The sequence below is a fragment of the Galleria mellonella genome, unplaced genomic scaffold (genome assembly GCF_026898425.1).
Source record: "Galleria mellonella isolate WM207_F2 unplaced genomic scaffold, CSIRO_AGI_GalMel_v1 utg87, whole genome shotgun sequence".
Lineage (NCBI taxonomy): Eukaryota > Metazoa > Arthropoda > Insecta > Lepidoptera > Pyralidae > Galleria > Galleria mellonella.
Genome location: NW_026442166.1, coordinates 2,792,597 through 2,936,775, shown reverse-complemented (window position 1 = coordinate 2,936,775; position 144,179 = coordinate 2,792,597). Strand labels below are relative to the sequence as shown.

The 144,179-nt window shown below is 33.4% G+C and overlaps 2 protein-coding genes across 2 annotated transcripts; one reads left to right on the top strand and one right to left on the bottom strand.

Annotated features, from left to right (window-relative positions):
* The first annotated feature begins 37,448 nt into the window (after window positions 1-37,448).
* On the top strand, window positions 37,449-106,805 carry LOC116413243 (retinal homeobox protein Rx1-like). Its single transcript, XM_031911173.2, has 4 exons — window positions 37,449-37,870; window positions 59,955-60,211; window positions 103,590-103,761; window positions 104,500-106,805. The coding sequence occupies exons 1-4, from the start codon at window positions 37,459-37,461 to the stop codon at window positions 104,667-104,669; spliced, it is 1,011 nt and encodes a 336-aa protein (XP_031767033.2). The 5' UTR covers window positions 37,449-37,458; the 3' UTR covers window positions 104,670-106,805.
* Window positions 106,806-138,576: 31,771 nt separating this feature from the next.
* LOC113519289 (actin, clone 403) lies at window positions 138,577-140,106 on the bottom strand. Its single transcript, XM_026904349.3, has one exon. The coding sequence runs from the start codon at window positions 140,022-140,024 to the stop codon at window positions 138,894-138,896; it is 1,131 nt and encodes a 376-aa protein (XP_026760150.2). The 5' UTR covers window positions 140,025-140,106; the 3' UTR covers window positions 138,577-138,893.
* Between the last annotated feature and the right edge of the window lie 4,073 nt (window positions 140,107-144,179).

Below are 144,179 nucleotides of genomic sequence, written 5' to 3'. Positions count from 1 at the left end.
CCCGCCTGCGTCTATGGTATACGCTGGCGGGGCACCAGTAAGGGATGATAGGTTTTTTTTAATGGATGATAATGGAATTGGTAACCCCGTCTGTGCTATCGATATACACTGGAGGGGCACCAGTGAGGGATGAATGATGAGGATGAAAAGGCAGATCAGTTAGCCCATCGTGACGAATTCAATGATAAATTAGTCACGATGGTTTCCAGGGGGAGCCGCGTGGAGGTCGACCTGGTACGGTATATTGTTAGTAATGGGAACTAAGCTCCTCATTGCTAACAATCCCTTCCCCCAGGGATGATAGGTGAGAATGAAAACGTTGTCAGGAAGGGATTGCTTTAGCGGTAGGATCGCTTATTGTTCATAATTATGCTTAAGTTTCAACTAATCTATCTATTCTGGAATTTGTTGGAGTTATTTTAACGTAACCTCATTTATAACTATAAGACTATATTATTTAAAAAGTAAAAAACTTTAAGACCTAAAAGGTATTATTAAACTATAATCAAAGGCAACATGCATTCAGTATTTCCCACTTCACTTTACATAATTTACTCAATAAACGACGTACGAGTTTCAGTATTAACCAGCCATTTAAAGAAGGTCAGTTAATAAGGAAGTGTCGATGTAAGCGCGCCGCAATCAAATTTCGCTGTGTAATAGCAGAGAAATGATCGTTTGATACATCCGCGTCTCAGGAGAAATACTTTTAATGTTTAAAGTATAGTGTTGGGAAGGGAAGTATCGATGAAAATAAATGAAAAATATTCTTTGAGTTTTTTTTTTAATTTCTTTGATTGAAATTATTAAATGAAAAATGAGAAAGCTATTTTAAGTATAGATGTATAGTTTTACGGACTTTTGGTCACTTATTTTATTTCTTACTGCTCTTATCTTACTGATATAAGAACGTAAATATACCAGAATTAAGAAATAAATTTGACGTCTACATAATGGACGAAGTTAACATTGTTATCGCAAAATATATTTATTATTGTAATATTCAATTTAATGTTTTTTTTTTTTTTGTAAGATCATACATAATTTCAGACACAATGTACATTTTTTTTTAAATAATGACTAATGACTGATTGCAAAATAAACGATGACTGTACATAGGACATATTTAAAAAAAATATAAGAGGTCGTAAACATTATATTAGAAGGTAGGATAGAAGGAAGAAGGGGATAGGGGAGACCAAGGCATAGTTATAGGTATCAGGTAGATTAAGGAAAAAGTTGGTGTCGTGTCGTATCAAGAGGTGAAGAGACTTGCTGGAAATCGTGGTGAGTGACAAGAGCTCCGCCAATGTATGTAATTGAACATTTATATTTCACCATTATCATGGCTTCATGTATAGGAATGGAACATTTTATATTTTATGACTTTTTACACCTCAAATACCACATGTATAATAATTTTGTTAATCCTTTACGGCACAAAGAGATAACAAACTCATATTCAAATTTATAGTATTAAATAGTAATTGTAAAGATTTTTTATTTATATCGATATCGATAAAATAAAAAGTATCGATCAAGTCAAGTGCACAACATTATACAGGCGGGGGCGAGAGCGCGAAATTGGAGGAAAACTTTCGTAAGGGGAAATGAAATGGGATTGATAAAAATTGGAACCAAGCCGCCTGCACAGGGCAGCACTCCGTCTGTATTTATTTATTTATCACATTAAATTATGTGTCACTAAGTTCTTTTTTTTTATAATCGCTGCAGTAAAATCTTGTTATGTTTTTTTTTTACATGAGATGTTGATTCTATAGTCACCTGATGGTAACTGATTATGAAATTAACTAGCTACAGGTAAGCAAGGTTGAATCGAACTTGTGGCTCCCTCTGTGCTAACTTAATGAAACACTTCTTCGCCACGCCGACATACGAGCAACATCTGTGTATGTCGGCTTAAAACCCAGCCACCTGGAGGTTATGGCCTCCGGAGAAGATGCCGAGGTAGTGGGGTCTGCCCCGACGCCCCAACCTCACTCATCATATCAAGTAGGTGAGTATGAAGACCCGTCGTTGTCGCATCTCTCTTGAATCATTGTAAGTCATATCTGAAAGGAAATAGTATTTTTGGTGCATTCCAATGATTTCTTATAACAACTGACTGAAATTTTTTAGAACGATTGAACTATTGTCAAATAATTTAAAAGAGAATTATTAAAACAATTACAATGGTATTCCAGAATAAAAAACCGACTAAAATTTTGGCAAACCAATTTTTTTTTTATTTAAAAACTTAGACTTTTGAGTCAAAAATAAAATGAATTGTTTCAGCCATTCATGCGGAAATATATGCAAATGTTCAAAATTTGACTTCATTCCTGCATTCCCTTTTTATAATTTTTATAATATTAAATATTGTAAATACATAATTGGTTTCAAGTATTAAAAAATATTGGAATGTTTTAGTTTTTTTAGATTTTGTAATAAATCCTTAATAATATTATAAATGTGAAAATAAATTTGTTTGTTACCTTATAGCGTATTAACATCTTAACCATCATCACTATAACATTTGGTATACACGTGCTACTTGGGATGGAAAAGGATATAAACTACTTTTCAACCGACTTCAAAAAAGAAAAGGTTAGCAATTCGGTTCTATTTTTTTATGTTTGTAAAGTCATAACTTCGTCAGTTATAAACAGATTTAGAAAATTCTTTTTTGTTTGATAAATATACTTACAGATTAGTTTCACAGAAATTTTATCAAAATCAGTTTAGTACTTAAGTTTTTAAAAAAAATTTTGACAATTGAAGTCGGTTCTTTTGGGGGACATCATCTTTATTTATTACCCTAGTCAGTAAATATACCCCAGTCATGCGAACAAAGTCGCAGGTAAAAGCGAGTGAATAAATAAATAGCCATCCATTTTCGGTGCGCTAGTGACATATTTTGTACAATATATTTAGGTTAGTCATGCGTCTACTAAATCCGGCCCAGTCTTTTCCGAGGGCTCGAAATTCACTTAGCTTCGTTTGGCGAAGCTTTTCGCCTCTTGAAACTTTTCAATAGCCCGGAATCGAATTCAGGCACCTCGCCGCCCCCTCCTGCCCTTCCTCCCATCCCTGTTCAACACCTGTGATGTAGCGCTCATGTGTATGTATGTACTTAGTACCCGGTATAGTTAATATACATATATATATATATATATATATATATATATAACAATATAATGTTGTATCTAAATTGAACTTTAGTTACTTTTTATATTTAGAACAACTTTTTACTTATTTTCTATTTTTTTTATTTATTTATTTACTTTTAGCCTTATAAAAAAGTAACGGACGAGAGACGACTTCATACAATTGAGATGCCAATATTACGATTTTTTTTATACAACCTAGAATGACAAACAAGCTGACGGCCCACCTGATGGAAAGTGGTAACCGTCGCTTATAGACATGAGCAGTACCGTGGACATAACAGAGTATACTGTTTCGCCCATGATACCCCCATGTGTTGCCATTCCTGAGGACTCAGATGTTATTCTTCTGTAACAAATCATGCATGTTTGGGTACCTCTGTCCCATTCGTGTTCCAACCGTGAAGCAGCTGTGTTTGCATGGCTATGTTTCGGTTTGAAGGGTGGGATATGGCGTGAATTTACTGGGTACAGAGGAATAACACCTGAGTCCTCAGGAATGGCAACGCATGGGGGGTATCATGGGCGAAACAGTATACTCTGTTATGTCCATAGTACTGCTCATGTCTATAGACGACGGTTACCACTTTCCATCAGGTGCACCGTCAGCTTGTTTGCCATTCTAAGTTGTATAAAAAAACAAAAAAATATATATATACATATCTGTCTGAATGAACTAGTAATAATTAATAATCTGTAATTAAATTTTCGTAGTTTATATCACATTCACATATTTATAAAAAAAAACACACATAGACAAAAGAAATTGTTCTTTACGTCTGCATTATTATGATTTTATTATAATAGTTTACAAATTATATATCTTTATAAATATATCTTCTGAATATAAACAAGTAACAAAAGATATGTTACAATAACTCTAAAAGCGAATAATCCATGCAATGGTCATTTCATGAACATTTTTTGTCCAGTGTACGATGCATTCGGTACACTGTGTCTCACACTTTCGAATAGTAACACGAGATGCTTGAAATTTAACACAAAACCGAAGCATGTTTGCCCATTGTAAAGTTTTTGTGCACAGTGGTCAAGCTACTTGATAACTATGGAAAAAAATGTTCTAAGAAATCTTCGGCTATATTAGTGGTATTAGCTTTTGTATAGAACATAAAAGGATTTGGCACGATTATTAGATCGGCTCTCGACGTTAAAAAAAAAAGTGTATTTTGTTTGGAGGCGTTACAAATAATGTTCAATTTAAGAGTAGCTTGTTGAATTGTGTAGTTTAGTTTGTATTATATAAAGGTCCTAATAATTTTTTTTTTTTTTTTTTTTTTTATAATAGCACCAAACCTCAATAACTTTAGAAATGTTATTACTTTCTATCGGGGCATGGCGTCAGATTGTTTGGCATTCTAAAATGCATAAAAAATTAAAATTTTATTATGATATTTGAGTGTGTAAATATTTGGATGTTTGTTATTTTATTTCACTAAAATTAAGGTGGTTAAATTTTAATTAAATTTAGCAAACAGACTGATTATAATTTGTATTTAGGTATATGAATATTTTTACGGTTTTATTGTATAATTTGAAAAATGAAATATAATTATAATATACAGTTTATTTTTAGTAAAAAAAAAAATTATAATGTACGAGTATGCATGCAATATTAATTATTATAATCACAAAGCAAATTTTGTATAATATTAAGCGCAGAATAAAGGCTTCTATCTTTTATCTTTACCTTTATCTTTTTAGGCTTTTATCTTTTATATTTACCTTTATATGTAGGTATTATTTTAATTTACGCGGAAAAATGCATGAATCATAGTTATCGAAGGAATGTATAAAAATATATATTAATCTAATTATTTATTATTCTAATATATAAGTAATTGAAATTCATTTTATATTTTTAGTATCAGATTAAAAGAGATTAAATTTATTAAATTTCTCGTATTCGTATTTTATAACTAGCTATATCCCACGTTTTTGTCTGTGTGACTCAGTATGTAAAGTATTCTATGTACTAAGTTAAGGCATAAGCTTTTTTGTGTACCAAATTTTTGTGTGAAAGGGTAGTAAACATCCATCTAATCTTACAAAACTTTCGCCCGTATAATATTAATAGGATTTAAAACTATTAAACTCTATTAAGGAACTTATCTAATTAATAAAAGATAAAAAAAAAAACATTCTTAAGCTCCGTATCTTGTTTTAAATGTAAAGATTTTATATTAATTTTAAAAAGAAATTATGCCACAGTGTAACAATCTTGCTTTTTATAGTCACAAAATAAAATATCCTGCTTATTGAAATTTTTTACAATTTTATAAAACTGTGCCATTGCAATTTCAAATACAATTCAGATGCGGTATACTTCTGTCATATAATTACAAACTACGAATTGTCAACGAAAAAAAAAAAGCATCTAAGTATCAAAATCCTTGATTTCAAACAGAGATTGCATTGCACAAAGACTACCGTGGTGCCCTGTAAACTGCCGGCGTAATCTCCACCGGGCTTTGTATTTGCCGAAACGTGTATTTAAGACGGTAATATTATACTTTCAATAGAAATAAATACATTGAGTAAAAAACAAATTTGTCTTGCGCTTTGAACTGAAACTTCCATTGATGAATCGAATTTTATGGTCACATGAAAATGATTACTCGCTAACATATTTGCTACTACGTATTATTAATTATCTATACATAATGTACTATACATAAATAAAAATAAATAAAAATAAACATATAATATAATATAAAAAATGTAGAGGTCGAATGTCTGTACATAAAAAAAAACAAAAACGCTAAAAATCACGTCAGAAGGATGTTAGAAGTGAAATATATTCAGATTTTCTCTGTTTGTCTGTTTGTACGGGCTAATCTCCGAAACTGTTGGACAAATTCTCTCTCCGGTCACCGGTCAATATTTAAGATACTGATAATCACGGAATATTAAAGAGTTCTCGTGGGATTTCTGTCATCAGTATCGATCACTAATCACCCCCTGATAGTTATTTTGTAAATATATTTCATGTATAGAATTGACCTCTCTACAGATTTATTATAAGTATAGATTATGTTTATATGTATATTATACACAATACAATTCAAAATGTTTCTATTTCATAAAAGAATTTGTATCAAAATGATTTTGACATTTTATTTATTCAATAAAATTTATCTCATAGGACTTTTTAAATATTTTGACATGCTATTTGCTATTTTTTATTATTATTGTAATTAGAAAAAATATTGTTACTGTAAGCTCTGAAATTATATAAAATCTATCCAGATACTATTTTATCTTACATTTTGTACGCCATTAAAATAATATGGCTAAATAGATAGATAGATAGATAATTTATTTACATTACTTACAGCACACAAATTACAATAAAAAAAAACATACACATAATACACAGTAAAAGAGATAAAATAATGAAAATAAAAAAGCACAAATAAAAAAAAAAAAAACAAAATATATAAACCAACAATCTCCTTTCTTTCCCTTCCTTCATGTGTGTGCCATAGTAACACAAAATGGTCACAACTCAGTTTATTGCTATGCCTGTTGTGACCAAGAGTCAGTCGCGAAACTCCTTATTAAAAATAACAATAAAAAGAAATATAAATAACCTGCATTGTATGTGTCCATTACGTTCGCCTCCATTTGATATTATATTTTAAATAAATAAATAAATAACAGATACCATTAAACGAGGGGTAGTCAGAGATCACTTTCTGTCACATTCAGGTATTCAGGCAATAAATATTTCCACTACGTACTTATTAGGTGTTCCAATTTTTTGTTTATTAATTTAAAATAAATTTAAGTTCTTTTTTAAAAATGTGTTTAGTTTTAAATATGTGATATAACACTAATAGAGATCTTTTATTGATTTATTTCAACCATATTTAAGCAAATAATTTATATTATTTTTATTAAATGCGAACAGAAAATTACGTTTTGTTTTTTTAGGAGCTTAACTGATTTAGAAAAAGAGAAGGCCCACAATTATCGCAAGAGCAATTTGTCAAAATTAAATATACCTACATACATTCTGTCTACACATTCACCATTCACATTAATGGATGTTCAACAAAAATAATTCAATCAGAGAACAAACTAGTTTTTGCTTCTCTCCCTCTATGACGACAATTTACGCCAATTAAAAACAGAAAAATACAATTCCTCATCTCGCAGCCACCATATTGGGTGAACGCCTCAAACAAATGTCACATTTAACAAATGGTGCCAGGGGTATTTGGTATCGATTTATGCGATAGTGAACCTTATTGCTAGGTATCAAGAGTTGGTAGAACGGACTAGCTGATGTCCATGTGTATTTTTTATTCTATTTTCCGTGTTATTGTATTACAACGTTTATTCGCCGCTAACGAGTCTGCGGGGAACCAGTGCAAACGAGAGGCCTTTAGAAGAGGACAGAGGAGATGTATATATTACAGTATGTGACATGATTTGTTTTGTTATATTATGATTTATACATTTGTTTGCCGGATGACAGATTATCTTTTTTTATAATTACTCTAGTGTATTTTAATTTTGACCTTTTTATATGCCCTATAAATTGTAAGCTGTTGGTTTTCCAATAAATAAATAAATAGTGTGTTTTAATTTTGATCAGCCCAATGTGAAAACGGGGGGGGGGGGGAGGAATTGTTAGTAATGGTGTCAAATAGTCCTATTACTAGCAATGTACCCTGTCAGGTCGACCTTCACGTGGTTCCCCCAGGAAACCATCGTGACTTATTCTAGTTTAATTCGTCAGGATGGGCTAACTGGCCTACTTTCATCTTCATCTGTCATCCCTCACTGGTGCCCCGCCAGTGTATACCAATAGCGCAGACGGGGTTACCATACCATTATCACCCATTAAAAGAAAAACGTGAAAACGGTACACTGTGGTGTTTTATTGCGCATCTTACATTTTTTTTATTAATTAAATATACTTGTTTGCTGATCGACGAAACTTTTTTTAGAGTCTTTTAATTTTGACCAGAGCAACGTTGAAACGGTACACTGTGACGTATTTCTGTGTTCACCTTACTTGCTTCATTATTAATTTAATTGAAAAGTATAAAATAAAAAAAATATTATCGAAATTGTTTCATCCGCTTAGAATGAATATTACGATGAAATTGACACTGTTTATTGTAAAATATATTTATTATAATTTATTGTTATTACTATAGTTATTGGATGGTTGTAATATTCAAGTTAATGTAATGATTTTTGTATGTTTATCCCTTATTTCAGACACAGTGTACATTGTTTTTTTAATAAATGACTAATGACTAATGTATATATCTTATTTATATATGATAAATAAGGTATTTATATGTACTTAGTAAATGCATACAGCTATTTCAGATTTATAATATTAATAAAAAAAAGATTAAGTTCATTTGTGTATATTTTATATAAGATATAAATATAAAAATCGGAAGAGTTAGTTCGTATGTTTGAATGCGCTAATTTCTGGAACTACCAATTGGGTTTCAAAAATTATTTTTGCATTTTAGCTCATATCTGAAAAAAAGTTATATTATTTAGATTATTCAATATTACAATTCGACCACGGGCGAAGTCGTGGGACCCAACCAGTATGCTGTATTAGTATTTATTTGTGCGTCAGTAATTAATCGGCTTTAAAAATATACTATTAAAATATTACTAAACCAGTGTAAATAAAGTTTAATAGATAGAGAAAAAAGTCTTTTAAAAACGATTACTTAATCCTAAGTAGTAAAACATGGAACAGTTTTACCAAAGAAATTCTTATGGTTAGAGGTAATAAGTTAACGCGGACAAAACCGCGTATAACAATTAGTTAAACACATTATTAGGTAAAGTAATAACACTAGTAAATTGTTCTACGTAAATTTAATAATAAGACAATAAATTTCATATGAAATTACATTAGCAACGCGCAAAGGGCCTCGCCAACTGAATGAATATTTTTACAGAGCCTAAACATCATATAACTGTAGGCAGTATCATAGATAATATACCTAATACTGTATTAGATAGTACTTACATTCACGCATATCTAAATACATAATTCACTTGATTTTACTACATTATGAGGTGTATTTTAATATACAGAGGTGTATTGTGGTATCTAATTTATATCTAGTTATATTCTGTTACTTTGTCTAAAGGAAATATTGGGGAAAAATATCCTCTCTCAAATAAACGATTATTTGATTAATATCTATTCAGCTGTTTAAATTTAATTCAGTTGTAAATACTCACATATATTTACATAATATATGTTATTTTTTTATACTACGATGGTGGCAAAAAAATATACAGCCCGTCTGATGGTAAACGGTTACTGTAGTTCATGAACGCCTGCTACATTAGGGATTTGCCAACCCTGAGGAAACCTTAATATACCCTTTTTAAAGAACCCTATACTGTAGTCACTATACAAAAATATTATTTAACAGGGGGTCTAAATCAATAAAATTGGAATTAAAAACTAATCCACAAAATCCAAAATTCCATGTGATCTTATACAAAAATTACTGGTTGCAGCAAAAAAGGGAGAAATTTAAAATGGGATTGGGAAGGGCATGTGAATTACATACTCATTTGCGATAGATGGACCAAAATCAAAAGCACTGTCAGTGGCCGCTTACCATTTGTATATAGCTTGTATTCTGTTAGAATAATTATTCACATGGCGAGAGGCACTAAGATGTTATCTCAACTCAGCAAACGTTCAACGTCCCGGCCGGATTGTTCAAAGGGGCGCTTGTTCGCGGCAAATTGCGCTAAATTTCTATAAGATCTGAATGATAACGCCCTAATTGGATGCTGGGTGTATTAAGAGTTAATTTAACGGCTTTGTATGTTAAAGATTTAATTTTTAACCCACGATATGTATGTTAAAAAGAGGATTAAGGTTTTACGTTTAACTTGTTTAGATTATAAATTATTATACATACAAGCTCCACCGATATGGGGATCATAATTAAGCAATCCTGCAATACCAGAAGGAGATTTTGTATAAAAGCCGTTTGCTTGGGGACCTCTGTACTATTTGTGTTTCTACCGTGTAGCAGTTGTGTTTGCATTCTGTGCTTCGGTTTGAAAGGTAGATATGTCAATGAATTTACAGGGTACAGAGGAATAACACCCGAGTCCTCAAGAATGGCAACGCATGGGGGGTATCATGGGCGAAACAGTATATTCTGTTATGTCCATGGTACAGCTCATGTACGTAGGTGACGGTAATCACTTTCCATCAGGTGGTCCGTCAGCTTGTTTGCTATTCTAAGTTGCATAAAAAATAAAAAACAAACTTACTCAAAAATCAATAAAGATTATTATTAATATTATTTTACATTTTGAAAACGATAAAGGAATTCATCACGATAGGCTAACTGACCTGACTTCACCCTCACCTATGCAAATGGTTTGGTAAATGTGAAACGCATGAATGATATGTGAGTTGGCATAAATTAATAGTCCAGGCTAGATTACCATTTAACTGAAAAAAAAACACAGCAAGTCTATTCCTATTTATATACACTAATTCATTTAAACTTATTTGCTCTTACACTACTAAATTAATATAGCTAATTAAAATTGCGAATGTAATAAAATAAAGTAGATATGTATGTAAGTAGATTTTAAATATATAGCATGCCGTTTTTTACACTCACTTACACACATTAATTCTTTTAAATCAGTTCGCTCTTACACTACTAAATTAAAATAGTCAATTTAAATTTCGAACGTAATAAAATGCGGTATGTGTACATCGTAAGGAGAACTTAATTCGATAGCATGTCTTATCTATTCCTACACTGATTCTCGCTCTTACACTACTAAATTAAAATAGCTAATTTAAATTTCGAATGCAATAAAGTGCGGTATGTATACTTCATAAGCAGAATTTAATTCGATAGCATGCCTTATTTATTTATTTCTACGCTGATTCTCGTTCTTACACAACTAATAAATTTCGAATGCAATAAAGTGCGGTATGTATACTTCATAAGCAGAATTTAATTCGATAGCATGCCTTATTTATTTCTACGCTGATTCTTGCTCTTACACAACTAAATTAAAATAGCTAATTTAAATTTCGAATGTAATAAAATGAAGTACTACAGAGAGTTTAATTCGAACAGTTTTTGCCCGGGGATATGATCACAATAACAGTATTAGAACGAAGTAAACATTGGTTCGAATGCATGCATTGCCACCCGCTGGCGGTGTATCCCGTCTGCAATAACTAGTGGGACTGAACATTATTATTTATAATGGTTCCGTATAATATAAAAATTAATATATTAAAGAATCACACATATATACACACAAAATAAAAATAAAATATTACAATATTATACAATTTTAACAGCCTCACATGGGGTTCTTCAAAAAGAACATATAAAATTTTCTAAAGGGTTGGCATCGCGTGTGTGACTTCCCTGATGTTACAGGCGTCCACAGGCTACCGTAACCCTGTTTACGTACACAGGCCGTATGCTTGTTGGCCACCACAGTTGTATAAAATATAAATAAAAAGAGAGTACATTATCGTTAGTTTAAAAAATCGCTTAAAAATATTATAATGGCACGCAAATTTTGCTACGGAAGCGACCTCTACAAAAGGTGAGAGCGTGAAAAATCCATTTCTCTACGGTACCCTAAAAATTGTAACAAAGCAATAGCGTAGAATTGTTGTACTAGTGTCCCGCAGAGCAAAATACGTGTTTCATGCGCGTAATAATACGTTCATATCACATTGAGGGTTCCGGACGCATTTATTGTGCACTCACAATCGAGCAGAATGATCTGATTGCAATTGTATCGCGTGAACTTGGTAAGTGGAGTCATAATTATATATTTAATAGAGAAAAAAAAAACTATATCCTCACGACTGTAATCTATGATGGGGTAGTCAGATGAGTTCACTGTTTCTTTGAACAAACCAGATATGTCTAGATTGGATATACGATTATGTTTCGCTTACAATGTCGATATGACGCGTAGATTTCAGAAGCAGGACAACTAAAGAAAATAGATAATTTCTTAATGGTATATTGAGATTAAAAATGCAAAAGTTTTTATGTTAGAACCTTCAATTATAGATATATCTATGTGCAATCATTAAAAAATAAGTCTAATACTGGCAACCGAGAAATGCACGCGTTGCCATGGTAACGACATATAACAAAGAGGTAATTCAAATTAAAAAAATATTCACCCTGGCCGAACACAGCCTTTTGTTTATTGTAAAAATTAATTAAATAATATATGAAGTCATTCAAAATAATCGTTCAGGCTTTAACATGGTCCTTCGAGCCGGATGCTGATAATTATATGATACCTATATATCTGTGCCTCTAGTGAGAAAGGGTTCAATTCAAAATGGTCACTTTTCAGGAGAGCCAAAAAACTATTTTAAATAAAGAAAAAAAATTTTTCTCGCTGCTTTTATTATTTGCTAATTGAACAAGTCAATGATTGCATTTATAGTAATTTTTTCTCCTCTTTCTTATGAAATTGTCGGTTTTTGTGTAAAACCTATAGTTTTAAAAATAATTCTATTATACCTAATCACACTTAACAAAAATATTAAAATTATGATGTGAAAATAGTTTTAAGTTGAATTAAAACTATTTTATTGAATGTATATTGAAGAAAAAATGATGTGTATTTTACGCTATAAAAAAATAATCGCTATTAAATGGTGTAAAAAAAACAAGTTCAAATCGAACTGATTCATTTTACAAAAATAATTTTTGTAAAATATTGTAATTTCTAATTAAAACAAATATTTTGTTAATTGTAGCCTTTTACATGTTTACTATCTCTATTGTTTTTAAAGATATCGTTACGATTCTTATACCATTCAAAAGAATCGTTTGCTTTTTTAAATAGTCCTTCGAAAAGAAAAAGGCTATAATTCTTATACCCTATCTCATAGCTATATGCACCCAATTTGATACAGTAGTTTTTGCATAATGCCGGAACAGACAGACGGTCAAAATTTCTAAAAAAATATTGTTTCGGCATCTATTGATCTTATTAAGATTATTAGATGTAATTAAAATTTTTCTTAAATATCTCTCATGTAAAGCCATCGTTTAGGGACAATTTTATTATCATATTAGTAACATTTTTCAATAGACTTCCAAATAGTAAAATTTCGTAATTCTGTACATTTATTTGTGTTTGTATTTGAATTTGTATAGTTCATACTATATGCCGGTCGCCGTGTAGTCCCGGCATAGAATACGCCACCTTTTCCTTTCCTGTGAGTGTTTTAAAAGACAACTAAGGTAACTTAATGGTCGAGGGATGGGCAGCAGCGTCCTTTTTAAAACATCATCAAAGCCTAACTGCGGTTGCCAACCCGCCCGCCGAGCTTGGCAACTATAGGCAATACCCCCCTTATGGGGGAGGCCTTATGGAGGAGGGGTGGCCTTCAGCACTAGACAGTTAACGGTTGATATAAATATAAAATGCAGGCAGAATGGCAAACAAGCTGAGCCTGATGGAAAGTGGTAACCGTCGCCTATAGACTTAGCAGTACCATGGACATAACAGAATATATTGTTTCGCCCATGATACCCCCCATGCGTTGCCATTCCTAAGGACTCAGGAGTTGTTCCTCTGTACCCAGTAAATTCACGCCATATCCCACCCTTCAAACCGAAACACGGCCATGCAAACACAACTGCTTTACGATTGAAACATGAATGGAGTGTAGTGTAGTGTAGTGAGTGCAGTGTAGGACGAAATTCATTGCAGGGAGTCAGTGGATGCCGGTGGATCAGGACCGTTCTTTATGGCAGTCTATGGTGGAGGCTTATGTCCAGCAGTGGACGGATAATGGCTGAAATGATGATAATTATAAAATAGTCATTAACTATAATTAAATTTAGAACAATAACGAGTCTCGTGTTACAACTTTATTCTGTCCGGTGGAACTCTATACATTTCTGTAGCCGCTAAGTAACGTAAAATGACAAAAATTGCTCGCCAAATCACTGGCGTTTTTTAATAATTGTTTTATGCTCTAACAAATGAGTTTGAAATTGGATCGGGCTCCGAGCGCTTACAAAAATGGATGCTTAAAACGATTAGAGTGAGCGGGACGCCGCTATATGCGCAAACGAGACGGACAGAGCCCTGTTTTTGTCCGTTGACAAACTTTATTTTTGTGATTCTCGCCGTTAAAAATGTTAATTATTAACGTTGTTATATATTGTTAAAGTTGTTTAACGCAGTTAAGGTTATATAAAAGTATTATTCAAAATGGAAATTGGTATATTTTATGGAAATAAACTAGGACAGGGCATTTTTTATTGATTCTGAATGGAAAATAATTAATGGGTCATTGAATAGGAGTTGGTAACCAAGTGGTCTACCATGAAATGAAATTTCGAATTTTCGAGCTTAATTTCGTGTTTTTGTTCGTACCAAAATCGACCCAGTAAATGGAGCTTAACATTTCGTTCATCATAAATCCTATTTTAATAGTCTAGAGGAATGATATTTTAACATTTTTAATAATTTTAAACGGCATGTATTATGTAATTTATTATTATTATTATAATTTTAATATCATATTTCTGTTTCGTTCGTGCCCGAAATTTCGGATAATATTTCATGGTAGGCCCTCAGCTTAAGTAGACATGAGCCATAGACGTTACAAAATTCACTATCGATTCACTTAATGATTAAATTGCGTACACCATAAAAAAACGACTTCAAATGTATCAAAATTTGGTTATTTTAATAACTAAATTACTTGATCGATTTTGATAAAATTGCTATGGGGCTAATCTATACTTATAAGAAATCTGTAGAGAGGTCAATTCTGTACATGAAATATATTTCCAAAATAACTATCAGGAGGTGATTAGTGATCGATACTGATGCCAAAAATGCAATCAGTAAAATTTTTGTCTGTCTGTCTGTATGTTCGTTATAAAAACAAAAACTACTGGACGGATTTCAACGAAACTTGGTACAATTATTCTTCATACTCCTGGGCAGGTTATAGTATACTTTTCATCACGCTACGATCAATAGGAGCAGAGCAGTGAAGGGAAATGTTAAAAATGTCCACCCCGTGCGACGCCGGGACGGGCCGCTAGTCTATAAATAAGTATATCCTTTCAGATAAAAAAAATCCAAATCGGTTTACAAGTGACGGTTGAGGTAATGAAGATAAAAAAAAAATATAACCGAATTGAAAGACTTACTTTTTGATGTTGTTTAAAAATAAAACATACATAGAACTATTACATTTTGACTTTAAAATTCCAACGGTAAAGCGACGAAAGAATTAAGTCTCAGAATTCTCATAAAATTCCTGTGCCACTGTGTTTTTTAATGGGCGACGATGGAATGGTAACCACGCCTGTGCTATCGGTATACGCTGGCGGGGCACCAGTGGGGGATGATAGGTGAGGATGAAAGCGGGTCACTTAGTCCATCGTGACGAATTCAACGACACAACAACAACGATAATTTCCAAGGGGAGGGAGACTTTGTACAAAAGTGTTTCAACCGTGAAGCAGTTGTGTTTGCATAGCTGCGTTTCGATTTGAAGGGTATAGGGGATATGGTGTGAATTTACTGGGTACGGAGGAATAACACCTAAGTCCTCAGGAATGGCAACGCATGGGGGGTATCATAGGCAAAACAGTATACTCTGTTATGTCCATGGTACTGCTCATGTCTATAGGCGACGGTTACCACTTTCCATCAGGTGGACCGTCAGCTTGTTTGGCATTCTAAGTTGTAAAAAAAAAACAGGGGGAACCGCGTGGAGTTCGATCTGATATTGCTAGCAATGGCAACGTTAGACTCCATAACTAATAATTCCTTTTTTCCCTATATCCCATTGTGTTAAATTGACTCGAAGAGATCTCTTTTTGAGATAAGTTCACCTTTACTTACGTTATTAATAATTGTTTTTACTGTATGTTTTAATACAATAAAGAATATATAAATTTAGTTATAAACATTTACAGGGAGTTCACCCTCATACCCTACAGCCTAAATGATCGCGTACAGCGCGGTTTCAGAGATATTTTCTCCCACGAACACTCAGATTTTCCCAAGAAACTACAGCATGGGGTTCTTCAAAAGGGGGGTAAAGAGGTTTCTTCAGGGTCGGCAACGCGTGCGTAATACCTTTGCTATTGCAGGTGTTCATAGGCTACGGTAACCGCTTACCATCAGGTGGGTCGTATGCTTGTTTGCCACATCAGTGGTATAAAACAATTTACACTACGAAAATTTATTTTTCGACTTCGTTTAATGCCATCTTTATTTATATCATACATCATATTACATCATTTAGCGATAAGGCCGCCGTTTCAAATGTCTATTATATCTAGACAGCAATAACTTTAAAGCAATGATAGGGACAATAACGGCCCATTGCCCATTAAACGATAAATACGCATGATTTCTAGACGAAAATATGTTGCATATGATGTCCAACCAAAACTATATATAGTGAAGCACGGCGCAAAATTTCAAGCGGTCAAATTGTATAATAAATTACCCAATGCATTAAAAACTATTAAAGATTGGAGAATTTTGAAAATAAAACTTTATACTCTTGTGTTGGAAAGGTGCATCTACTCAATTGATGAATTTTAAAATACTCTTCTAATATTTTACGCCTAACTAATGACATTTGTAAATTGATTGTCATGTTATTTTTGACAATTATTATTGGTTATTTTGTTGCTTAAAATTTTTTTTTTTGTTTTGTTATATTTTATTATATTTTCTTGTTACTTGTAAAAAATATACAACACAATGCAGTATTGTAGCGAATAAATAAATTTTATTGAAAAAAATAATCATTTATACACAATAGGAGCCTCTATGTCGAGGCTGTTTTAATGTCGAAGAAACGGCTGCTCACGTAATCCTGGAATGTGAAGCTGTGGCCCCATCAACGTTCAGAATTCCTCGGCACGGCGAGGTCGAAAAACTAGAAATAATGGGTAAAAAAAAGACGAGGGTTGTTTGATTCAGTCTAATACCACTTTTGTGGGGGAAAGGGATTATTAGTAATATGAACTACCACTCCCATTGCTAGCAATATACGTGGGACACTCGGAAAGTTCTAAAGAAAGTATCGCAAATACAAAAAAAAAATGTTCTATAGGTAAATAAATAAATAAAAAAATATATTTTTATTACATCTTTTCAAAGTACTCTTCACCAGCCTCTATAAAAAGTTTCATACGTCTGAACCAGTTTTCGAAACAATTTTTCCGGTCCGCCGCAGACACCTCGTTTACCCTGAAAACCATCGTGCACCTGGAACTAACTGACCTGTCTTTTCATTTACACCTATCATCCCTCACTGGTGGGGCACCAGCGAGCAAGCATATATCGTTAGCGCAACCAGGCTTAATATTCCATTGTCATCCATTAAAAACATGTTCCACTTGTCCCTGCCAACGTTTCCCCACTGGTCATCCCTCACTGGTGCCCCGCCAGCGTATACTGTCAGCGCAGGCGGGGTTAGCATTCTATTATCATTTATTAAAAAAAAATACTATTTTCCGTGACGTAAATCAGTACCTATTCGTACCTGTGCCTAATGAGATCCTTAAAAAAAATTACATGACAAGTAAATTTTAATGATAAACAAAGCGCGGCAATATTAAATTACTGTAAATACATTTTTCTAAAAGAAATTGCAAAAGGTGCTGTTTAATAGGATTGCCGCCTTAACAGCTACGAGTGGAATCTCAAGGCGTTAGTAATTACCCCCTCCACCCACGGTCAAGGGTGGGGGCGGAGGGGGGAGATTATATTGTTCCAACTTAATAGGCTTTTTATTGTTTTATATGGCGTTGGGACACTGGTTGGTCTGTTTCTGTTTCACGGTTTTGTAATTGGGTAACGTAGTATCAATCGATTTATTATATTACTTGCTAACTTTTTGCAGGCTACTTCGTATACGCGAATTTTAGAAGTAGAAAAACTAATGATGCATACTACTTCTAGATGAGATATCAAAATAAAACATATTGAAAATCATCAAAACAAACATTGAAAATTGCATTTAATTTTGTGCAGTACTTTTTGCGTGATGCCAGGAGACACACAGAGACAACATATTTAAAAATCATTGCCAATATTGGCTTCGGTAGATCTTATTATCCTTCATATATTTTTTTCTTAAATATCTTCCATATACTTACATTATTATAAAATTTATTACGGTCATTGCATTATGTTTGTATTTTAAATGTCATAATTATGTCATTGGTCTTATCTTTCCATCTGAAACGTTCGTAACTAGTTTTTGATCCCAGCAGAATATATTAGTGTTTTGCTCCATTAAACTGAGATGTGGCCATCTTGTTACTGTGACATACACATAACTCAGTTTTCGTTGGTATTTTAGATGTTTCGTTTTAGGTACATATATTTATTTTTGAACTGCATGTTATAAAACATATTTTTCTTTGTAATAAATGTGATTTTTCTTTCTTTAAAACCTTTATATATATAAGAACAGTCTATCTATTCTTTTCTTTTATATTTGGTAGTCAAGGTATTGAACAGTATAACGATCACTTATTCATAGAAGGAGTATCTTCCAGTCAACTGAGGATCATAATGTTTTTTTTATAATTGATAAAATATACAGGTATTTTAACAATAAAGAATTTTACTATTAATTTCAATAAGTTACATTCCAACGAATTCGTAAAAACATTAATGGATAATTTTACATAATAATATTATTTCATTTATTATGTACCGAATGAAATGTTACCCAAACGGGAAGCAACCTAAAGCTCTTTTACTGAGCAATTGTCTACAAATTAGTCTGTGCTTTTATAAGATTAGAGAGAGATGCTCGTTCATTATAAACGTCATTATCTCCCGTCTCGCTCGCGCAGCTCGCCTTCCTAATTTTCAAACAACTGCTTGGAAAATTAAGTGATTCTTTAGATAATTAAACTGTTTCGTTTATATTATATTTTTTGAAATTTTGTTTACAAATTTTAATTTCTTTCAACGGTCATTGTTATCTCCATTTAAATCCAGTGTTAAAATGACTAAATGAATTGACTAACTGTAGTTTAGTTTTTAAATTAATGTAACTGGTTTTGCCAAAAAAAAAGTCAAATTTTTAATTTATCTTTAATTTGTTTTATAGGAGACGGATATTAACGTGGTTATTTAGATAAACTAGGCCAGTACCGTAACCTGAGGGCCTACCATGAAATGTTTACTGAAATTTCGAAAAAATTAAAACACTTATTTGATGTTAAATTTACATAGTACGTACAGTTTAAAAATATTGAAAGTATTAAGATATTGTTTCTTTGGGGAAGAAAGGTTCTTGAGTGGCGGCCCCGTACGGGCAAACGCAACGGACCATCCACCACAAGATGGAATAATGACCTCAAATACATTGCAGGGAGTCAATGGCTGCAGGTGGCTCGGGACCCTTCTTCTATCGGGGAGGCCTATATTCAGTAGTGGACTATTATAGTAAAATTTATGACGATTTATCCATTCAATATCAACAAAAACACGAAATTGAGCCCGAAAATTCGGAATTCCATTTCATGGTAGACCCCCTGATCGAAACGTCGAGATCATTCGAGTAAATTATTATAGTACACCTAAATGTTACATAGATAGATACTCTTTATTGTTTCCTCCAAAAGATTACAATAGTAAACTTATTATAAATATAAACAATTACAAGAAATAATCGTAAATGATTGTATTAATGATTATAGTAATTAATTGTATTTCACTTGAATTATTCACTTGTCATTGTATATTTTTATTTATGGTGCAATAAAGAGTTAAATAAAGAAATAAATAAATAATTCCCCGTCTTTTACTTCTTCTCAAAATATAATAAAGGATTGTACTGTAGTGAATAGTGAGTACACAACAATTGTATACAAATGTTCAAAGCAAGAAAGGATTAAAAGATTATTCATTTAATTATATCGTTCAATATTAAGTGAAATGGTCTCCATTCATTCCTGATTCGAATACCAAGTGCGCAGCCAATACATATTCAATTGACCAAGAATTTCATTAATTTTTTTATACAACTTAGAAAGGCAAACAAACTGACGGCCCACCTGATGGAAAATGGTAACCGTCGTCTATAGACATGAGCAGTACCGTGGACATAACAGAGTATACTCTTTCGCCCATGATACCCCCATTCCTGAGAACTCGGGTGTTATTCCTCTGTACCCAGTAATTTCACGCCATATCCCACCCTTCAAACCGAAACACAGCCATGCAAACACAACTGCTTCACGGTTGAAACACGAATGGGACAGAGGTACCCAAGCAATCAACTTTTGTAGAACGTCTCCCTCTGGTGTGTATCTACTTATAATAAAAAAATTAAAATAAATAAATATTTCACCCATCTCGTAAGAAAATGGAATCAGTTTCTTATTTTACTATTGATGATTAGGACAAAATTAAAGTTTTTGTTTTTTTTTTATAATACTTTTTTATAGTGTAAATATAACCAATGGAGCGGTCTGCGCTCAGTGTTTTATCGAATTATAAACACATTTGTTGAGATGTCAGCGTTACGTTGTTATGCCATTAAGCCTCTATACACAGGCTGTTTTAAGTATTTTATTATTATTTTAGCCATTAACTGACCACTGTTGGACATAAGCAATAATATACAAGGGACAACATAAGAATTATTATATATATATACAAAACTTATATACAAAACAAGGCTATTTTCCCATAAAGAGAGTTTTGCCAATAGTTGCCACATTTGACAGGCGGGTTGGCAACCGCAGTTAGGCTTTTAAAGATGTTTCAGGAGGAATACTGCTGCCCATCTCTCGCCCTCCGTTAGTCGCCTCTTACGACACCCACGGGAAAGGAAGGGGTGGCCCATTGTATGCCGGGGCACACACGGCGATTATTTTAGTTTTATTAAATTTATTTCTAAAAGAGTTGACATTAAATTATTCATATTTGCCACTAAAATAAACTAATATTTATTTTAAAATTAACTTAAATCGTCGACAAGACGATCCCAAGCTCACAGGCGGTATCAAGTCCTCAAGTCTAAGGCGGGATTTTGCCTCGCTTTGGATGTTCTACCGCTTGTGTGTCTGAGAAATTATTCGAAATTATGCAAAATCTTTTAATCGCCATATAAAAAATCATTTTTAGAGGAATTTTTACGAACTGCCAATGTTAAGGCTTTATACTCGTACTTCTAAGCTGCAGTAAGGCAGACGTTTACCATCAGACGAGCTGTATGCTTGCTACTTTCGTATTATAAAAAAAATATTAAAATAATTTAACGAATTCAAAAAAACGTGCCTGGACTAGAGTGGTGAAAAACACAATTTTGTCGTAAACTGGTAGAAAACTTTCTTAAAAAGACAGGTAGGTACTCTTATATATAAAATTGTCGTAGACTAATAGAAAATATTGGGTAGGTCGTTCATTTTTCAAAAGTACACTAACAGTTTTACGATTACATCCTGTACACAATTTTACTATAAAGTTATTACTTAAGTCTGATTTTTTATTCAATCAGCCTGTATATTAAAATAAGTGTCTCATTAAACGTGTGTTACTTAAAAAAACAGGTAGCAATCATGTGGGCTTTCACAAAACACTATAATTTAGCACTTTGGCACTTAGCCAGAGAGCGTCGCGCACTGGCCAGTCACTGAGTTGTTTTAATTCGATTTTATTCGATTGTGTTTAATTTTTATTTTGTACCTCTATTCGAGTGGTTATTTTAAAACAATGACATTGTTTTATATATTGTTTATAAATACAGATTTTGTTTTAAAATTTTTATTAAAGAAAATATTATGAGTATGGAAATATAATGAAGGAATGACAATCTATCTGACGGTCCACCTAACGAACCGTCATTTATAAACATGAACAATACCATAGATCTTACAGAGTATACTGTCCGTCCATGGCACCCTTCATATGTTGTCATTCCCGAGAACTATGTCTAGAAATTTAATAAATTCACTGTCGCATTGTAAAGTAATTAATGCCAATTTTCATTTAAATAGACAGCTTGTTTACTGGGTAAAGCCTTAGATAATATGATAGGTACAGCTTAGTAATATAATATAAACCTAATATAATATAAATAGCAACAACTTTAATACTCTTTCTAGAACTCTTGATATCGATCTATTTTTAAAAAATATAATATCAGTGAGACACCAATTGAGTAGGCATTTTTTTTATTTACAGTCACTTTTAATTACTATTGTATGGATAAAAAGGTCATATTTTGGTCAAATATTTACATTTAATCTTTAATTGGTATTTTACTTATCATTATTATTATTTTTTGTTTTTATCTTTTGTTTGTTCACTTTTTTTTTTTGTTTGTAGGTTTGTGTACAGCGCCTTGTATCTATATTGTTGCTACTTGTGAAAACCTATTAGTGGCTTATTTTGTGATCCTAAAACTGTATCTATTTGCTGTAGTGTAGCCCTCGTTTTCCTATGAATGAATAAATAAATATAAAAAAATGGTTAAGAAAAAAATTAAGATATTTTCCAAAAAAAGATCTTGATAAAATGAGCATGAGAATAAATTTCAATAAAAAAAAATCGACTAAAACCTATCGAAAAATATCTTTAATATTATGTCACATCAAATTTGAGAATTTCTTTCTGAAAAGTCGGTTAAAAAAAGCTGTCCATTTTAAAACATCAAAAATATGCTCACTTAAATAAATATACTTAGTAAGTTTACTTATAAATATATCAGTGGTATTCTAAAAGCACTTTAAATACCATTCGAAGCGAATTTTGATAGAAACAATCCAAAAATTAACATAACTAATAAGCCGGTATTATTATTAGCTAGTATAACTTGATCTATCATCGTTTATATTGAATATGAAAGTCTGTATACACTTTCAGAGGTCAAGTTATGTCGGATACTTTTTATTTTAAATCTATTTTTAAGAAGGCAGGTATCAATTTGAGTGGGGCCTATTATGATCCACTGTGATGGATTGGATGAGTAAGCGAATATTTGTTTTGAGTTTTTTTGGCCTATTTGATCAAACGTTGGACTATGGAAGTGGTTGGTTGGCCTTGTTAGTGGTAATTGGTTACTATTATCAGAAACAAAATAGCACTATTGAGTAAGTACCAATAGTACGTAACTATTAAGTAGATAGTATTTGAATAAAAAGTAATTTAAAAATAAATTCTAATTTATTATGCGGATATAAATACCATGTTATATGTACTTAATACTAACAAAATCTAACAGGAGGGGAAAGGAATTGTTAGTAATAGAGACGAAAAATCCCATTGCTAGCAATATATCCAACCAGGTCGACCTCCTCGCGGTTTTCCCTGGAAACTATCATGGTTAATTCATCATGATGGGCTAACTGGCCCGTTTCATTCTCATCTATCACCCCTCACTGGTGCTCCGCCAGCGTATCCCGTTAGCGCAGGCGGGGTTACCGTACCATTTTCACCCATCAAAAAAAAAAAACACAATTACATCACAAATTTTACAGTGACGCCTATAATATACGCTTTCTTGTGCGTTGCTGCAGGCTCTTTTTTTTTACATACTCTTAATAACAATAACGATTTTTAGAGGCAAAAAATTAATACCCGACTTTGGTTTAACACAGGCGCGTGCTAGTAAGATGACATGCCAAAATATAAACTTGCTAATATTATAAGTAGTTTGATAAAAATCAGAGAAATAATGAACTTTTAATTTTTTTTTTTTATACAACTTAGAATGAGAATCAAGCTGACGGCCCACCTGATGGAAAGTGGTAACCGTTGCCTATAGACATGAGCAGTGCCATGGATATAACAGAGTATACTGCTTCGCCCATGATACCTCCCATGCGTTGCCACTCCTGAGGACTCAGGTGTTATTCCTCAGTACCCATTTATATTTCCCACCCTTCAAACCGAAACACAGCCATACAGCCATTTCTATAATTGGACAAATAATAGACCAAATCCATTGCATAAGCCGAAATATAAATGTTTTTATTTTATCTTTTATTTTATATTTTACTCTTTGGAATCAACTTCCAGCAGCAGTATTTCCGAACCGATACGACAATATAACCTTCAAGAAAAGAGCATATTCCTTTTTAAAAGGCCGGCAGCACACTTGCAATGCCGTAGGTGTTGTGGGTGACCATGGGCGGCGGTAGTCACTTACCATCAGGTGAGCCGCATGCTCGTTTGTCCCATGTGTTGTAAAAAAAAATTAAAAAAATATCCTAAGATCACTATAAGATAAAATAGTGAAATTTTTAAAATTGTTGTATGATCCAGGATAAAAGGTAGCCCATGTCTTTTTTCATCCCAAATAGTACGTTTATATGAAATTTTATGACGGTTGGTGTCATGAAATTACATGACATTTACATGACATTTATAATATTAGCAAGGACAAACACCGACCCCCATAATACAGTGATAGGCGCGTCGCATTATATTTTTATATTTTTACATAAAATTACGAGTAGATAATAATAATAATAATAAATATCTTTTACTCAAGTAAACTTAATAATAAGCATTTTTGAATAGTAATTTTTTTTACATAAATCCACCGTCCAGGAATGCAATTTCAGCTGAGAAGAAGCTGGCAAGAAACACAGAAGTAACTTTTTTTCAAATATAAGTTTACAAGAAAATAATAATAAAAAATATTAATTATACTTGCCAGGGGACTGAGTGGCCAAGTAGGTGTACATGGGAAATTTATTATATTTATATATGATTACAGTTCAGTTTCTGGCAAAATGTATCCAATTACATGACACTCGGTTTATATTTTTACATAAAATTACGAGTAGATAATAATAATAATAATAAATATCTTTTACTCAAGTAAACTTAATAATAAGCAGTTTTGAATAGTCATGTTTTTTATATAAATCCACCGTCCAGTTAGGAATGCAATTTCAGTCGAGAAGAATGGGCAAGAAACACAGAAGTTACTTTTTTTCAAATATAAGTTTACAAGAAAATAATAATAAATAGTACATTACTGCAGCGGCCAGCAACTGAGGTATTGATGGACGAACGTACTAATGTGGGCCGAGGTGTAACCGAGGCACACATACGTGAGTCCATCAATGCCTAGTTGTGGCCAAGGCTTGTATAGTACTTTTCTCAAACAATGTGCGGAAATCAAAAACACAATTTGACTTTTTAAATTCAATGACGAATAACGAACAATAATAATTTTTCACGCGCCATAATGTTCCTTTGTTTTTTTTTCAATAAACATCTTTCTATTTGGAAGGCAGTTCGAAATTTAAATAAAACCTTGTATTAGTTACCTCCTCGATAGCCATGTTTCGAAATAAAAGGTCATTCCATTTTTAAATTACAGGACAGATATGAGTTTACATAGTAATTTATTTGGCCGCGAAACACGACAGATATGGATTTTTATACAACTTTTGCCGGCCGCTGCCCGCATGTATCTGGCCAGTACGGCAATTTTGATTTATCTCAAAGAAGATTGTCAAAATAATGCTCACATTTCCAAGCATGTTTGAGAAAAAAATATTAATTATACTTGCCAGGGGACTGAGTGGCCAAGTAGGTGTACATGGGAAATTTATTATATTTAACATTATTGCAGTTCAGTTTCTGGCAAAATGTATCCAATTACATGACACTCGGTGTACAATAGTGAACTAACTACACGACAGCCACCTGCAGCGGTCAGTTTGTTACCACTTACTTGTTCCACGTCTTGTGATTACGCGTTCAGATTGTGTAGACTAAAGCGGAAACTCAGATATTGCTTGGATGAAGAAATAATTATTGTCTGTATTAAGATTAAAAAAAAAAATTAACAAAAACTATGAAACAATGTTGAAGATAAATTGGGGATTGTTACGTAGAAAACAGTTTTCTCTTATGGACATCCGAAGGAAATATGGTTGATTCCTACAATAACTAGTTTATAATTGGCTATGATATACACATACGAACAGACACATATAAACATACACTCACACGAGTATATATCATTTTGCCAGCATATTACTATGCTGGCAAAATACTATCTTTTAATTATATAGATAGAACATCGAGTATGAAAAACGTGTCAAAAATAGTCGACTAAGTTGACATTTGACTAATTTTGCTGACAAACGAACCACATGCGTTAAGACAGTTTGGTGTAACAAGTACCAAATTATATTAAAAATTTCCTAGACTGGACACAGACATTTATTAAATTTGGTTTGTAAACTATTTGTTTTAATATTATATATATTTTCAAATGGGTTACAAAATAATATACATGAATAAATTAAAATGGCAGCCATTTCTAATGATTATAAAATGTAAACATATTTATTTATTGTAAATAAAAAGATAATCATAAGTACGAATCATTAGGCTCTGTTTATTTTGTTCTTTCATATATATTGATAAAAAATTTGTATTATTTATATTTTTCACTTTAACCTTATAAATATAATTTCTTCCATACTTTACTAATACATTAAATAATAAATGTACATTATGGTAAACCTATTTATACACAAATGAACAAAAAAGGTTGATTATTGCAGCATTTGTATGGAGATACTCTATATAATCTTAGAGTTTTTTTTAATAAGTGACAATGGAGTGGTAATTCTGCCTGCACTGACGGTAAATGCTGGCAGGGCACCAGTGACAGATGATAGGTGAGAATGAAAAGACTGGTCAGTTAGCGCATCGTGATGGATACACCTGGATTTCAACACGATAGTTTCCAGTGGGGACACGTGCAGGTCAACCAAATAGGGTATATTGCATGCAATGTGACTGGTAGTCCGCATTAATAACAAATCATTCCTCCCTTATAATCTTAGAGTAAACCTTATCGTTTGTAAATAGAATTATTCAAATCAGATTTCACTAAGATATCGCATATTGTATTTTTTTTTATACTATATTATTTTCTTTATTTAGAATTAACATCTACGTCCTATAAATATCAAGAACAAGTACTTAATTAAAAAAAAATATTTAAAGATAAAAAATTTCTTTGAGATCACTGCCAGCTGGTAGGATGCCTAGGATACTTGCTGCATTTCCACGCTAAATAAATAATGTAAAAATTAATATAATGTATAATGATCATATATAACAAATATATAGGTGAATTAACTACCTCTTGTTTTTTTTTAAATAAAAATGATTTCTCTGCAAATAGCGGGTGTACTATATGTCCGAGAGCGGGCAGAGTAACTGCGTCGTAACTCGATTGTGTGTCGAGATGGCCTGGACACTGGCTGGGGACAATCTCGAAAGACTATCTCCGAGATGAGGTAGTTCAATACGTTGTTAATTGGAGGTATGTCCGAATATTGTATAAACAGTTTTCAATACACACATTTGTAAGTTAAAGTAAATAATTATACAAAAATATCAAATTCTACTTTATTTTTCCTCTATTCAATAATGCACCGCCTGCGTATTTCTCTGTTTGCCCAATGGTTGACTGGTAGAGAACACCGTCCGGTGTTAAGTCCGCCATATATATACATAGATTCACTGTGCATTAAAGTATGTATAAAAAAATTTAAATATAAATAAAAGGAAAAAACGTTAACTATTCGGTTGTGGATTTATTAAGTGCATTACATTTTATAACGCGAGCCGGCGCAACGATCCGAGAGTTGTTCCAGGTCGACCTCCACGTGGTCCCTCTGAAAACCATCGAGGTTAATTATAGTTGGATTCGTCAAGATGGGCTAACTGATCTGCTTTCATCCTCACCTATCACCACTCACTAGTGCCGCGCCAGTGTAATAGCGCGGGCAAGGTTACCATACCATTATCACCCATTAAAAAATAAAACCATAAAAAAATATAGATTAATTAATAATCTACTCCTTTCAGAAGTCCTTTAAAAGTATAATAAACGGGGAACTTTGGTGTAATTAATAACATAGATTGCCATTAGACGTTAGGTCCAATGGGAGGCAACAGGGTGACCAGACGCCCTGTTTGTTCAGGACTAGACCCGGAATAATTAAATCTGAAGTTAGTGGAAGTTTGTATACCTTTGACCTACTAATTCGATTAAGTAATGTTCAAAGTGACCTAAAATTTGATTAAGTAGTGGTAATTAATTGAACAGTGATGGAGGTTTAACATAAATCGTAATTAAGGTTATAATTTTAACTTTGAATTTATTTCACATTTACAAATATATATATAATTTAAGAACTTATTTAATAAATAAATGTTGTAAAAAAATAACGTGAAAAATTTAAAATTAACAACATAGATTCTTAATGATTTTTTTTTTTAATTAAATTACTACAAGTATAGCTTTATACTATAACCTATTGAATTAACATCAAATTTTCTAAGCATACAAGCTTTTTGTCGTAAGTGAATTTTATTCAAGAAATAATAAACGATCAGCCTGTAAAAAACTCCTTGAATTAATAATAGTATTGTTAGAACATAGAAACAAGTACATTCAAATTTTCCGCGCCCTCCCTTTCCATTCAACCTGTCAACGAACGCGACCAATCAGAGCTGCCCAAAATAACAACATTTGAGATAAAACAAAAACATTCGATGGCGGCTGTTTCGCGCGTTCAGATAGATAAAATAATCATAATTAAGGTGCTTCAGTGAGGCATTCATCTAAGTTTGTGGCTAGAAGTGAACCTAGGACGATCGACAGCCCGTACACTTGTGGGCAGCTCCAGGCAGACTACAACAAGAATATTCCGTATGTCCTTACCTTTCTACATCTTGTCTGTACTTGTTCACTTGTGCCGGTATTTTACAGCAGTAATAAAGCCCTATTATAAGTTTCTACAGTCCACTTAAATCAATTTTCATACCAAGCATATAAGTACATGATGATTTTATATGAATTTATAGAGCTATAAATGCATGTTTATTTAGAACCTAGCTATAAATCATGGCATTGCTCCTATAAATTGAAATAAAAGTATTCTATATAGGTAATATATTATTCAGACCGCCTTATTCTACTTATACAATTGTATCGTTGTGTTTGTAAATTGTCTTGCTTATTTCCTATATTGTATGATGCAAATAAAGTATACTCATTCATTCATTCATTCAGAATAATATTCATATTTCTATAATATATAAATTTGTTCAAATGTTTAAAACTGTTTAAATGACTAATACCTAAATATCCTTACTAACTTTCAAATGTATAATGCTAATTGTAATACACGACTTTGTATATGTAAATCAGTATATAAACTATTTTCAACCATCTTCAAAAAGAAGGAGGTATTTATTTATTTAACTGTTTATTGCACCATAAATAAAAATATACAATGACAAGTGAATAATTCAAGTGAAATACAGTAACATAAATACACATTGAAATATACACATAAAGGTACAAAAGGCGGTCTTATCGCTAGGGCAATCTCTTACAGACAACCTTTAGTTAAAGGAGAACAGATAGAAGATAGAAAAGACCTATTCAATTCGAATGCTTTTTTTGCTTCCTAACTCCGTCAGCTGTAAACTGTTTTGAAAAATTCCTTTTTTAGACTTGAACCAGACGAACCTCAAAGAAATCAGACGAGTACCTACTTTATTTTTAAAATAAAAATACCTGGTTTTATCACAATTAAAGCTGTTTTTTTTTTGTAAAACACATTTTAATTATATTTATTTATTTACACTCTATTGCACTACCTAAAAAAATTACAGTAAATATCAATAATAATTGATACAAAAGGCGGCCTTATTGCTAAGTAATAAGGTATACCTACTCGTATATATTAAATTAAGATATGACCTATCCATATAGCAAGTTACATTCAAATCAATTTAGTAGTTTTTGCATGAAAGAGTACCAATATACATCTATACATTCTCACAAACTATTATATTTACAATAGTAGTAAGATTAGGATCGACAAAAAATATAATACAATTGGTCACCCTACAATATCTGTCTTTGTCACACTTTGATCTCAAATTAGCCTTCATCCGACAAATGGTTATCAGACTGCTCAGTCGTGATTGTTAACTACTAATAGCCGTTTAACGTTATCAAAGGGTTTAATTTAACGTTGAGTAACGTTAACGAGTTATACTGACTGTATTTAATAGATAATAGGTACACTTTGAAAGATATCTTTTATAATTCACTTAGTTGTACCACCCTAACTGTTTGAAAAACTTGTTTGGAATACAGGACCAATAATTTAAGGACTAGAGTATCAGAGTCACATACCTATATGTATTTATACCTTTTAATTGATTTAAAAAAAGCAAGAAGTTTTTCAATTTTCCTATTATATCATCGTGTCATGTCATGGGCAAAGAGGAAGAAGACCGAGGAATAATAACTTAAAATAACACCAAAGTCTAACTACAGTTGCCAATCCAATGCCAAGCGTCGCAACTACTGGCAAAACCGCCCCAATGGTAAACTGCTATAAGAAACAACCCCATTCCTTGTGACAGTCTATGAGAGAGGCCTATGTTCAACAGTGGACAAATGGCCGCTGATATTATACTATGGTAATTAAATAATAGATTATCTTGATTCTAATAGAATTGGCCAAATCCCGTATCTGAATAACGGCTACCAAAACTGTACGATCACAGCGAGCCCTTTTACCTCGGAATTAACCGGGACCGCAGGGGGTGGGCGCGGGTGTCACAGGGCGAGAGGGGGGTGGTTGTTCAAAACCAATCAATGTTGGTTAATTGGCGCTTTAATGCTGCCTCATTCAACAATTACAGAGGTCGCTGTCAACTCTGCCACGTGAATAGTGTTGTGTAAATATAGGTGGGTAGGTATCGATAAAATAAGAATATTTTTTTACGAATTTTATTCTTAATATTATTTATAAGTGCCATTTTAAAAACACGCCGAGTGGTCATAGAATGGGTCACCTCCTACTTTCCCATGGGTGTTGTAAGAGGCGACTAAGAGAACTTATTGGTCGCGGGATGGATAGCAACCTCTCTTTTAAAACATCACCAAAGCCAACTGTGGTTGTTAATCCGCCTGCCAAGCGTGGAAAACTACTGACTAAATCTCCCTTATGGAGAAGGACTATGTTCAGCAGTGGACAGCTATCAGCTGAAATGAATGAATTTAGGATTTATTTTATTAAAAAAAAATACCGATTTCAACCGTGGTAAGACCGATAATTTTGATTTAAAAACGAAACTACAAAATTTTAAATAAATAAAAATAAATAAACAAAATTAAAAAACCATTTAGACCAATCTGAAAATATATCCTTTCAGATTGAAAAAAATCTTTCCAAATAAGTTTATAAATTATTGAGTTAACAAACAATAAAAAAAGATACAACTTAATGGAGAATCTTGTTTTTTTAAAGTAGGTTAAAAATATTATTAAATATGTGGATAATATTATGAAGGAAGTATCGATATAAAAAAAATATGAACAGTGACGTTCCTACTCACAAATTGTTGTATGGTCGTAGTAGATTAGCGTGTCCACCCTCTCCCCCTCCCCCCCACTTATCCCAATCAATCTCGAACGCAAACTCGCTTAATTTAGCGATGAATTTCCAATTAACCACTCGTTATTATATCATCGGTGCTCGCTTTTGATCTCGACTACGTCTTTAAAGGGTATAATGATATTTCATTACGTTATTAGTTATTGTTTTTCACAATATCGATATTATTATTATCGATTTTTGGAATCATTATTATTACATGAGAGATTTTTAATTTCATGTAAGTAGATTTTTTTTTAATTCTTAGAATAAACTAATGACACTGTAGGTAATTGTCAAATGTGATAATTTTGTATTCAGAATTTGTTCTTCTTTTTAGTTTTGGTCATAGTTTTTTTTTTTTTATTTTTGTTCGGGGTATTTTTAATGGATAATAATGAATGGTAACCCCGCTTGTGCTATCGGTATACGCTGGCGGGACACCAGTGAGAGATGATAGGTGACAATGAAGCTGGTCAGTTAGCCCATCGTGACGAATTCCACTAGAATTAACCACGATGGTTACCAGAGGGCACCACGGGAAGATCGACCTGTTAGGGTATATTGTTAGCAATGGGAGTGGTAATTCGCATTACTAACAATCCCTTCCCCTGCTGTTCAGTGTATTGAGTCTCCCATTCGAAAAATGCATGCTAAAGTTAAATGAGGTAAGGGGCCGAAAATCAGCGCTGTATAGGTACATCTCGCTGCCAGTGTGCATATATATTCTTTATTGCACTTGTAAGTTACATATAAAATAATCTATTTATAAATGTTGTGTGCAAGGGTGGACTTATCTCTGACAGAGATCTCTTCCAGTTAACCCAGTACAGTAAACTTTTTTTTCTTTTTTATTGCTGTTTTTTTTTAACTATTATTGTTGCTAATAAAGACTCTATGGGTGGATGCATGGATGGCTATGGAGAGGGCTATGCTCGGAGTCTCTTTGCGTGATAGAATCCGAAACGAGGATATGCGCAAAAGAACCAAAAGAACCGACATAGCCCGAAGGATAAGCAAGCTGAAGTGGCAATGGGCTGGTCACATAGCTCGAAGAACCGACAACCGATGGGGAAGAAAGGTTCTTGAGTGGCGAGCGAATATTGGTAAACGCAGTGTAGGACGATCCGCCACTAGATGGAGTGACGACCTGAAATGCATTGCAGTGGCAGTGTATAGGGGAGGCTTATGTCCAGCAGTGGACGGATAATGGCTGCAATGATGACTTATTCTATCTATTTATCTAATAAAAAGTGGTAACTTTCCCATATAGACATGAACAGCACCATGGACTCGTGAACAGAGGTACCTATGCTCATGAATTGTCCACAGTCTTTTTGGTAAATAAAAGCTTTTTGTTTTATGTAAATAGATATTAATTATAATATAATTAGTCATCTGGTCCCGGCGTAGAATATGCATATGAGTCTATTGGGAACAGCGTATCTCGAGCCAGGAGACTATATATATCTTAAACCATAGATCTAATATATATAAAATAGAAAATGATAGTATAAGGCAGGGGGAAGAACAAAAGATCTCAATGACTTGACGTGCAGAAGTTTAGTTGACTCCTTACGTGAATAACAAATAAGATATAATTTTATTATATTAGTATAATTGAAAAAGAAAATTTTAATTAAAAATATATTAATTTATTTATTAAACTTTAATACATCTAGGTAAAATGGCGGAGTTAATACCATATTGCGTTATCTACCAGTCGACTGTAGACAGGAATAACAGAAAATATAATTGACGGTGACACGTTATGAGCAAATATACCGAAAAACAATAACAATATTAAATTAAAATAGTAATTTAAAAATTATATATATATATAATACTCATATTACCTATATATAGGTATATATACCGAAATAGTATACTCTGTTATGTGCATGCTACTGCTCATGCCTATAGGCAACGATCGCCACTTTCCATCAGGTGGGCCGTCAGTCTGTTTGCCATTCTAAGTTGCACAAGAAAAATACTTACGCGCACAATGTGATTTAACGTATCTATATTTAATTATTTAATACCTAAATAAAATGAGTTTTTACCCATTAAAAAAATTGCAAAAAATATAAGATAAAATAAACATAGTAGTTATAAAGGAATCATTCATAACTATTTATTACGCAAAATTGTATAAAAAAAGTCGCTTTTCTCTTAAAATTTGGTTAGAGACATTATTTTTTTTTAATCTTTATATATATAATTATTATATATATAAACATTAAAAACGTCAGACGAAAACTACTCAGGTACAAGGGAAATACCAGCATCAGACAAAGCAAAGCGTCTAAAGCATCATATTATCTCTGTGACAATAAATTTTCATTACAAAATTGAATTGCTTTTAAAAAGCTAACGTATAATTAAAACCCATTGGACCGACTAGCGTGCGACAATCATGTGAAGAGTTTTTGGAATTAATTGTCTGCCCACGTTAAATATTCAACGAGCGCTGCAATCAGGCAAATGTATTACTGCACTGTTGTTTAGTGCAACTATATGCATAGTGCATGTAGGTGTAACATTGTTGGTATTAAAAAAAAAGTAATTTAAATTGACCCGACATAGAATAGGCCATCACATCCTTTCCCGTGGATGTCGTAAGAGGCGACTAAGGGAAGGCGAGGGATGGGCAGCAGCGTCATTCTTAAAACATCTCTAAAGCTTAACTGCGGTTGCCAATTCGCCTGCCAACCATAGCAACGACTGGCAAACCCCCCTTATGTTCAGCAGTGGACAGTTAAAGGCTGATATGATGATGCTGATGATGAATAATTTAAAATTGAGAATATTTCATTTGCCAAAATGCAATTAAATTAACTAAATAAATAGATACATTATTTAAACTTTAAAAATATTCTGTTAATGAGATACATGATTTTATATTTTTCTTAAATCTGCGATGTTGATTAATATAAATAAGTAAATGGAAAGACTGTACTTTTCCTAGTAGTACCTATTTAATTTGTTCAGTTAAAAATATGTCGTTAAATAATTTAAGAATATGTACCAAAAAAATCGACTTCATTTCCGGCAAAACCGATAATTTTGATTTAAAACTAAAATACACACAGCCATGTTATTATTTTTCAGTTCTGTACTTTTAAAAAGAAAAAAAAAATTACTCCATTAAAATATTTTAAAAAGAAACCTTTAATTTAGCCAAGTACTTTTTTTCAATTTTGTATTTTACAAAAATACAAAAATAACTTATTGTATTAAAAATATTCAAATAGAAATCTTATATTCAGCCATGTATTTTTTTTTTAACTCTTATCTGCATATGAAAAGAACATATTGTATTTATTTTAAAAAATAAAAATTTAAATTGAGAATTCGCAATTCACAAACTGTCTTACAAGAAAGAGGTCTTACCTAGAGTCACGTAGAATAATATATCGAATATTTTTTTTATCGATGATAAAGTATTTTAATTCATCATCATATCAGCCCACTGATGAACATAAGCCACCCCCTTAGGGGGTTTTGTCAGTAGTTTTCACGCTTGGCAGGCGGCTTGGCAACCGCAGTTAGGCTTTGGAGATGTTTTAAGAGGGACGCTGTTGCCCATCCCTCGCTCTCCCTCAGTCGCTTTTTACGACACCCACGGGAAAGAAAGGGGTGGCCTATTCTATGCCGGGACCATACGGCAAATGTCTTTTATTTACACTGATGTTTTTTTTTTTATAAGTGGTAAACAAAAGGCCATGGTATAAATATCTACATATAGGGGAAAATTATTGTTAGTAATGGGAAGGTCAGTCCCCATTGCTATCGATATACCTTACCGGGTCGACCTCCACGTGGTTCCCCCTGGAAACCGTCGTGACTAATTTATCGTTGAAATCGTCACAAGTAGTAGTTGATTTGCCTTTTCGTTCTCACTAATCATCCCTCACTGGTGCCCCGCCGGTGTATACCGATAGCAAAATAAAATAAATAGATAAAAGAATAATGACTACATTAAATTTCTATTTAAATTATTTCTTGCTAATACTAATAAATAAATAAATAATAAATGGCAACTACTTCTAATACTCCCCAATGTGGAAGGCTTATGTTTAATAGTGGACAAACAGCTGACATGATCCCGATACTAAATATGTTTTTATTACCTAAAATAGAAATAGGACATCAATGTGCACTATTCCTAAATTTAAATAACCTAGTTTGATTTTATAAATCACAGCAATTGTGTACAGCACCTAATGTCATTTTGTTATTAGATACCTACATATTAAAAAAAAAAATTACCACTAAGGAAAAGATTTAAACGGTTCTATAAATTTAGGTAGTAAGTTTATTTTTTCTAAATTCGAATATAGTCTTTTCGAATTTTGAATTTGAACTTTTCTATATTTTTTATATTGGAGATGATATAATAAATAATTATATAATAATGGGGACCAGTCTTTTTGTGTGGTTATTTGTTTAGTAATTAATTAATAATTAATAGAACATTATGCTTTCTTCTCTTTTAGTAAATAAGTGTACAGGTCAGTATTTCACATTTTTCCCTCAATAGAAACCACTTCCAAAATATATAAAATAATCCTTATAAATGTAGAAAAAGCACCCATAATTTAGTTATCTCATACAAAAGCCAGTAGCTTGTTATTCCTAAAGTTAACCCTCCGACAGCCGCTGCGAACAATCACTGAACGCGAACGCTCGAACAAAAGAAACGCGACGACAAAAGAAATCGCGGGAAAAGAAAAAAAGGAAACAAGCCATGTGATTGGTCGGCCAGCGAGTGACGTCACGCCGCGTCCCGCCCCCTAGCAACGGTCGCTACACCTGAGATGAGAGTGAGTGAGATCATCGTAAGTGCGAATAAGATAAAGTTATATTGACGATGGACTTTCTCGTTTTAAAACGACGCATATCTATGTTTAGCTGCATTCAAAATTAAAGCTTATAACTATAAAGAGAGAATCTAATTTTATGTGTAATTTTTAAGTGGTTTTTATTTTATATTGACATTTGAGTGGTCAGTTGGAAAAGCTGTTATTGTTTGGTTACGGGTTAACCGATTTGGTTAAATTTGTGTGTTAACAGGCAGATGTCCGGTAATTCTCTGTCTCTTTTCAACTTACGTATCACATTTGGTAACCTCTTGATTAATGTATTGATTATATTAATTAATTTAGGTTCGTTAACCTATTTATATAATTAACAATTATTTATATGAACAAGTAGTTAATTATTATATGTTATATATTATTTGATAATAGTTAATAATGACATTATTATGTGAAGCCATTGTAATACAATTATTTAAACGTTAAAAAAATGTGATGAATAATGATATTACAAGATCCTTTATTAGTAATAAGTTCCGAGGTAATGAAAAAAATATATGAAAAGTCTAAGAAAAACATCGCAAACAGCCAAAATCCTAAAGAGACACAACTAGCACACGCCACGTAACAACTGATAAACTCCGTGCGAACCCTCAAAGAAATCGCTAACAACTCCCGTCAAGGCTCTAACACCTAGTACAATCGACCCAATCAAACCGAAAAAAAAAACTATTCAACCATAACCTCTCAATACCGTTCAAAGAAGCTCCGGGGGGAAAATGCTAATACGCCGCTTCTTGCTTCTTACCAAACAAAATCACTTCGCGACCCCAAATTTCGCACTTTCAATGGGCAATTTCGCTCGCCCCCCTTTCTCTAGGCCCCGCCCCCTTGTCTACCCTGTACGGGGCACGAAAACGCGCGGCAGTGACGTACGCCGACCGAGTCGAAATGGACGCGCCCGAGGACCGTTACTTCGGCAACCAGACGCCGGAACGTTCGGAAACTAATAGTCCGCGCTCACAAATGAGTAGCCCGAATTCGACGTCTTCGATCAATGTGACCGACCAGTCTATATCGTTAACACAGCACCAGCAAAACTTAGAGACACTGAATCGCATGGGCATGTTCTTTCATGCCCAACAAATGCACCTCAACCAGAGTTTTGACGCGGTAAAGTCGAGATTGGGTTTGACGCAAGTGCCTACAAGTGTTAATCAGGGACCGAGGCATACGATAGATGCGATATTGGGACTGAACGGTGGACGCCAAGTTAGTAGAGTGCAGAGTGATTTCGAACAGAGAAGAGATGACAGGGAGTGCGAAACTGTGCCCGTTTCGCCGGGTGCTGTGGAGAGCGCTGGTAAGTTGCAAGAGATCATCCAATTAAAAAGATAACTAGTGGAAGAAGTATAAGAGAATATTTAGTCTAAGAATAAAATAGTATCTGTATCAAGTAGAGACATGATGATGTTATATTACTTACGTTACTTTCTGGTTTAGTTAATAATACTAAAATTGATAACGATACTAGTAAGATGATATAAAAATATGAACAACTACATTAAATTGCATTAAATTAAAATAAAATATATGAAAACAAAAAAAAATTAGAATTTAATTACATTGATGAAATTTAAATTGAAGTATTTAATTATTGAAATCTTTATGAGAATTTAAGGATCGACGCCCTCCTCGCTTCAAATTGCTGCGCCCGACAGGGTCTACAATGTACTGTATCAATTATTAACATCTTTTATAATATTATTGTAGAATGCAATAAATAAATCGAATTGAATTGAATATTTAAAAAACAATGATATTTAACAACATCAACTATGCGTCCAATAACTTCTTCCGAAACCAATTACTGAAATATGTAATATACATATCAATAAACAATTGAATTAATTTAAAGAAGAAATACTAAAATTTATTAGGTAAGAAAGGAATTAAATATATAATTCATATTCTCCCCCATAAGAAGGGATTCTGCCAGTAGTTGCTACGCTTGGTAGGCGGGTTCGTAACCGCAGACAAGCTTTAGTGATATTTTAAGAGGGACGCTGCATCTCTCGGCCCTTAAGTTCCTTTAGTCGCCTCCTACGACACCTACGGGAAACGAAGGAAATATATGATAGTATAATAATCGAATTAGACACATATATCCGCGATCTATAGTTACTTCAGTTATTTAAAGCAGGATTTATAATTTTCCTAAATTTAACTATAAATTTTCATAGACAAAAATAATGAATAAAATGGAATGATTATAAAAATTTTGAAATTTACAAATGAGAATGATAAAGACAGAGGCCCAGATTTAAATAGCTTTTTATATCGGTCTATCAAATTTCATAACTGAACTTATTTATTTATGATACTTGAAACGGTAAATAAATTAAGAGCCTATTTAATGGAAATTAGTAACCATCTACACTAATATTATAAAGAGGGAAGATTTTTATTTTTGTGCGTAGGTATATATGTTTGTAATGAATAAACTCAAAAACTACTTTGCCGATTTCAAGAAATCTTTCACCATTAGAAAGCTACATTCACCCTGAGTAACATAGGTTATATTTATTGCTAGAAAAGATTAGGAATCCTTACTAAAACTTTAGTAACGTAACTCAAGGTGTAAAAAAATTGCTATAAAATATCTTTTATCGCGTGCGCTGCGGAAACTATTGGTGATAGAACATAACATACATTAGCAAGTAAAAAAACAAGTAACATTTCAAGAGATATACTTATATATATATACTTAACTGTTTTTTTTTTTTCGATTCATACTGACATAATACATGACGAATAATTGCTACCTGGGAAGTGTTTTGAATTGTTGGGAAGTGTTGTGATTGCCAACGAACTAAAACATTAAACATAGAAAACATTGCTTATATCTTGATATTTTCCAACAATCCTTGCAATGTTACATTAAGGCTGCCAATTTGTTACTTTAAATTTATAGCCGTCATTCTTTTAACGTATATAATATCGAATGTTATGCAGAGCAGTTGTTGGAGTGCAAATTTAATGCTGTTTTATGTAATATTTATTTTATAAATGTATTAATTTGTAATCTGTTGCCTTGCTATAAATAAATAAATAAATCTAACATTGATATCTTTGTACGTACATCAAATTTTGCTTCGGAATTTTTTAAATACATTTCTGTCAAAATTTTCTGTAATAGTTTAATAGGAATATTATTGCATAAAAAACATTTCAATTCGCTAAGCACTATTGAAATTATTAGACAGATACAGTTTTTTTTAATGGGTGATAATGAAATGGTAACCCCTCCTGCGCTATCGGTTGATGTTGGTAAGGCACCAATAAGAGACGATACGTGAGGATGAAAGCAGGTCAGATAGCTCATCGTGATGAAATTCACAAGAATTAACCACGACGATTTCCAGGAGTAACCGCGTGGAGGTCGACCTGATAGGGTATATTGCTAGCGATAGAAATGTTATGCACATTTTTATTCCTAATAATCCCTTCCGACAGATACATTTAAAAATGTTATTTTTTTTTAATCGGCATATAATTAGGATATTGCCATACTTATGTATTTATTTATAATATTTATTTACTCATTAGTTACATGCATGTGTACATGGCAGACTTAATGCTAAAAGCATTCTCTCCCAATCAACCATAGGCAAGTGTCAGAATACTCGAATGCGGTACTAGTAATAATTGATATACCTACATACACATACATACATACATATCTGTCACGACTGTCTCCCAATAGGGTAGGCAGAAACAATGGAACGTCAAATACTTTGATTCAAACAAGCCTCTTTCGCTTCCTCCACATTCATCAATCTTTTCATACACGCTCGCCGGTTACGGGTACTTTTAATTTGGCCCGTCTTCAGCACATGTTCTACATACACACTAAAATTATTAATATAATATATAAATAAATAAATAAATAAATAAATAAATATAAATAACAAATATACTTACACATATATAAAATATACTATATTATACACGAAGATAAGAAAAATAAATAGTACTTACTGCTCGGAAAAAAAAAAGTGAACATAAACGTTTTTTCTGAAAGTAGGTTAAAATTAATAAATACTTCGTAATGAATGAAAAAAAGGAAGCTTTATTGTCAACCAACTCTACTGAATGCTTTTAAAAATTGTCACTGCGCTAACGGGATACGCTGGCGGAGCACCAGTGAAGGGTGATAGATGAGAACGAAAACAGGCCAGTTAGCCCATCATGATAAATTCATAAGGAATTAACTATGATAGGTTCCAGGGAGAACCGCGAGGAGGTCGACCTGGTTGGGTATATTGCTAGCAATGGGATTCTCAGTCTCCATTAATAACAATCCCTTTTCCCCCTATACCTATACGAGTTAGCACGGATCAGACGGGCCCCGTGTAGAGGCGGTACGGATATTGCGCCGCCCGGTGTAGCCGCCACCGGGTCTCGCGCCGACGGATATCCGACGCGACGCACACTACTACGGACTCTTATTTGAATGTCTGGTTGTATGTTTTCTAATATAATAAAGCCAATTCTGAGGTACTATTCGCCTAAATCTTTGAAATAATTTTTTTTTATTTCATATTACAGAGAAATCTTTACCCTAAGGACCAATATGAATTAAATTTCTAATAAAATCAAAATTTTTTATAAATTTAGTTTAAGATGGTCTATAATACAGTAATTTTGGGAAACTATCAAATTAAACCCATAGATTAAGAGATAACTTTAGAGAAATGGTGCCTCAGTCTCGGTTCAATTGTCGGTATAATTTAAATATGTATTATGTATGTATTTTAAAATATTAAAGAAGATTCTAAGTACCATCACCAAATTTATGTCTAAGTATATATATATTTTTATACAACTTAGAATGGCAAACAAGCTGACGGCCCACCTGATGGAAAGTGGTAACCGTCGCCTATAAACATGAGCAGTACCATGGACGTAACAGAGTATACTGTTTCGCCCATGATACCCCCCATGCGTTGCCATTCCTGAGGACTCAGGTGTTATTCCTCTGTACCCCGTAAATTCACGCAATTCATTCACAACAGATGATAAAGGAATGGGAATAAAAATTCAGGTCAGTTAGCCCATCGTGATAAATACATCTGGAATTTAGTACGATGGTTTCCAGGGGGCGACAACCTGGAAATCGACCTGACAGGGTATATTGCTAGCAATGGGACCGGTAGTCCATCCCAAAGAGGGTTGATGTCAGGCAGGTGGCCGGTCATATAGGCGACGGTTACCATTTTCCATCGGGTGGACCGTCAGCTTGTTTGTCATTCTAAGTTGTATAAAAAAATCTATTAAAAAAAACCCTCTTTGGGATCGAGTTTAAAAAATAAATATAATAATAAGGAATTGATACTGGTATATCAAATAGAAATAAGAAATGGTACTTTGAGTTAGACCCAATATTATTATAAAAATCTATATTAAGTACCTAACATATGATTTATTGAAAATAAAACGTTAAATTCAAGTTATTTTTCTCCACATTAACTTGTTTACAAGGCCTTTTAAATCATTGTCTATTACTTATACTGCTGGGTTCGGAAAGTTGATATCTACTGAGAAGAATCCGCGAGAAATACAAAAATTTAAGCTCTTATAAATAAATTTACACTATTAACAGAGCATTGTGTGTATTTATTTAAATATACTATATCTAAAATACCATGGTCATTAAAAGCCCGTGCATGATCGACTAACACCATGCACGTTTGTCATTTAAATAATCGTTTAGAGTGTAATAGGTATTGTTTAATAAGTGTTTCTTAATAACAGTTTTTACATTTAGGAAACAATTAGATGAATCGAAATCACCATTATTTTTATGTTACTATGCTGGTAAACAAGCATACGGCCTGTGTTTTGGTAAACGGGGTTACCGTAGCCCATGGACGCCTTTAATACCAAGGATAACCCTTAAGAAACCTTAATATGCCCTTTTCAATCGAATTAAAAAAAAGTTTAAAAAAAGGTTCGAAATTCGGTTGTGCTTTTTTATGTTTGTTATCTCTAACTCCGCCAGTTCTAAACCGATCTGGAAAATTCTTTGTTATCTAAAAGGAAATACATACAAATTGGTCGCATGCAAATTTTATAAAAATTCATTCAGTAGTTTAGTTTTTAAATGAAAATACTAGTTTTGTCACAATTGAAGTATTTTTTCTGTGGGACATAATCTTTAACCATTAAAACTCCCATGCTATATAGTCTTCTAGAGAAAACCTCTGTAGGAGAATCATTTCAGAACCTGAGTGTTTACGGCAAGAAGCTCCTTTAAAACCGCACTGTGCATGACCGTTCTGCTTCTAGGATATGAGGATAGATTCCCTGTAAATTTTGGATAAATCCTTACTATGCCTAAGTACGTTTAAATTTCCCTGCTTTTCTCCTGGAATTGTAGACATAAAAATGTCCACTCTTAAAGCGCGGATAGTAATAAATCATGCTGACTTTTTAGTTTAGAGCTTAGTGGTTACAATTGCACAAGATTTGCTAGTCTTAACATATAGACCCGTGCAGGGTTTGGAGTTATTTAAAACAAAATTTTATATTGTATCTACTTTATTATTTATTTATTTATTCATTTAAATAATTATTACATTATGACAGTAAGAACTAAACCATTTTTTTTTATTGAGTGATAATGGAATGGTAACCCTGCCCGCGCTATCGGTATACACTGGCAGGGCACCAGTGAGGGATGATTGGTGAGGATGAAAAGGCAAGTCAGTTAGCGCATCGTGACAATTTCAACGACAAATTAGTCAAGATGGTTTCCATGGGGAACCGCGTGGAGGTCTTTTTTTTATTTATACACCTTAGAATGGCAAACAAGCTGACGGCCCACCTGATGGAAAGTAGTAAGCGTCGCCTATAGACATGAGCAGTACCATGGACATAACAGAGTATACTGTTTCACCCATGATACCCCCTATGCGTTGCCATTCCTGAGGACTCAGGTGTTACTCCTCCGTATCCAGTAAATTCACGCCATATCCCACCCTTCAAACCGAAACAGCCATGCAAACACAACTGCTTCACGGTTGAAACACGAATGGGACAGAGGTACCCAAGCAATCGACTTTTGTACAAAGTCTCCCTCTGGTAAGATCTGATGTTGATAATATACCCTTTATTGATAGCAATGGGGAATAACCTCCCCATTACTAACAATCCCTTCCCTCCACCAAATCAATGTTATAACCCTAGTGTGCTTACATACAAAATTATATTAATGCTATTTAAACCGATTCCAGATATTTCTGAGCCGCTTCTATTGTCTTTGGCAATCTAATATCTATTGTTTTGATATGTCTGACTAGGACATGTAATTTTAAAATATTGTATTTTTTTTTTTTGTATATTCTATATCTATTTTTATTATTACTAGATCAAAGTTTATGTTAAGGGTAGTAAGGGGTAAGTTTACAGAGGTATACTTATAAAGAGATTGACACCAAATCTTCTCTCTCTCACGCTAGACTACTTTTTTGTAAGGAGATTCTTTATATTCTGCCTTTAACGTCCTCTTAGGGTGATTTTGCCAGTAGGTGCCACGCTTGGCAGGCGGATTGGCAACCGTAGTTAGGCTCTGGGGATGTTTTAAGAGGGATGCTACTGCTCATCCGTGTAAGGAGATTATTTAACTAAAATTTTTAAGATTTTCATACGATTTTTTTTATTTTCATAAAAATCATATACAGATCATTACAAAAATAACAAAAAAAAAAAATAATAATAAAAAAAATAATAATTTATTCAAATAGGAGCAGCCGTTCTGAAGTGATGTGGGCGCATCGCTTCAGAACGGCTGCTCCTATATACATTCTACAGTTAATTTGCTTATTATTATTTATGTATATAGATTTATTTGTCATCATGTAAATGTAATGAGTACATACAAAATATTGAATAAAAACCACATAATATAAAAACCAATTAAACCTCTTACGCTTGTGTGTGTGTGTGTGTAGCACTATGCATTTCGTTCAAAAACATAATCGAATTGATGATTTTTTGAATAATAATAATATAATATTGACGTTTTTTTTTTTTAATTCAGTTGAAAATTGTAAAATTGTAAGAGAAATATTTTATTTTTATATAAACTCAAAATTACTCAATTGATTTTGAAAATTCTTTCACCCAAAGCTTATTATTAGATATTATTATTTTTAAGGAAAATCAAGTTCCCTTAGATTGGAGCATAATATGCGCTGCTTACGAGGTACATCGTACATGGTTTTTTTTTTAATACAACTTAGAATGGCAAACAAGCTGACGGCCCACATGATGGAAAGTGGTAACCGTCGCCTATAGACATGAGCGGTGCAATGGACATAACAGAGTACACTGTTTCGCCCATGATACCCCCCATGCGTTGCCATTCCTGAGGTCTCAGATGTTATTCCTCTGTACTCTGTAAATTCACGCCATATCCCGCCCTTCAAACCGAAACACAGCCATACAAACACAGCTGCTTTACGTTTGGAACACGAATGGGACAGAGGTACCCAAGCAATCGACTTTTGTACAAAGTCTCTCTCTGGTGTAAATTTATTAATACTCAAGCTTATTAGCCAATAGAAACATTAACAGCGAGTACCATGAGGTTTTTTGAGTAGAGGTTATTATTGCGAAGTCAGGACGGATTGTTAGTACGATTTAAAAAAATCTTTTATCTAAAAAGGTACACTCATAGATTGATCCTATAGAAATTTTATCAAAATCGGTCCAGTAGTTTAGTTTTTAAATTAAAATAACTGGTTTTGCTACAATTGAAATCTTTTTTTTTTTGTTGAAAAATACAATTTTAATTATGTGGAGTTAGATACCTAGTAGGCAGTTTAATACACGGAAAAACGAGCGTACGAATCCAGGTTTGTGTCGGATAAATCCGACACGGGTGTTCTTGCCACGGTAACCTTTGTGGGATCAACTGTAGCAGTTAAAAGGTTAAGTTACTACCAAACTAGTGGATTTTCAATTCTCATATTTATTTATACTTTTTATATACATTACTCGGTATTTTATTTTAATATACAACCGATTTGCTCTGACTTTATACGGCAATACATGGAATTTATCTACTAATAAGAAAGTTCGATTAGAATTAAACGACCATAAAAATATATTTAAATGTATCTAAAATTTAGATTACATAAAATTTAGATTCTAAATATATCTTGAATTGATCGCTTTAGAGAAAATAAGTGGAGTGACAAATGGACAGCGATTGTTGCGAGTCATTTATAATGCATAATGATGTAGATAACTGTAATTTTTGTACGGGACCCTATAAATAAATTCGATTTGTACTTAGCTCTTTGTAACTTAATTTATTGCTACTCTCAACCTAATTACAGTTCAGCGGTAGCTTAAAAATGAAATTAAAAAAAAAGTGATATTAATAAACTTTAATGCAATAATACATACAACTCCGTGACCGGATACACGATCTGTCAATCTATCGATCTGGATCTATCGGTCAATTGATCGGGTAATGCATTGATCAACACTCATTGTGAAGAAGTTTCACAACAAATCAATAATGAAAAGTTATCGACGATGGAACGTATCCGGTGTTATAAATAAAATTAAATATTAATTAAAATTGAATTAAAAAACTTGTAATAAAATTAAATATTAAATAAAATTGAAGTAAGACATTTGTAATTTTATTTATTTATTTACACTTTATTGCACCAAATAAAAAGAGAAATAACAAATACAGTAAATATTAATGAGAAGTGATACAAAAGGCGGCCTTATCGCTAAGCAATCTCTTCCAGACAACCTTTGGGTAGAGGACATTGATAAAAAGACAAAGGGCTAGTGGCGCACTATTATATAAATGTAATAAAATTAAATATTAAATAAAATTAAAGTAAGAAACTTGTAATAAAATTACTGTTAATTAAAATTAAAGTAAGAAACTTGTAATAAAATTAAACATGAATTAAAACAGGAAACTCGCAATAAAATTGAATATTTGCTAAAATTAAATATAACACAAAAATTAATTAAAGTAATACATCCTTACTAACATTATAATTGTGTAAATGAGTTTATTTCTTGTATTTCAATTCGACTGAATCTTTTCTTTTCGTGCGCTGAAAAGATCTTTTTTTTGTAGGTACCTACATTTTACAAATTATTAAAACGGCAATCATGTTTTTAATAATTTGTAAATATCAAGTAAAATCATTGTTGAAATTAATACAAAAATGGGAAGTGTTCTGCGAAATTGTTCAAATTGACATCTGGTGCTGATTTTCACTATCGTACAACCCGCCACATACCTACTTAAGTTCCTTCCATGTGCATTTTATTTTTATACAACTTTGAATGGCAAACAAGTTGACGGCCCACCTGATGGAAAATGGTAACCGTCGCCTATGTGAGCAGTACCATGGACATAACAGAGTATACTGTTTCGCCCATGATACCCCCCATGCGTTGCCATTCCTGAGGACTCAGATGTTATTCCTCTGTGTGTTACGCCATATCCCACCCTTCAAACCGAAACACAGCCATGCAAACACAACTGCTTCACGGTTAAAACACGAATGGGACAGAGGTACCCAAGCAATCGACTTTTGTACAAAGTCTCCCTCCGGTGAATTTTGAGAATTATGTGTGTTAAATGCTATAGAGCTTTAAGAAGTATGTGTGGTATTACATTAAAAGTTAGAGTAAGAAATAGTGTAATTAAAGAGAAGTATGGACTGAAAGATGAAAACAAAGATTTAAAAGGGAATGTTGCGTTGGTTTGGCCATTTGGAATAGATGGATGAAGGAAGAATTACAAAAGAGATTTATCGAGCATGAAAGAATGGAAACGTCCGTAGAGGTCGCCCTAATAGGCGACATGCTGAAGAAGGACCAAATTAATAGTACACGTAATTGACGAGCTTGTATGAATAGATTAATAAATGTGGAGGAAGCGAAAGAGGTCTGGTTGAATTGGAGCGTTTGGTGTTCTATTGTTTCTGCCTACCCCAGTGAGAAACAAGCGTGATGGACATATATGTATGTATAAATACATATTTATTTACTATTTTTTTTTAAATATTAACAAAGAAGTCAAGTAGAAAGAAGAAGTAGTAACAGAAGTTTCACATTTGGACTTGCCAGTATTCATAAATTCTCATCAATCATGAAATACAGTGAGCCTAGCTGCACTGGTAATACTGGGTCGTTATCTACTCATCTCTGGTAGCTAATGGCCACGTCCAATACAACAAGCCTCCTCGTATATCTACAGGCTGTTTCACTTTCCATTAATTTAATTATTTTTTTTTTTACATTTACAATGACTTAACTTTAACCAATATTATTGATATATTAAACTATCTAAATACAATTAAATGCACATGTAAGTTTGTTTGTATTTATATTTTGTAAACAATTTTTTTTTATACCTGCAATATATTATATTTAACCATAGCTACATATTATTATATTTAAGAGGCTTTGTTTTTTTTTTACTGTCTACTATATGTCCTAACTGGACATATGCCAACAAGGCATATACTACACAAGGTCTATCTTCGGACACACTGTGCAGACTGTGCGGGGAGAAATCGGAATCCATGGAACACTTGAAGTGCAACTACGATTCGTTGGCAAGTATGCGTGTGAGTCTACTGGGAACGGCTTATCCAGAACCAGGGGACTACAGATATCTTAAACCGCGGGATATCGTCAAGGTAACGCATAGGATCTATGAAATGATGGTATAAGGTAGGGGGAAGCACAAAAGATCCGTATGGGTCGACGTGCATCGGCTTAGCTGACCCCATATGCGAAAAATGAGATAAGATACTGTCTACTATTAGTTTTAAAGTAATTTTTACTTACCTTTTACCAATATGTTATGGTATTATAGCTCTTAACTGGTTCATTAGAGCTATTATTATACCTTTAATAGGTACTAAAGCTAAAAATACTCATAACGGACGATAAAATGAACGTAATTATATAACGAACACAAGAATTAATACTGAATACTTCAAACAATCATTTTTGTTGAGGTTTTGAGAAATTGATCGATGTGTATATAACAGTCTAATATGGAGTAGGTATATTTTCTTATACAACTTAGAATGGCAAACAAGCTGACGGCCCACCTGATGGAAAGTGGTAACCGTCGCCTATAGACATAAGCAGTACCATGGACATAACAAAGTATACTGTTACGCCCATGATACTCCCCATGCGTTGCCATTTCTGAGGACTCAGATGTTATTCCTCTGTACCCTGTAAATTCACGCCATATCCCACCCTTCAAACTGAAACACAGCCATGCAAACACAATTGCTTCACGGTTAAAACACGAATGGGACGGAGGTACCCAAGCAAACGACTTTTGTACAAAGTCCTCTGGTATATTATATTTTCTATTATAAAATATTTGTATTGTGGTACTTACATTAATTGTTGTTAGAATAGAAATAAATAAATAAAAATATTGAAACTGAAAAATAGGAAATTTTCAAATAATTTAAAATTAAAAATAATATTTAAATTAAATTAACACATTTAAAATATGGGGGAGGCTTATGTCCAGCAGTGGACGGATAATGGCTGAAATGATGATTTAAAATATGAATAAAATTTGAACCAACTTGATAATATATCGGTAGAAAGACATCGTATATAACATATAGGTAACATGTATGAAAGAAATTAAGTACATACTTATACATAGAATTAGAGCAAATAAGCGAGTAGTTCTTCTTCCAAGCAAAAAATAAATCACTGCCCGAATAAATATTGATAATTATAATTATTAATATTTTAATTTAAATATATTATTGTACAAAAAATTGATACTTGGCAGGAACTTTCATTTACATAAACAGCATCACCCTGTATCGTGTCGGCCGGTAGCCGTTCGCTCTAATGCGAGCCTCGACCGATCCTCCGGTCCTCCGATTACTATCATTAATGTATTTCTTAACATATCAATATTTAATTTCTATTTTATGTCTTAACATCTTTTTATTGACTGTTCTTTGTTTTTTTTTTATGTTTACTACTGGTTATTGAAACAAACTTATGGATGACGCATTCGAAAAAATGTGTACAATTTTTTTTTAGATGCAATGTTTATTTTAAAGGAAACAAGCATGAACTTATGGTCTTATTTAAAAAATGATTTAAAAACTATCTATTTATTAAAAAAAGTACCCGTAACCGGCGAGCGTGTATGAAAAGATTGATGAATGTGGAAGAAGCGAAGGAGGTTTGTTTGAATTGAAGCATTTGGCGTTCCATTGTTTCTGCCTACCCTAATGGGAGACAGGCGTGACAGATATGTATGTATGCATGTATGTACTATCTATTTAAACAGTGTTTAACAAAACTCTGTTTAAATAATTAAACATTGTTTAGTGGATGTAATAATAGTTACTATATGTAATTTTAGATTATTATAATGAAGTTCATTATTTGAAACATACATACATACATATATATATATATATATATATATATATATATATATATATATATATATATATATATATATATATATATATATATATATATATATATATATATATATATATATATATATATATATATATATATATATATATATATGTCACGCCCGTCTCCCATTAGGGTAAGCAGAAACATATATGAAACATATTTTACCTTATTATTATTATTATTATAAATGCGACAGTTTATAACACTTGAATGTTAGTCTTTATGTTCTAATTATGTTTGACAAAAAGGAAAAAACGATTCCAATTGACATTACAATATGATATAATTAACAATCGACAAAACCAGTTATTTTAATCTTTAAATTAAACTACTAAACCTAATTTGATACAATTTTTATGGAAATAATCTGTAAGTATATCCTTTCAGATAAAAAAAATCGAAATCGGTTCAGAACTTATGGAGTTATGAGGTAACAAACATAAAAAAAGAAAATACAACCAAATTGCCCATCTTTTTCAAAACATCTGAAAATGGACAATTTAAAAGAATATGTCGAAAATCGACAAAAACACTTTATTACCCATTATTCTTTTTCGCGAATAACATTCAGTTACTCTGGTAGAATACTGCAGTAAGAGAATGCTTAAGAATAGTTTAAATTTAAATGGGCAGATATGAACAGTACTATGAATGCCATAGAATATATTGTGCCGCCTTTTATATTTTGTGAGGTTAAGCAACGTTGAGTGTGATTCGTTTTCTGTCTTTCAGCAAAAATATTCACCATTTGACAAAATTTCATAGTACTTCTTTAAAAACTAGAACACAAATTTAACCGACTACTTCATTAACAATGAAATATAAATTACACCACAATCTAATACCGAAAATAGTCAACGAAACTGTCGTGTAAGCATTCAAACTCGCTCACGTGAAGTAGAAATCTGATTATTAAATAAAACATTACAAAATGAGGCCGGACCAACTTGGAGGTCGTTATAATTTGTGTGAAATTATTAATTAGCTAATCGAGTTACTGAGTTATCGCGGGATCTCTAGCGGACTCTAGCGTGCCGCACAAAGCGCAGGGTGAAAGTTGTAAACAAAATGTGTGGCCAGCTTTGACTGCGTGCAATTCGAAAATTAAACATTTAGTATTGTTCTACATATAAATAAAATGTATGGCTGTTACGCATTATTGGAAGATGAAATAAAATTAAAATACTTTTACTAACATATTAAAATAACGTATTAAGTTTCCACTACTGTTTACGGGTCTCTACAATAAGAGAAATCTCCATCCATTTCTACACAGTAAGCCAGTGTGTTGTGGAGCTGGTTTAACTCTTAATCGCCTGATGTTTCTGCCAACAAATCAGCATGTAACCGAAAAACAAAATAAATATTTTGGCTATAATTACAAAGTTATCTAGAGGACTTGATAAAAGAATTTGTTTGAGTTACCTCAGTTACTGAGTTATTGCGTAATTTTTGAAGGAGTAAACATACCGCACAGAGTCCAAAGTGAAAGACTGAACAAAATCTGCATGCAAATCGTAATTGAATATGTTGTCTATGTTCTGAATATTTACACTGTCACTACTACGTAAAAATAATCAACTGAAGTTACTTAATTATATTTACTGAGTTACTGAGTTATCGTGAGATTTTAAGTGTTATTCTTTTAGTTATTTCTTACGATATCTTGTTAATGAAAAGAAATTTTGACAGACTGTATTCTTAATCCGCCCACATATACAGATTGTTATGTGTGAAATTATTAATTATCTAATCGAGTTACTGAGTTATTGCGAGATCTTTAGCTGAGTTTAGCGTACCAAACAAAGTATAAGATGAAAGTTATAAATAAAATTCGTTACGGTCATATGATATGTCAGTAGATTTCCTTTCGATCGAGAATGTTAACAGATGTACATATTTCGAAATCGATGTGGCAGTCATAACTTTGATAAAATCTTATAAGATTCCATTTTCCTCATACGATTGCGACAATTTTCGACTTTATATACCATAAGTAAACTATAAATCGTGTCTGTCAGTTTATTTACCAGATAGCATGAGGGATAGCATCTTAGTCTCTAATATACGTTATTAGTTTGTAATTTTAGCGTATAGGCTTCAAAATGACTGTTAAAGATTGACGTCATTTTGTAAGTTGAGGACGTTATCAGTAAAATAAATCAGTAGAATCGCAAAATTAAATAAAGGACGTTATTATGTAGGCGCATCATAAGACTATAGTGATATTAATTTCAATTTGAGTAAATAAGTAGGTATATAATTTTTAAGTTGTAGACAGCATCAATAATGAATATAAAGATAAAGAATATCTAAAAAATGACGTTATTTTAGAGTCATTCTTTCGTCCATTTTTTACTCATTCGTTCAGTGTTGAAATGGAAAGCAATTTATCTCTATAGGTACACCATAGAAGCCGTTAATAGTCATCGAATCATCATCCACCGCGGTCAACATGCAGGGGACGTAATCGAATACTCGCCAGTAATAGCGATTGCGAATCGATTGTAAGCCACACAATCGAGTTGCCCACATCGAGCGGTCGTAATGAAGTTTTCGATTATTTCCAATTTCCATGGTCTGTTTGTACTATAGTGTTACGTGTAATTCTTTTCTGTTTGAGTTTATTAAAATATTAATAGGAAAACTGCGATGCGTGATTGAATTGCAGTGTATTTATTTATTTATCCTTTATTGACCACATCACAAAAAATGTTTGATAAAACAATTGACTGGATACCATATAACATTCTCTCCTAGTCAACCTCTGAATTTGTATTCTATATTATTTAAAACTAGCCCTTACACGCGTCTTTGTTCGACTGACAAGCAACTATTATTTGATCTGAATAAAAACATTCTTCTTCTTCTCCATTCCACGTAACAAGTGTTAAAGAAAGTGGCTGTATTAAATAGTAATTATGTAAGGACACGTGGAAACGAAAGTAGAATTATGAGACCTAGACTAGATCAGAGTTCTAGGTCCCGTTAAAGAAGTTTTAGGTCATAAAATGAAACGGACTCACCTTAATTGCAGACCTAGCATAAGTGGTACACGTCCAGGATGCACCAGGCTTTAGGAAGCCATGCCGCGTGGATCTCACAATGACGCCGATCTATTTTGGTCCACTCGAAATATATATATATATATATATATATATATATATATATATATATATATATATATAAGCCAAGCAATCGCGATAAACTTACGTGGTAGCCGTTAGACTGAGGCCGACCATTTTGTCTGTTCATCTTAAGTCAAGGGAATCGGTAGAATATAACTGGATTGGAGGGTATTACAAAATTTATAGGGATGTAACTTTCTTAAATACAAATGTATGCCAAATTTTGCAAAAAATGGTTGAGTTATAAAAGCGCTGAGAGCTAAGCAACCTCACTTACATATGTATAATATTACTAGTTTTTGACAAATACTATGTATGCATTGATTTCAAATCCAATTAAATAGACCGATTCGATATTGGTAATAAACATTGTGGTTCGTTTGATGATAAATCATTGCCGTAGATTATGGGATGTCTTCAAAGTCAGCGGTAATATATAAGCTCTACCATAAGAAATCTCCTACCCCCATTTACGCTCTATATAAGATATACATGAAACAGAAGGTATCCTACCTTGAAATTAAATAGTGTTACTGTATGGAAGACAAATAAATACCACTGGACAGCGCCATCTAGTCGCAAATTAATAAGAACTTATATTATGTGTGCTAAATATCTGATATATTATGAAGCTGATAGACTATAGATAAAATTTATTAAGGTACTATTAGTATTAATTCATAGCCCGTGTGGTCCCGGCATAGAATAGACAACCCCTTCCTTTCCTGTGGATCTCGTAAGAGGGGACTAAAGGAACCTAATGGTAGTGGGATGAGCAGCAGCGTCCCTCTGAAAACACTTTTAAAAGCCTACCTGGTTGCCAACCCGCTTGCCAATCGTGGCAACTACTTGTAAAATTCTACTTATGGGGAAGGATAGAATTCTCATATATTCAGCAGTGGAGGTAACGGCTGAAATGGTGTCGATGAATATTATTTCCTGCGTTTTATTTTAAATAAATACCCAATGATTATGTAGACACCCGCCTACACTTCGCATAATTATATTTTCATCTAAATATCACGGTACATTCTAACTGAAATCAATTTACAATCTCAATTAATACCAGACAATGAAATTATGATTAACATATCGAGTCATTAAACTGTCAAAGTGAACGTATTAATCGATGCGCCGGCACCGGCAAAAACAAAATCGACTTAATCACTACCAATTAATAATCGAAATCCGTCGAATGTGGCCGACAGGAACCTTAACAACAAAGCCACCATTTTGAAAATTCATTAATGCCGCGAAGAGCTTTAATACGCACCAACACACCAAATCTGACACGTGATTAGGGTTGCCACATGGAAAAAACAACAAGACAAGCCATTATGGACGATAATGCTCGCGAGTGTTGCTAGATTATCGATAATTATTACAAAAAATAAGCGCTGCCTGTAGATCGTATCGTGATAAGTGTAAAACGTCTTAATGCGTTGCCCATAATATTTTTATTTGTTTTGTATGCCAGCTTGTAATCTGTTTCTGTGATCTATAATGTTGTCTCTGTCGTTTTTGAAAGCAACACGTACGCGTGAGAGGGACAGAGGTAATGTTATTAGTCTGTTTTGACTTATGAACGCTCAATCCTCCGTGACATGAGTTGTACAATGAAGGGACGTTTTGTCACTTTGTGTATCGACGTTTGATTTCTTAATCGTCTCATCGAATGACATTGACATCTCGATTAAATAATTCTTTGTTTGTAATTTGTTTCTTGATACAATGTTGTGATTGTGGCTCTTCTCAGAAAGAGATTGATTATACTGTAGTGATCTGAAGCTGCCTTTTAATTTTTTTAGAGAATGTATTATCTGTATTTTTTTAAAACAATTGCATAATAAAGTTTTCGGCGTTTTTGAATGATTATTTACAAATTGTTTTTAATATGAACTAAAGTTATATATAAAGCATGATCGACATGAATCAACCTCATGAGTCAACATCATGTGGTCCCGGCATAGAATGGGCCTCTTCTTCCTTTCCAGCAGGTGTCGTAAGAGGCGACTAAGGAAACTTAATAGTCACATCATTGGTGTAGGCAAAAAAAATATAAAATTGTTATATTTTCGAAATAATCGTCTTTTAAATAAAATATTTCTTCAGTTGTTTGTTTAATTCATGAATAGGAGATATTTTTTCTGAGAAATATTTTTAAATATCTAAATTAAGATAACATAATTTCTTTATTATAATTCTTAATATATGGATTTTTTTTAACCCCTGTGTGGGTGCCGTCGCATATTTCTTGTAAAATAAAGTTTTTTTTCTTTCTTTCTTTCTTTCATAAATAATAATTGACAGTGATCTCTATGTAATTTGTCACAGTGACAATAAAATACAACTGAACTCGAAAAATGAGTTATTTAGTTCTTTATTTTAATTAACTATTGTTGGTTACATTTTCCCAACAGACTACAGCATGGGGTTCTTCAAAAGGGGGGTAAAGAGGTTTCTTCAGGGTCGGCAACGCACGCGTAATACCTCTGGTATTACAGGTGTTCATAGGCTACGGTAACCACTTACCATCAGGTGGGCCGTATGCTTGTTTGCCACCTCAGTGGTATAAAAAAAAAACATTTCAAATTTTTACCTAAGTAGTAGCTAGTAAAGCTAGTTAGTAAGCAAATAAAGTTATTATTCATTCATTCATTAAAACGATATGTATCATATAATTTTAACAATAATTTTGTATTTCATTCTGTCCCGAAATTTCTGGAAACATTTCATGGCAAGCCCTCAGGAACGGAGAAGTTACGATGTAATAGATTGTCTTGGTATGGTTATATCATCTACAGAAATAAAAGTCATGTATTAAAGAAAGTGTTAAATATGAAAATGGATGGATGTAAAGGAAGCGGACGACCAAAGAAAAGGTAGACAGACTGTGTAAAAGATGGTATGCTTTAAAGAGAAGTAAGCTCGGAAATGGCAGTGGACGGGGACTTATAGAAGAAGAAGGCATTCTGCACCGACCCGAAATAAATGAGGAAAAGCTAGATGATTTCTTATTAGTACAATAATTTTTCTTACAGATAAGACAACTTTATAATAAAAATAATTTTTTCTTTACTGCACCACTTAAAGAATAATATAATAAAATAAAAATATGTTTTACTTGTGAACTACAAAAAATGGTCTTATCGCCAAAGCGACCTCTTCCAGACAACCTTTGGCTTAAGGAGGAAAAAAGAAACAAAAAAAAAGAGAATGACCAAAAATTAAAAAAAAAAACTTGCTATTTTTAACACTAGCTATTATTATATTGCATATCTATTAACATACTATTTTACATTTGCATAGTGGTTCAATCAATCACGCGGCGTGGACAAAATAATGAACCTGATAAATGCGGAGTTTCCGCAAACAATTAGCCCCTTGGGTTTCCGTTCGCACGCATTAATGTTACTTGTGAAATTTCTTATGCAATTTTTGCTAAGCTATACAGTATGATTCAGTGTTTTTTTTTAAGTATATGCTATATGATTGATTTACAATTCGTTACATTAACGTAACTAGAGACTGGAATATTCTAATACCCTTATGTCTTAAATTTTTTTCCTAGTATTATGTATGGTATTGTATGTATTTATAGTGTATATATTTATGTAATATTTTATTATATATTTTAATATTTTATTTAACTGTATATTTGTTTATGTATTAATAGTTGTAGCACTTCAGCTGCCCGCTAACGAAATGCTTTCTCACTGTACTGGGTTGACTGAAAGAGATCTCTGTCAGAGATAAGTCCACCCTTGCACACAACATTTATAAATACATTATTTTATATGTAACTTACAAGTGCAATATAGAATATATATTATATATGTCAGTCTATTTAATATCTTTATGTGTTAAACTTTTTTCCTAGCATTATATTATTATTATAACTATCTATTCCCCGTGGCTTCGTTCTCCTGAATCAGCATATAAGTTATATTTTTTGTTAAATTATGATATAAGCTACCTGTGTAACTGATTTCATTTACATTGATTCAGATATTCGAATAAGAAACATGCCATAGTTTTTATAAATATTCACATCTTTAATGTTAGTAAGATATTCCAATTATGGGCACAATTTTGTATTAAGAGATCACATTCTCTTAATACAAAATTGTGCCCATAATTGGGCACTTTTTCCCGTGACTTTGTCCTCCTGAATCAGCATATAAGTTATCTTATTTGTTAAATTATAATATAAGCTACCTGTTAGAAGATATTCCAATTATGGGCACAATTTTGTATTAAGAGAATGTGAATTAATAGCCTACTACAACTGTGCTAGGCAAGCGATGTACTATAAAAGCGAAGGTGAGTTGATTTGTTTGGTTGCAACGTCTTAGCGATTTAACCAATCGTTATAAAATTTTATATATGTACATCTAAAATGTGGAATGAAGAAGGATATAGACTTCTATTCTTTTTTTATACAACTTAGAATGGCAAACAAGCTAACGCCCCACCTGATGGAAATTGGTAACCGTCGCCTATAAACATGAGCAGTACCATGGACATAACAGAGTATACTGTTTCGTCCATGATACCCCCCATGCGTTGCCATTCCTGAGGACTCCTGTTATTCCTTTGTACCCTGTAAATTTACGCCATATTCCACCCTTCAAACCGAAACACAGCCATGCAAACACAACTGCTTCACGGTAGAAACACGAATGGAACAGAGGTACCCAAGCAAACGACTTTTGTACAAAGTCTCTCTCTATTTATCCTGATCTGGGAAACTACCTCGATTATGTGGATGAACTCGTGGGTAAAAGCTGGTAAAAAGTATTTACAACAGACTATTATTAATATTTAAATAAAAGACATCTTATGTACTCAATAACAAGAAAGAAAAATAGAAATGGTGGTGTCATACATTAACCCAGTATGTGCAGTACTAAAATAGCATTTAGCAGATATTTTACCAGTCACTATACTATGTTGGACAACGTGCATATAGATGTATAAAAATTACGTAAGTTTTAAGAATAATAATTCGTTATAACCTAATTTATTTTACATCTACAAACAAAAAAGAAACGGAAAGCGGTGAAATGATAGGCGAGGAAGTCCGACGTTAGTTGATCGTGCGATATGGGATGATCTATGATCCAATTATCCACATACAATAGTTATTACATGAAATGGACTGCTTTTCACTCCCACTGTATCATGTACATGCAATAAAACATTTATTTTATTAATCTTTATTATTAGGTATATCTTATATAAAGTAATGCGAATTTGTATATAATTAAAGAGTAAATTTGGTTCTATTAAATGACGATCAATTATAATCCGATATTGATGATTATTAACTATCGTGTTAATTATATATTAATATTGTAAAGATTTTATTTGATTATTTTTAAAACAAAATCTAGAGACATCTTTTTTTATCCAAATAAAATCCATACCACCGTGCACAATATGCGGCTAAATTGGTACATAAATATATCGTCATAGTCGTAGAATACTAACGGATATATATATATATATATATGTTTATAAAATAATATATACATTGTAAACAACATTATATAATTTACTTATAAAATCTCAATTTAGATAAGTTCCTAAATAACCGAGAACACGCAGCCAAAACCGATGAATCTAGAAAACACGAGTGTTTTAAATAATCTAAGTAAACAGTAGAAAGAAATTAAAAAAAAAAATACAAGAAATACTATTTTTACTAGTTACACGCCAGACAAAATTTCGCATCGACGACCTTCATACCTTATTTAATTTTTTTTTTAATATTGTTTTATTATTTTGTCCAATATTTGTACCCGATCTCACCACTGTGCGCAACACTGCTAGATTTGAATATAATTACATTATCCAAAACACGTTCGCGCCAAGCATACTCCAGTTGTATTAGCATAAACAAACACACAAATTGCGCACTGTTTGATTTATTGTTCACGTTTCCATGTTCGCGGATAATTGCTGTCTGTCTGTTAGTGATATAAATTCCGTTTATGGCGGTGTGTAATTGTAAAACGAACCGGAATATTCGTGTTTTGTAACACTTAATATGTTATTATAATTACATACATTTACAAGAAGCTGTTCAACATTTTTGTTTACAGCAAAAATGCCTTTTTTGGAAAGACTTCAAAAAGAAGGAGTATCTCAATGTTTGTTACCTCATAACTTCGTCAGTTGTAAACCGATTTGAAAAATTCTTCTTTTATCTGAAAGAATATACTTGCAGCTTGATTCCATAGAAATTTTATCAATATCGGTTTAGTAGTTTAGATGTTAAATCAAAATAACTGGTTTTGGTCACAATTTAAGTCGGTTTTTTTTTTTTGTGGAACACAATCTTTAATTATTTACGCAACTGTCCAAAGAGGGAAAGTTACGTTTTCAGGATTATAATGTTTCTTTATTCGATTATAACTTCTAAATGCTTACAGCCTATATAAAAGGCTTTTTTTGTAATGGGTGATAATGGTGTGGTAACCCCGCCTGCGCTATCGGCATGTACACTACACATATACACTGGCAGGGTACCAATGAGAGATGACAGATGAGGATGAAAGCAGGTCAGTTAGCTCATCTTGACGAATTCAACTAGAATTAACCACGATGGTTTCCAGGGGGAACCACGTGAAGGTCGACCTGATAGGATACATTGGTAGTAATGGAGCTATTTGATCCCATTACTAACAATCCCCCATATATAAATGGGTAGTTTATTAGATTTAAATAATAACTTACACTGTGCTACCACTGTGTGACGTAAAAAACTTATTTCAGGTGAAGGTTCCTGCAACAGCAACGATGGTTACAGTCAAAGAACACCACCAGATGACAAGTCTCCCCCCGGGAGCGACGACGACACTCCCAGACCAGGGTCGGCGGCGGACAAGAAGAAGCACAGAAGAAACAGAACAACCTTCACTACATATCAGCTACACGAATTGGAGAGAGCGTTCGAGAAAAGCCATTATCCTGACGTGTACTCCAGAGAAGAGTTAGCCATGAAGGTCAACTTGCCAGAAGTTAGGGTACAAGTAAGTGTCTAGCTTTAATTTTTATAAAATATACAACACACACACACTCGCACACACACGTACACACACGCACACATCTACTCACATATTTATTTTAAAAAGGTACATTACTTTCTTACAAAACTTCTAATAACCAAATTCATAAATAATAATTTATTTATTTATTTACACTTTATTGCACCAAGTAAAAAGAGAAATAACAAATACAGTAAATATTAATGAGAAGTGATACAAAAGGCGGCCTTATCGCTAAGTAATCTCTTTCAGACAACCTTTGGGTAGAGGACATTGATAAAAAGACAAAGGGCAGGTGGCGCACTATTATATAAATATTATCATATACAAACATATATAGATACATACATACATATATACACATACATATATAATATATACACAATTAAATATATACATACATACACATACATATATAATAATTTATATTAAATCATTAACAACAATCATATATATCATTCATAATACTTCTACATTATGTTCTATATTAAATTTATATTAGGAATATTTTAAATACATACTAACTAATATTTTTAAATATTGACTAACGTATAGGAGTAACTAGTTTTCTGGTTTAAGTAACTGTTCATTTTATATACGAGTATTTAAAAGCTAAAGCGAATTAATCTAATTAGCTATACATATCTATATATAATTACTTATATATATTTATATATAATAATAATAATATATAAATACAGTCGAATTTAGACTTCTTTTTAAACCATTGAGGTAGCAAACAAGCATAGGGTCCACTTGATAAGCGGTTACCGGCCTATGAACATCGGTAACCGGATACCGGAGGCATTAAAATAAAATAAAAAATGTCGTTACTTGAACAATACTAGAAACATACTTAGTGAAAAAAGGTCTGAATGGGTACTGCTGTGTCATTTAGTAGCTCGTTTGCTATCTTCTAGTTTGTTGAAAGATAAGACATGGTATACGCTGGTAGGCACCAGTGAGGGATGATAGATGAGGATGAAAGCAGGTCAGTTAGTCCATCGTGACTAACTTTAAAAACGTTCACCAAGATGGTTACCAGGGGGTACGCTGCGAAAGTCGATCTGATAAGGCATTTTACCGGCATTAGAACTGGTAGTTTGCATTGCTAACAATCTCTATATTATATAGTTATGTAAACTCAGTTGCACCGTAAGCCGTTAACTGTCCACTGCTGAACATAGACCTTCCCCATTAGAGGGTTTTGCCAGTAGTTGCCACATTGGCAAGCTGGTTGGCAACCGCAGCTAGGCTTTAGTGATGTTTTAGGAGGAATACATACGCTAACTTTTTTACTTTATCCAAGCAATAAGTACTTTATATTATTCTCAATTTCGCGTATAATATAGTATATGTCATATATGTGTAAGTATATTTATTATTTATATATATATATTTGTTTATATATGTAATTTTACTATGTATGTATATCAATAATTCTAGTACCGCATTCGTGTATTCTGACACTTCCCTATGGTTGACTGGGAGAGAATGCTTTTAGCATTAAGTCCGCCATGTACACATATTTGTACTGATGAATAAATAAATAAATATATGATATTGCGTTCAACAGCAGCGTTGCTCTATAATATCATAACTCATCTGCCAATGGTCTAGCCACCGTACAACCCGCCACAAACTAAAGTTTCGTCCCAATCGTCTGAACGAGTGGCGGTCTTCCACCGTGCGTTTTTCAAGGCACCTTCTTCCACGCACAACCATTCTTTGGAATCAACATCCAGCAGCAGTATTTCCGAACCGATACGAGAACATAACCTTCAAGAAAAGAGTATATTCCTTTTTAAAAGACCGGCAGCACACCTGCAATGCCGTTAGTGTTGTGGGTGATCATGGGCGGCGGTAGTCACTTACCATCAGGTGAGCCGCATGCTCGTATGTCGCCTGTGTTGTAAAAAAAAATGGTCTAGCCATTAATTTCCCTTAGTCGCGTCTTACGATATCTACGGGAAAGAGAGGGCTGGGGCATTCTATGTAAATGGGGGTATCATGGGCGAAAGAGTGTATGTATGTACTCTTTCATGTCGATGGTACTGCTCATGTCTATAGGCGACGGTTACCACTTCCCATCAGGTGGGCCGTCAGCTTGTTTGCCATTCTAGGTTGCATAAAAAATTCAATAATTATATTTAATTATTTAATTGGTTATTACACTGTTAATTTAAATATTAATAAGGTAATTTGATAACGAAACTATTTCGATACAAAGACCTTAACTTTGTAGGCCTATTCAATATATTTTAATACTTGTATATAGCCAAATCAAACTAAACAAAATTTCGCGTCACAGAAATGAGAGCGTAAGCAAACAAAGCGGAGGGCCCTTAGAAAAGGGTAAAAGGGCAATAATGAACCCAAAAGGCTTATGCCACTCAATTCCCTACAGCTTCACAGGGCGAACATATGTCAGGCGGAACGACCAGATTATAAAGATCTACGCACCCCAGTTTTCGTCATACGAAATGGGATGCCGAAGAGCAACTTTGAAGCTCTCGGTAAATTGGCCGTCTGCTAATTGCTTTTTGATACTACGACAAAAATGTGTAAGCGCATACAAGTATGGTTCTTTTTTGGTTTTAATAAGGTTTAGAATACTATAAAATTAATTGTAAGCTAGAAACTACTTATGAGAGCATTAAAAATGTATTAATGTTATTATTTATGAATGAATGAATGGTTTATTTTCTCTTCACAGAAATCAAGTTGATTAAAATTAACTCGTTTACAAACTATTTTAAATTGTCGTTATTTATGATTCCATCGCTAGTTTTGGAGTATTCTTATCTACTGAGAAGAACCCGTAAGGTATTTAAAAGTGACCCTTTTTAATTTACATATTTTGTTATTTATTTATACTTTATTGAGAATATTAATAATATATAAAAATACTAGCCGACTCGGCAAACGTTGTTTTACCATATACTTTATTTCGAGAATTATACATGAAAATTTATCCTACTACAATTATTATATTCGATGAATTCATATGATTGCAAGCTGGCTCATCTATTACGGCATATAAGGGACCATCATTTTCATCCAGAAAAAAAAATGTATATATATATATATATATATATATATATATATATATATACGGAGAAGGAAATAGGATACTATTTATCAAGCTTAACCAATATACGCCGATCACGCGGTAACGCGTAAAAGTCACGAATAAAAACCAGTACAAGATAATTATACGTTAGTAAGAGTACAAAGACTTATTAGTAGTTACTGAGTGCCTATTTGCAGAACATTAAGGAAAGTTACTAATTATTCTATCCCGCAAAAAGACAGTTTAATTAACTAACCCCTTTTCTAATTATCTCGCCGTTTGGAGGTCATTACTCGTCTCCCACGGCTGTCAATGCTATAGGTACGTATAATGAAGAAAAAGCCATATCAGAGGCCCTCGTGGACAGCGAAGGTGATCTAGTAACTCTTGACACTTCGAGGTCACATCAATGTTGTTAGCGGCACGCAGAAATAAAAATATATATACTCGTAGAATATATTAGGGCAGAAACTTTGTAAATGATATAATACAAAAACGATAAAAAATATCGAGGCTATATACAATTATATATACTATTTACCAGAGAGAGACTTTGTACAAAAGTCGATTGCTTGGGTACGTCTCTCCCATTCGTGTTTCAACTGTGAAGCAGTTGTGTTTGCATGGCTGTGTTTCGGTTTGAAGGGTGTGATATGGCGTGAATTTACTGCGGAATATTATTAATTTACAGAGGAATAACACCTGAGTCCTCAGGAATGGTAACGCATGGGGGGTATCATGGGCGAAACAGTATACTCTGTTATGTCCATGGTACTGCTCAAGTCTATAGGCGACGGTTACCACTTTCCATCAGGTGGGCCGTCAGCCTGTTTGCCATTCTAAGTTGTATAAAAAAAAACTAATTTACCGCATTTATTTATTTATACTTTTGCACACATTAAAATATGTCTACAGGGCGGACTTAATGACTAAATGACTAACTGACCAGCTCGTTGACATAGTCTCTAGGGAAAGCCTTAGCAGGAAGATCATTCCAAACCTGAGTGTTCGTGGAGAACGCTCCTTTGAAGCCGTACTGTGCGTGACCATTCTGGTTCTATGGGGTAAGGATGGATTCTCCGCTGACGAGCAATTTTTGGCCTGAAATGCCTTTGATGTTGCAAGGTGATTATGAGCAGTGGTAATCGCTTACTATACATGTCTCGATGTTCTATAAAAAAACATTAATTAATAAAGGGAAATTGTATAGTCATAAATCATAAATTACGCAGACCAGTCCCCACAAATAACGTTCACGAGTATGACGAATCTATTGAAACTAAACCAATGAAACGTCTACATATTCCGCTAATAGCTCTGAATGAAATCGCATCTCTATCCAGATAGGTTAGCTTGACGTGTTTAAACGAATTACCGGCTGCTTCCGTCGCAGACGGCAGCGCTCTCTAGTGGTGATAGTTTGAACTAACACGAACCTAGTATAAGTTAGACTGTTCTATCTATACTTTTAAAATTATAAAGAGAAAATATATTATTTTTGGTATGTTTGTTTGTAATGAATAAACACAAAAACTGATCAATCGATTTCATAAGTTCTTTTACTTATAGAAAGTCACCTGCCAAGCGTGGCAACAACTGGCTAAATTCCCAACAGGGGGAGGCTTGTCCAGCAGTGGACAGTTAACGACTGATATGATGGGGGAAAGGGATTGTTAGTAATGGAGACTGAGAATCCCATTGCTAGCAATATACCCAACCAGGTCGACCTCCTCGCGGTTCTCCCTGAAAACTATCATAGTTAATTCCTGATGAATTCATCATGATGGGCTAACTGGCCTGTTTTCATTCTCATCTATCACCCTTCACTGGTGCTCCGTCAGCGTATCCCGTTAACGCAGGCGGAGTTACCATACCATTTTCATCCCAAAAACAAAAATTCCCTTCCCCCTTAACTTGGCATATTGACTAGGATTAATCTGCGTCGGTCAGGTAGCTGGTACGTGAATTCTAGGTTCCTCATTCATGAACAATACCCGCATTTTCCGTTAACACTTGAGTAAAAAAAAAAAGTATTAAAAGTAACTCTTCAATCTAATCTCAAAGCGATCTTATCTGATCAGCAACAATTAATGTACACTCGCCTTTATAAGGGCAGTCACACATAAACACTTCACTATTGTCACCACACGTTTTATAAAAGGACCAGAATAATTTAATCTCCCGTTGCAAATAATCTCTTAGAAGTAATAGTTCTAAAATTGAATTGTTACATCTAGATTAATTTAGAAACGAAATAAAAAATGTCCAGTTTAAATTGATACGTGCGACGTGAGAGTTTGTTTGGTTGAAGAGTTCTATTGTGTTCGGTCGTTATACAAAGCTTGGAGTCCATTAAACGACTAAGAGACAACAATGAGAAAGTGATGGTAATCGAATTCGCTACGTTAGACACATTGGGAGGGGAGTAGGGTGGCTATAAATTAAAACGGGTTATAGGACGGTTTGCAATAAAATTAAATTGAATCAGTGATACTGCGTAATGTATTTATTAACAATGGACTTACAAATATTGCTAATAACGTTTTAGTCAATTCTAGCTACCACTAAACCAAACCAAATGCTTTCAGGATTACAGTTGTTTTTACATATATTTGTAAGTTTTTAAATAATATAACTTAATAAATAATAAATTCAAATAAATAAATATGGAATTAACTATTTATAGGATTACAGTTTTTAATTTTTATATATATGCACGCGATTTCCGTGTAACTGGGATTACCTATTTATCATAATATTAAAAGTAATATATTAATACACGTAAGTAATATTGTTTTTTTTATACAATTAATATAGAATCGTATAAGGTCAAAGATATAGAATATATCTAAAGAAAATATTTATAGACAAGAGGAAACTTTAAATAATTAGTAATAATAATAATAATTAATATATTTGATGTTGGAAATATTTAATTTACAAATTGTTTTGTTAAATCAATACACCACCATTTACTCTCTCTGTTTAGCGTAACGGTTGACTGGTAGAGAATGCCATCAGGCATTAAGTACACTCTGTAGATATATTTTAATGTGTGCAAAAGTATAAATAAATAAGTAAATAAAATATTTACTACTAATATACAATAACAGATAAATCGTTATTTACGTTAGGCTTCACTTTTCGTGTTTTATGTGAATTTTATCCAATTATAATGGTTAGGCAGAATATTTTTAGTTCTTAAATAATTTTATAGTAAAAATTATCCGATAAACTACTCCACGTATGCACACCGTACTATTCAATAGCTTGTCACTTATCAACGACACGCTCGACTTGCCGCAGAAATGTGCTAATAAACGTTTTTGTACCAACACGCCCCGTCTGTTACACCCTTTATATTTTAAATACACCGCGTTGCAATTTGAACATTATCACGGTAACACTTAAGTTTATTTTTACTTGGAAATTGGTGATATGAATTGAGAGTGAATTTTTTTGTTTGTTTAGCGACATTAAGTTGTTATTCTGCTGGAGAACTTTCAATTTTATATTCAATTTTGATTAATTTGTATCCAAATTTTGCTTGTTAATTTGTCCCATCTTCGCCCGAGTAAAGCTATGTGCTGTATTCCGCGACTTTGCTTGCGTGGATTACGGTAAAAGTATTTTATATTAATCTAATTTAAAACATAGTATATCTGTATATCAAATTTCATTTAAATCTAGTCGTTTAAGAGTGATGAAGTAACTAATATACAATTACTTTTAGAATACTTTTATTTATAATATACACAGTAGAATACTAGGAATACATGCCATAAATGTACATTAACTACATCGTCATTAAGCAACAATATTCTGTGAATATTTAGAAACAGCGTTGAACAATTTTGCTCTGTGAGACCCGATTCAAAACATCCATACCGGACCGAATATAAAGATTTTTTAAAATCAGAAAATCGTCGCTAAAAGTGCTTTTAAACTGACAATATTACAGATAAAATTATTTTTTGCTAATTTTTATTTTTTTTATTTTATTTATTTATAAACAAAAATTTGTATTTGAATGTCATAGTAGGTACAATAATTCTCTCCTACTTGCTGCGCCTAACAGGGTCCATAATTGAAATGTTATCTACTAATTATATTATGTAATGCAATAAGAAATAAATAAATAAATAAATTCATACAGTACATAAAATATAAATTAAATTAAGCATAAAACAAATATTACAGTCACTTTGTCATCTCTTAACATAAACAATATAGGTATATATTCAAATTTACTATAATTAGAATTCGTCAATTGAGTACAGACGCCTTTAACACTATGAGCAGAGACAAAACAAACCATAGTTTAGTCACATGAACTAACCAAATTAATAAAAGTTCCCAATAAACCCCCTAATTTACACGAAGCAACGCGTGTAGCACTATGTGTTATGGTCAACTAGAAAGCTTTAATATATCAAATAAACCACTTAGCAGCCATGATCTGGACAACAAAAGATTAAGAGCAAAAACGTTGCTAATGGCTAAAGTCATTTACTTTCTTGTTGAAAGGGTAATCATTGTGTGCAAAATTGGTTTTCTTTCGTCGAGTGGAACTAATCAGGTAATTTATTGTATCCCATTGTTTTTTTTTTTGTTTTTGATGGGTGAAAATGGTATGGTAACCCCGCCTGCGCTAACGGGATACGCTGGCGGAGCACCAGTGAAGGGTGATCGATGAGAATAAAAACAGGCCAGTTAGCCCATCATGATACATTCATCAGGAATTAACCTTGATAGTTTTCAGGGAGAACCGCGAGGAGATCGACCAGGTTGGGTATATTGCTAGCAATAGGATTCTCAATCTCCATTACTAACAATCCCTTTCCCCCTATCCCATTGTGTCGAACGTTGAAAAAAATATGTCTTAATGAATAGGTTTCACCAATTTTAAACCTTATTTTGACGAGATTAGGTTCATTATCATCGTATTTCTTTACTGTATCTATAGTACAGATATAAATATAATAAAAAGTAAAAATGTATGTTTATGTATTTATTACATAAAGAATGTATTAGATAGTTATTTAATTTGTTCTATCTTTTTAGGTATATATCGGTATAGCGGTCAGTTAGCCCATTGTGACGAAATCCACAAGGATAAACCACGATAGTTACCAGGAGAAACCGCGTGGAGGTCGATCTGATGGGGCATATTGCTAGTAACATGGCTGTTAGATCCCATTAGTAAAAACCCCTTTCCCTGAAAACACTATTTATTTCGACTTGATGGAATACATCGTATGCAATTATTACATTATGTTAGCCATTAACTGTCCACTGCTCGACATAGGCCTCCCCCATAAGGGGAATAATGCCAATAGTTGGCATGCTTTGCAGGCAGGTTGGCAACCGCAGTTAGATTTTAGAGATTTTTTTTATACAATTTAGAATGGCAAATAAGCTGACGGTCCACCTGATGGAAAGTGGTAACCGTCGCCTATAGACATGAGCAGTACCATGGACATAACAGAGTATACTGTTTCGCCCATGATACCCCCCATGCGTTGCCATTCCTGAGGACTCAGGTGTTATTCCTCTGTACCCAGTAAATTCATGCCATATCCCACCCTTCAAACCGAGACACAGCCATGCAAACACAACTGCTTCACGGTAGAAACACAAATGGGACAGAGGTACCAAAGCAATCGACTTTTGTACAAAGTCTCCCTCTAGAAAAAACTTTCTCGCACACGGTGAAAAATCATACATAATTCATCAAACATTGCAATATAATAAAAATATGTTAGCACGACAATAAAATTACCTCAATAATCGTTTAATGCACATAATCCGCGACGGATCCGGGCACATTACCCGCGGATTATGGACACCCTAGCGGGCGGAGAGGCGCGAATAACAGCTGCGGTATCCCACAGTGTGTACTCGGGTACAAGTAACTCTATCTATTCTTACCTCTATATGCCTCTTAATACATAGATATTATCATCATCATATTCGCCGTTAACAGGCGACTGATGAACATAGGGCTCCAACTATTGCGCGGTTTGTTATTTGTGCAGTGGTTGTCACGTTTGGTATACGGATTGGTAACCACAGTTTTTTTTTTATATGTGATTGTTAAGGATTTATTAAGAGTTTATTAAGGATTCCTAGTTTTCTGCTAGAATTGTAAGGAATTTGGGCGGATTATTTAAATTTCGATAAGAGATTTACAGTTGTACGAATTAAATTATCAATTTTAAGGAAGAAAAATTTAAACCCCATTTTTTTACATAACAAATTTTTTTTTATATATAAGGACATTTTTTTAGTATGAATAAACATTTTTTTTTATATCTTAGACGAGTGTATATACGTTTTATTTAGTAGAAGAGTCCCTCAGTAATACCTATTATTTTTATGGGTGAAAATGAAATGGTAACCCGCCTGCGCTAACGGGATACGCTGGCGGAGTACCAGTGAAGGGTGATCGATGAGAATGAAAACAGGCCAGTTAGCCCATCATGATGAATTCATCAGGGTAATAATTTATGGGTATATTGCTAGCAATGGGATTGTTAGTCTCCATTACTAACAATCCCTTTCCCCCCGGTAACCACAGTTAGGTTTTGGTGATGTTTTAAGAAGCAGGCTGCTGCCCAATAAGTTCCCTTAGTCGCCTCTTACAACACCCATAGGAAAGGCCCATTCTATGCCGGGACCACACGGTGAATATATGATACATACATAGGTATAAATAACTATAACTAATAGGTTATTATAGCCTAAGATCCCGCTGCTAACTTCTGTAGGTATAAATTTTAAATGAAAATATTCTGCTTATTTAGGGAATTTAATTATACATATACGAGTATATATTGTATAATTCTTAGTGTAATTATTGTTTCTTAGTTACTATTCCCGTGATAGTATTCTCACGATTTTTTATATTTTCCATTGGAAATAATATGTACATACAACATACCTCTGTCACGCAAGCGAAGTCACAGATAAAAGTTAGTTTTACATAAATAAAATAGACAAATAATATCTAACTACAAGAAAAATAATAAAAAATACCATCAAAAATTCAATAATGGAACAACGCCATAACGACTTAACTGGGTATGTCGACATTCGATTAGCGACACGACGCGACGCGACGCGAGCGACAATCGAGTTAGAGCTCAATTAATAACTATTATAACTTAATCCCACATGAGCTAGCCGACGTCGAGAGCTAGAAAGACTAGAAGTGATTCTCTAAAAGCGCTCACTAGGAGGGGAAAGGAATTGTACTAAGTTGTAAGGACTAAACCGTCTTTCAAAAAAAGCGTTCACGCTCACTTTTTATCTTTATCCGAGCAGTAAGTGCTTTATATTATTCCCAAATTCGTGTATAATATAGTATATATCATATATGTGTAAGTATATTTGTTATTCATATAATATTTATTCGTTTATATATGTAATTTTAATATGTATGTATATCAATAATTACTAGTACCTCATTCGAGTATTCTGACACTTCCCTATGGTTGACTGGGAGAGAATGCTTTTAGCATTAAGTACACCATGTACACATATTTATACTAATGAATAAATAAAATTGTTAGTAACGGTGTCTAACTGATCAATTGCCTACAACCAAGATTAAACGTAGTTATACATGGAATGCAGTTTCAGGGAAGGAAAATGTATAACACAGATTACCAATTTGTATGTATGTAATATTTAGAAATTTCTTATATAATTTTGTTTTGTTTTTTTTATTTAACTTTCTTTATGTTTATGTTTCTTTTTATGTTTAATTTTTTTCCACTAATAGTTGCAACTGAATGGCTTTGTTGCAGTCGCATTTATTATTGGATCATGCTGTGTGCACATGGTGTGGCAAGTTTACCTATATCAATATATTAATGTACTTGCATGTTATAATTTAAGTTTGTATTTGTAAACTTCTGTTATGTGCGCCTAATAAATAAAATAATATAAAATAAAAAAAATTGCTCTGAAAATTATCCAAAATTGAAGAATATTAAAAATCAAACTCCATCCCCTTCTGAAAAAAAATCCCTTTACACAATAAATGAATTTTAGAAATATATTAATTGTAAGTTATTGTAATTGTTATCCATATTAATTCAGACTAATTATTATTACCTTATTTTTGCGTGACATTGTTAATAATAATAATAATAAACTCTTTATTGCGCACAGATGTATACAAGGAGTATTTATACAGAATGTGCATATGCAAAAGACGGCCTTATCGCTAAAAGCAATCTCTTACAGACAACCTGGCATAAAGAATGGATAAGTACAGAGAGAAAGGTAGTTGGCGCAAATCAGACACAGTAAATACATAGAAGGAATCAAACAAAATGAAAAATATTCTAAATATAAAAATAAGATTACAATACATAAACATACATATATAATATAAATAATAATACATAAACATAAATATACTAAATAGATCAAGATAAATCACACATAGTAAACGTCAAAGCAAATTAGAGAGATAGGTAATGAGATTTTACCTGCCTCTTGAACGAGGCAAGAATAATTGTTAATATGTAAAATTGTTGTATATTTGTGCTGTACAGCCTTAAAACCTTATCATATTCAAAACAATGCAATATTATTATCGAATAAATTGAATTAAATATCAGGTCAACCTCCACATTATTATTATTTATTTATTATTATTTCAGTTATCTGTCCACTGCTGAACATAGGCCTTCCCCATAAGGGGAGTTTTTCCAGTAATTGCCATGCTTGGCATGCAGATTGGTAACCGCAGTTAGGCTTTTACAAATGTTTTAAGAGGAACACTGTTGCCTATCCCTCCACCATAAGTTTCTTTAGTTACCCCTTACAACACTTACGGGAAAGTATGCCTTATGCCGTAAGGTATTTATAATAATGTAAAGTAAGGCATGTAACTCAACTTGTACAATACCTGCCAATAATTTAGTTCACAAACATGTTAACTCACAACTTTATGTACACCAGCATTAGAAAGATGAAAGATTTGATTGTTTGTTTTTATATTATCACTCAAAAATTACTCAACCGATTTTTTTAACTCTTTCACCTATAGAAAGCTATATTATTCACCCTTTTATCCTTTGTTATTTTTTTTAAATTCTGTCTACCCGCGCGAAGCCAAGCCGGATTATTTGTTGTCAATGTAACAGAAGAACTATAAAATAAAGGACTTAGTCTCATTTAGTAACGTACAGAGGGAGACTTTGTATAAAAGTCGATTGCTTGGGTACCTCTGTCCCATTCGTGTTTTAATCGTGAAGCAGTTGTGTTTGCATGGCTGTGTTTCGGTTTGAAGAGTGGAATATGGCGTGAATTTACTGGGTACAGAGGACTAACACCCGAGTCCTCAGGAATGGCAACGCATGGGGGGTATCATGGGTGAAACAGTATACTCTGTTATGTCCATGGTACTGCTCATGTCTATAGGCAACAGTTACCACTTTCCATCAGGTGGACCGTCAGCTTTTTTGCCATTTTAAGTTGTATAAATATATATATATATATATATATATATAACAAAAGAACTATAAAATAAAAGACTTAGTCTCATTTAGTAGCTACCATAATAATAGAGAACTTTCTATACAAAAATGAAATTTTAAAATTTATATTTTACAAAATGAACTTCTAGAAATTTCTTATTTAGAGCATAGGAGCTACAAGCTCATGTAATTCACTTAACTGTGTCGACTAACACGGTGTTAACTTGCTCTTCGTAGTATACACTGTATTGCACTAAAACACACATCACACGTTTTAAAGTTTATATTGTGTTTACAAATTGTTATTGGCAATTTAAATCCCAATTTAAATCATCGTCATCATAATATCAGCTTTTAACTGTCCATTACTGAACATAAGGCTCTCTCTTGGGGGGTGTTTCAAGTAGTTGCCACGTTTGGCAGGCGGATTGGCAACCGCAGTTAGATTTTGGAGATATTTTAAGATATATGCTGCTGCCCATGTCTCGCCCTCCCTTAGCCGCCTACAGAAAAGGAAGGGGTGGCCTATTTGAGTTTAGAACCTAATGGCCTCCAAATTGAATATTAAATAAAAAATTTGTTAGCTCTTTCCTATATTACACCACAAAAGTAAATTCTTATGCCACTTATATTCCAAGACTTCCTGCAACACTCTTCAGGGGATCGCTCCGCGCTACACTTGCTTACATGTAGTTGCCCCTCGAGAACCTTTCTTCTACATCAGTTAGGATTGATTGCTTGAGCTGTATGGCTAGCTCGATGCCACTTCAGCTTGCAGTTTCTCCGAACTATATCTGTTAATTCGGTTCTTCTGTAGTTTTCCACGTGAATTTTATCACGAAGTTCTGTCACAGTTCAAAAATATGTTCACTAAGCTATAATATCTAATGGGGTAAAATTATTTGTCAGCTGTTGTCTCTTAGTAACATTGGACATTTCCACATTTTGTCAAGCGTATTAGAATCCATCGTGGCAGGGGGCGATCCTACCGCCATCTGTTGGCGGTAACGCTTCGATTTGTTATCGGCATTCTCCACTATCACAGAGTCGGACATTTAAATTGATAAACAAAATGAAGAATTCGCTTTTAGCAATAACGCAATTGATTGTTTTCTTTTTGTGAATATTGTTTTTGCTAATCACTTTTTAGCTTAACTCTCACATCAATAAGATTTTAGAAAATTGTCTTTTTACCTACTTTTTTTACAATTATGCAACTTGACAAATTTAACCCAGTTGAAATATGAAATTCAAAATCATCATAAAAAAATAATAATTAGTTAAATTTTCTGAATATTTTTAACCTATTATTACAATTATATTAGCTATATTAATTTAGATACACACTCTTTTATACATTGTCTGTCTAAGACACTTCCTTTTCGTTGCTACTCGAATTGTATTTATACATTTGTTATGTTAGATTGAACAGAACATAAGACGCGTGAGAGTTTCCGAGTGTCGACAATTTGCTGCACACAACCGGGAAATTGTGTTTATTGCTATCACATCATTTACCGCCGCTTCTTCTCATTTCATCCCCTCCCTTCCGCTCAATAATGTCGTTTGCGGTGAAACGTTTTTTTGGCCCGATGTGTATCGTGCGGGGTCATTTTATTAGTTTACGGTCATAATATTTCGGAGAACGCATTGGATGAAAATATTTGTTTATTGTTTATGTACTGTACTGTATTTGTTGGAACTAATATTGCGTTATCTGTCTGTATATCATATACAATATTCTATCGATTTTACATGATATCTATAGATGACAATTTGTTATTTCGCTGTGTAGTTCTGGCATAGAATGGATAATCTTCCTTTCCTGTAGGTGTCGTAAGAAGTGACTATAAGAACATAATGGTCGATAGATGGTCAGCAATCCCTCTTAAAACATCACCAAAACCTAACTTAACCTAACTACAGTTGCCAACACGCCTGCTAAGCATGGCAACTACAAGCAAATCATCCTAACAAAGAGAGGCCTTATTCAGCTTTGAGTAGTTCACGATTGATTATCTTTTTTATACAACGTTGTAGAGAAATTGGCAATCAAGCATACGGTTTGCCTGATGACAAACAGCCTTCACACCTCTTAATTGGAACACTAGAGGCATCTATTTGCTAATTCTTGTAATATGAAGATCTTGAATACCGTTGCCTACCACTTGTCAAAAACTACATTATGAATTGTTCAACCTATAAAACTGAGTTACAAGTTATAATAAATCCAATAATTCTATTAATGTTATTGAAAGAACTTATTAGTGAATTACTTCTTTGTAAACCCCATTCGAAACCCATAATCAATGGGAGTAATCTTTAGTAAAGAACATAATCATAACTCCGCTCTTTTGTTCGGGAATAATTTGATTAAAATTTGACATCTCCTTCCTGTATTAAAAAAAAAAAACTTAAAAAATAAAACAGGAAACTGAAATATAAGGGTAATTGAATTATAGGAGTATAATGCTAATACCAATTTAAGTTGGTCTCTCTAATGAAGCGACGACGTCTAGAGTTTGTTTAATACGAACGGATCAAGTTATGCTGGATGTGTCACAAAGAAGTTTTTTCTATAGTTAAATGGGGGTTCTTTACGTATCATGTCGGTGTAGATTACTTGATTGCCTGACGGAACCCTAAACATGATATTTCCGTTCACTTTGTATATATAGTTTTGTAATCCTTTGCAAAAATGTTTGCGTTGTATTACTTTGTCTTGAGATTTTCGAAGTTTTAATAGTACGAACTATTAAACCTGCTTACTACTCTCATACTTTTTTTAATGGATGGTAATGGAATGGTAGCCCCGCCTGCGCTAACGGTATACGCTGGTGGGGCACCAGTGAGAGATGATAGGTGATAATGAAAAGGCAGGTCAGTTAGCCCATCGTGATGAGTACACCTGGGATTAAGCTCGACGGTTTCCGGGGGGACCACCTGGAGGTTTTTTTTTTATGTTTGTTACTTAGCACCTTCGTCAGTTATAAATCGATTTGGAATTTTTTTTTTATTTAGAAAAGCTATACATACAGATTGTTTTTATAAAAAAATAATATCGAAAACAGTTCAGTAGTTTAGTTCTGATATCAAAATGAAATTGCTACAATTGAAGTCGTAAGTTTAAGCACACATTACATTTTATGTTTAATAACGTACAAAGGCAGTCGGGGGGGGGGGAACCGACCCATTGCTAGAATACAATCTATCAGGTCGACCTGATAGATTGTCATTGCTAACTGACATCCTCATGGGCCCCATCAGCGTATACCGACAGCGCAGGCGGGACCACTATTCCATTATCACCCATTAAAAAAAAAGCACGCAGTCAAACTTGTGCTCGCGTCACAGTCACTCATGACTAAGGATCACGAGTTGATCCCGAAACTAGTCGAGTTTTCTCGATCCAATTACACGTAAGTTAAACCGGTAGTTTTTACATTAAAATGCAACTGATATCGGTTTTCTCGGAAAAATCTTAATTATAAAGATAGAGAATGATTTTTCGGATCTACCTACTTTAATATACTCGTAAATGTGTTTAGCATTGCCAACTCTAAAATACATCATTTTCGCACAATAGCGCTTGCGCAAGCGCAAACAGATTATCCGTCCAATTTGGCAAACAATCGACTATTCGACTCGATGTATTATAATCGAGTCGTATTGAATTCGGCATCGAGTGTCGGCTTCAGAAAGCTCTCAGATTATCACGTAACGAGAATTATCAACATTTCATAATGAACTTTAACGTCTCAAGAATAGGGTGTTTAATAACATTTGTTAAGGTATGAATGAAAAATATCGAAATTCGAGGCTGTCACTGAGATGCATTTCTTGAAGTTTTTTGTGCACTCAGCACAATATGAAGCGATGGTAATATTACACTGTAGTTTTTTTGTAACTTGTGATTATCAATGTAAAGAATCTAACTTAGTCTATAAAGCATAAACAATATAGGAATATTATTATTTCACCATCATCATTTCATTCATAATTACAGACTTTTTTTTAAAGGGATCGTTAGTAATGGAGACTGAGAATCCCATTGCTAGCAATACACCCAACCAGGCCGACCTCCTCGCGGTTACCCCTGGAAACTATCATGGTTAATTCCTGATGAATTCATCATGATGGGCTAACTGGCCTGTTTTCATTCTCATCTATCACCTTTCACTGGTGCTCCGGCAGCGTGTCCCGTTAGCGCAGGCGGGGTTACCATACCATTTACACCCGTCATAAAAAAAAAAACATACGGAACCATGGTTCGTGAAAGCATAAAAATACACAAACAGTGAAAATCATCACTTAATTACCTAATTACTGTAATTAAGGCAAAACCCGTGAATTAATTACCGTCGCCGCCAAGATCGCTTAATGAGAATGCGTAAATTAAAGATTCTGGGGCCCTCTTGTGTTAAGAGGCCGTTTGACTCTTAATTTATCGATTAATTTTATATTACTTTCTAATGTCTTCTGAATAGAATAGAATAGAATAGAATAGAAAATCATTTATTCAAATAAACTTACATTGAAGCACTTTTGAATAGTCATTAAATTTTTTTTAATCTACCGCTCGTTCGGAAAGCTGTCTCATCACAAGAAGAACGAGCAAGAAACTTGCGTGTTGCTCTTTTAAATAATTTTATTATTACTTTACATTTTTAAGTTTAAGTGTGTGAATACAAACCACCAATTAGCACTAATTCAATTAAATACTCAAAAAGAAAAAATATTGAATACATAACCAACTGGTTAAACAATTAATAAGAGGAAATCAGTCATAGTGATTAGAGCAGACCAGTCCCTACAAGCAGCATCCGTTCACGAGTATGACGGATGAGCCAGCCATCACTGCGCTCGACCATATTTTAGGGAGCCCAATGACCCGGCCCACCACGCCGCCACAAGTCTGGACATTTTAGTGAGCATGACTACTCAAAACACTAGACCACGTCAAAGCTACTCACAATTGCCATCTGATAGTTATAGTATTCACATTTTACATAAGAATGCATGCGGCAATTAATACAAAAACCGCTACGCTTTCATATTTCTAAAATCAATCAATTAAATCAAGAAAGCAATGAGAAAATAAAATTATAACGTTGTATGCTAATAAACTAATTATTTACTTGATATGTTGTCATCTATGAATTCTTCTATCCTGTAATAGGCTTTCTTACATAAAAATTGTTTAATATAAGATTTGAATTGCCTCTCTGTCAGATTTAATGCAGATTCTGGCAGTTTATTATAAAATCTTATGCAATTACCATAGAATGAATTACTGATTTTGTGCAGACGGCATTTAGGTAAAATAAGCTTATTTATATTGCGTAAGTTTCTACTTGTACAGTCTTTGAGTTTTTTAAAACTCTCTAAGACTCTCTCTGATACAAGTTAATTCATATTTGGAAATGTCTTAATATAATACTAATTTAGAACAAAAAATATACCTAATGCAATAAAAATAAAATTATTTTTGCCTACCTTAATGAGAGATAAGCATGACAGATATGTATGTATGAATGTATGCACAGAAGTGGGTATATACATAGACATATAACGTACATACATTTTAGGCAAAGAATATATAATATAATAATTTTTTGATTTTATTCGATAAAAAAAGACTAACTTCAGTTATGTTTGGCATATTTTAATTCAAAATTTTAGTTAAATCACCATTTAAATTGCCAATTATTTTAATTCAAAAACTATTGTAACAATTTTGATATTTTTTTTTATGGAACTGACCTAAAAGTATATTATTTCAGATAAAAGAAATCCGAATCAATTATAAATGACAGTTTTATGATGTAACAAACATACAACCGAATTGAGACATCCTTCTTTTATAAAGTCGGTTCAAAATATTTCACTTAATTCTACTATTATTTAAAAACCAAAAGTTAGTAAGAATGGATGAATATTTGTTAATCTTTCATACTAAAGCTCCTAAATAAATTAGAATGAAATCTGGTAGGTACGTACTTAGGACTTAGATGTTATTCCTCTGTACCCTGATGTGTATATATGTATGTATGTTTATCAAACTTAAAGACAGTATATACCTAAATCTGTTGATTATGATGGTCTTAAAATATCTACCGGAAATATTGAATACATTTTCAATATAAATAAAATTTACAAGCTTAGTTCATTTCAGTAATATATTATTATAAACCTGAAATTTACTTCAGTAAATTTATTGTTAATAGTTTTTCTACTTCTTAATCTCAAAATGTTAATAGTTCATAATTTAACCTTCATACGTTAGTTAGATTTGGCTGATACCGAAAACCAAAGCCTAATTTAAATAACCCGAACCCTAATTAAAATTATCGAAGCAATTTTAATTATTACCCACTCGCGTCATTTTATTAGAGCGAACAAAGAATTCTAGAAATTTCTAGCGTTAAAAACTTCAGTCGTGACCTTAACGCTAATGAGAAGTAAAATTCACTTAGACTCGACCATTTTACTAGACAAAAATAAACCTTGTGCGGTGCACGTAAAGCTTATATTTGAATACTTCAAAATGTGGCGTTTAATACATTTCTGTCACGAAGTCGTTAGCTGACAAATACTAAATTAAGCTCTTAGCTAGACAAGTATGGCGGCTGAGTTGGCGTTAGTACGAAATTTAATTAAGGATTCCTAGTTTTCTGCTAGAATTGTAAGCGTTTTGGACGGATTATTTAAATTACGATAAGAGATTTACAGTTGTACGAATTAAATTATCAATTTTAAGGAAGAAAAATTTAAAGCCCATTTTTTTATATAACAAAAAGGATCATGGACATTTTTTTAGTATGAAAAAACATTTGTTTATATCTTAAACGAGTGTACATTTTATTTAGTAGTAATGTCCCTTAGTAATACCTATTATAAATCTTAAGCTTGCCTTGTTTTTTTTATGGGTAAAAATGAAATGGTAACCCGCCTGCGCTAACGGGACACGCTGGCGGAGCACCAGTGAAGGGTGATCGATGAGAATGAAAACAGGCCAGTTAGCCCATCATGAAGAATTCATCAGGAATTAATCATGATAGTTTCCAGGGGGAACCGCGAGGAGGTCGACCTGGTTGGATATATTGCTAGCAATGAGATTTTTAATCTCCATTACTAACAATCTCTTTCTCCCCAACTCTGCTTTGTACTAACAAGTATAAGCATATATTTAAAAAAATAACTCCATCTATCGTCGAAATAAAGAAACTACATTTCTGTTTACGGATTACATCTGCCTCTTAGATTATATAAATAGAGCATCGAGTCTTAAAAACGGGTCAACTTTTTGTCAGCTAATTAGCTGACACTTATTTATGAATGCTTTATATATTTACGTACATAATGTATCTTGACGTATCTATATTTAATTATTTAATAAATAAAATTAGTTTTTACGAATGAATAAGATGCAAAAATTATAAGACAAAATAAATGTAGAAGTTATAAGGGAAACACTCATAACTATTTATCACGCCAAATTGTATGAAAAAGTTGACTCGCTTTTATCGAAGCATTTGTATGGAGACACTCTATCTATATAATCTAAAATCTGCCTATTATTAAATGTCAATATCGATATGTGCATTATAATTAGTGCCTATACGCATTATATACAATACATATATATACAATAATAACTCCATCTATCGATTAAATTGAGATACTATAATTATGTTATATATTATTATTCATTTTTATCCAATATGGGTTATAAATACATAGGATTCAAGAGATACAGCTTTATTCGAACAAAGAAATTCCCAAGACGATAAGTCCGTAATTGAAACTCGATCTCGAACAGTGTTGCACCAAATTGGCCAGCTTGTGTGTGACATCGGGTAACTGCGACAACTCTGGGCTGTAATTAGACTGGGTCACGTGACTGCCACGTGGCCCACCACCGAACTTAATGAGGGCATGATACTGTTTCTCAATACGTCTCGAAAGACTTAATGTTCGAAATTTAAGTTTTGAAAATCGTTTTATAAATTTAAAGAAATTTTGCCAATGTGATTTAAAGTTCGAATTTTGAATATTTAATTCGTTCCACAAATTTAGAAAAATTTTGCAATAGTAAAATATTTTTATTATTTATTTAATATCTTTTTATGTCACTAATTTCTATTAATATTTAAATCTAGAATCTTAGATAATTTACAAACAAATTATACAAGGAACAATTTTTTTTTAATATTATGGATATTGTGCTTCGTCGCGCTATTACAAACAATATTTTAAATATACTAAATCCAAGTATTTGCTTATTTAGAAATTATTTATACATTTTCTTATAATATATTAACATGGGAAATGAAAATAAAAATTATTATTCGATACAAGGCTGCTATTCATATAAGTTTATTATTATTATTCAGAAGGGGATGTTTTGACTAATAGTTATTTGTTAATGCGGTGTGAACAAACCGTGACAATGGGTATGTTACATGCATACATTAACTCAATGGAATCATGTTTGTCACGTTTTTTGACTATTGTTACATAATAATTATCAAATTTGCACTGTAAAAAAGAAGTTTCGCACTTTTGAACAGTGTAACTGAAAAAATACCGTAAAATTTACAGCAGATTAGATTATTTTAGAGTCATTCCATTTAAAATCGTCTAAAAATAAAAAAATTGTTGCCGACCCATTTTAGATTTTAGTGTAACTTTGAGGGACTCTTCTCTAGGGTTCCTAAGAATGAAATTTACACGAATTTGATTTTTATAAGCGCTTGATTCCGCGCATTTAAATAAAATCTTCAAAATATCGATTTTTTTTAGCTTAATTAATTTTTCCTCAAAGTTTTTTCTTTTTGAAGATTATTCCATTATTGAACCGTAATTCTTAGGTGAATAGATAGTAGTTTAAGTATACCAAATAATAATTTGCTCAATAAATACCTACCATTAGCGACAGCGTGCTGAAAATGAGTGTTTTTTAGTCATTTTTCGTGAATTTTAAGGGACTCTGGTTTTTTTTTTTTTTATGCAACTTAGAATGACAAACAAGCTGACGGCCCACCTGATGGAAAGTGACCCTTTATTTTTTTAATAGATTTGAATTTTTGTTATATGTGGTGTTTTAAATGTTAAGTGATATTTTTAAATATCTGCAAACAAAATTGTGTGTAAATATAACCAGTAAGGTAAGTCGTTCCTTTTTGGCTATATAGTTATGGTACGGAATCACGAACCGTGAAATTGTTGCGATATACTATTCCCAATATACAGCTTGTTATTCCTGATAAAATTCTAAATTAGTACCATTTTTTAATAGAAACACCTTGTCATTTATATATAATTTCACACATATTGAGACAGCGTACTCAAGATACTCGTATTGGCAGGAATCATTAAATTTTAACATCGGAGCAGTGATTAATAAATTTCGTAATTGATAGTTTATGGACACCGTTAGTTTAGTACCGTATAACCTAACAATACTTGTTTTCTTTTTTTCTTAAAAAAAATTAGCCATTTTATTTACATATTGGCTATATATAATACAAAGATACCTCGACATCGAATATATCGAGTAACAAATTACGTTTTTTTGTAAACTAGTAAACCTCGCATCGCTCATAATTAATTTCCCCGTACATCGCTGATTCGATTCGTCTTTTTTCACCGCCAACAATGTTGCTAACGATTCAATTTTATTTGCTTGTAAGTTATTTGTTTTCGATTGATTCACCCGTTTTATTGAAAACATACCGCATTGTCGCATGAGGTTATTCGTTTAATGTGGTTTTGTCGAGTTTTTGTGACGGCTCAATTTATTGTGTTTACCTTTCAACTTATAATTTACTTATTACTAATTTATTGCGGTAGAGTTGAATAGGAATTCTATTTTAGTGTTGCTATACAATTGTAATATCCAATTAATTTACTCTAATGCCTGCATTCGACAAGCTGCTATATTTTTACATTTAAATATTTGCCGTATAGGTGTTTTTGTTGTGTATGTGGAATCAACTTATACATTTTGTATGGCCTTCCCCTGATTGAGGGGTATTAACCTGTAATTACCTAGTATTTATTGGCAGGCGGATTGGCAACCACAGTTAGAGTTTTGGTGATTTATGTTTTAAGAGGGACGCTGCTACTAATTTCTCGAGTCCTATATTCAGCAGTGAAGAGTTAACGGTTGATATGATGATATCATACAAAATAATATAAACTTAAGTAGATATATTTTTTCCTATTTTTTTCCCCAAGGGTTTTATGCTACGTTCCAATATTACATTTTTATACATTTCAAACCTAGACTTGTATTCACATAATAAATCATTACTTTTGTATAAATTAAATGCACATATAAATTAAATACATTGTTGTCTAGGTGTCTGTATGAATTTCTGTAGTTTAAAACATTAAAATATTTAGTGCAAATAAGAAAACATAATAAGAGAAGAAAAGATGATAAAAATTTTCATAGGATGAAAAATGTTATTTTAACAGTCTTATAATATAGTTAATTATTATTATGTTCTAGTATATATCCCTAGTTTTTTACCCATACTTTGTACGTATGGATTTCAGAATTAGGATAACCAATGAAATAGACTATTTCTAAATTAAGGTGAAACATAAGCAACATTTTATGTTACATCTTCATAAACCCAACTGTGAAAATCGCATCCAATTTGGTGTAGTATTTTTTACGTGATGCTGTGTTATACTACTGTATTTATGCTATACATTTTACGTAAACTAACATACAGGCATACAGACAAAATTGCTAAAAGTATTATTTTAATATCTATTGTCTTTATTAAGACTTATTTTTTCTTAAATATCTCCCATCTGCAGACATCGTCTAGTTACAATTTTATTATATTACTAAGATAAGCTTATTCAAATGTAATACATATATATATATACATATATATAAATATATAAATATATAAATATATATATATATATATATATATATATATTATTTATTTATTTATTTGTACATTTGTACACATTATTATATGTCTATAGGGCGGACTTAATGGCCAATGGTATATCATTGTCATGTGACAGTCATTCTGATAATTTCCATTACATAGGCTATAGGCCCAAATTATCTATATTCTCAAAACAAACATAATATTGATTAGCTACATTTAACCAAATTAAACGCAAAATATCGTAACTAAAAATTGTACTAACCACCCTCCGTACGGATAGCAAACAAAACACGCGTGCACACAAGTTAATAGTTCTCATATTATCCAGCACGCAATTACTGGATCTGATCCTTTGTGCAAATAAATAAGTCGTTATTAAGTAGTCGGGCGCACTCTCTATAAACAGAGGGCGCCACCCTCCGGCCCGCGACCGGCGCGTTTACCCTACGTTTTGGATGCGTTATGCAATAAAGGTCTATAAAGGTTTGTGCGTTCTGTTTGTTTATTGAATTCGATACATAGGCGTTTGATGATTTTTTATTTTTAAATTAATCTACGAATTGACAGGATTCGAAATTTCTGTAACGGTAAAATTTTGACATATCGAGTGTTATGTTCACCACAATGGCAACAGTTGACAAATGCCTTCAGTAGTGATTTTTTTAATGGGTGGTAATGGAATGGTAACGTCATCGGTATACGCCAGTGAGGAATGATGCGTGAAAAACCGTCTGACCCATAGTAACGAATTCATAGAAAACTAACCAAGACGGTGCCCAGGGTGAACCGCGAGGAGGTCGACCTAATAAGGTAAATTATTAGTAATGGGGCTGTTAGATCGACATTATTTACAATCCCTTTCCACCTTCCAGTGGTGATTATAGTAGTGAATATTTGAATTTAGAATTTCTCAGAGAATGAACATGTATGAGACAAATTACATGTGTAGGTTTTTTTTAAATTATGTAATAATGTTACTTTGTTATTTATATATGTAGGTATATGCAGTTACATTTTATTGTACTATATATTTAATTTTAACTGGGTATTATTGAGTTTTACCTTTAACTGTACGGTTTTTATCCTTGAACATACTATAATTTTCCTTCAGCTCTTCAAAGTTGACTGTCAGAGATCCCTCTATGGGATAAGTCCGTTTTACAATACAATACAATACATACCATTAATTTATTTTATTCATTACCACATAATAATGATTTCAATATCTTCTTCTTCTATACTTATAATAAATCTGTAGAGAGGTCAATTCTGTACATGAAATATATTTCCAAAATAACTATCAGGGGGTGATTAGTGATTGATACTGATGCCAAAAATGCAATCAGTAAAATTTTTGTCTGTATGTCTATCTGTCTGTATGTTCGTTATAGAAACAAAAACTACTCCACGGATTTTAGCGAAACTTGGTACAATTATTCTTCATACTCCTGGGCAGGTTGTAGTATACTTTTCATCACGCTACGATCAATAGGAGCAGAGCAGTCAAGGAAAATGTTGGTAAAACGGGAGAAGTTACTCCATTTTTAAGCTTCAGTCGTGTGTGCAGTCTTAATGGCCACTTTTTAAATTGTAAAAATGTCTACCCATGTGGCGCCGGGACGGGTCGCTAGTTAACAATTAAATTCAAAAAGGTTACGAAAATATATTTATTTCACTTGAATGAAAAATTGCAATTCCTTATACACCGCACTATAATCGGCCTTGCTACTAAGGAATACAGTTTAAATTACTTTGTACTCGGTAAATCACTTACGTCGTTTACAAACCGTATAAACACTAAATGATGTGAAGATAGAATGAAATCAAGAGATAAACGAACACATCGTTTCGAGCATAAATCTTATGACTCGGACATAAAGTTCTTTTTTGAAAGTAGTGTACTCCCCTAAACAGAGAGTGGTTTATTTGAAATTGGATTTTATTTGGATCGCGTTAAGGACTATAGTTGTCTGTCCGGAGTTTGTATTAAGGGTGCGTTGTCGCTTGTTTGACGAGAGTTAATTTAGTTGTAGATTAACTCAGTTTGAGTGATTGATGTTTTTCGGTTCGCTTTTGATGCGTTTTGCGGGCGTTTAACGCTTTTGTGGACCGTACACGGGTGGATGACTCGAATTGAGATAGTTTAACGTTCAATACGTGATTTTATTAAACATCATTTAAAATTATTGAATGGTGATTAACATAATAAAATAAATACTTAAATATTACTAATGAATAACTAAACTGTTATATTTTAATGGATTACAATGAAATGGTAACTCCGTTTGCGTTATTGGTTTACGCTGACGGAGCACCAGTGAGTGGTGATAGGTGAAGATGAAACCGGGTCAGTTAGCCCATAGAGACGGATTCAACAAGAATTTGTTCTCATTGGTTTTCAGGGAGAATCACGTGGAGGTCGACCTGACATGATGCTTTGCTAGAAATGGGTATAACTGAACAACGATTTGGATCACTTTTCCACATCTTATTAATATAACATATCAATAAAAAAAAATAGACATTTTACGGAAATTTCAAAAATTTAATCAAAATTAAAGTTGCCTAAACCTAAATTTATTGCACGCATATTAAATTACAATAAGTAAGTGTATTTCTAAATACCTTTTTAATACTTATATCTTATATAACTGCTTGATAAGTAATATCCTTGAAACAGTGTATATTTAGTAGGGTTGGATAATATATAATAATATCTATTTATTGTAAATACAATATCTAAAAATATATTGGCCAAATAACAGATAAATTAAAGATCGGGTATCTAATATACATATAGTATTGAAATAAAGAATCCTATCAAAATCAATTGCTATCAGACATTCAAAGATTGACTAGAAGAAATTACATTTATGATATAAGTTCGCTATTGTACTTATTCTTTTCTTAAGAACTCTATATCCTATCATTTAAGACTTTACTGTACAATAAAGTGTTAAGTGTCAATGTCCAGAAAAAAACCAACATATAGATGTATTAACGATACCAGTATGACCTATCCGTACCCCATTATTCATAAAAACTTAAACTTTTTACAAACCTACGAGAATTTTAACTATTACATTGTTTTGTCACTTTATTTTAAATTAGGAATTTAGCACCAAAGAAAGAGACAAAACAGTTTAATACCTAACCTTTTGGGAGTTTTAACGTTTTTATTAAAAAGGGGGTTAGTGTATGCCACCTATTATATATTTTCGTATACTGCATTTTTTTAATTGCATATTGCATATAAAAACAGTCAAAATACAATCCTTTGAAGTTAAACCTAATTAGAAATAGGCAACAAACACAATTTCAAGTTAATAGGCTAATATTAGAGGCCACTTCAAAACCAGACACCCATCACAATGGTTCCCGGGCACACCATCATTATCCGACGTCAGCCCTCCCCTTAAGAACTTCCCTAACCTCTGACAAACATTATTATTAATTTTACCTCAGACGTTTAGAAAAAAATATTCAACTTTAACTTCTACAAAACAAAGTCTGATTCACTTTGTCTACTCAGTTGGATATACGCTGTTTCGCGTTGCACAATGAGAGTTATTGGCTAACTTCTGGTCCACGGGCTGCATCTAAGATGGCGATGTCCCTCCATCCCGTTTTCACACGTACAATTCGTATGTAGCTCTCCTTGTTGTTTTCTTGCGTAATCGAAAGAAGGCGAAGTACTTTTGTTCGTGTTTGTATAGGGTGTTAGAGTGAGAGGGCATGTCAAAAGTCAATTTCGTTTGTTGTGTAAATAAAGAGGTATTGGACTACGATCGATGGAGCTCAATACCTAACTTGGGGTTCTTACAAATTTGCCAAATTACTGGTGAAAATTATTTCCATACCCATGTAACTAGTTAAAGTACAAAAAAAATTAATTAAAATATTATTAAAAAAACCAAATAGCACCTATTTATATATGTTTATTAAATAATATACTATTTGTTTATTCGATCTATCGTAAAGTAATCTTTAATAGACTAATTATTAAAAAGAGCACCCGTTCACGAGTATGACAAACGAGCCATGTTGATAAAGGCTGGAAATATTTTAATATATAATAGATTTTGAGATAATTTTAAAAATTACTGTTCTATGTTACCTTTTGTTACTTATCCTTCATTGTTCTAATAAAATACACAATTTTCTCAATATCAATTTTTATTTCTAGTGCCCACTCTACATATTTAACAATTTACTTACTCGTATTTTCAAGCCAGCTATCGTTGTGTGTAACCATAATATTTTAGAGGGATCAACGACCCATAGAACTCTTACGTACAAGATTACATTTTCATTTCAGCCGTAACCTATCCATTATTACACATAGACCTCTCCCATAGACTATCATAAGGGACGGAAGCGTTCCTTATGGCCGTTTACCATTGGGGAGGATTTTGCCAGTAGTTGCCACGCTTGGTAAGTGGATTGGCAACTGCAGTTTACTGGACGCTACTGCCCATTTCTCGATCATTAAATTACCTTAGTCTTCTCTTACGGCACCCATGGAAAGGAAAGGGTGGTCCATTCTATGCCGTGACCACACGGCTAAGTAAAAAAACCGTAAAAAGAATGGTAAAACAATAAGTCACTACTTATCAAAACTAATAGAGTAGCTACGTATGAAAATAGATTTAGGCATTCAATTATTTAGGAAAAAGGTAAAAATCCTTTCAATAAAACGAATAGGGTAAAAGTGACAGTTCTTGTCACTACGGCGGGCAATTTGCGAGTCTGCGGCTTGAGGTTGACGTGTGACTGTATTGTGTACAGTCAGCTGCAGATATATGTACTTACTTATATTGTAGGTGTTTTTAACAGATCATAAAATAATATTTTGAAAAATTTATTATATTAAATCTATTAGTAAAATTTGACTTATAAGATAAGTAATACATATTATATAATTTAGATATCATGTTCAGTGGTTTTTTTTTTATTATTAAATTAACTTTTTTAGTGCCCTGATAACTTATTTTTTCTTTATTTTTTTATTTTATTATTACTAGTGATTAGAACTAAGGATATTTTTATTGTCAATTTAATTGTTAAAATATCGTTATGCGTCTCTAAACTAGAGACTCGAAAATTAAGAAATAATTATTGTTTCAAAGTTCTTCCTATACTTATAATAATTTACATAAAATAAAATAAAAAAACATTATATATATTTCGTGATCAACCACAATCATTTAAGGCTAAAATATTACCTAAAAGTATTGATTTGAGTCAACCCTAAATTTTTATATACAAAATTTTGTATCTAAAAACTTCATTTTGTATCAATGTATTATATCAATGTTGTGCCTGTCTATATTTTATGCAAATACTATTCGATTTATACTAAATTTAAAATATAATAAAATTAAAATAAATAATAATAAAAAATACTTTTCCGGGAAATTTTTTTCTTCGAAATGATAAAAAAACAATCTCTATAGTATCAAAATAATTTATTATATTGCGTCAGGATACCATCGTCATCTTATCGGTCATAAACTGTTCATTGCTGAACATAGGCCTTTCCCTCTTTAGCAATTTTGCCAACAGTTGCCACGATTAGCAACGGAGTAAAGAAAAAAAAATGGTATTTCTATAATAAGTTTCGTTTAGTTCGAAACTAGATGGCTCTGTATTTAAATTCTGTCCATATGTTATTTGGCTGCTGTCCAGTCAGAATATTTTCCACACAACTTCGTTTTTCTTTCCACCTTTTTCTTTTATTTCCAATGACAAGTTGTTATTGGTTGTGACAGCGAACTGTTGATTTGAAAAGTAAAAGAAAAAATACTAGGTATATGTAAAAGTTTTAATTCAAACGGAGTAACATATTAGTTTCAACTTTAGAGTTTAAACTTTAAAGTCACAGGTTCGATGCTGGCTGAAGTGGATTTTAGAAAATAAGATACATAGATACCAGAACTCAACTTTGTGCAGAACTCAAGTTGATTGCTTGGGTACCTCTGTCCCATTCGTGTTTCGACCGTAAAGCAGTTGTGTTTGCATGGCTGTGTTTCGGTTTGAAGGGTGGGATATGGCGTGAATTTACCGTGTACAGAGGAATAACACCTGAGTCCTCAGGAATGGCAACGCATGGGGGGTGTCATGGGCGAAACAGTATACTTTATTATCTCCATGGTACTGTTCATATCTATAGGCGATGGTTATCACTTTTCATCAAGTGGGCCGTCAGCTTGTTTGCCATTCTAAGTTGTATAAAAAAAAGATACTCTTTATTGTTTCCTCTAAAAGATTACAATAGTAAACTTATTATAGATACAAACAATTACAAGAAATGATTGCACTGAGAACACAATGGGCGACCTTATTGCTAAAGGCTTATAGTATGACTGGAGGCACGATGAAAACTCTGTAATTTTTAAATGCTTATGAAGATGTAATACATATAATATATATATATATATATATATATATATATATATATATATATATATATATATATATATATATATATATATATATATATATATATATATATATATATATAATATATATATACCTATTTTATACACGATGCTTTCGGTGATTTTAAATTGATTTTAACAATTGTTTTTGCAATCTATATAGGATTTTCTTCCATATTGATCTTATATTAATTTTAATTGGATTTTTTGTTTATTTATTCATTAGTACATATATGTGTACACGGCGGACTTAATGCTTAAAAGCATTCTATCCCAGTCAACCATAGGGAAGTGTCAGAATACTCGAATGCGGTACTACTAATTATTGATATACGTACATACTAAAATTACATATATAAACGAATAAATATATATGAATAACAAATATACTTACACATATATGACATATACTATATTATACATACATATTTATTATATACATTTTACTGGTCAAATTATTAAACTATTTATAATTGCAACGCACAAAGGTTACCTACCACCATGGGCATCACAGAATACCATAGTAGGTGATCCTCGTGGCTTTCTTAATGGTGTTATTCATGTCTACAAGTGATTACTACTCTCCATCAGGTGGGTCGTCAGCTTGTTTACTATTCTAAATATAAAAAAAACACATGTATCAAGCTATGTCTGCACAAATCTCCGAAACATATCTCGTTAGCCGGCGGAAGTGTCGGTGGCTTCACCCTGTCCCCCCTCCACCGCCCCACCCCCCTTATATCCTGCTGTTTCCGATTTAATAAACGAAACTGTCCTTGGAGAGTTTATGTTGAATTATAGAGCTGTAAGCCTTTGTGATGTACAGTCGGCTTCATAAATTAACTACGTTTGATCTAATTTTACATTTGTAGGGTCAAAATGCTCCAAGATGTTGATGTGGTCTAACATCATTCAGTTTTTCTTATCTTATCTTTATATAATATTATAAAAAAAATACTTGATTGTTTAGAACAAAAGAAAATACTTTATGTAATGTTTTTTTTTTTATATACAACTTAGAATGGCAAGCAAGCTGACGGCCCACCTGATGGAAAGTGGTAACCGTCGCCTATAGACATGAGCAGTACCATGGACATAACAGAGTATACTGTTTCGCCCGTGATACCCCCCATGCGTTACTCACACTCAGATACAGAGGAATAACTCCTCTGTACTCTGTAAATTCACGCCATATCCTACCCTTCAAACCGAAACACAGCCATGCAAACACGGTAGAAACACGAATGGGACAGAGCTACCCAAGCAATCGACATTTGTACAAAGTTAAGCAGATAAAGCCACGGAATACAATTAGTAATGTATACGTAATAGAAATGTGGTATAAACAACTAGTGACCCAACCCAACTTTAAATAAAATACAGCCCATTTTACTTACTGCTGTAGCTTTCTTGAGATGTAAGAATTTTTGAATTGTTTAAATATTTTTCGAGTTATATAATTACATACAAAAACTCAAATCCTTCCTCTTTAAAAATTATATATTATAAATTTCAAATGACTTAAAAAATAAGGAGCTTTTCAATTCGATTGTATGTTTTTTGTTTGTTGTCTCGTACCTCCGTCAGTTCTAACCGATTTGGAAAATTCTTTTTTTTATCTTAAAAAAAAAAATTCTTTTTATTTATTTAATTCTTTATTGTACACACCAGTTTTACTTTACTTACAGATTACTTACATTTATTTATTTACATATTAACTTACAGATTTTTACTTACAAATTGGCGCCATTGAAATTTTATAAAAATCGCTTCTTAATTCGAAATATCTAGTTTTGTCACAATTGAAATCGGTTTTCTTTGTGACACACAATTTTTTTTTATTTTATTTTATACAAAAATCCATAGCTCTTAAAAAATAACATACATGCTAACGTATACATGTATTTAAAATTGTAATGTGATGACGATTAATGGTATAAAATGGACTTGATGTATAATGTGAATTATCTACTATCTACATGTAATACTAATGTAACTACATATGTTTGTATGCCGTACAGGCTAAACATGTCGAACGTTATTATATTGTCAACATCTGCATGTATTTATACGCATGTTTTACAAATAAATAAATCTTGAATCTTGAATCTTAAGTCTCTTATGAATACAGCCAATAACGGATTTTATTTATACAACCAATCTTTAATTATATAATTATTATTTATAAAACTATACATTGCCGTAACAATATGTTATTATTTTTTATAATTACAATCCCATTATAAAAAAGGAAATACACACAAAAACGTCAATAGTAACACCACACCATATCAAGTCGAACCGTCTAAACTTACACGCGTGTGCCGTGGGACCAATTAGTCTAACAATTCTGAGCACGAACTATTTAACCGACTTAATTTCACCCCAATAACACGTTAATTCGCCCCACCCCCCACCTCCCGTGCACCTCCATATAAAAAGAAAATTTCTGAAATTGAATGTCTGACGAGTCAAGTGTAGGTGATTATGTCACAAATAACGAGTCGATTTTAAGATATGCATATATTTGTGACTTTATTTTTTTTTTTTTGACTTTGTTTTTAAATATCGAACACGAGTCGATTTTGATATACATATATATTTTTTTCTTTTTCTTTTATACAACTTAGAATGGCAAACAAGCTGACGGTCTACCTGATGGAAAGTGGTAACCGTCGCCTATAGACATGAGCAGTACCGTGGACATAACAGAGTATACTGTTTCGCCCATGATACCCCCCATGCATTGCCATTCCTGAGGACTCAGGTGTTATTCCTCTGTACCCAGTAAATTCACGCCATATCCCACCCTTCAAACCGAAACACAGCCATGCAAACACAGCTGCTTCACAGTTGAAACACGAATGGGACAGAGGTACCCAAGCAATCGACTTTTGTACAAAGTCTCCCTCTGGTATTAATTGTATTTTATTAATAATAATAATTGTTATTATTATGTCAGTCGTTATTTGTCCACTATTGAACATAGGCCTCTCCCATACGAGGGGTATTATCAATAGTCGCCAAACTTGGCAGGTGGATTGGCAATTACAGTTAGACTTTAGTGATGTTTTAAGATGGACGCCGCTACTTATCCATTAAACTCTCTTAGTTGCCTCTTACAACACCCACATGAAAGGAACGGGTGGTTTATTCTATGCCGGGACCACATGACCATTTATGTATTATATAATTAATTAGCATTATAAAATGTGTACTTACCTATAATGTTCCTTCACTATATGTCAATTACCCAAAAACAATATTCAAAATTTTTGACTGATTATTTAATAATTCTTTATTGACAAATTAAAATATACTTTTTTAATTTAATATATTCTAATGAAGTGGTTAGCGAAAATTTGGATTGTGATGGAAAAAAAAGGTACTTGGAAACTTTTTAAGCAAAATAGAAAGTTTTTAATGGTAGATTTATATACAATATATTTTATAATTAACGTGTTAGTTTATTTTTAAATAAATAATAAAACAAAATTTTGAAAATTGGCAGATGCGATTGCGACGTTACCACATCTAGTTTTATTACATTTATTTAACATTCTTAACATTTTTATTAGTATTACATATTACTAAAAAGCTTATTTTGATAAGAAGTAAATGGAAGAAATTATGGAATGAAAATAGGATGAAAATAGTATTGCTTTCTATATATTATATATTAATAGTATTTATTTCTATAAAGAATAAAACTTATAGAAAATAAAAATAAATGGATAATAAATTACAAAAAAAAAAATTATCACCTAAGAAAAAAAATGTCTGATACATAGTAATAACATTCTACATTCTAAAATGATGGATGAATAAAATAATATATTTAAAAAAAACTCGTTACAACAAAAAATTCGTGCTTGAATTTGTACACAACATATGTCAAGTCAATTTATTGCTCGGTAGCCGATTAATGCTAAACGATGGATAAAATAATTCTATTATAATCAATAGAATGTAACAAACAGCATGCTTCACTCGACACAATCAAATTATATCAAAATCAAATACCATAAACCAATCACCGCGCTAGATTCGAGAAGCGCGCCAAATCTGACATCTGTCATATTTGCGCGCCATTGTTGTGACATTTTTTTTTATTGCGGATAGGACAGTTGGCGAGGGCGTTCCTTTGTTATTCCGTTTTGTTGCATTTTTATTCAATTAGTAGCAAATAAGACAAAACATCACATCAAATATAAAGTAAGAGTTACATATTTGATGCGAACTCGCAAGGGGTCGCTTTTACTTGTTTGCAATAATGCTTCGTGTAGAGTTTACTGTAATTTCCGACATGGGGTTTGTTTCGTGGGACATGTTCATAATTATTAATCATAGCTGTATGTAAAGGCTGTTTGACCATGAACTGTAAAAAGAAACAATGAGAAGTAGTTAAGTAAATCATTATTATTTTTCTTAGTTTATTCAATTTAATATTTTCTTTTAATTTTTTTTTTATACAACTTAGAATGGTAAACAAGCTGACGGCCCACCTGATGGAAAGTGGTAACCGTCGCCTATAGAAATGAGAAGTACCATGGTCATAATAGAGTATACCTACTATTTCGCCCATAACTACTACTATTACTCCCCATGCGTTGCCAATCCTGAGGACTTAGATATTATTCCTCTGTACCCTGCAAAATTCACGCAATATCCCACCCTTTAAACCGAAACACAGCCATGGAAACACAACTACTTTCCGGTTGAAACACGATTGGGACAGAGGTAATCAAACAAACGAATTTGTGTACCACCTGTATACTGATCTATTACTTTAAAATTATTGTTTTCCTTACTAATTTAAATAAAATAACCCCTAGTTTAGTAATTGGTTAATTTTTATCCAATTTTTCGAAGTACCTGTAGTCGTGAATTACAACTATTGTCTATCTTTGTGTACCAAATTCTACTAAATTTTGTGCATCTAAATCCGCTAGGTATTTACATTATTATGCAGATATTAAAACTTCGAATATAAAAAACGGATCAAAATGTAGTCAGTTAATTTCACGTATCACTAAATTTATCAAATCTAAATAAAAAAGCTTTATTTTTTAGTGTTGCAAGTTGATCTTTGGATTAAAAATTTCCCAGATCCGGACAATTTATTAAATTTAATTGAAACTTTTTTTAATATAATATTAATATACGTATTGCTTATAAATTAATATATATGTATAAAAATAGCCCTAATTTTAACAGAATAGAAATAAAAACACTTTTATGTCTATACTAAGATATAAATCAAAGTATTTAGTATAGATACTAGTATAGTATTATATTATCTGTGGTATAGATAAACATCATTCTGAGACATTATGTACTGTTCGTCATTCTTGTTCTTTTAAATATATCCGTAAGAATTTTGTATCGTTTATATTTTCCATAATCTTACAATATTTTCATTATGGTAACCCTATTCACGTACACATGAATAAAAAAAGTTGACCTGTTCTTAGTAAAACATCAGTATGAAGTCACTCTATTTAGGTATATAATTTAAGATCGTTCATAAAAAAAATCTTTAGAAAGAAGTGATAAGAGATAGGTAGATATTAATTTTTATGTCTAAGCTTCTTAATATATTTTTATAGATGATTATTCTAAATATTACTGTCGTTATTTTATAAAAGATAATTTTTAAATTTCATACATTCTAAAAAAAATAAAATAAAATAAATAATAAAACTTACCAGTTACACTAGTTTTATTATGCAATAAAGAAGAAAATAAATAAATTAAGGTCGTTAACTCCATTAGGCATTACAAGTACCAACATCATAAACGTAAATTCATATAATTCCCAACACAAAAACTAATTAATAACACAGATAAGTAGTAAAAAATGTTTTATTAATTCAAAAAAGTAAAATTAAAGTCGACAGCATTAAATGGCTAATTTCAGACGTTTGTTTGTGATATAATAAGTTTGGGCACGCGAGTTGTACAGCCGCGCGGCGCGGCGGTGACGCTTATTTGAACATTTACCCTACTTTGTACATTAAAATATCGTTTCGAGTGCGCTTGTAGTTGCTTACTTTTATCACACGATCGCATAAAATAGGGTAATTGTATTTATGTAAGTATGTGTGATTTGCAATCGGCTTCATAAGCAAGGAGGTTCTCGAATCGATTGTAATGAATATGTCGTTACAGTCGTAGAATGTATTTGCCTCCAACTTGCTGGAGTTTCGTCGAGTGACCACAGAGTATTTGTGTTCACACGTTTTTGTTTAAGCCTTTTTATATAATTCTTGTTATATATGTGTAATATCCATTCTTATATGTTATTGTACTCATGCTTTCCTGGGTGAGCGTATTGGAAGACTGTGAGGCTCACCCAGTGGATGTAATAAATAAATAAATACTGACGGATCTGACAAATATTACATACTAGCGGCCCGTCCCTGCGTCGCACAGGTGGACATTTTTACATTTTAAAAAGTGGCCATTAAGGCTGCATACGCGACGGAAGCTTAAAAATGGAGTAACTTCTACCGTTTTCCCAACATTTCCCTTCACTGCTCTGCTCCTATTGATCGTAGCGTGATGAAGAGTATACTATAACATGCCCAGGAGTATGAAGAATAATTGTACCAAGTTTCGTTAAAATCCGTCGAGTAGTTTTTGTTTCTATAACGAGCATACAGACAGACGGACAAAAATTTTACTGATTGCATTTTTGGCATCACTAATCACCCGCTGATAGTTATTTTGGAAATATATTTCATGTACAGAATTGACCTCTCTACAGATTTATTATAAGTAAAGATATAGATCCGTCAGTATTCTACGACTATGACGATGTCTGTTGCATCAACCGTTAGCTGTTCATTGTTGAACACTTTGAATTTTTTTATACAATTAGAATAGGAAAAATTGAATCTGGAATAGAAAAGGAAAACTTTGATCCAACTTGGTTTCGCACCGGTAGGAGAGAGTTTTCCAAAATAATATATAACTTATGTTACTCACTGATAATGTAGCTTTGTAAAGGTGATTTTTTTTTTAAATTGGTTGAAGTATTTTTGAGTTTGTCTATTACAAACAGACAATCAAATCTTTCTTTTTTGTATATTAATGTAGATACTAATATAGAATTATATTATCTGTGGTATAGATTTTTTTATGCAACTTAGAATGGCAAACAAGCTGACGGCCCACCTGATGGAAAATGGCAACCGTCGCCTATAGCCATGAGCAGTATCATGGACAAAACAGAGTATACTGTTTCGCCAATGATACCCCTATGCGTTTCTATTCCTGAGGACTCAGGTGTTATTCCTCTGTATCCTGTAAATTTACTGCCATTTCCCACGTTTCAAACTGAAACACAGCCATGCAAACACAACTGATGCACGGTAGAAACACGAATGGGACAGAAGTGCCCAAGCAAACGACTTTTGAACATAGTGTTGACCCATAAGGGGGTTTTGCCAGTAGTTGCCACACTTGGCAGGCGTAGCTTGGCTTTTGTTGCTTGATGTTTTAATAGGGACGCTGCTACCCATCCCACCACCATAAGCTCCCTTAGTTTTAATTATTTTTTTATGTTTGTTACCTCCTTTAGTTTTAAACTAATTTGAAATATTTTTTTTTTTAATTTAATAAGCATGCCTAAATACATTAAAAAAAACTGGATTTTTAGTACCACTTAAACCTCTTGGGCTTGTTTGTGATACTTTACATTTGGTTCTCAAATGTCAATATTTACATTAATATTCTGCTGTTTCAGCAAGCTTGGACAGTAGATAAGCTCTCAGTTTAAACTTTATGTTTTTAACAGTGATATTGTTTCGCAAGTCGGTAGGTAGAGAATTTACTAATCGCGGTATTGGAATATACTTACGTATATATTGGTCCTAATATTATCATAATCTATTCAGTAGTTTAGTTTTTAAGTCAATATAATTGGTTTTGTTACAATTAAAGTTTTTTTTTTTTGTGAGACAATTTCCTTAGTTTATAATAATAATAACAATATTTTCTTTATTATAGATTACAAAGATACATTTTTGTTAGTAACAATTGACTTAAACTATGTTAGTAGAAAAAAAAAAATACAAAAATCATTTTATGGCCCCTATAATAATCTTGACCCACAATGAGAGGATCGGGCTATCGTATTTATTACACAATGCCCACAGAATGCTGTCACTGCTGCCACGCAGTCGGTGTAAAAGAGATGCGATCCGTTTGCGTCTGATGGCATAGAAGTCATCTGTCCATGCCGCTGCAAACATTGTGGATGCGCTACAAAAACGTGGCAGCCGTAACAATACCCTGAAAACATTATTGTATTGAACACGGATGGATGAATATATCGTTAGATTTTCTTAAATTATAGGCAAGTTGTACTATCAGTTCCCCTTATGTCATCAGCATTGTAATTAGTCTTCTGCAGTCCACTGCTGAAAATAGACTTCTCCCATGGTGAAGAAATAAAGGGTCTACCATGAAATGAAATTCCGAAATTCCGGACTCAATTTCATGTTTTTGTATATACCAAAATCGGACCAATACGAGTACATGGAGTTTAACATTTTGTTCGTCATACATTCTATCATAAAAGTTCAAAGAAACAATATTTTAACATTTTTAATATTTCCAAACGGCATGTATTATGTAATTTTAACATCAAATTTCTGTTTCGTTTGGCTCCGAAATTTCTAAAAACATTACATGGTAGGCCCTCTGATCGTGCTTAGCGAACGAAGCACTATCTTCATTCCAGTTTTCCAGTTTTTACCAGACACTCTATGTAGGAAAAGGGATTGTTAGCAATGGAGTTTGACAACCTTATTGCTAGCAATATGCCCTATTGAGTCGACCTCCACGAAGTTACCCCTGGAAACCATCGTGAACCATTTTTTTTGAATTCGTCACGATGGGCTAACTGATCTGCTTCATCTTCACCTATCATCCTTCACTGGTGCCCCGTAAGTGCATACCGATAGCGCGGGCCGTTAGCTTTTTTGCCATTTTAAGTTGTATAAAAAAAAACCATAAACAAATTGAACAGAATTGTACCCAAATTAAAGTCTTTTGTACAAAGTCTCCCACTAATGGGTACACTTAATTAATTCTCGAAACTTCATAAGTAGATTTATGTTAAAATACAGTGAAACCTAATATTTTGGTATGACATTCTTGTTAAAATGGCGCGAACCGAGCAACTTCATGGCACCGCCCGACACCATACTTCATGTCTTATTGCTAGGGTTGCCACCGTCATTATTTAACCTTTAACAACCCTATTGGTTTCATTTTGTTTTATTCAAATAGTTTTTTTTTTTGTTTTTTGAATTTATTGTACACAAAATATAATACGATTTTTACTATTTATAAACGAGAAAGTGAGTATGTTTGTAAGCTCTTGGAGCCTTAATGGCTTAACCAAATATTATATGGGGAAAGGGATTGCTAGTAATGGGGTCTAACAGTCGTATTGCTAACCCTATCAGATCGACCTCCACTTGGTTCCCCCTGGAAACTATCGTGCTCAATTCTTGTGGAATTCGTCACAATGGGCTAACTGACCTGCTTCACTCTCACCTATCATCCCTCACTGGTGCCCCGCCAGCGTATACCGATAGCGCAGGCGTGGTTACAATTCCATCTTCACCCATTAGAAGAAACGTTGGCAGGGTTCCAATGTCGGATGATAGGTAAAAATAAACTCAGGTCAGTTGACCCATCTTAATGAATTCGATAAATCTGATTACCCAATCAGAGATTATAGTCGTGATTAAATTATTTACATAGGTATATATACTTACCTCTTTACATACGTACATATATTATTATTATACATTCTTTTTTTTTACAACTGAGGTGGCAAACAAGCATACGGCCCACCTGATGGTAAGCGATTGCCGTAGTCTATAAACTGCAATACCAAGGATATTACGCGCGCATTGCCGACCCTGAAAAAACCTCTTTACCTCTCTTCAGAAGAACCCCATGCTGTATGGAAAAATCTCGACATGGGAGCTCATCTCATAACCTGAGCGTACGTTTAATTTTTTAGTCAAACTACAAAATATTTTCAAATAATTTTCTCAGTGTGTTATTTTTTTATAATTATTTATGTTTAAAATAAGTTTATTATTAAAATATTTTGAAAAAAGCAGTAAAGAGTTTACATTTATTTCCGATACTGAAAGTCTCAAACTACAAATCAAGACAGAAAGAACGTTGCCTTAACGTATTCGATATTGGTCTGAACAGACAGACAGCGCTTGCAACTTTCTTTTTTTTATTAAGTGACAATAATCACGCGACATAACTGGTAAACAACTGCTGTTATGGCTAAATTAATTTATTGCTTATTGCTCAGTTTAACTTTGCTCATTACGTAGTTTTATTAAACTGTTGTTTAATTTATTGTGAAAGGAAGTTTTGCCCTTTTGAGTAACTGTGCCAAAGTATTCGGTGTTTTGTGGTTTCTGCTTACCCCATCAGGGATCACGTGATATGACGCCTAATGATTAAATAGTTAATTTAAGCAGGATATGAATATAATTTCCGACGTGTATACTTTGTTATGTCGACCTCCACGTGGTCCCTTTTGGAAAAATTGAATCTGGAATAGAAAAGGAAAACTTTGATCCGGCTTGGCTTCGCACCGGTAGGAGAGAGTTTTCCAAAATAATATATAGCTTATGTCACTCACTGATAAGGTAACTTTCTAAAGGTGATTTTTTTTTAAATTGGTTGAAGTATTTTTAAGTTTGTCTATTACAAACAGACAATCAAATCTTTCTTTTTTGTATATTAATGTAGATACTAGTATAGAATTATATTATCTGTGGTATTGTTTTTTGAATGCAACTTAGAATGGCAAACAAGCTGACGATCCAACTTATAGAAAGGGGTAACCGTCGCCTATAGACACGAGCAGTATCATGGACATATCAGAGCATAACATAACAGAGACTGTTTCGCCCATCATACCCCCATGCGTTGCTTTCCTGAGGACTCAGGTGTTATGCCTCTGTACCCTGTAAATTAACTGCCATATCCCACCCTTCAAACCGAAACACAGCCATGCAAACAACTGCTTCACGGTAGAAACACGAATGGGACAGAGGTACCAAAGCAATCGACTTTTGTACAAAGTCTCCCTCTGGTAATGTAATATAATGTAGATTACATTAGTATAGAAAACATAGTGTAGACAAAAATGTCACAAAAATAAAAGAAAAGGAATAAGAGTTAGTGGGAAAACTTGGCAAAATTAGTTAAAATTTTGCGTTATTTACACATATTTTAAATATACACGACTTGGTGTAATACACGTCGAAACGTTGGCAATAAAGAAGCAGGTATATAGGTAATTTTACGTGCAAAAATTTTCTCATCGCGTTAAGTTCCCATCACCAGAGGGAGACTTTGTACGAAAGTCGATTGCGTGGGTACCTCTGTCCCATTCGTATTTCAACCGTGAAGCAGTTGTGTTTGCATGGCTGTGTTTCGGTTTGAAGGGTGGGATATGGCGTGAATTTACTGGGTACAGAGGAATAACACCTGAGTCCTCAGGAATGGCATCGCATGGGGGGTATCATGGGCGAAACAGTATACTCTGTTATGTCCATGGTACTGCTCATGTCTATAGGCGACGGCTACCACTTTCCATCAGGTGGGCCGTCAGCTTGTTTGCCATTTTAAGTTGTATAAAAAAAAAAAAAAAAAAAAAAAAAGTTCCAATAGTGTATTTTAAATATTTGGGAAATTTACTTTAGATTTAATAGTCTGATCAGTGACTTTGTCACAAACTATAACCATTGTTTAGAACTGTGACGTGACAATCTCTATCGCTGTTCAACTACAATTTCTCATCCCATCCTATATTTGACAAATTCGTCATAAAATATCTCTTATTTGTGAAAAATATAGTAAAAAAATTATGAAAATTACTTTAGATTAAATATTCCGATTGGTGAATTTGTCACAAACTATAACCATTGTTTAGAACTGTGACGTGACAATCTTTATTGCTGTTCAACTAACATTCATTCCATACCCGAGAAATTCGTCATATCTCTTTCTTGGGACCCCCCCCCCCTCCCTGCCCCCCACATTTCCATCGTTAAACACATTTAATACTTTTGACAGGTGAGCCATCAAATATCGCATGTCCCTAACTCGCTGCCTCCGAAGTGAAATCGGAACGATCACGCGATCACCACGTATTTTTACCGTTCCACCGACCCCCATGAATATATCATTTCACACTACATTTTAACACCACATTCGTATCATGTATCTAGTACATCATCGTTTGAAAATAAACTATATTTTGTTGACAATAGAAACGGTTGTCGATTGTTTATTGGGACGTGCCAGCGTGGATGGTACTATGATGGTACTGCTTATATGATTCGGTTCGTGATACTTAGTATTCGAAGTTTTGTTATGTCTGGCCTCACAAACTGTTTAGAAATGACGTGTGCACTGATTTATTGTCTCAATGTAAACCTTTTAGGGGTTTTATTGTGACTGAAGGCAGTAAAGTTTGATACACTAATAAATAGTGTCACATTAATTAATGAAGTTCGGAAATATTTATTTATTTATTTATTTAACTCTGCTCAAATTATAATATAAAAATATTTTTTGTTTTTGTAACTACATATATGTATATTTGAATCAGCGGATGCAGGTGGCTCAGGACCGTTCTTTATGACAGTCTATGGGGGTGGCTCATGTCCAACAGTGGACGATGGCTGAAACGATATCCCTATATGTATTTAAACAACGAAAAGAGTTTCGTGAGAGACGGCCCACCTGATGGAAAGTGGTAACCGTCGCCTATAGACATGAGCAGTACCATGGACATAATAAAGTATACTGTTTCGCCTATAGCGCTGCCATTCCTGAGGACTCAGGTGTTATTCCTCTGTACCCAGTAAATTCACGCCATATCCCACCCTTCAAACCGAAACACAGCCATCTAAACACAACTGCTTCACGGTTGAAACACGAATGGGACAGAGGTACCTAAGCAATCGACTTTTGTACAAAGTCTCCCTCTGGTACACCTGACTGCCGAGCATGGCAACTACTGGCAAACCCCACTTTATGGGGGAGGCTATGTTCAGCAGTGGACTGTTAACGGTTGATACAATACAATACAATTATGTTTACAGTTTTTTTTATTTTTTTTTCATTACCCGTTCAAATTACATAGATATGTCACTAAGTAGATGCATTTTTTATTTGTTTGCTTGTTCCATGATGTCATTCTATCGTTTCTATTGCTATTTTATAATGCATATGCCCATGATCCAATGATGATGATGTCTAAGATAAAGAGGAATAACACAAAATTTTAATACGTCATCACACAGAGAATACTTGGATTAAAAATATCTCTGCTTTGACCGTAAATATAAAAACTAGTTTCTTTTCTTTCAGGTTTGGTTCCAAAATCGAAGAGCTAAATGGCGTCGCCAGGAGAAGATGGAGGCAGCTAGGCTGGGGCTCTCGGAGTACGGGTGTGGAGCAGGTGGTGGAATACCCAGACTGAGCGGTCTCGGATTACCAGTGGATCCTTGGCTGGCACCACCTTTGCTGACTGCTTTACCTGGTAAATTATAAATTTAATTTTTATTTAATTTTTTAAATAGAATAGTAATCATTTATATGTATTTCCAGCCTAATTATTGTAAATTACTAAAATGAATGCCGAGTGGTCCCGGCATAGAATAGGCCTCCCATTCCTTTCCCTTGGGTGTCGTAAGAGGTGACTAGGGGAGGGCGAGGGATGAGCAGCAGCGTTTCTCTAAAAACATCTCTAAAGCCTGACTGCAGTTGTCAAACCGCCGGCCAAGCGTGGCAATTATTGGCAACCCCCACCTAGGGGAAGGCTTATGTTCAGCAGTGGACGATTAAGAGCTGATATGATGATGATCATGATGGTATGCCAGCAACCAAGGACTTCCTGTACCAGCCAGGCTGGGTACCAGCTGTAGCTGTATACCTCATTAATAACAATCTCTTTCCCCCCTCTGTAATAAACTTTTTTTAATGGATGATAATGAAATGGTAACCCTGCCTACGCTATCGGTATATACTGGCGGGGCACCAGTGAGTGATGATAGATGAGTATGAAAGCAGGTCAGTTAGCCCATTGTGACGAATCCCACTAGAATTAACCACGATAGTTTCCTGGGGAAACCGCGTGGAGGTCGACCTGACAGGGTGTATTCCTAGCAATGGGGCAATTAGACTCCATTACTAACAATTCCTTTCGCCCTATAGTAGATATTACACCAGAATCTTGGACAGGATTTTGAATTATTGCTAAAACCAATCTCCGTTGCAGGTTTCTTGAGCCACCCACCGTCAGGGTACCCAAGCTACCTCACACCACCGGCACCGGCGCCGCCAGCCCCACCAGCACCGCCCGACCCTCGCTCCTCCTCCATCGCAGCACTGAGGATGAAGGCGAAAGAACACGTGGAAAGTCTTAGCAAAGGTCTACAGATGGTTTAATACATAAAGATAATTAGATTGTGTCATAATGAAATCAATATATTTAGGAACAACTTCTTTTTTTTTTTGGAATAGTCAAAACCATTGAGTCGTACAGCCAAGAATTTCTTTTTCTATACTTGGTACAGCTATAAAATAATCTGGACTATTTTTCTATGTAAAAAACAATATATAAAATAAATAAATAGTTAAATTAAAAATGCCTTTTTGTTGATAGATTGTGTGGTTGTTTAAAACTTCACTTCACTTGTTTCTGTTTTATTTTTAAATGGCAAAATTCGAAACAAAAAATTGTTAAATGATTACTAACTTACATAACCAAGTATAGAAATAATTCCGAAAAATATACTTGCGTCCTGAGATTTATTTAATATTTTATATTTATGTACAAGAATATAATAGTCATTTTTAAAAGAAAAATAAAAATACAACAATATCATGGAGAAGTGATGTTTATGTGAACATAATTTATACAAGTTACTAGTATTACAATAGACAATGTAAACTTGATCAGACTTAAACTACAGTTAATTTAATTGACATGAGATATTTTTAATATCAACTGCAACAAGTGACTTTAGTAATAGATATTAGCATTACAAATTATTCAAAGTAACGGAGAAATGAGGTATACAATTAATTTGTCATTAAAATTTCAATGGACATGTTTTACATAAACATTTTTAACTTCAAACTAAACCTTAGGTCAAATTTACAAAGGGTTTAGTTCAAATAAGTACGATGATTATGTATTTATTGAAATATTGTATCTTAAGGTCGTTCGTAAGTATTGATTAAAATATTATTTATCGACTTAATATACTCAGATGTTTTGAAAATTAGTTTTGTAAGTTTTGTAACTGGTGGCACTAGTTACTTTTGTAAAAGCAATAATAATGTATATATTTGTATTCATAATGTTTGAGTATATTAGTCGATTAGTTTATAATCAAAGTAAAAAAAAAAAGACAAATGAAAATATAAATATTAACTTATTAAAAAAAAAGCTGAAAAGATTTTAGAACAAAAATTATATTGTAATTAAATTTATGTTAGTTTTACTCACGTTTTAAATTCGAGAACGCCTGACTAGTTCTAAACTCAATAGGAGTCCTTATTCAGTTGTGAGCAGCATTGCATGACCAGCGCGCTGTTTGTTATTGCTGGTAGTGGGGCTGATCGGTTATACAGTACCATGTAGACGCATTATCGCGTCGTCGGATGACGTGTTTGATCCTCAGATCGATATAAACTAGTGGGGCATCTCTGAATTTAAAACGTTATTAAAGCCTATATAAATAATAACAATACAGTATGACTCACGGTAGTTGTTTTTCAAAAATTATATTGTTATAAATGACTTTGCATCCATCCATTTTAAAATTTGTTTTTCCGTATTTGAGCATAATTACTAAATGACCATGTAGGTGCCGGCATAGAATAGGCCACCTTTTCTTTTCTTTCTTAAAATATCACCAAACTGCGGTTGTTAGCTCGCCTGCCAAGAGTGACAACTACTGGCTAAATCTCCATTATAAGGGAGGCTGTGTTCAGCAATAGATAGCTAACGATTGATACAATATAAAAAAAAAACAATACTGAACAATTTTTTGCATTTTTTGCTTATTGAATTCAACCATTTCAAAATAAAAACGGAATAAAAATGCTACTGCTATTTGGAGTCCAGAGTTATTAGACCGCTTTTGCTATAGGCACTTGAAGGCGTCTGATAAAATAAACATGTATTTGAAAATGATGACAGCTGTGACAGCTCTCTTGGTCAGAATTAATAAATAGACAACACATAGTTTAAATAGAAAACTAATAACATCAATTATATAAATAAAAAAAAAATTTGCTATTTATTTATTACAAAAATATCTTATATCGATAAAATAAAATAATAAAATCGATAATATGTCAAAATTGTTTAGTAATTATGACAAGTATGTAAAAACAGATTAAAATTTTCTAGCAGAAATTCTACATATTTTTAGAATTTCTAATAAATTATTTCGTTTTAATTTTAAATAATGATGATCAATATCATTATTTCAGATCAAACTACATTTAAAAATATTTATACAGAAAATATTATGTCCATGTACCTATTACTATTATACTTATTTCCAAATACAGCAATATAATTTACTTCTATTTACGTACTTATATGTAAATCTATTTGTGTGTTTTGTGACAGATTTCGTTTAAACATAGCTAGTGAGTTGTAATATTTAACAATGTGTCATTTACATAGTTATATATATATAAATACATAAGTATATAAATTGTAAAATATTTCATTATTTTAAGGCGTGATAATGAGTTTTCCTATATTACTACTGTAAGATTTATACATAATCTAAATTTTATACTTAGCATATTTATTAACAATATTGCTAGCCTTTTTTATCAAACAGCGTAAAAATAAAAAAAAAATGGCTATATACACTGTCTAATACCTTCATAATATTATTGTCTAATATTATTTCTTGTGCGCCTCTTTTTAAATGAACATATTTGATAAAAATGCATGAAATAATTATTGATAAAATATGCCAAGTATAAACATAGATTACACTTACGCTAAGCACTGTTACATTGTAAATGCTGTACTTATGAATTAAATATTAGTAGTTTTTTATAGTCACAATGTATTTATCTCATAAAATTATGAGATACCTACTTATCATTATTAGAAATCTACTTTTTAACGTTATTATAAAATCATGTCTCTTTCATTTGAAATACTTCTGTTTGTGTTTGTTTAAAAAGTATTTGGCACGATTACTAAACAAACTTACTATTTATATATTTTTATACAATTTAGTAATTTAAAAATAAAACAACATCAATAATATGCAATAATGTCAATAATTTTTTTTTAATTTAGATATTTGTTTATTTTATTTTATTACTTTAAAAAGATATACCTAATTTTTTTTTAATTGTGTCAAATATAAATTAAAATATAAACAATAAAACAAATATAAGCACTTGTAGTTTGCAAGAAGTATGTTAAATGTAAAGCACAGATCAAGACAAACAAAACAAAAAGAACTAAAAACTCGTAATAATTTTTACTACAAAAATTGTAAGTTAGGACGACTTATAGTAGTTTACATAACTTACAATAATATAAACGTAACTTACAATGTAAAAATTCGTTACGATAAAAGTCGAGATACTCACAATATGTTTGCAGCACATGTTTAAACACCACAATATATACTTTTATTAATTCATAATCTTTATCAGTACTTATTTACTTTAAATATTTATTTACATTATTAGTTATTTTTTTGTAAATAAACGTAATTGTAAATAAAAGTAAATTATTAATAACCTACTATAGAAATTGTAGAACGGTTGACTGAGACCTACTTTTTAAATATATATTGAAGTGATGATAGTATCTATATATATGGTGTTCCTTTTACAATTGATTTAATTCTTAATTAAAGCATACTATAATTAGTAAATCTCATATAACAGTCTTACATAGTTTTTTTAAGTCAAATATTTAACATTACTTTGAAATTTTAGTAACTTTTTTTAGATTACAAATAAAGCCGATTTTGTATAAAATAAAAATAAATTACAAATTTGTTATTATTACCAAAATTTTAGTCAGTTTATCATGGAATTATTACCTTACCTATTTTTCACATTTTATATGCTAATTAATTTTTGTAATAATATCTAAATTCTTTTTTTATTGAAATAATAAATTACCTTGTTTGAAACAATATTACTTGTTATGTTAGATCACATATACTATGGAAGCGGCCCAGCTCCTCGCGGGTAGACAGGTGGAATATGTTAATTTTTTAAATAAAATAAAACCCATGAAACTCGATAATAACGTAGCTTTCTTATAAAAAAAAAAAACTTTTTGTTTATAAAAAATTACAAACAAAACAAAAAACAAATGTTTCCTCTGCTAAAAAATATTAGTTTAAATTATTTTCTGTATTAATGACTAATTCTTAATTTATGCTCTACTTAACCGACACTGTGATGTAAATAGTATAATGTATTTATTTATAATGGTCGTGTATATATGTGAGTGTATGTAGTTATTGCATAGTTATACAGATGTCTTCTATAATTGTGAGAGATTAATAAATGTGTCCTTTCATTACTTTTTTTTATTATTAAACACTTTCGTCGTTGTTCCTTTACGTCATTAACTTTTTCTTGTCATGGGCGTCACAGTGTATTTTGTGATACTCGAACATCGTACTATTCATGTCTACAGGTGACAGTTGACATTTTTCATCAGATTTTACGGTTAGCTGGTCTTAAAATTTGCTATATTCCGCTCGGCGGGTTTTCACGCGTTAGTTAGGTTAATTTAAATAGTCATTATAATCATATCTGCCGCTATTTGTCTATATATATATATATATATATATATATATATATATATATATATATATATATATATATATATATATATATATATATATATATATATATATATATATATATATATTATATATATATATTTACCGGAGGCAGACTTTGTACAAAAGTCTGCCTCCGGTAAATACTGTGTACAAAAGTACGTTTGCTTGGGCACCTCTGTCCCATTCGTGTTTCTACCATAAAGAAGTTGTATTTGCATGGCTGTGATTCGGATTTTTTTTAAATGGAGAAGGATGAAAATGAAATGGTAACCCCGCCTGCGCTAACGGGATACGCTGGCGGAGCACCAGCGAAGGATGATCGATGAGGATGAAAACAGGCCAGTTAGCCCATCATGATGAATTCATCAGGAATTAATCATGACAGTTTCCAGGGAGAACCGCGAGAAGGTCGACCTGGTCGGGTATATTGCTAGCAATGGGATTCTCAGTCTCCATTACTAGTAATCCCTTTCCCCCGCTGTATTTCGGTTTGTAGGGTGGGATATGACAGTGAATTATTTACTGGGTACAGGGGAATAACACCCGAGTCCTCAGGAATGGCAACGCATGGGGGGTATCATGGGCGAAACAGTATATGCTACATATATATTACCATTCCATTATCATCCATTAATAATTAAGATTATACACTGTAAGAAAAACTTACTGTAATAGTAACAAAACCAGTTATTGTAATTTAAAAACTAAACTAAATCTTCATTGTGCCTCTGATCAAACTGTTTATAATTACTCCTCTCCATTCAAAGGTTGCCTGGAAGAGATCGCTCTTAGCGATAAGGTCGCCCATTGTTTTCTCATTGTGATTATTTCTTGTAATTGTTTATATTTATAATAAGTTTACTATTGTAATCTTTTGGAGGAAACAATAAAGAGTATCTATCTATATATCTAAAGAATCGATTTCGATAGAACTTTTATGTTTAAAAAAAAATCCAAATCGGTTTCCATCTAGGGAAGTTATGAGGTAACAAATATAAAAAAAAAAATACAACCGATTTGAAAATCACCTTGTTTTTGAAGTTGATTGAAAAGAGTACCATAATGTAACTTGATAGGTGGCTAAGGGAACTTAACGGTCGACGTATAAATGGATTATATATCAGAACAGGCGTAACTATAAAAATTCAGCAATAAAGGACGCACGTCTTCATTAGACGGATAGCGGATCCAAATGCCGATCGGGTTTCTTCAAAGCTATGAAGATAGTCAATTTAAAATGCATACCTACTTGTATTCAACTTCGGTCAGCTGTGCGGTTAGTACTGTAACGAAGAGAGCTCATCTCTTATGAATAGGTATTAAATTTAATTGTAATATTATGTTACAATATATAAGTAAATACAGTATAACGTTACGCCCAGCTACAGTAAGAGAAATGTGGGCGTTCAACAACAATCCAGCAACTAATAACAAAATATGTATGTACGTTAGTTTGTGTAATTTGTTTAGTTGTTATTTGCATAAGGGAGCGCTTAGCTATAACTGAATCAACAAATTAACTTGAGCTGTAATAAGAATTATAATTCTGTAGTCCAGGAGACAGACATATGAATAGGTAGGATTTTTTTTTATAGCACAATATTGAAAAACAAGCGTATAGCCATATTCGTAGATATTATATTTATTTAATATTATAACAGATATATATTATCTAATATTTAATTTGAACTTCCAGCAGCGGTATTTCTGAACCGATACGACATCATAACCTTCAAGAAAAGAGCATATTCCTTTTTAAAAGGCCGGCAGCACGCCTTCAATGCCTTTAGTTGTGAGTAATCATGGCCAGCGGTAGTCACTTTCCATCAGGTGAGCCGCATGTTCGTTTGCCACCTGTGTTGTAAAAAAATTTTTTATTTGTAACTTATGTATTGATTAGTATTAATTCGTACAACACTCGTGCACTTTAGCTGCACGCTATAAACGGCACGCTTTCTCACTCTATTGGGTGGATTGGAAGAGATCTCTTTCAGAGATAAGTCCACTTTTGCTCACAATATTTATAAATGTATTGTCTATGGAATTTATAAGTGCCATGAAGAATATATATATATTTTCATTGTAAATATAATGAAATATATCAATCGCTCAGTCTATTATAATTTTAATACGAATTTATTTTTTGTTTTATTATTAAATATTTTTATTAATATATATATAATTTAAAAATTATTTTAAAAAATTGACAGATAATAGCGACGTGCCATACTTAGCTAAGCAAAAGTAATGTATATTGAAACAATGTAAGCAAAGGTGAACTTATCTCTAAACGATATCTCTTCCAGTCAACCTAACACGATGACACAGGAAGTTGTGAGTTCGCAGCAGCAATACGAAATAGAAATCTATACAACAATATGAGTTGTGATCGCTCTTAAATTGTAGCCTGTCTCTTGGACTATATCAGCAGTCGGTAATTATTCGGAACATGACTGAATCACGAGAGGCGCGCATTAGCCGTAAACCGCCGTTAATTAATCGTTGGAATTTGTCTAATTTGTACAAAACGAAATTATGTGTGTATTTTTAGACAATTATACAAATACGAACTTTGTATATTAGTTATACTAGCCGTTTCCAGCGGCTTCGCCTGCGTGACCTGGATCGCGAGATTGGGGTATTCTTAACGCGTTGCTACACTTTTGGGGGGAAAGGGATTGTTAGTAATGGAGACTGAGAATCCCATTGCTAGCAATATACCCCAACCAGGTCGACCTCCTCGCGGTTCCCCCTGGAAACTACCATGGTTAATTCCTGATGAATTCATCATGATGGGCTAACTGGCCTGTTTTCATTCTTATCGATCACCCTTCACTGGTGCTCCGCCAGCGTATCCCGTTAGCGCAGGCGGGGTTACCATACCATTTTCACCCATCAAAAAAAAACGCGTTGCTATTTTTAAGGACTACGAAGTTATACCTCTGTACCATATCTTTTCACTGTAATATCCCAGCCTCCGAACTAAAACACAGATATATAGGTAAGGACAACTGCTGACAGAAATAGTAATGAGACAGAGATACCTCTATCTCACCTACCCATGTGGGGGGAAAGGGATTATTAGCAATGAGGACCTAACAGCGTCATTGCTGGGGAGGGGGAAGGGATTGTTAGTAATATATTATTATTATTCCAGCTAGCTGTTCATTGCTGAACATAAGCCATCCCCATAAGGAGAGTTTTGATTTGATGAAGATATGATGATGATGATACATAAAGAAGGAAATAATATACCCATTTACCAAATTTCAATCAAATTTCTTCTGTAGATTTTGTGTGAAAGAATAACAGACATACATCCATCTTTTAGTCCATCCATCCTTACTAACTTTCGAATTTATAATACTAAGGATGTGAAAATAGTTCTGTATGGTAATTTATTTCTTCTGTAAAAACTGAACAGCTAATTAGATATTGATTTTTTTTTTTTAATATATTTATCAATCTTTTATTTTCTTTTTTTTATATTAGTGAAATTTGCTATGTGGATATCGTTAAAGACTTAATATTGTGAGACTTTAAAATCAATGAAATATAAAATTGAAACCTAAAATATTTCACTACTGACATCTGTTATTGAATAGTTGCATACTAATTTGCATGCTCAACAAATTATTTAATAAAATACCATAAATAACGTGAAAAGATGTCCTTATATATTAATACCTAAAACTTGGAGTGAAATTTGCTACATATAATGTAAAATTATTGATTTGTTTGCAAATAAAAGAAATAAATCACATAAATTGAAAATTAGTGCCGCTACTCGCCGCTGCAACGCTGCAAGTATGTCTGATTTTTAATTACACTTCGGCCCCCAGGCGGCGGCGGCGGGCGGCGTTGACAATTTGCAAGTCAAAGCCGCTGAAAAAACCCTAAAACACCCGACACACAGCCCTTTGACACTCGCAAGAGAACAGAAATAGTAATAGAGTCGACCATAGTTTTTTATGATTAGAATGTAAACAAACAAAAGAGCCACATATAGCTAATGGGAAACATGACTTTTAGATACGAACAACAACATGGATAATAATGGATATCACAGTGTATACTGTGACCTCTAGAATACCTTCATGTGTTACCATTTCTGACAATATATTTTGCTTCCGTATTCTGTAATAATATCATAAGAACTATCTTACAACACTAACACTATGATGTTATTCACGAAGAAAATAATGAGTTTAGGATTGGGTTAATAAATTTATCTAATCATTTTACGTGTGGTTTAACAAATAATTAACCTCCTTATACATACAAAATAAAGCATCCTACAAATCTCTTTCAGCTATTACTGTCTTTTACATTGAGAAATTAGCATAAAAAAAAAAACACTTCAAATAACGTGTTACATATTTATCTTTGTTCAATAAAGAGATTACATAAAAATATCTATCATTTTGTAAGTTTTTTTTTATACAACTTAGAATAGCAAACAAGCTGACGGCCCACCTGATGGGAAGTGGTAACCGTCGCCTATAGACATTAACAGTACCATGGACATAACAGAGTATACTGTTTCGCCCATGATACCCCCCATGCGTTGCCATTCCTGAGGACTCAGGTGTTATTCCTCTATACCCTGTAAATTTAAGTAGTATACAAATAGTTCAATTGGTAAGTAAATATTACTTTTTAATTTTCTTTCCATCGTATAAAATCCACAGCACGCCCTGTTCATCTCACCGATCCCATTCGGAGGTGAATTTCGTTAGCTCTCATTTGTTTTGCTGTAATTGCTCGAGATATGAGGGTTTATTGAGGCACCCCCGCGCCCCTGTAGCACCCCGCCCCGCCCCGCCGCCTTATTGGATTGCTTTATTGGCTATAAAGAGGTGTAACCACTTACTTCATCTTAATTTGATGCATTTCGGCGCCTTTTTATGCAATCTCGTTTGTTTTAACTTTTTCGTTCTCAGTTTTATTGTTATGTAATTAACTGGATATTTAAATGAGCTGCAGCATATGTAATGAGGGACAATGAACTAGTTTTTATATACGGCTACGTTTACGTGATTAAGATATATTGATTTCCATAGTATGGATATGGGCATCTACCATATATTAATACCATAATATAAACTATGTAAATACGGGTAAATTATTATGGAATGGGGATATAGGTAGGTAGATACTTTAATCTCAATCAATCAATATGTCACAATCATGCGGACAAAGTCTCAGGTAAAATCTAATTCGTGACAAATATAGAATAAAATTATAAATATTGGTACATTTATTTACTCTAAAACTTTTTCTGTTTTAGTGATACGTTTAGAGAATGGCATTTCAGTGTCAATCGATTGGATTAGTATAAAAATTACGTCTAAGTATGAGATAACTATATTTAGAGATTCTTCTTTTAAATATAATAAATTCGAGAGATAATATTTTTATATATAAATTAAAAATAAGCAGCGCCATCTCGTTATATTGAGTGACATTATAAATAAATACGTGGCAAGTTCGCTAGTAGGCCATCTAGCGGTGAGCAGTAGTGATAAATAAAGTCTTCTCTATTTCTATAGATGGCGTATAGAACAAGAAAGACAAAAAATATTTTTTATTTTTAACTACAATCGTAACTTGTAATATTAGAAGAATATTCTTTGCTATTTGTATGCCAATTTGTGTGTCGACACGACAATGAGAAACAGAATTGTCGTAGTATCTACTTATTTATTAAAGATTTATCTTGTAGTTTCGTAAATAAATGAATTTTAAAGTTTACATTAAAAAACCACAACTATGTTTGCATAATCTGATTAATTTTAATTGACCGAGATAAAAATAGTTTATTTACCTACGTTCTTGAGTTTATATTTTATAACGATTGGTTGAAACGTTAAGATCCCTAAACGGAAATAAACAAACTCATTTCCATACTTTCAGATATTAAGTTTCTGTTTTGCCAAAGGTTGACTGCGAGAGAATGCTATATAGTACTAAGTCCGCCTTTTGTACCAGACATTTTTTTTTGTAATGTGGTCAATAAAGTATAAACAAAAAAAAAAAAAGTAAAGTGTATTTTGATAGAGATTCGTATGACACGCTTACTGCCTACTAACTCTTGTTTTTTGGGGAGAAAGGGATAACAATCCCTTTCTCCCCAAAAAACAAGAGTCATTACTAACAAGTAATGAGATTTAACAACCCCATTGCTACCAATACACCCTATCAGGTTAACCTCCACGCGGTTCTCCCTGGAAACCATAGTGGTTAATTCTTGTTCAATTGGTCACTATGGGCCAATTGCCCTGTCTTCATCCTCACCTATCATCCCTCACTGGTGCCCCGCCAGTGTATACCGATAGCGCAGGCGGGGTTACTACTCCATCTTCACTTATTAAAAAAGAAACTATTGTTTCTTCGAAGGAAAGCGATTTTATTGCCAACGATATATTCTGGAAACCATAGTGCTGAATTCCAGGTGTATTCATTACGATGGGCTAACTGACCTGCTTTCATTCTCACCTATCATCCCTCACTATTGCCCTGCCAGCGTATCTCGTTAGCGCAGCAGAGTTACCATTCCATTATCATCCATTAAAAAACCTCTTATTTCTACCATAGAGCAGGAATAAGGGTTTTTTTTATTACACTTAGAACGGCAAGCAAGCAGTACCATGGACATAACAGAGTATATTGTTTCGCCCATGATACCCCCCATGCGTTGCCATTCCTGAGGACTCAAGTTTGATTCCTCTGTATCGACTTCTCTCAATCGACTTCTTCTTTTTGAAGTTGGTTGAAAATAGGTTTATGGTAGGTTTTAATTTTTAGAAATGAAGGGATTAATGTTTTTTATAGGCATATACTGTTATAAAAACAAGTTAAACAAGTCCTATTTGCGGGATTAACTTACAGATATTACTGTTCATGTCTATAGGCGACGGTTATCACTTCCCATCAAGTGGGCCGTCAATTTGTTTGCCATTCTAAGTTGCATAAAAAAAATTTTTGTAACGAATTCTAACAGATTTATTGCTAACAATATATCAGGTCGACCACCACGCGGTTCTCCCTCGAAACCATCGTGGTTAATTTTTGTCTAATTCTTCACGACGGGCCGACTGACTTGCCTTCATCCTCACTGGTACCCCATCAGTTTATACCGATAGCGCAAGCGGGGTTTCAATTCCGTTGTTACCGTTTCCGTTGTTTAAAAAACCAACCCCTCCTCGCCAGGGGGGAAAGGGATTGTTAGTAATGGAGACAGAATCCCATTGCTAGCAATATGCCCAACCAGGTCGACATCCTCGCGGTTCTCCCTGGAAACTATTATGGTTTTTTTTTTTTTTTTTGATGGGTGAAAATGGAATGGTAACCCGGCCTGCGCTAACGGGATACGCTGGCGGAGCACCAGTGAAAGGTGATCGATGAGAATGAAAACAGGCCAGTTAGCCTATTATGATGAATTCATCAGAAATTAACCATGATAGTTTCCAGAGGGAACCGCGAGGAGGTCGACCTGTTTGGGTATATTGCTAGCAATGGGATTCTCAGTCTCCATTACTAACAATTCCTTTCCCCCCAACTATTATGGTTAATTCCTGATGAATTCATCATGATGGGCTAACTGGCCTGTTTTCATTCTCATCTATCACCCTTCACTGGTGCTCCGCCAGCGTATACCGTTAGCGCAGGCGGAGTTATCATACCATTTTCACCCATCAAAAAAAAAACCCCTCCTCGCCAGTCAATAAACAGAGATACCTAACTGAACATTTTTAATTACAAAGTTGGTTCATTTAATGCAATGAAATCCTCACAAACTCATTATTTTGTTTTGTTGTTTGTTTAAGATGCGGGAATAGGGAGCGGCGGGGCGAGGGAGGGGTTTAAATACTGCGTCGGGAGGTGTGTTATTTAACCGACTTAGAAAAGTAAGAGTTTCTCAGTTCGGTTATATTTTTTTTTACTTATTACCTCAGAACTGTGTCATTTTAAAACTGATTTCAATTATTCTTTTTTTTATTTGAAAGCATATACTTTCAGGATTTTTTTTTTGATGGTTGAAAATGGTATGGTAACCCCGCCTGCGCTAACGGGATACGCTGGCGGAGCACCAGTGAAGGGTGATAGATGAGAATGAAAACAGGCCAGTTAGCCCATCATGATGAATTCATCAGGAATTAACCATGATAGTTTCCAGGGGGAACCGCGTGGAGGTCGACCTGGTTGGGTATATTGCTAGCAATGGGATTTTCAGTCTCCATTACTAACAATCCCTTTCCGCCCTATACTTTCAGGTTAGTTAAGTCAGATCAATTAATTTGAATAATTAAAGATTGTGTTTATCCTGGTATGGGCACGTGATGCGCAGGAATGAGGAGCTTATTTTAAAAAAAGTATTAAGAATGAATGTAGATAGAGAGCAGAGGAAGACCTAAAAAGACATGGATGGATTGTGCGAGGGACGATATGGCCAGAATGGGAGTGAATGCGGAAATGACTGGGAATAAAAAAATAATGGATGACGAAAACATATTACGCCGACCCCCAAATGATAGTTGGGATAAGGGTAGGGAGATGATGATGAAAGATTGTGTCCCAGAAAAAAGAAGACTTTAATTCTGACAAAACCAGTTATTTTTAATCTAAAAACTGAACTACCTACTGAACCGATTTTGATAAAGTTTCTATAGAACCAATCTGTAAGTATATCCTTTCAGATAAAAAAAAAACATTTTCCAAATCGGTTTAGAACTGACGGAGTTATAGGGAACAAATATAACAAAAAAAAATACAACCGAGTAGAAAAATCGGTTGAAAATAGCAAATGTCCTAATTGGAGTTGATTTTTTTATAACATAGGGGGCAACGAGCATTGCTGCGGCGGCGTACGGAAGGGGTCCCGCAGCACTGACAGACGGCAGCAGGGGAACACCGGGGTGTTTTAGCCGGTAGGAGTCCGGCAGTACCCACATATCTCCTCCGAGGTATGTGGGTCCGCATGAAACATTTCACCTCGGTAAAAAAAAATAAGGGGGTAACGAGCATGCGTGTTACCTGGTGGTAAGTGACTACCGCCGCCCATAGGTAGTTGCAACATAAAAATTGCAGGCGTGTTGCAAGCCTTTTAGAAACAAAATTTCAGTTAAAATTTCAGTTTATATTTAATATAACATTCATATCATATTAACTGTCCACTGCTGGATATAGGCCTCCCTCCATCTGAGAGCCTTGCCACTTGTTGCCACTTTAGCAGGCGGTTTGGCAACCACAGTTAGGCTTCGGTGATGTTTTAAAAGAGACTCTGTTGCCCATCCCTAGACTGTTGAGTTCCCTTAGTCGCCTCTTACAACACCCACGGGAAAGGAAGGGATGACCCATTGGCCATTTAGCAAATCTATCATTATTGGGGGGAAAGGGATTGTTAGTAATGCGGACTATCAGTCCCATTGCTAGCAATATACCCTATCAGGTTGACCTCCACGTGGTTCTCCCTGGAAATTATCGTGTTGAATTCCAGCGGAAATCCTGCCTTTTCATCCTCACCTATCATCCTTCACTGGTGCCTCGCCAGCGTATACCGTTAACGCAGGCGGAATTACCATACCATTATCATCCATTGAATCTATCAGTATCTATCTATATTATGTAAAACTCCATCATGTTCCAAAATGTAAGACGTATCTATTTTGCTGTGGGACCAAGTAAAGTAAAAATAGCGTTGACGTGTAAAATAAACTTTATGTTAAGGCGTGTTCACACGCACACTCACTGGCTATTCTTTCTCACAAAACATAATTGTGTCAATTCATGCAACCAATTTGGTTCAATAATTTTTGCACGATACGTGAACAAACAGACAGATACACAAAAATTTTATTGCTATCTATCTATCTATTATTATTATTATTGTTAATTTGTTCAGTCATTAACTGTCCACTGCTGAACTTAGGCTTCCCCCATAAACTGTCATAAGAGTCGGTCCCGAGCGAATGTTCTAACAAATAAATGTATCTTTATGGCTACGGAATAGTTTACCAAAATATAAAATGTCTGCCGATTTTTATTGCAAACTGTCATCTTCTTAATTTGTTTATTTGTCTGGTTAGCACACTTTATTTCTTCAGATGTTTAAAAAATTTATTACTTTTTGTTTTATGTACTCAGTATTATATATAATAACATAATAAGAGTAAGGACATATATTTACATTACTGCATGGATTACATCCCTATATGCGTTTAAAACAAAATTTTCATCGTGCATCGCTTCTAGCGATAAGGTCGCTAATTGTTTTTACACTGTAATCATTTCTTGTAATTGTTTGTATTTATTAAAACTATTGTAATCTCTTGGAGGAAACAATAATAAGTATCTATCTATGCATTTTACAATTCATAATTAATTGACGCTGACGTGTGAACAGAGCTTAACAGCAACAGCCAATTCTTAATAACGTCCCGTTTGGAGCGCTCGCACAGCGGCCGAGAGCTCCCGAACTCGGCGCTCGGCGCTCGGCGCCCGGCACTCGGTCGCCGCTCGTGGGCGCTCGGCTAATGCGGCGACCCTAACGACAATTTAATAAAGTAAGCTAAAGCGGCGCGCACACCGCCGCACGACAGTAATAACGTTTGTAAAAATATATCCGCAGACACGCTGTTAAGGGCAAGTGTGTCCTTGTTATAATTTCAACGCATGACGGGTGTAACGGGTGTTACAGTGTATTTTTATGATGTCTATAGTGCTGTTCAAGTCTACGTATATGTGATGGTTAGGCTAAGCAGAAACAATGGAACGCCAAATGGGCGCCAAATGGCCAAATTCAAACAGGCCTCTTTCGCTTCCTTCACATTTATCAATTCTCATACAGGCCCGCCGGTTACGGGTACTTTCATTTGGCCCTTTTTCAAAGCGTCATCTTATTGCTCAACGTATGTCCTTCTAGTAAGGTACATATTGGCATCTCCATTCATTCTTGCTCGATAAATCTCTTTCGTAATTCTTCTTTCATCTATCCTCTCCAAATGACCAATCTATCGTAACATTCTCTTTTAAATTTTCTGTCATTACATCATTTTTCAGTCCACATTTCTCTTTAATCAAGCTAATAATATAACTTTAAATGACATGACTTTATGGGATATACTTTAGTTCCATTTTCATATTTATTTCATATATATTCTTCCAAAATCCTGAAAAACGCCAATGAATTACGGACAATATACGTCTTTCTATTACGGTTCTTTCTAACATCTCAACTCATTCATACTCGATAAATCTCATTCGTATTTCTTCTTTCATGCATCCTCTACAAATGATCAATCTAGAGCAACATTCCCTTTTTGTCACTATATAGTCCTTCGTCCATTACTTCTCTCTGATCACACTATTTCTCACTCTATCTTTTAATATTATTTAAGTATTAATAGTAGAGATTCTATGATTTCCCCCATAAGTCATTAATCTCTAACTGTTATATATATGGTGTGTATATATATATATATATATACACCATATATATAACAAATGGTAGCGAGGTTAAACAAAATAATTCTAATAACCAGCTGGTCTACTCTTGAATCTAATATCAATATCAATCCAATCTATTCATCATCATCATCTTTCCAGCCATTATCCATCCACTGCTGAGCATAGGCCTTCCCCATAGACTGTCATAAAGAACGGTCCTGAGCTACCTGCATCCACTGACTCCCTGCAATGCATTTGAGGTCATCACTTCATCTAGTGGGGGATCATTCTTTTTTTTATGCAACTTAGAATGGCAAACAAGCTGACGGTCCACCTGATGGAAAGTGATAACCGTCGCCTATAGACATGAGCAGTACCATGGACATAACAGAGTATACTGTTTCGCCCATGATACCCCCTATGCGTTGCTATTCCTGAGGACTCAGGTGTTATTCCTCTGTACCCAGTAAATTCACGTCATATCCCACCCTTTAAACCGAAACACAGCCATGCAAACACAACTGCTTCACGGTTGAAACACAAATGGGGCAGAGGTACCCAAGCAATCGACTTTTGTACAAAGTCTCCCTCTGGTATATATTTATTTATTTATTTATTTATTCCTTAGTACAAATATGTGTACATGGCGGACTTAATGCTAAAAGCATTCTCTCCCAGTCAACCATAGGGATATATTATATTATATTGACAAGTTATACTAATACGCATCTATCAGAACAATATGGAACCATTATGTCGCTACTGTTGCAATTCGAGAGTGCGAAACATTTCAATTTCAATATCGATTTATTGAAATTGAATTCAAGAGTAACCCCACAGTATTGTTTTTTTTTTGGGTTTGTTAAAATGGTATGGTAACCCCGCCTGCGCCAACGGGATACGCTGGCGGAGCACCAGTGAAGGGTGATAGATGAGAATGAAAGCAGGCCAGTTAGCCCGTCATGATGAATTCGTCGGGAATTAACCATGATAGTTTCCAATGGGAACCGCGATGAGGTCGACCTGGTTGGGTATATTGCCAGCAATGGGATTCTCAGTCTCCGTTACTAACAATCCCATTCCCCCCACAGTATTGTATTATTATCAATTAACTTGTATTTCCCGTCACGAATTGTACAACTTAGTACGTTAGATTAATTGTGAGCGTTTCCCCTTAACAGCTCAGGGATGCGGTCTCATACAGTTTTATTTGCACGTCGCCTTAACCCGCGCGCGCTCCAATATTAAATTCTACCTCCCCCCCCCCTCCCCCTCCAACCCTCCGCCGCCGCAGACGACAGAATTACATTATGTTTACTAATGTACAGCTTCATAGTGATACTTATCACTCATACATAGAGTTGTATGTGGTTTCATTTGTAAGACTAAATTATTTGAATATAAATCCAACTAATCCTCACTAATATTATAAATTTGAATGTCTATTTGTTTGTTGTCTCTGTGCTTATTCAATGCTCGAATAATCGAATAATAATCGAAGCAGTTGTGTTTGCATGGCTGTGTTTCGGTTTGAAGGGTGGGATATGGCGTGAATTTACAGGGTACAGAGGAATGACACCTGAGTCCTCAGGAATGGCAACGTATGGAGGGGTATCATGGGCGAAACAGTATACTCTGTTATGTCCATGGTACTGCTCATGTCTATAGGCAACGGTTACCACTTTCCATCAGGTGGGCCGTTAGCTTGTTTGCCATTCTAAGTTGTATAAAAAAAAAAGTTGGGCTTTAGTCTAAAGAGGGATGCTGTTACCCGTCTCTTGGCTATAAAGTTCTCTTTAAGGTCGCAGTACGCCTCTTACGACATCCACGAGAAAGTTAGGTGTAGTCCATTCTGTGCTAGAATCACTCAACAGTGTACAGACTGCGTTATTAAAATATATTTATTTACGCGAGTAAACCGGCGGGATAAAGTTAGTTATTGATAAATAAAGATCATGCCTATTGTTAGATATATTACTATATATACCTCAATAGTTTAGGAACCACTGTGTAGTACAGCTAATGTGGACTAGTTTTCAACCAATATCGAAAAGAAGGATTCTGAGATCGGTTCTATTTTTTTTTTATGTTTGTTATTTTATAATTCCGTTAGTTCTAATTTTATTTGGATTTTTTTTTTCTGAAAGAATGTACATACAGTTTGGTCCAATGGAAACTTTTGTCACAACTGAAATTGATTCTTTTTTTGGAATAAAATTTTAAATTATCTGTTTATCCGTTCCGTTGGACTAAGCGAGTATAATGTAGGTTATAATAATAATAATAAAAAAGTATAATGGAAATAAGCGGAAGGTGTAACGGAAATAAATTGAAGGTGTAGAGGAACTAAATTGAAGACTGCACAACGGAACCAAATTGAAGAAGTTGTAACGGAAATAATTTAAAGAAGGCGCAAATGATATAAATCGGAAAAGGTGTAACGGAAATAGAAGGCATGACTAAGGAAATAATAATAATGTAACTGAACAATCAATACTAATTGCGTTAAAATATATAAATTCTGAGATATATGTCTATTTGTATTTTAAATTTATACCAAAAGTGTTGAGCAATTAAATCGTGGTTGACTAACTTCTTATAACAAAAAATTGTATTACAAAGAAAACCGATTTCAATTGTGACAAAACCAGTTCTCTTTTCATTTAAAAACTTAACTACTGAACCGAGTTTGATAAAATTTCCATAGATCCTATCTGCAAGTATATCCTTTCAGATAAAAAAGAAATATTTTTTTTATTTTTTTAATATTTATTTATTTATTTATTTAATAAGGTTCACATACAACTTTTACATTTTACATGCTACTTAATTAATAACACAAAAAATCATTTTGCCTAATGGAAAAGTCTTTTACAGGTGAACACCGCATGCGCTATAAATAATATTTAATAATTACTAACAATGACAATAACAATATCTGAATAATAAATAGATGAAGAACTTATGTCTAAGATTTTCCTCAACAAGTTATATATAGTTCTGCTGTTGATGGATCCAAAATTGATGTCAATTTGATCGCTGTGAGCGTTCAGAATCCTACATAATCTGGGTACAGGCGAGTTGGCTGCTAACACTGTTTTTCTTAACGGAGGATATAAAGGTGTTATCTGTTATTTTTAATTAACGTATGTCTTTTATTGTGTAATGTGTATATACTGCAACTGCTTTGTATAAAATTATTTATATTTGGCTATGACGTAGTTTAAACGTAGTTTAAGGGGACCTCAAGTAAGTCATGCTCACTAAAATGTCCAGACAGGTGGTGATGTGAGGGATCGGGTTATTGAGTTCCCTAAAACATGGTTGAGTGCAATAATGGCTGACTCACCCGTCATACTCGTGAACGGGTGCTGCCTATAGGGGTTGGTCTGCTCTGACCATTGCAACCGATTTATTTTAGTGATTGTATACCTACTATATGTTTTAAATTTTACGATGTGATGCTGCTTACTAGTTTTATTTAACACAAATTCATTTTTTTTTATCATTTATGTTATCTCGCTTTTTTTTTGTATATGTATGTTGTAATTTGTGTGCTGTAAGTAAGTAATGCAAATAAATTATCTATGTATCTATTTACCAATGTATAGTGAATTTTTAAAAATTGCATTACCAATGTGCTGTAATGAAAAAAACCTAAATTTTTCATCTTTCTTTCTTTCTTCCTTTCTTTCTTTGGTTTACAATTGACGGATTTATGAGGTAATAAAAAGGTTTTACATAAAAGAAAAATTACAGTCGGTTGAAATAAAAAATGTGTTTGTAAAAATTTATGTCTTAAAAATTTATATTAATAGTAAGTATTCAAAAATCGCCACGTGGTCCCGGCATAGAACAGACCACCCCTTTTTTCCGGGGGTGTCGTAAGAGGCGACTAAGGGAGCTTATGGTCGACGGATGGGTAGCAGCGTTTCCCTTAAAACATAACCAAAAGCCAAATTGCAGTTGCCAACCCGCCTGCCAAGCGTGGCAACTACTAACAGAACCCACCTTATGGGGAAAGCTATATTCAGCAGTGAATAGTTAACGGCTGATACAGCATTCAAAAATTGTTCAATTTATAAAAAAATATCAGAAACTTTACTAATATTATAAATGTGTTTGTTTGTTTGTTACTTTATAGCGCCTTAACTGCTTAACCAATCATTATAAATATTGGTATACACGTACTATATGGAATGGAGAAGGATATAGATCTCTTTTTATCCCGATCACGTGGACGAAGTCGTGGGTAAAAGCTAGTTAGTCAGTAAATCACTTGAGATAGGTACTTCAATATAACGTCACAAAGAATTTTCTATTTAAACCTTTTGATGTCAAATAGCTATTGTGTTAGTGTAAAAAATATACAACAATGAACAGTATTCAAATCTAATATTGTCAAAAATAGTCCAGGAGCCAGAGTGCTGTATTGTATTTTTATTATTATAATCATTGTCATCATCATATCTGCTTTTAACTGTCCTGGACTGCCTTGCCCTTTGGGAGGCTTCGCCAGTAATGGCCACGTAATTAATGGCAATAAAATTTGGTTTTGGGAATGTTTTAAGAGGGACGCTATTGCCAATCTCTCGCCCTGTCTTAGTCGCCTCTTAAAACACCCACGGGAAAGGAAAGGGATATAAAGATGACCACTGTTGAACACAGGCCTCTCCCATAAGAGAGGTTTGCTAGTACTTACCACAATTAGCAGACGGGTTGACAACCGCAGTTAGGCTTTGGTGACGTTTTAAGGACACTGCTGCTCGTCCCTCGACAATTAAGTTGCCTCTTATTACACTAACAGGAAAGGAAGGGACGGCCCATTCTATGTAGAGATTACACGGCAAATTGTATATATATATATACGAATATATATCCTCTTCTATTTGCCTTATTTATTAGCACTATCACTTCGAAACTTCAATCTTCCTACCACCTTTATGCAGATGATTTACAGATTTACTCTTTAGCCCCTCTGGTTGATATCTCTTTAGCAATATCTACTGTTAACGCCGATCTGGAACGTATATCTGCCTGGAGTAAATCTCATGGTCTTGTTATAAACCCCTTGAAGACACAAGCCATTATTATTGGGAGTCCCATACTTATTTCCAAAATTTCCTCGACCAGTCTTCCGCCTGTGGTTTTTGATGGGGTTATGATAGATTACCAGAAAAAAGTAAAAAATCTTGGCATTATTTTTGATAACACTTTGTCATGGTCTCCACAAATCTCGGAGGTCAGTAAAAAAATGTTTGCTGCAACTTTTGCCTTAAATAGACTACGTAATTTCCTCCCAGTTAACACCAAAATTGCGCTCGCACACACCTTACTCCTACCCATTCTTGATTATGCCGACTCATGTTATTTAGACCTCACCGAAGAGCAATTAAACAAGCTTGAGCGTCTCCAAAATTTATGTATCCGCTTCATATTTGGTCTTCGCAAATATGATCACATTTCTCAATTTCGTACTCAACTCAAGTGGCTCTCTATCCGTTTTCGTCGTAATCTGCATATCCTGTCTCTTCTTTACACAATCCTTTTTAATCCTGCTGCTCCTGATTATCTAAAAGACCGATTCTTGTTTCTCAGTGAGGCTAATGATCATACTTTACGCAGTGTCAATAACCTCCGACTTAAATTTCCCACTCATTCTTCTTCTTTTTATTCTAGATCCTTTACTGTTCAGGCAGTTCGTCTATGGAACTCACTACCTACCTCTATTCGGTGCGCTCAAACTCTTACTAGCTTCAAAACCTCTGTTAAATCTTACTACCTCTCACTTTAGTACTATTTTCCTGTGTTCTCTCTTCGTTTTCCTTCATCATTTTTTTCTGTTGTATGTATGCTGTTAAGTATGTGTATGTTATGTATATATTTAATTGTGTATATATTATATATGTATGTGTATGTATGTATGTATGTTATGTATATATTTAATATTGTATATATTATATATGTATTGTATGTATGTATGTTATATATATGTTTGTATATGATAATATTTATATAATAGTGCGCCACCTACTCTTTGTCTTTTTCTCAATGTCCTCTACCCAAAGGTTGTCTGGAAGAGATTGCTTAGCGATAAGGCCGCCTTTTGTATCACTTCTCATTAATATTTACTGTATTTGTTATTTCTCTTTTTACTTGGTGCAATAAAGTGTAAAATAAAAATAATAAAATAAAATAAATATACACATATACATATACATATACATATACATATAAATATACATATACATATACATATACATATACTTATAAATATACATATACATATACATATACATATACATATACATATACATATACATATACATATACATATACATATACATATACATATACATATACATATACATATACATATACATATACATATACATATACATATACATATACATATACATATACATATACATATACATATACATATACATATACATATACATATACATATACATATACATATACATATACATATACATATACATATACATATACATATATATCCAATTTTTTTCTTTGCATTTGGCATTTCTATTTAGAAATGCCAAACAAGCTGACAGCACACGTGTTGGATCGTGGTAAATGTCGCTTGTAAGTAAATTCAGTATAAATATCACAAAATTTATTCTAATATCAATAACACCACATATGAGTAGTTTTTGAGCATTAAAGTGTTATGCCTTCGTGTCTTGTAGTTTACAACAGACTTCAAAATGAAAAAGGTTCTCAATTCGCTTATTTTTTTTTTCATGTTACTCTGTTAAATCTTAACCGATTTAGATATTTCTTTTTCTATTTGTAAAGATATATTTACGGTTTGGTTACCTGGAAATTTTATCGAAATCGGTTCAGTAGTTTAGTTCTAAAATTGAAATAACCGGTTTTGTAATAATTGAGGACTGTTTAGACACAATATTGACATTGACTGTCATTATTATAAAACGCATGAAATGTTATAAACAAAATTGTGTCAATTATATAATTATTATTATCAATATATAATTAGACAATAAGCGGTTTATTAAGAAATTCATATATGATGTGTTTAAAAATCTTTAACAATATACCTACGGATATAAAGGAACTTCCATTAAATAAATTTAAAATTGTATTACGTAAATGGTTACTTGGCAAAAACTTTTACTCTGTTGACGAATTTTTCAAAAAAGAATAGATAAATATCTAATATAGTTGTCGATGCATAAATTAATCAGTTCCTATCAAAATGGGACATTTACATGCTATACTGTAATGGCTAAACAGGCATGAGACTTTATGTAATATAAGACCATCGATACCTACCCTATTTAATGCAAATAAATTTATTACTATTACTAGTTTTTTTTTTACTTCCAAAATCCATGTATACGAAGTCGCGGGTTAAAGATAGTAACTTCTTAAAAAACAAATATTAAATGGCCGTCTGTCTCTTAAAGTATAAGTTATTAAGTGCGAAATTAATAAAAAGCGGCGCTCGGCTGAGCGGCTTCGAAAGAGCAACATCACTGACTCGACGTAATGGGTCATATTGATTCCTTGTCAATTAAATTCGTCTACGATTTTAGTAGGGTGGCCACACTTTCGCACAGTCTGGGACAAGTCCACAAATATTTATTATTCGATATAATTTTATAATTTATTATAACTTACGTAAAAATACTATTAATTAGTCTTCGTCTTTCTCTCAATGTCCTCTACTTAAAGGCCTTTTGTATCATTTCATATCCCTTTCAGACCTGAACGATACGGGCGAGTTGTAACTTTAAAAAATTTTAAAACCGCGCGCAATTTTTTTTACGCACGAAGCTGAAATAACATGATAGTGAGATTTTAAACCAGCCAATAAGAAATCATTTTAGCGGTTAGGTGGTGCAGTAGTCTCGTGCGTGCCGGCAAGATGGCTTGGCTCCAAAACACGAAAATATATTTAATCTGAAAGAAAAAAAATCTTGGGTCTGAAAGGGTTATAGAAGAGTAATAACCACCCGTCGATTCATCCATGGATGAATGATTCATTCATTCGTTGTTACGGTTCTTTTTTTCATTTGTAATATTAATAGGATTTTAATTCCTAATAGATAAAATATATCATTCTTGGGGACGACAAGTATATGTATATATTTTTTAAACATGGATTAGTTATATTTTGTAATTTATTTTGCACAGAAAAAAAAGAAAATTAAGTAAGTTTGTCACCCCATACAAAATATATGTAATTTGTAACATTTAGATATATAAGTTGAATGTGTATTATTTTTCTTTTTCTTCTTTATATTATTTCGGAAAATATCCTATTAAATAGAAGCAGTAGTGGTCACCACAACATCGACTGAACATTCCAGCACCCCTCATCCCCGGATGTCACCCCCAGGTTAATAATGATTATTAATATAGTTTAGTAGTCGTTAGGTCTAAATGAAGCGGCCGCGAGAACTTGTCTAATATAGACGGGAGTAAATAGTAGCGGTTGTTAATAGTCTAGGAGCATAGAATACCATTTCGTACCCGAGGGAGATTTTGTACAAAAGTATTCGACTTTGGTACCTCTGTCCCATTCGTGTTTCAACCGTGAAGCAGTTGTGTTTGCATGGCTGTGTTTCGTTTTGAAGGGTAGGATATGGCGTTAATTTACTGGGTATAGAGGAATAGCACCTGAGTCCTCAGGAATGGCAACGCATGGGGGGTATCATGGGCGAAACAGTATACTCTGTCCATACTATGTCCATGGTACTGCTCATGTCTATAGGCGACGGTTACCACTTTCTATCAGGTGGCCCGTCAGCTTGTTTGCCATTCTAAGTTGTAAAATAAAAAAAATACCATTTTTGTATATATAGGTAAAGCATAAATTAATTTCATTAAATTTTTAGTTTATGTTTTCAATTACATCTACTGTTGGTTTCAAAACTAGTAAATATATATATATATATATAAAAAAGGTTAACTAAACGTTGATGTTAGACGTATCATACAGTTCTATGTATTCGTCTATTTTCTCATGGGTGTCGTAAAGATGATTAACAGAATTTATTTGTCGAGGAATGGTCACAGCAGTATGCCTCTTAAAATATCACTAAAGCCTAACTACGGTTGCCAACACGATTGCCAAATATGGCAACTACTAGTAAAATGGGGGATGTACCCGTATCCCCCCCATATGGGGGATACGGGGTAGATCTATGTTCAGCAATGGACAGTTACTGGCTGATAAGATGATGATGATTCTGAAATATTATTTTAATAAATTATAAATATCACTAATATTTATTTAATTAAATTATTGATTAATTGATTTAAAAGTACCTACATTACAATAAATTACAGGTCTCTATGAAAATAATTAAACACGCGATGCAATAATTTGCATTCAGCTCCTGCACTATACAAAGTGTCATCAAAATACGGTTATTAGACGCCTCCTGAAGCTATTTCAATTATTCCTGAACTAACTAGCGACCTCGGCGCCGCCCACTCAATCCGATTATAATACTATCCTAGAATTTTGTCAATTAAGTCCTTAATTGATGAAACTTATTTAATATTAAAATCCATTGGGCAGTAGTAATTTTTTCTTAACTCATTAAACAATGTACACATATATGTATATATGTGTATACATATGTATATTGATATGTTGCAGATGTGCAACTAAGCCGAAACAAAATTATTAAAAATTGATCAATGATTGGATTAAAATTTTGTCAATGTATGTCCTTAATTGACGAAAATTATTTAATATTAATATTTTATTTATTTATTTACCACTTTATTGCACTTAGTTGTAATTTTCTCGACTCATTAAATAATGTACACATATGTATACATGTATATTGATATGTTGCAGATGTGCAACTAAGCCGAAACAAAATTATTAAAAATTGATCAATGGTTGTATTAAAATTTTGTCAATGTAAGTCATTAATTGACGAAAATTATTCAATATTAACATCCATTGCGCAGTTATAATTTTCTCGACTCATTAAATAATGTACACATATGTATACATGTATATTGATATGTTGCAGATGTGCAACTAAGCCGAAACAAATTTATTAAAAATTGGTCAATGGTTAATTTAAAATTTTGTCAACATAAGTCTTTAATTGTCGAAAATTATTTAATATTAAAATCCATTACGCAGTTGTTAATTTTTTAATTCATTAAACAATGTACAAATATGTATATATATGTATATTGATATGTTGCAAATGTGCAACTAAGCCAGAACAAAATAATTCAGCAAAAAAGGTGTCTTTAAATTTCATGTTGTAAGTTAAAAAACAAATCCAAGAAATATTAAACAAAAAACAAAAACACACAGATTTAGAGCCATCTTTTGGTAATCGCTTAAAACACTTTAAACTGAACTTCTGTTATCGATGTAATGAAATAATTTAACACCGAAAGCACAATGCAGATAACACAGCAATTATTTGCATTCAGCTCCTGCACTACACACATAGTGTCATCAAAATACGGTTATTAGACGCCTCTTGGAGCTATTTCAATTAATCCTGAACTAACTAAAGGCCTCGGCGCCGCCCACTCAATTCTATTATAATAACCATCCTAGAATTATGACAATAGATATCTTTCATTGACGAAAATTATTTATTATTATTTTTTTTTTTTTTATACAACTTAGAATGGCAAACAAGCTGACGGCCCACCTGATGGAAAGTGGTAACCGTCGCCTATAGACATGAGCAGTACCATGGACATAACAGAGTATACTGTTTCGTCCATAGCGTTGCCACTCCTGAGGACTCAGATGTTATTCCTCTGTACCCAGTAAATTCACGCCATATCCCACCCTTCAAACCGAAACACAGCCATGCAAGCACAACTGCTTCACGGTTGAAACACGAATGGGACAGAGGTAGGTATTCTTTATTGTACACAAAAATTACAAATATATAATGTATATTAAATAAAGATGTACAACAGGCGAGCTTAACTTTGTAAGAGTTCTCTTCCAGCAAACCTTGAGTGGAAAGGAGCATTAATTACCAGCGGGCAGTGTGCGTACAATAATAGGAGGAAGCAGTATAGTTGTTTCTATTAAAAAATAATAAATATATTGACGTATATACAGTATAAAGTAACTCATATATTTAAAATTAAAAAAATATTTCATATTAATTTCTATTACAGTAATTTTTTTTTTTTAATAAAATACCAAAAAGTATACGAGAACTCCCATTTAGAAAATTTAACCAGAGGGAGACTTTGTACAAAAGTCGATTGCTTGGGTACCTCTATCCCATTCGTGTTTCTACCGTAAAGCAGTTGTGTTTGCATAGCTGCGTTTCGGTTTGAAGCGTGGGATATGGCGTGAATTTACTGGGTACGGAGGAATAACACCTGAGTCCTCAGGAATGGCAACGATATGGGCGAAACAGTATACTCTGTTATGTTCATGGTACTGCTCATGTCTATAGACGACGGTTACCACTTTCCATCAGGTGGGCCGTCAGCTCGTTTGCTATTCTAAGTTGTATAAAAAAAATAAAAAAAAAATATTTTCGTCATATTATGACGAAAATTCTTTTCTTAAATAAATTCTCAAATCTCTTTGATTTATAAACAGTGTCTCAAATTCCAATATAATTAGAAATATGACTTAATTTAATTTAAATTTAAATGAACAGAACATTAATAAATTCCATTTAATATCTGTAGCATACATAATCAATCGAACCACCTAAATCCAGTTTGAACCGGTTATTACCGCTCCAATATTGCCAAGAACTATTTACATAACTACAGTAAACTAACTGAAACTAAATCAATCCTGTCTAGCGATGTATATAATCGCATAACTCAAATTATAGTACTATTTGTAATTAATAATTAATTCTACTAATCCCTATAATATTATATATGTGAAAATTTGTTAAAATGTTTGTATGTTTATTACTTAATCACACTCAAATGGCTGAATGAAATTGATTAAAATTTAAACTATTTATATGTATAATATAATTTGCAACCTTAATGTTATCTGAATATGCAGCTATTTACTTAATAAATAATAATTTTGTATCATCTATTCAAAACAAATAAAGTATTCTATTTTCATTTATATATCTGTAGTACTAGCAATTTTTCGTGACTTTGAGTACATAAAGTATCCTTTTAAGGGTCGGCAACGCGTGCGTGACAACACTGGTGTTACAAACGTCCATAGGCTACGGGAATCCCGTTTACCATCAGACAGACCGTATGCTTGTTTACCATCATAATAATATAAAAATAGTACATAAAGTATCCTGTGTATTTTATGTACTATTTTTACACAGGATACTTTATGTACTATTTTTGATTGACTACCGTACAAAGTTTTAAAAAACATCACAAAGAATACTTATTAAAAAAACAAATTTTAGGCATTCCACAGAAATTTCTTGGCTAGCGGTTGCAAACTCATGTAATGATTTTTAATATTTTTTTTTCCATGTTTCTCTTATTAATATTTTCTTTTTTTTTTTTCGCTTTATCCTTACCACTCAGTTAAAATTATATCAAATTATACTCTGAACTATTTACATTATTTTTATTATACACACACCGCACAGACAATCACCAAAAATATTGCTCTTTTTATTTTATATTTATGTTAATTATTATTTTCACGTACCCTCAAATGGGTTAAAGCTGAAAATCAGTGTTTTGTTCCTTGAACAATGTTCCACGCTGAGCTTCGACCTTTTTGTATTGCTGCAGATCACACATAATAACACAATTTTATAAATCTTATGTTGTTTTATGTATTATCTATTATTATGTACATGTTGTGTGTGATTAGTAACAAACAAATAAACGATCTATCTATCTATCTATTTTTAATATAACCTATTCGTGTACTAATGTGATTAGTGCTTGCGCGAAAGAGTAATCAAGATCCATTCATACATCCACACAAACTTTTATTTTATATTAGTACTAAAAAATAGGATGGCAAACAAGAGGTCAGCAATCTGATGGCCCCCCATGCGTTGCCATTCCTGAGGACTCAGGTGTTATTCCTCTGTACTCTGTAAATTCACGACATATCCCACCCTTCAAACCGAAACACAGCCATGCAAACACAACTGCTTCACGGTTGAAACATGAATGAGAGTATACTATAATACAGTATATTTAGGGAAGAGGCATTGTCAGTAATGGAGACTAAGGACCCCATTGCTAGCAAAATACCCAACAGAGTCGACCTCCAGAACTATAATATCTAATTGTACATTCAGAGGCGTTTGTACATGGTATAATTTCGCCCAGCATATGAAAAATCGCCACATACTTCCGGTATATGCTATCCCGGCTGCCCCTTCTTTTCACGTGCTTGGCATAAGATTTAATGATCGAGAGATGGCCAGCAGCATCCTTCTTAAAACATCTCCGCAGCTCAATTGCGGTTGCCAATCTGCTTACCAAGCGTGGCAACTACTGGCAAAGCACTGACAGTTAAAGGCTGATATGATTAGGTTGAAACTTATGTTTAAGCATTTTTGAATAGTCGTTTTTTTCATTACCGCCCATTCAGAACGCAAATTTCAGCCAAGAAGAACGGACAAGAAACTCAGCTGTTGTTTTTTTCAAAAGGTTTAATTAGATATATAAATAATGCTGCCACTATTTATAGACTGACTCCAACTAGGCTATTAATATACGTAAGCCACTAAAAAGTAATTAGCATGTGCTGAAATAAAAATATGCATGCCTTTAGATTAGGCGAAATGTGTAGCTCAATAATATTTAAGACCATTATTATTATCGCATTTCGAGCAAATAAATTTTATTATTATATGTACAAATTCATTATAATAATATTATTATTATAATGAATTTGTATCTTTGTCACTTGAGGCATTTTCACAGTTGACAAAGTGTTTCTTCGAAGTCGACTATTACCGCCCATTCGGAACACAAATTTTAGCCAAGAAGAACGGACAAGAAACTCAGCTGTTGCTTTATTCAAAAGGATTAATTATATAAATAATGAATTTGTAACTTTGTCACTTCATGCATTTTCACGCTTGACAAAGTGTTTCTTCGAAGTCGACTGTTATTTTTTTTGAATAATCATTTTTCTTTCATTACTACCCATTCGGAATTCAAATTTCAGCCAAGAAGAACGGACAAGAAACTCAGCAGTTGCTTTTTTCAAAAGGTTTAATTATATAAATAATGAACTTGTAACTTTGTCACTGGTATTTTAGGTATTTTCACAATTGACAAAGTGTTTCTTCGAAGTCGACTATTATTTTCTTTTGTGCTAAGTACCCACTAAGAATAGCTTGGTGATTCAATAGTTATCAACGCCTGTCATACAGAGTTGGCACACTGACATAATTCTATAAAAGACGAAGCCAAAAATACTTTCTTGTACTCATTTGTATCAAAAACTAAATACATTTTAGATTGATGAAAATGGAACGGTAACACCGCTTGCGCTATCGGTTTACGCTGGCGGGTTACTAGTGGGGGATGGGGATGGAGTCTTTTTTAATGGGTGATGATGGAATGGTAACCCGCCCGCGCTATCGGTATACGCTGGCGGGGCACCAGTGTGGGATGATAGGTGAGGATCAAAGAAGCTTAGTTAGCCCATTGTGACAAATTCAATAATAATTAATCAATATGGTTTCCAGGGGAAACCGCATGGTGGTCGAGCTGATAGGGTATGTTGCTAGCAATGGAGCTGGTAGGCTCCATTCCTAACAATTTCTTTTCCCCCTGAAAAGGTAGTTAGTTAGTCCATCGTGATGAGTATACCAGGAATTCAGCACAATGGTTTCCAGGGAGGACCACGTGGAGGTCGACGTGATAGAGTATATTGTTAGCAATGGGAAAGGTAGTCCGCATTGCTTACAATCCCTTCTCATCTCAGTAAAGGATGACAGGCTCACCTTCACTGGGAGGGAAGGGATAGCTGACCTACTTTCCTCAAAAAATAGGTCAGTAGGCCTATCGTGACGAATTAAACAAGAATTAACCACAATAGTTTCCAGGAAGAACCGCGTGGAGGTCGACTTGTATATTGCTAATATATAAAAAAGGAGGGAAAAGGATTGTTAGTAATGGGGTCTAACAGCGCAACATAACATAACCCATAAACATAACATCGTTTATGGGTGAGTATCTGTATTTATTTTTAAAATAAGAATAGGTTAATTATGTACTCAATTAAATTTACCTAAAGGTAGCGATATGAATTTTGTTCGAACTGAAATGACTGTTTTACTTTTTGTCAAATAAAATCTAATTGTCGCCAACGAATTTGTTCTTTTATTCAACAGCATGCGGAATATATATAAATAAATATACATACATACATACATACATATACACATATATATGTATATGTATACATATATACATACGTATACATATTTTTTTGTTCCCTTTATTTTTTGTTCATTCCGGTTTTTGTTTCTTCATGTACAGTGCCTTTAATCTATTTTGTTACTATTTGTGAAGACCTATTAGTAAGTTAGTAGTAGGCTTAGTTAGTAATCCTAGACTACTTGTGACTACACTAGTGTAGCCCTTGTTTTCCTGTAAAGAAAAATAAATAAATAATCAAATATTCTTATATTTCATTATTAGGACTGCTAGATTCATTACTAGCATCAAAGGCCAATAAAGAGACCCATGCCTAATAATGAGGTATCAATAGTTCTTTTATGCAGAAAATTTCTGTTCACAAAATTTTAGAAGAATAAAATTCTTAAAGAAATATTTAGCGGAAATCTAAATGGGCTTGGAGAAATTCGGGTCTTTCTTGGACAGTTTTAGTATTTGTAAACCGTGTAAAGATAAAAAAAAATATATACCACTGAAAGTAGTACTCGTAATATAAAGAATAAGAGAGTTAAGGGTAAGGGATTACCTTTTTTCATCGTTCATTTTTAGACTACACAGCAAAGTGACATAAATATGTGATTGGGTAAAAGTGAAGGAGATTTTATCGATTAGGAAAAAATATGTGATATTTTATAAAAAAAAAACAAAAACAGTTTTTGGCAACCCTAATTTCTATCGCTAAACAACCTTACTGTTTAAAAGGAAGATAAATATGAATAAATTAAAACCCTTTATTGTTCCCTTCAAAGAATACATAAACTTCATTATACAAAAGCAAGATAAAATGGCAACAAGTAGATGTATTATCTTAGTCTTATACCTTACTCAGGAATGGCAACGCTTGAAGTTATTGTCCATAGATGAAAAATACATTCTTTTATTAGGTAAATTAGTGGGCCACTATAAAAAAAATTAAGATTGAATGATGGTAGCAAGACAAAATTAAATAAATAAAAATAATTGTCATCATCCATCATCATAAACCGTTTATTATCTACCACTTGACGTAGAACTACCCCATAGACTGGCATAAGGAACGTCTTGCGCCACCTTCATCTATCGACTTCCTATACTGCACTAGAATTAATTTTCTCAAAATATCAATATATTTGAATTCAAAGAATACAAGAAACGTCAACAAATTAGAAATATAAGACATGATACAAGAAAATGAAGTAACAATAGGCCAGCCATATAACTGGATGAATCGATAATTGATTGAGAAAAAAGATTCTCGAATGATCTTGTACACGCAAAAGCAACATACGATGATCTTAAATCTGCAATAAATGTAGCGACGATCTCTAATGTATTGAAGAAAATCCAGTAAATATAGATAGTTTATGACAATTCTTTATGACAGCCTATAGGGAAGACCTACGTTCGGCAATAAGCAATGAGAGATTATCGAATGATAATGATGATGTTTCATCATGGAATGACCTGGAAATAGGCTTGAGATAATCCTACTTAATCCTATAAAGCTGTAGGTTCAATCTTCCAGTCTAATCATAAAATAATTCCCAAACTAAAGTCACTATTCAACGATAAAAAGTTTAAAGTCTTGTCTCTAAATTGTTTACAGAATATAACAGATAATCATCGTCATAATCCGCTGCTGAACGTATGCCTCTCTACAACAATCGGTAAACCCCAAAATCAAATGTCTTTAGTCGGTAACAAGTTATATACGAAACTAAACGTTGAATAATATTTCGAGAATTTCACAACTTTATGAATGAAGATAGGCATTAAAAAGATATAACAAATTGCTCGCGTAAATGGCATTACAAGATTCATCGTCAATCTAAATATATTCGAAAAAATTTTTTAAAATATTAAATATTAAGAAGAGACACGACGTATACGCTCATATTCTCTTTTCTACGCATGAGTTCATTAAACTAATAATACGTAACATGTATTATATTACAACTTGGATACACAACACAAACAATTTCATGCTCCAACAAAATCCCGAAGACTACAAATCCCCAAACCTTCTACACTAGGTGTCGCTTCGATGAAATAATAATGCTGTAACTATTCGCTGTTATAAAAGTTATAATGCGTAACAGTAAACAAAAGATTAAACAAGTCTCAATCCCACACATCGAAGGCGAATGTAAACTGGGCGATCCGGGAGTCAGGGTATTTATAGAAAAACCAAGCCATGGCTTCTTTCGCTACGTTCTGGTATTTACGGAAACACGTGCGTACACACGAAATTTAAACTTATCTCATATTAACTAGGTTCATGTTTCGATGGCGACAGCCGCCCGGAGAACTGAACAGGATTCCGATAAATTTAGAAAATGCTTTACTCCGCGGGTGCCGTCTTTACTATTTATGGTAGTGCAGCTGGTGGCTAATTCTGACTCGTGTGTGGTACCCTCTACGTCTAATTTCGTATCTACGGTCAGCTTACTCGCTCGAGGGATATGTAGTTCATGTATGACGAGTAACGCCACTGTCTACAGAATATGAAAAAGATTGTAGGCGTCAATCGATTTCAGGAATGTTGGCAGCATTGCTGACCTACTTATAGACAGGTGTGATATCCCTGACTCATAATATTTGTATATGTAATCCTACACCGGACCGCCACGCGGTCACCAAGGGAATAGGGTTCAGGAAACTCTTATCAAAAGACAAAGTCAACGTATGTATAAAAAAGAAATGATGTAATTAAAATAAATAAATTAACCGTTTATTTATTAATTACATTGGCATTGAGATCCATAACGATCCCGTGTATATAATAAAAATAAAAAAGAAAATTAAATTTATATAAATTTTACAAATAAATTACATTACAATAGATGGCGTTATATTTAGATGTTCAGTTCTGTCAGGTATCACTACGTACAACGTACAAAATGCTTGCGTTCCGAACTCATAACGAGACAACACAACACACAGCACTATCACCCCGCGGCGGCTGCAGCAGGCTGCAGCAGCGCGATCATCAGCGGCACGCTTAGAAGCACTTGCGGTGGACAATGCCAGGGCCGGACTCGTCGTACTCCTGCTTGGAGATCCACATCTGCTGGAAGGTGGAGAGGGAGGCCAAGATGGAGCCACCGATCCAGACGGAGTATTTACGCTCAGGGGGAGCGATGATCTTGATCTTGATGGTGGATGGGGCCAAGGCGGTGATTTCCTTTTGCATACGATCAGCAATACCGGGGTACATGGTGGTTCCGCCGGAGAGGACAGTGTTGGCGTACAGATCCTTACGGATGTCGACGTCGCACTTCATGATCGAGTTGTAAGTGGTCTCGTGGATGCCGCAAGATTCCATACCCAAGAAGCTGGGCTGGAAGAGGGCCTCGGGGCAACGGAACCGCTCATTGCCGATGGTGATGACCTGACCGTCGGGAAGCTCGTACGACTTCTCCAGAGAAGTGGAGGAGGCAGCAGTGGCCATCTCCTGCTCAAAGTCCAAAGCGACGTAGCAAAGCTTCTCCTTGATGTCACGAACGATTTCACGCTTACCGGTGGTGGTGAAGCTGTAGCCACGCTCGGTCAAGATCTTCATCAAGTAGTCAGTCAAGTCGCGACCAGCCAAGTCCAGACGGAGGATGGCGTGGGGCAGAGCGTAACCTTCATAGATGGGGACAGTGTGGGAGACACCATCACCAGAGTCGAGCACGATACCGGTGGTACGACCGGAAGCGTACAGGGAGAGGACGGCCTGGATGGCGACGTACATGGCCGGGGTGTTGAAGGTCTCGAACATGATCTGGGTCATCTTCTCACGGTTGGCCTTAGGGTTGAGGGGAGCCTCGGTCAGGAGGACGGGGTGTTCCTCGGGAGCGACACGCAACTCGTTGTAGAAGGTGTGATGCCAGATCTTCTCCATGTCATCCCAGTTGGTGACGATACCGTGTTCAATGGGGTACTTCAGAGTAAGGATACCACGTTTGCTCTGGGCCTCATCACCTACATAGGAGTCCTTCTGACCCATACCGACCATCACACCCTGGTGACGGGGGCGGCCCACGATGGACGGGAACACGGCGCGGGGCGCGTCGTCTCCGGCGAAACCGGCCTTGCACATGCCGGAGCCATTGTCGACTACAAGCGCAGCAACATCGTCGTCGCACATGTTGGAAGTTGTGTGTGTTTCGGGACGCGCTGGAAGTTGACTCTACGGCAGCGAGACTGCGAGTGCGGCGGAGAGAGGTAGCGGAATCTTATATAGGGGACGCGTGCGCAGACGCCGCGCTCCATACATGGCGAGCGCGCCGGCCCCCGCGGCCCGCGTCTCCCCGTTATTCTCGAGTATTTTTTCGAAAAATTGCACTCGAATATCCCTTATAAAGGTCCTATGGGGTTGATATATTGATAAATTTATAGTATAATAACTATAAATGGATTATCGTACGCGGCCGTAAGAGGCGCGCTGCGCGGTAACCGCCTTGCGCCTTTTCAGGAGTTGGGCGGCCGCAGTCTGCAGTAACTAATTATGATGTTTTGGCTTGGTTATTTATTTTAATTTTATTTACTTTAATGTTTTCATATATATTTAACTTATATTGTATTAATAACATAATTATATAATTTATTTTCAGATTCATGAGAGAACATCGATTTCCAGGGCAAATTTGGAGAGCACAAGATACAGCAGTAATTCGTATGTGGATTCGCTAATGAACCAATGAATAGAAGCGTAAATAAATATAAGAAAAAAATTGCATTAAATTTTCTTCTTATATTTGTTTTCATTTTAATAAAATTCACATTTTCACTTTATGACGTAATAATTTTATAAAAATTTCTAAGGAAATTGTTTTCGTACTGTTTTGTACGGAAATACTTATGTGAAGCTCAGAACAAAATATTATTTATATTATAGGAATATATTTATTTCAATTGATATTTGTTATATCATCTTAAAGTCGTCTCTTATGCCGATTATAGTGCATCTTTTTAAATAGATCAATTAGTAGATAATTATGTGATTTCGATATTTATTTGAGGAAAGATGGCATAATTTAAATACACTTTCAGTTGTCATAAATACTTATCTATACTTATAATAAATCTGTAGAGAAGTTAATTTTGTACATGAAATATAATATATTTCCAAAATAACTATCAGGGGGTGATTAGTGATCGATACTAATGACAAAAATGCAATCAGTAAAATTTTTGTCTGTCTGTCTGTTCGTTCGTTAAAGAAATAAAAACTACTCGACGGATTTTAACGAAACTTGGTACAATTATTCTTCATACTCCTGGTCAGGTTGTAGTATACTTTTCATCACGCTACGATCAATGGGAGCAGAGCAGTAAAAGGAAATGTTAAAAATGTCCACCCGTGCGACGCCGGGACGGGCTGCTAGTTAATACTAATAATGCAAATAATTAAAAATAACAATATTTTGAAACGACTTCAAAACAAAGAAAGTTTTCAATGTAGTTGTATATCTTTTTAGTTTATGTTTATTACCTCATAACAGTTTCATTTATATAATTTAGAATGGCAAACAAGCTGACGGCCCACCTGATGGAAAGTGGTAACCGTCGCCTATAGACATGAGCAGTACCATGGACATGACAGAGTATACTGTTTCGCCCATGCGTTGCCATCCCTGAGGACTCAGGTGTTATTCCTCTAACAATTGTGAACTGATTTTTTATCTGAATGGATATAGTTTTTAAATTAATTTAGTTAAAATCAGTTCAGTAGTTTAGTACAAAAGTCGATTGCTTGGGTACCTCTGTCCCACTCGTGTTTCAACCGTAAAGCAGTTGTGTTTGCATGGCTGTGTTTCGGTTTGAAGGGTGGGATATGGTGTGAATTTACTGGGTACAGAGGAATAACACCTGAGTCCTCAGGAATGGCAACGCATGGGGGTATCATGGGCGAAACAGTATACTCTGTTATGTCCATGGTACTGCTCATGTCTATAGGCGACGGTTACCACTTTCTATCAGGTGGGCCGTCAGCTTGTTTGCCATTCTAAGTTGTATAAAAAAAAAAAGATCTAAATGAAATTTAGTACACAGATAGATTATATCATAATTAACAAATAGAGTATTTTTTTATTTTAACTCATACAAGCAAATCTGCGGATTTTTTTTAATGGGTGATAATGGTATTGTAACTCCGTCTGCGCTATCGGTATACACTGGCGAGGCACCAGTGATAGATGACTGATGAGGATGAAATCAGGTCAGTCAGCCCATCCTGACGAATTCAACTAGAATTAGTCATGATGGTTTCCGGGGGGAACCACGTGGAGGTCGACCTGACAGGGTATATTGCTAGTAATGGGGCTATTTGACTCCATTACTAACAATTCTTTTTTTTCCCCCAAATCTGCGGAATAGAGCTAGTTAGTTAACAAACATTGATAATGAAAAAAAAACAATGTCACCGCTCTTGAACGCCAACTACAATGTTGTCTACCGGTCATTAGTTAAAATTAACTACTACAGTTAAATTTAACTTTACAATTGGGTCCATCATTCATTGATTTCGTTCAATTAAATGCCAATACCGCTACCAAGTTGTTACGAACCAATTTTATTTTTAATGTCCATTGACAATTTTGTATTGTTGTTATTTTGGGATTTCTATAATAATAAGCAGTGTATTTTGAGCAATGTAAATTGGTAGATTATTTGGTGTCCCGTGCATTACAAGTGCATGCATGCAATGCGTGGGGGTATTGACCGATTTTATTTAAGGAACAGGTGGTGGGACAAGGTAGGTTAACTTTGGAAGTGCATCGTTAGGGGATATTTGTATTTGATGGGACGAGTGTGTATTTTAGCAGAGATAGTCTAGACTTTGTACAAAAGTATTCGACTTTGGTACCTCTGTCCCATTCGTATTTGTACCATGAAACAGTTGTGATTACATAGCCGTATTTCGGTTTGAAGGGCGGGATATTGCAGTGTATTTACAGGGTACAGAGGCATAATAACTCAGTCCTCAGGAATACCAACGCAATTTATCATGGGCAAAACAGTATACTCTGTTATGTCCATGGTACTGCTCATGTCTATAGGCGACGGTTACCACTTTCCATCAGGTGGGCCGTCAGATTGTTTACCATTCTAAGTTGCATGAAAAAATAGGTTATTTTTTACACTGCACAACGTTGCCATACTGGGTATTTAAAATTAATTTGAAATTTGCTGTGTGATTCCCGCATTGAACGGGACTTTCCCTTGGGGGAAAGGGATTTTTAGAAATGGTTTTCAACGGCCCTATTGCTAGCAATACACCCTATCAGGTCGACCTCTACGCGGTTCCCCATGGAAACCATCGTGTTTATTTCTAGTTGAATTCGTCGCGATAGGCTAAATTACCGGCTTTCATTCTCATTTGTCATCTCTCAGTGGTGCCCCGCCAGTGTATACTGATAGCGCAGACGGGGCTACCATACCATTTTCACCCATTAAAATCTTCAAAGGGTCTTTCTCGCGTGTCTCGTAAGAAATGACTGAGGTAACTTAATGATAGAGAGATAGGCGCTAGCGTCTCTCTTAAAACATCAGCAAAGCATAACTGCTGTTGCCAGGGGGAAAAGGATTTAAGTCGACTTCTACACAGTTTCCCGTGAAAACCTTAATGGTTAACTCTTGTGGAGTTCTTTACAATAAGCTAACTGACCTGCTTCATCGGGCGGACGGGGATTGTTACTAATGAGATCCAACAGAACTATTACCAGCAATAGTACCCTAACAGGTCGACCTACACGCGGTACTCCCTGAAAACGATCGTGATTAATTTTTGATGAATTCATCACGATGGGCCAAATGACCCGCTTCTTTTTCACCTACCATCCCTCACTGGTACCCCGTCAGCGTATCCCGATAGCGCAACCGGGGTTACCATTCGATTGTCATCAATTGCTCATCCTCATCAACCCGTTTGCCAAACGTGGCAACTACTGACAAAACCCCCCAATAGCGGGAGACTTATATTCAGCAGTGGACAGTTATTGGCTAATATCATGATGATGATTCATATTACTAAGTAAACAGTAATACTATAGTTTTTTTTTTTGATGTGTGAAAATGGTATGGTAACTCCGCCTGCGCTAACGGGATACGCTTGCGGAGCACCAGTGAAGGGTGATAGATGAGAATGAAAACAGGCCAGTTAGCCCATCATGATGAATTCATCAGGAATTAACTATGATAGTTTCCACGGGGAACCGCGAGGAGATCGAATATCATAGGATTCTCAGTCTCCATTACTAACAATCCCTTTAAAAAGTATTACTAATACTTTTTTTTTTAT

Excerpts from the sequence above, each read along its gene's own strand:
- LOC116413243 (XM_031911173.2), top strand. The coding sequence starts at position 37,459 with ATGGACGCGCCCGAGGACCGTTACTTCGGCAACCAGACGCCGGAACGT. Across the intron at positions 37,871-59,954 it reads GGGTGCTGTGGAGAGCGCTG|GTGAAGGTTCCTGCAACAGC; the intron begins GTAAGTTGCAAG and ends AACTTATTTCAG. Across the intron at positions 103,762-104,499 it reads TTTGCTGACTGCTTTACCTG|GTTTCTTGAGCCACCCACCG; the intron begins GTAAATTATAAA and ends TCTCCGTTGCAG.
- LOC113519289 (XM_026904349.3), bottom strand. The coding sequence starts at position 140,024 with ATGTGCGACGACGATGTTGCTGCGCTTGTAGTCGACAATGGCTCCGGC.